Genomic DNA, 134052 nt, shown 5'->3' with positions numbered 1-134052 from the left:
TCGACTACGAGAAAGCTTTCGACACTATCAAACATAACAAACTAAAAATTATTATTAAATTTATTATTAAAAGTTTCTATTGGAATCAAACAGCCCACATGAAATTTGGAAATGTGAAGAGTCAAATCCTAATCATTTCTAAAGGGGTTAGACATGACCGCATTCTTTCGCCATTGCTTTTCAACCTATATACAAAACAAATATTTCTAGATACACTAGAAGAGTACAATGAAGGAATTACCCTTACCAATAAGTAGTTTTCGATATGCAGATAATACTGTTATACTGACCGATAACATCAAAAATATTGACATATAATGCTCAATAGAGTAAATGAAGGGTACACGGGAAAAACCAGCTAAGTCAATTTTTGTAGAAATTGCATTTTTTAGGCCATCTTGTAGTACATTCCAATTTGCATCTCCTGAAACCTTTAAACATGGCAACAACAAGACAAGTCACGAGAAAAAACCCGTAAAATATATGCCCATACACGAGAAAAGTAAGCTAAGTCCGTGTGTTAACATCCAATAACTCAAAATGGTTAATCTGTGACTTAGCCGGGTTTTCCCGTGGACCCTTCATAATAGAGACAACGAATGTCAACTAAAGATCAACAAAAAGAAAACTATATTTATGGTGATTAGTAAAAAGGACATTCAAATATTGAATATACAATGCGTCCATAAAGTAAGGCATAAATTCATTATTTCGTAAACCAGTTACTTTAAGGAAAAATTCCGAAACAGATCGATTTTTATTTTTAAATTACGATTTTTTGGCATATTATATCATACTTCATCCATCTGGGCGTGATGACGTAATCGATGATTTTTTAAATGAGAAGAGGGGTCGTCTGATAGCTCATTTAAAAGGGTATTTAATTTTCTATTCAATAATATAAACATTAACATAATTATTTATACAGGGTGTCCAAAAAAATATTTTTTTAATTAAATTAATTGACACAAAAAGATAAATGTATGTAATTTGTTTAATTGTTAATACATTGTACTGCTGACAGAAAACAGAAAAATGTTTTATTTGAAAAATAAACATTTATTTTTGCTTAAACGAAATGTTCAAACTGTCAAGAGGCAGGTGGGTGGCAGTTTAACATTGAATTTAAGCTAAAAGCAATATTTATTTATCAAATAAACATTTTTTTCCTGTTTTCTGACAGCAGTAAAACGTATTTTGAATTAAATAAATTATAATATATTCTTCTTTTTGTCTAAATTGATTTAATTAAGGACACCCTCCGCGGCTCAGTGGTAAGAGCGCCTACTTTTGGATCGAAAAATCCGAAAGGTCGTGAGTTCGAATCTCGCCAGGGTCAGAAATTTTTCGTTAATTATAAATTAATAAATGAAAATGGTTTCTGTCCTTGTGGGATCGGTACTCACCGGAGGGACCGCAAACGTTCGGATACAATTAGCGTCTCTTTGCAAAGACAATGACGTCGACTTTGCAAAGTAACAAGACACTTACTCAACACACACACTACACATGACACTAGGTACCTAACTGCAAACATTTACCGTACCTACCGTACCGTGCCTAGTTTTCGAGGCATTAGCCAAATAAAATAAACAAAAATTTAATTAAATTTTTTTTGAACACCCTGTATAAATAATTATGTTAATGTTTATATTAGTGAATAGAGAACTGAATGCCCTTTCAAATGAGCTATCCCATGACCCATATTCTCATTTAAAAAATCATCGATTAGGTCACCAAAAAATCATAATTTAAAAATAAAAATCGAACTGTTTCGGGATTTTTTCTTAAAGTCGCCGATTTACGAAATAATGAATTTATGCGTTACTTTATGGACGCACTGTATATTTAAACCGAACATATTAAAAGAACATAGAAACGTAGAGATTAAAATCCGAATTTAAATAGTAAAATCTAGATTCGTAAAAATGAGTAAGCTCTTAAGTAACTGCAATTTAAGCGTTAGCATACGACACCGCGTCACAAAATCTTTCGTACTCTCTACGCTACTTTACGGAGTAAAAGGATGGACGTTAACAGCAGCAAATATAAAAAGTTATAGGCTTTAGAAGTGTGGTCGTACCGACGTATACTGAGAATAACTTAGATAGGAATGGTTCCAAATACCAGAAGCTGCAAACGTAGTAGGTACATGCGGCACAAAACAAATAAAAAAAGCAAATAAACTCGTTTGGTGGTCGCCCTCCTTCGGTAGAAGATGGTACATAAAGAAGTAGACCGACAACAAAATATAATTAAAAAAATTAATATAGATGGTTGGGTTTTTATTCAATTCGAGTGTCTCACCAGTATTCTACAATATTTTCAAGGTTTACCTTTCATCTGGAAGACTTGTGAGAATACTATAGTTGGCAATTATACTAAATTCATATACCAAACTCTTCCTGATGCAAGGTAAACCTTGAAAAATGTATAAAGAATATGGTGAGAGGTCGAATTGTATCGAAACGAAGCTATCTGTATTTATTTTGTTTATCGTTCTTACTCAACGAAAATTTGAATAGGTACTTACGAATAACTTTTCTGAAGATATTTAAAACGATTTGAAAATTTTAGTAGTGATATTATGCCTAGAATCTAGGCATCTGTATCCAGAATCTATAGAAGAAAATCTAAATTCCTTATTCCTTATTTTTAATATATTTCTAATATTGACTGTATACATTTTTGATTTTCTCTTTTGGTAATTAAATTGCTAAGATATAATTAGTACAATATTGTAGATTTGTAACTGTGCAATTGAAACTGCCTGTACATACTTGTTAAACTACTTCGTGTTCCTAAATTGTAACTAGTTTTTGTTCAGTGAGGTCACGGATAACAACCTTATAGAATTGACTTTATGCAGGACAATATTAACCGGTTGGGTGCCATGGCAGCCATGGGTGTCTATTTAGGAAAATTTGTCCGGTAATACCTCAGCAGCCACTCATGTCATACAATTATATTTTTTTTCTGAGGTCTCCTTGAATAAAAATCAACCATTGATGAGATAAATTTCTAACAATAATTCGAATGGTGATTTTCTAGACCCATTGCACATTGGTAGGAAAAATATATGAAAGGTTCTTCAATATTATTGTAGTCCGTAATCGACGGGACTCTCATCACAGGCTCTGTTGTCTCCAGAAAAGCTGCTGTAAAGTCATGTAACACACTTTCAATGTGTGATTTTGGCAGTACCAATTGCTAAATTGTGAGTAGTCCATCGATACTTTTCCACTTCCGATATAATAGACCATTGGATAGAAACAGAGATTCCCATTTACCCCAGTACGTCTTTATAGTTCCACTATGTTTGGTTATTTTCTGCGGCGAATCGCGGCGAATCGATAGGCACAGCGAATTATGAACGTGTTCAGACCAGTTGGGGAGGTATAGGGCTTTTCACTCACAGTCATTTGTTTATATTAATATTATATAATTGTGTATATTAATATTGCCAAGATCCGGCAGGGAAGGGTGCGCACCAGACTCTAGGGCCTTCCCGGTCGTCACCACACGAAACCCCCACAATTTAAAAGGTACGACAGCTTTAAAAATGTCTAGCAGTACAATCAGATTAGGCACATGGAATGTTAAAAGCCTCTATGCAGCAAGCAAGCTCAGTAACATAGTTCAAGAGGTTAAACGCTTAAAAATTGATATAATGGGCATAAGTGAGCTCCGCTGGCCTGGAGCGGGAACATGTGAACAAAATGAAGGCACACTATACTATTCTGGAAGTGTAGAAGATGACGTACATCATAGGAATGGAGTTGGCATATTTATAACATCTAAATTCAAGAAATATGTAAAAAATTTTGTACCTGTAAACGAGAGACTAGCGATACTCCAATTAAATAGTAAACCATTTAATGTCAATGTTATCCAGATATATGCCCCTACTTCAGAAAAGAAATATGACAATGATGTTGAATCATTCTATAGTCAATTAAAACAGACACTTAACAATCTAAAAAGGAACGAAATCACATATATTATTGGAGATTTTAACGCGAAAATTGGTCAAGGACGAAGATCTGACCTGGTAGGTGAATATGGACTAGGGGAGAGCAATGAAAGAGGCGATAGATTATACCAGTTCTGTCAAGAACATGACATGATAATCGCAAATACATGGTTCAAATTACACAAAAGAAGATTATATACATGGAAGGGACCAGGAGATAACTCACTTCATATAATTAGAAATCAGATAGATTATATTCTAGTAAACAAGAGATTTAAGAATGGTGTCAAGAGATCAACGACATATCCTGGTGCAGATATCGGTTCAGACCATAACCCTCTAATAGCTGACATCCAAGTGAAGCTCAAAAAAGTCGAAGAAAGCCCCAAAACACCAAAATTACATATATCAGCATCCAACAAAACGCTAATATAAAAGACCTGAATAATCAGCTAAAGAATTCAACAAATGAAAACAATACAGAAATATGGAACACGTTTAAAAATCTTACCTGGAAAGTAATGGAAAAATATACAACAACGATGCAGAGGCACAAAAAACAACAATGGATGACTGATGAAATCCTGGAATTGATGGAGCAGAGAAGAAAACTGAAAGATAACAAAACAGAATACAAAGAAAAACAGAAACTAATTAAACAAAAAATAAAGGTAGCTAAAGAAAAATGGATGGAGGATAAATGCAAGGAATTAGAAAAGTTGAATGAAAAACATGATACGTTTAATATGTTTAAAAAAGTTAGAGAAGTAGCTGGTCTTTATTATAAGAAAACTCCACATACTATAACCGATTCGTCGGGAAAAATGATAATAGACGAACACGAAATTCGAACTACCTGGTATAATTATATAAATGAACTGTATAATGATGATAGACACACAGATTACAACACCTTTTAAATGCCATTGACACAGTGGGAAGAGAGTTTGGCCTAAATATAAACTGTTCAAAAACAAAATACATGGTATTTAGCCGTTTGGCCCATCAAGATTCACGTTTATATGTTGATGGTCATATAATTCAAAGAGTACCCAGTTTTAAATATCTTGGTTGCCATATTACTGAACAACTAGATCCAGATAAAGAGATAAAATGTAGAATCGAGATAGCCCGCACATTTTTGAAAATGAGGTCATTCTTCTGTAATGATACCTTGCAACTTCAACTTCGAAAGCGCATGATTAAATGCTAAATTTGGTCAGTCCTCTTGTATGGTGTCGAAGCATGGACATTAAAAATATCCACCATTAACCGTTTGGAGGCCTTTGAAATGTGGCTGCACAGACGTATTCTGAAAATACCATGGACGGCTATGCTGACAAATGTGGCAGTCCTTAAGAGAGCAAATGCTACCCGCGAGCTGCTTGATAACATCAAATATAGAAAGATGGCCTATTTTGGACACGTAGTAAGGGGAGACCGGTATAATATTCTTCAACTTATTATGATGGGTAAAATCGAAGGACGCAGAGGAATTGGTACAAAGCAGGCCTCTTGGTTGAAGAATATCCGGGAGTGGACAGGAATAAAGAAAGCAGAACACCTATTTAGAATAGCTCGAGACAGAGACAGTTTCGCCATGTTAATCGCCAACGTCAAGTGGACTTGATAGGGCACGTTAAGAAGAAGAAGTATATTAATATTATACACAGATTATACAACATATGACAGAAGCTCGAAACAAATGACAATCGATGAAAAACCCTATCCGCAACGGTCGCGGCAGATCAGCGTTAATTTCATGAAACGCAGCATGCACGGTTTTTTCCTCTGCCGTTGTAGTTTCGCGTGAATTAAAATGGCTGTTACAGAAAAAGTCATCGAAATTTTGAAACAATATCCTATAATATATTATTTAAGGGTAAGTATATAAAATTATAAAAAAGGATAAAATCTGGGATAGTGTAGGGTCAGAACTAGGAGAAAATGATTGAATTAAAATGAATATTTTAAATTTGTAAAAATGCAGGAATTTTCATGAACTAGTCGTCATCTACTCTCAGAAATAATATTTGAGTAATGATTATGAAATAAAGATAATATCATCTATTTCCTATTTTTTAATGGAGCTCCTTGTATATTACTCCCAATACACAGTATAGAAAAAAAACCTAATAACTGTTTTTTTCAGATTCGGAAAGGGTAACTAGTTATCAGGAAGTTTATATGACAGCTTTATTAAATATCTTTATTTGATATCTGTCAGATAAACTTCCCGATAATTAGTTATCCGGAGGTGAAAAAACCGACCCTAAAAATATAATTGGTTCATATTTGTATGGCGAAAAGTCGCGCCAGGTGTCGCGCCAGGTTTCGCGCCAATGTGGGAAAACCGTGCCCGCTACCGCTCCGTCGCGAATGTTCCACAACGAAAAATTCGCGTCGCAAAAGTTTCGCGTCGGTTTGGGGGATCCTTTAATCCATTTTTAATCCATTCTCGTACTGCTTTTAAGTAATTATCTTTCTGTTGACTCTTATTAAGATTTCCAGGTAAGTTTCCGGGTAAGGTTTTACCTCTGAAGCCTTTTGGTATGAGTTTAGTAATCTCTTTTTTAGTATGTAGTCCAAATCCAAAATACGATGATCTCATTTGAAGTAAAAACTAGTAACAAAATATTATAAAAATTTTAATTGATAATTTCGGTAATGTATATAAACATATAAATCCACATGATGAATTTACAACAATTAAATTTACACAAATAGTTTTTGGTAGGTATCTACTAACAATCTGTAGACTATGTCGGTTCCATAACTACTGTCATAGAACCGACGCTAGTAATGTCTGACCAATGATTGATAATTTTCTAGTGCGTTATTCGCCAAAATGACCTATGTAGACAGTTAGATTTCAATAGAAGTTTAGCCACAAGTTTATTCCTTATGCTATTTTACGCATCGATAGAGATAAAAATATGGTATGATATGGTACATTAGGGCAGGGCCTACTTGTGAACCCTTAAGATACTTAGGCCTACGTCTTATCCTACGGGCAAGGTTGATAAAAACCTGGTATTCGGCGTTTTTAGGGCTCAAGCTTCACCGGACTCCCATATCTGTAATAGCGGCTTCCCACGATCGGCAATATCGCGGACGGCACGGACCAGCTCGCACCACGCACCGTGGGAAGTGTATCGTCGGTGGTAGCACAGACGCATCTGTGCTGGTCCGTAGTAACAACGGCTTCCCAGGGTGGGCAATTTCGCGGACGGACACAGACCAGCTCGCACTACGCACCGTGGGAAGTGGTCGTCCGTGGTAGCACAGACACGTCTGTGGTGATCCGTCGAAAATCGGTAAAGATCAAAGGTGCGTTATACGCCCGTGCGGTGTCATGATTTTTTAACACGTTAAACTCCAGTTGTATCATTTACATATACAGATACAAATAACTTTGCTCATTTAGGCCACCTGTATCCAAACGGATACAGGTGGCGGTTTCACTTTGGGCTAGCTGCGTTTGTATTTAATTAAATGGGGAACATATATCCTGAGAGATAGTGTCAAATTTGACCGGAGCATTTTAGCATGGCTGTTTTTTCTATATTTAGTTAGGTGTTCCAAAGCCTATTAACAAATGATGTCTCAGCTGGCCCAAAACCGGGACTTTTAGGCAAAAAAAGATAAAATATGATAACTATGATAACATCATGGCCTAAAATACCTAGCTCCTGGCTTTCACTCAGGCGAGTCGGGTTCGATTCCCGCGTTGGTAGCTTTTTTTGTTTTTAAAATTCACATTTTGATTTGAAAAATAATTATTTTTGTAATACCCCGTTTTTATTATTTATACGACACAAATCGTAAACTATGCATTTGATCATATTATGATGACCTTAAGTTGTTGTACATGAACCCCTGAAGGTTGCTGAGTTGGTAAGACCAATCTGGGGGTTGCCCCCTCCTGACATTATTTTTAATTTTTTTGGAGAAACTGTTTTTTCTTAATTTTATATGATGTAGAACCAAAAGATACATACAACCCTAAACAACCCTTTTTTCTAATGAACAACAGTTTTTTGTGGTGTCTGCGTAAATAATGATTACTTATATTGGTCGTATTAACACAGATCCTTCAGAAACCTTTCCGGGTTCATATACAACAACTTTGCTTAAGGTCATCATATTATGATTAAATGCATAGTTTTCGATTCTATAAAGGACATACAGACTTTTTTATAAATATTGTGTCGTATAAATAATAAAAACGTGGTATTATAAAAATAATTGTTTTCAAATCAAAATGTCAATTTTAAAAACAAGAAAAAACTTCCAACGTGGGGAATAGAACTAGGCTCGCCTGGGTGAAAGCCAAGAGCTAGGTATTTTAGGCTATGATGGATGTAAGCCACGGATTATAAGTTGTAAGGTTTTTTCCATCTAGTTTCATACTTTATCTTGTTTTGCCTAAAAGCCCCGGTTTTGGGCCAGCTGACACCTCATTTGTTAATGGAACACCTAACTAAATAAAGAAAAACACCCATGCTAAAATGCTCCGGTCAAATTTGACACTACCTCCCGGGCTATTATAAAGCATATCCAAAGTTGGTCCAAAATTTATTTTTGGCAAAAGATTTTTTTACAAGTTGATAATTTAACACATTTTGTTAAAAATAAAACATAGGTGTATAATTATTGCTTTACATGGAATGTGCATAACACATTTCACACCGTATGCTAATAACGAAAACATTGAAAGAGATAAGAAACATGAGAAACGCAATGTAAACAATACTCAAATTAAATTACAAATTAAATGAGTCACATATATAATATAGGTATTACATTTCGCTAGCGAGGAATAAAGTTAAATAGTTCAATCTCAATCAAAAACACAGACTGTCGCGGACCGCGGACCATGGGAAGACCTCTGTCCGCGGCGCGTTGTTATCCGTGGTCGTCGGCTGTGCGTGATGATCCGTAGAATCGCAGACCGTGGGAAGGAGCTATAAGAATCATCAGGGGCTGAAAATCTGAGCTCCCTCTGCCCAGGGCCCCCGCTACTATATGTGCAAAGTTTGCAATGCACACGGGCACCATCCTTCAGGCGCGCCAAAACCTGGGGTCAAAAATTTCAAAGAAAAACAAAAATTAATTTTAAAATAATAGCTGAGAAATATAAATAGGCTAAGTATAAACAGGAGAAAACGAGTAGAATAACAGAATACTTCAGCGATATAATTAGATAACCTAAATATCATCGACTTTTCCTTATTATACAAGGAAAAGTGTAGGGAAAGAGATGGATTGGTTGAAAGACATTTTCATGGACACGACACCTAAAGAAAAAGAAGGTATAAATATACACGAAATTAACATATCCAGTTACTGCCGATTCTTATGTGCGAGAAAATGTCTTTAGTCAGGCATTTTAATTTATTTTGTTATGATTTTATTGTGTTTGTTTCATTTTGATATAATATTAGTCTTCAAATAATAGTCCATGTACTCACAATTTTTGCTATGAATTTTAAAGAATTGCTTGTGTTGACATGAAATTTGGCATACAAGTAGCTAACATGTTAAAGAAAAAAGTGATATTGTGCTGATATGCCAGGGCTTTTGCCCTGAGAGTGAGTCTAACCCCTTCTTGGGGGTGAAACAACATACATTTAAAATTATTCCGGAATTGTATGAACTGACTAATTCTAAGCAACTATGGTTCGATCGAGTTTTTCACCAATTCAATACTTTTCGAGTTATTTTCGAGTAAATATGTTCGTTTTTCAACAAAAGAACCACATTTTAGACGGTTTTTCGCAAATAACTCAAAAGTAAGTATTTTATCGAAAAAAAAAAATTCTCTTAGCAAAAATATAGCTTACGAAAAAGTAAAAAAAATGTTTTATATATTATGAAGTCTGTAAACTCAGTAGAAGCAGAGTTGTAGCTAATGAAAAGTAAGTTCTTATTCGTCAAATTCCAAGTCAAATTTTTCTACGTGAAATAACTAAAAAATTAAGCATTTTTCGGGGAAAGCTCATTACAAGTTCTTTAAAGTGTTTAAAAAAGCTATATATTTTTATTTTTTAAAAAAGTTTCTAGCAGCAAAAGTAAGTTCAACCCTCAAAAAGTTGGTCCCTTTTTTGATAAAAAAAAAATCGTAAAAATCACCCTTAATGAAGGGGAAACATCTCAAATTAATCGTTATCGCTTTAACATTTACTTTATATTATATGTATTATTTATATGATCTTTAAGATTCATCGGTTCAAAGTAGTCATTTTTGAAAAAATTTGGTTTTATATAATTACTTTTTAATTTTGAAAAAAATTCCATTTAAAAGAAACTTAAAAATTAATATTCAAAAATCTCAAAAAGTAAAAAATGTAGGTATGGCTTTTCTGAATATGTTGAATTTTTTGTTTTCCTATAAAACAAAAATTGAGTAAGATATGGCTGTTTGAAATTTGCATACACTTGTGATTAGTGACTCGTTCAAGCCCTTTTAACTACAGCCATTTCAAAAATACACATTTTGAACCCATAAAACTTCAATCATATAAACAATACATAATTAAAGTAACTTGTAGTTTGGGATGCTAATTAGGGGGTGATTTTCACGATTATTTTACCAAAAAAGGGACCAACATTATTTTGAGAGTAACGTACTTATTTTTAATGTTATAAACATTAAAAACAAAAATAAAGCTTCTTTATGGATACTTTTCATTAGATTCAACTCTCCTTTCTACTGGACATACAGACTTCATATGTACATTTCTGTCACTTTTTTATGGGCTATAGTTTTGCTAAGAATATGTTTTTCGATAAAGTTCTTACTTTTTGAGCTATTTGCGACAAACCGTCTTAGCTGTTTTTTTTTTCTTGGTGAAAAATGAACATATTTATTCGCAAATAACTCGAAAAGTATTGACTTAGTGAAAAAACTCTGTAGAACAAAAGTCGCTTAAAATTAGTCATTTTATCCAATTCCGGACTTTTTTGGACGTCTGTTTTTTCACCCCCGCGCGAGAAGGGGTGAAACTCATATTCAAGGCAAAAGCACAATCGGAATAATATCACTTTTTTCTTTAACATGTTAGCTAGGATGTGTATGTCAAATTTCATGTCGATCCAAGCGACTCTTTAAAATTCGAAGATTTTGTAATATTTTACCGTGAGTGAATGGAATATAAAATAAATATGACTTCTAAAGTTTATACTAAACTTCAAAAATTCATCCAAAATGCCTTAAGGGGCGCCAAAATCCTTTTTTGCACACAGGCGCCAGTAATCTTTACGGGGGCCCTGCTCCTGCCGATGCTGCACCGAACGTCTAATCGATCAGCAACCTTATGGCCTCAGAGAAAGCTACAGATCTCTTCAAAGTTAACTTCCTCACCTGGCTCATCCCATCTGCCAAGAGCATTTGGTTTTGTCTCTTTGGGGAGTAGCTGCTCTTTGTTTATATTTTGTTACGAGTTGTAGAATCAGTAGGAAATTTTTTCAAATCACTATGATTCACATTTTTAATACTATTATCAATATTCAACATAATATAATATTACACATATTCAGAAGTTTTATATTCAGTATTAGACGAAGCAACGAAGCATTAAAAAGCCCAAAACCTAGGAATTTTGTTCAGTAAGATGAATCGTCATGCAACTTTTTGCATTCGATTCGAGAGAATGTCAGGCAATTTTGTGAACTAAATTGATCTCCTCAAAAAATGTTGTGCATAAGAAAATTCATTTCCAAAGTGCATCTCGAAGAGATGGAAAATGAAAAATTTAGAACTCAGGAAATATTGACGGAAATGAGTTCAATTTTTATACTTGGGAGGTCTTCGAGGAACCTGGTGCCCAGGGTGGAACTCATCGCCTGGAACGATCGAATAATTCGCGAAATACAAATTGGATCGAAAAACGGAAAAATACGTGTTCAATATTTTTCAAAAATCTATCGAATGGCACTAAACACGGTCCCCCCCATTTCACCACCTGGAGGTGGGGTCCCAGATAGCAATATAAACTTGTTTCAAACTTGCAACAAGTTTGATACATCAAACATGAAAGCTTGCTGCAGGTTTGCCATGGCAATTTTGCAAGCTTGCAGCAAGTTTAAATCAAACTTGCTAGTTGGCGTGTGACAAACTTGCATGAAGTTTGTTTTTTCAAACTTAATACAAACTTGATATAATAAACTTGCTGAAGGTTTGTTTTTGTTTTGTTGCATGAAGTTTGTATTGTCAAACTTATACAAACTTACTTAAGGTTTGTTTTGACATACTATAGTCATAATTTGAATAAAACAATGTGAATAAAAAATACAATACCATTTTATATAACTATTTATTCAGTAATCACTCAACTAAAATACAATCTATTGTCTAAAATTATTTATTGGAACTTACACTAAACCCGCTAGTTTCAGATTCCGATGCTCAGTTTTGTCTCAGCTCTGAAATAAATAAAAGAAATTGTTATAAAGTCTTGTTGTGTGAACAGAATTAATATTTGCTATTAAAAGAGATAAAAACATGTTAAAGTAACAATTTTACAATAAAACCTAGAAGTTATTTATAAATAATAATTATAATATGTTTATTTTGGATAGTATATATGTAAATACAGTTATACAGAAGCTACGAAAGACAAAAAAACTTACCTAATCACCACAAGCAGGCGGGTCTATGAAAAACTGAAGAAAACAAGCTTCAGCTTAGTAATTAAAGTAATAGTTTCGTAGAATTGTACGGTAAATGTTGTAAAAAAATCAAAGAAAAATATCAACATAGGATAGGATATACCTAACCACAAATTATCACCGCTTGACAGGATGGCAGGTTACTTTTCCCGTGTTGCCAGCAGTCGAGTAAGCTTTTTCCCTCGACGTACCTTAAAAATTCCCACTTTTATGATAAAATTCCCTCCTATGCTCCTATTTAAAAAATCTGTGAAAATATGTTGAATTATTTTTAAATATTTTGATCTTTATAAATATTTTACGATTTGGCTGGAGCAAAGATTCCCTTATAAGTTAACTTTTTCCCTTTTATGTTGAAAATTCTCGCAGAAAGGGAAATTTACCACAGGTAGCAACACTCTCGTTTTCGTGGGCTTGACATCAGTCAGGGTAACGAACGAAACCGAACCGAACCGACCGTAACGTGTAATAGATGGCACGCGTGACATGACTTTGCAACTGTACGCTTGCAGCAAAGTCGCTACAAACTTGAATCATCATCTTTGTCATAACAATATTGTAGCAAACTTGACACAAACTTGCCTCGTCATATTTGACGCAGCAATTTAAAATCAAAGAAGAATCAAACTTGCCACATTACATGCTATCTGGGGTGGGGGTAACTTTAAAATCTTAAATGGAAACTCCCATTTGTTATTGCACATTTGGATTTCTTACGTAAAAATAAGCAACTTTTATTCGAGACTTTTTTTCGAATTGTGGATAGATGGTACTATAATCGAAAAAAACGATTTATCGTGATATATACTATGGGTAAATTATAGAAACGGTCTAATATCTCGAGAAATGCACTTCCAAATAAAAACCAAACAATGTTTTCTATTTTTCAAGAACCTATCGAATAACGTCAAACACGACTCTCCACTCCACCCCCTGGAGGTGGGGTGGGGGGTAACTGTAAAATCCTAAATAGGAGCCCCTATTTTTTATTGCAGATTGGCATTCCTTTCGTAAAAATAAGTATTTAACTTTTATTCGAAACATTTTTTCGAATTATCGAAAGATGGCGCTATAATCGGAATAAAACTATTTATTAGCGCCATCTAGCAACAATTCTAAAAATGTTTCGAATAAATGTTAGGTACTTATTTTTAAGTAAAAAATCCAAATCTGCAATAAAAATGGGGGCACCCATTTAAGATTTTAATGTCGTGTTTAGTCATTCGATAGATTTTTGAAAAATATTGGACACGTACATATTTCTTGGTTTTTGATTTCGAAGTGTAGGTATTTCTCGAGATATTTAACCGTTTCTATAATTTACCTGTGGTATCACGATAAATGGTTTTTTTCTATTCTATCCACAATTCGAGTAAGCAATTGAAATCTGCAATAATAAAAGGTGATATCTATTTAAGATTTTAAAGCTACCCCCACCCTACATCCAGGGGGTGTCGTGTTTAATGTCATTCTATAGATTTTTGAAAAATATTAAACGCGTATTTTTCAGTTTTTCAATCCAATTTTCATTTCGTGAATTATTCGATTGTCCCGCGATTTATTCGATCGTCCCAAGCGATGAGTTCCACCCTGGGCGCCAGGTACCTCAAAGACAATCTCCGTTATGAAATTCATGTTCAGTGACCTCCAAAACCCCCAAATATAAAAATGGAACTCATTTTTCATCTCTTCGAAAGCACTTTGAAAATGCATTTTCTCATACACACAATTTTTTGCCGGAGATCAATTTAGTTCACAAAATAGCCTACCCTCTCTCGAATCGAATTCAAAAAGTTGCATGACGATTCATCTTACTGCACAAAATTCCTAGGTTTAATGCTTAGTTGCCTCACCTATATGGTAATTTTGGCGGATACCTACTGTATTTTATTGATGTATTCCGACCTTTTGGACACCTTTTAACTAACTCCATTCATATTTTTTGTTTTGCAAACTGATGTCATAAATCAAGGCGTTAAAGGAAAAGCCGGATAAATTATGATAATGCGTGGAGAAGTAAAAAGTATCAAATAAAGCGGTGAAAAGTGTTAGGAAGCATTAAAAAGCATTGATAAATAAAATGAGAAGTTTGATGCCTTTGCTTAGTTTTGACTTATGCTGTCAGATTGAGAGTAGTAGGTTTGTCCAATCAGCGGTAATATTTACTATAATAGGTATGTATTTTTATTGTACCTACATACATTTTGTAATTTCCCAAAAGAACAACACTTTCTTTGAAGGTTTAGGTATGATGTTTTTAGATTTTTATTAACCTTACTACCAAATTGGTTTTAGTTCAAGCACTTAGGTCCAAATCATGGCTCTCTCTTAAATGGAGACCAAACCCTCCTGTTTTCGAGGGCTGTGAACCAAAATTTATTTCCAAGATTACTTCCTCATTCACAGTGCCCTGGCCATTAGGGTGCATCGAAAAAGGCGAAAAAAATTTTTTTTCGCGATGGAAAAGTAATACCTCACAAAAGTTGCCCAATCAACTGTACCCAAGAAGCAATTGGACGTAATATTACGACGTCTTAACGTTGGATTAAATGCCCCAACGTTAATACACGACGTTGCGACAACGACGGTCAGAAAACCGCTATTTGCACCTAAGTGGGGAATAGAAATACGGGTTGCCTCGACGTCCCCCTCTCGACTTCTCAGCTCGAGATATTTTATCGTCAAATTACGTTGGTTTTTTAGGACTTTGGTCTTGTAAAGTAATAGTATAATATTCTCTACCACAGAAGTACGGCCGACACACTTAATTTTTACCAAATAGGTTAATAATCTTGGAGGATATTAAATCATCAGAAACTAAGATTCATGACGGCCTGTTGATACTTATTTAAGTAGGTTCCTTTTCTATTCAGAATATAACCTAAGTGACTTGTATAATTATTTTATTAATCATCTGCCTCATTGCATAATGCGGTCGAAAATTTACAAACGCAAGGAAGTGTACTGTTAAACTAGGTATAAAAATTGCTAAAAACTGAAAGCGCCTCAGAAATTTACAGATTAAATCGAAGAAAACGGTAAAAATAGAAATAACCATCGTAATTAAAAAAACATATTATTATGTCTAGACCCATACAAAATTATCCTTGATTTATATATAAACAAAATTCGTTAATTAAAATCAAATATTCATTGAAATCTAGCAAAAAAATTGCGAAACATTATGTTTCAAAAAATGGCTAAACCATGGCGATCTTTCATTAATGGAGGATTTGACTCGCGACCTAAATTGCACTACATTTTAACTGATTTGGACAAGGACACCCCCTGCCGACCTTTAGTATAACCTATTTTTACGTTGCACACCTCGAATTTACCGATTGGTATACCTAATACGTCCTAAAGTAAGTGCAAACAACCTGGTCTTGACGACAGACTCCCGACGACCGGTCGTCGTCGTGAACACGCCTTAATCTGGTGGTAGATGCTTGTGTATGTACATCAGGCAGCTTAAACCAAAGGGTTTTATGAATGCATTTATTAATCTACTTATAGTTGGTTATTTTTATTTGTTGCATATGTTTACCTCATGAAAATCTTTAGTCCCATTTTGAGTAATTAGCTGTTCAGGTTATGTATGTGCCATTTTCAGAAAGTTTAGCTTTTTGTCTGTAAAAGGATGTTGAATGTCTAAAAGCTTTTGATTTCTTTTTTCCATGCATTTCCCCTTCATTTTGAGACATTCTTTTTCTCAAATAACAACTATATATATATATATATATATATATATATATATATATATATATATATATATATATATATATATATATATATATTTTTAACTATATAGGTTTTTCATTCAATAAATTGTTATTGTTAATATACTGTTTATAGAAAAACTAGAAAAACCAAGTGTAAAAAAGTAAGGTTATGTTATGCAATGTAATATCTTTCATATTATCGTCATACAAGTCAAGTCAGATAGGCCCTAATCAGCAAATTTTTACGTCGTTTTGTAGTTGGAAACTAAACAACCAATTGTCGAAAATTTACTTTACGACGTTGGATAGTCGTCGACGTTTTTTAGTAAATTACAGGTATCTCATAAAAAAACCTTTGACGTCAGGTTAACGTATACAATTTTACTTAAGTATTACGTTGTTATTACCTACGTTGTATTGTCGTTCTCACCTTCCCGCAAGTACACGCAGCAATCTACCATATACCTACTGAGAAAACACCCGACGTCTCCTGAACGTTGGGTCCGATACTAATAAATACTCTGTAATCCCCGACGTTGAGCAGTCATTAAATGTCTTCCAGTAAATTACATTGTAGTATATAGGTTATACCCGACGCGCGACGTCAGCTTAACGTTAAACCTTAACCTAATAATTAACGTTGGTATTCTCAACGTTGGATTGTCGTTGTCGTCTTCCCGAAAAATACGTCTACCATACTCGATAAAACACCAACGTCCTGTGAACGTTGGCATCTATCCTAAAAAATACGTTGTAATTCCCGACGTTGAGTAGTCGTTGATGTATGCCACTTAATTGCACTTATAGTACATATAGATTATGAGCGACGTCAGCTTAACGTCAAACCTTATCCTAATAATTGACGTCGTTATTCCCGATGTCGGTTGGTCATCACATTATATGACATATTAGCAGCAACGTTGGTCCATAGGAAAAACAGACGTTGTCCTTGGTTAAGGCTTATTGTCAACCAATTTTGTCCTTAAATTTAACGTCCCATTAAGACAAAATTGGTTGCAGGTCGTAAAATTGCTACTTGGGTAATTTGGTAAAATTTTTTCGAAATTGGAAAATATCTTCTGCCCCCCCCCCAAGACAATTAAAAATTTTGAAAAAATGTTAACAGACGAAAAAATTTTTTATTTTGAAACGAAACTGTAATAGCTCACAAAAGTTGCCTAACACATTATTTAGTATTTTAGTAAAATTGCGTTGAAATAAAAAAAATATTTTCTGCCCCCCACGGCAATTAAAAATTATAAAAAATACATTAATATGCGAATTTATTTTGTAAGGAAAATGTAATACCTTCTACAACTTGAATAAATAAATTCGTTTTAAATTGGAAAATATTTTCTGGTTTCACAAGGCAATTAAAAATTTTACTTAAGAAAAGTATACTAAAATATTCTTTTTATAACAAAATAGCCTAACTTATCCGTTTCCCTGACGTCACCCAAGTTTTTTAATACTAAAATAAATAATATAAAGCAAAGTACAAAATTAGGTATATAAATATTACAAAAATATATGGTAAAAGCATTCTATTCAAAGATGTCTTCCGATTTAGCATTAAAGTGAACCATAGTTTTTCTGGAATCAATTCAAGTTTTTATAAATCCATCCCTCGAATACGCTTGAATACGCTCCACAAACTGCTAGAGAAGCTTGTGTCACAAGCTTGACACATCGTTCTACACATTGTTTGTGGCAGTGATATTTCTCAATCTCAATGTTAAAAGGGTCTAAGTTAGAATTCTTAATAAAATCTCGCAGATTGTCATTCGAAAATCTAGAGAATATAGGTGGTTCTATAAGGTGATATTCTTGGTAGTTAATTAACTCAAAGTAGTAGTTTTAATCAAAATTTTTATAGGAGAAAGTTTGAAGACCCTTACGTTTTTTGATTTGGTCACTGGCAAACTTCTTTTGATGTCCAAGGGATAGATCATTTGAATGTCGCAGACATACAAACCACTGAAGCGGCTTTTTAAGATGTTCTTCTAACAGCCGTATTACATCACCCTTAACGCCAGTACTTACAGTTGAGTCCGCGAGTCTTTACCCGTGCGTCATTAATACCTGGCGAGATAAAACACATCCTTTTTATCTTGCATCATTCTCTTCCACGCATGAATCTAATGATAAACCAGCTGCCGCATGTTATTAAGTAAAAACATGTTATTTTTATGAACGATTTAAACTTAGTGCATTGAAAAGAGATAGATACAAAGAAAGACGACTGGGGATATTTTCACATTTTTTAAGTACAATTTCTGACGTTTTGGTTTGTTTACTTTTGTGGCTGTCAGTTTGTTGAATTTTTTGCTGTTATTTTGTCGAATTTTTGCATTTTGTACGACTGTTTCGTCACATGCAATAGCTGGATTTGATATTTTCTGATATACCAGACAGCGGATACCCATATCCGAAATATTTGCACCCTGGCTCATGCACAAGTGTTATGTGTTCTTCCACGATCGATTGACCATAAAACTTGGTACTGTTTTTTACTTGAGATAAAGTTTTGTCTTTGCGTCGGTAACTTTCTTCTTTTACCGTTGTTCTCTCTGATTATATTTGTTTTTGTTTTCCCTATCAATCGAGCTTATCACCATTTTTCTGGGACCTCTTTGATTTAATAGAAATTCGCGCTCATTCAGAGGCACTTTTTGACATTTACTACAAAGACAATTAATCAGAGTGTCACATTTTCATGCTGCAAGATCGAAACGTTTATTTTTGTAAAATTCACTGTTTTGCCTGTTCTTAAATGGTTTCATAAGTTTCATATATTTGTCATGATAGGCTTTTAAAAGCTGAATAATTCTTGTTATGTTAAATTATTGGAATTAAAGCCTTTTTCCATATTTCCTCCAATTTAATTGCAACCTGTTCGACAATACCAGAAAATTCTGGTTCTTTCTTTCCGAGTTTTGTATCCTCTTGCAACCACAAAATTTCGCTTAGAAAAAAAAATAAAAATACTAACACTATTATACTAAATACTAATACTATGCTGAAAAATAACACTAGCAACTTTTTCACGCTATTAGATATAAAATTTTCAACTTTTATTTTTTCGATGGACCCTACTGGCTATATATGATATCTAGCAACAAAACAGCAAGTATGTCTTCTTTAAAATTTTGAGTGCTTGAACTGTATTAGTTAATTTTATATTCTTATATCTTTTTAAAAATAAAGTAGATATTTACATTTACATCTTATTCTGCTCTTGTTCCTGTTGACTTATCTTGAACTTAAGATGTGATTTTGATCATACTATTGTAATATTTGTCTATACTACTCTTAACTGAGTAGATCATATTTCTTCTGTTTTCCTTAGAAAATAAACTGGAATTTTGTTAAATTTGAAAATTTGTTTAACAAATTATATTTTTAGAATTGTTAATTATTTGTTTTATTTTTTTCTACTATCCTTTACTCCACTACCTAAGCAAAACATCTATTCGGCTGCCCAAAATCGATTTCTATAAGAACAAAGGAAGCATCCATTCCTTGAAGAGGCCATAACCTAACGACGTTATCATAACCATTTTGATCAAACCCTAGGCATCGACAGATCAAAGCATTAGGAGAAAAGCTGTTAGAGAAGAGCAAGTTATATAAGATGATTTTTTGATAAAATTATGGGAGTTGAACAAATGTCAGATGAATGTCAAAAACTACTTCTTCTTCTTCATGGGCCGTGCTCGATTATCGAACGTTGGTTTTCAAATTGGCTATAGCAATTTTGTTAACGGCAGCTCGGAAAAGGGATGCAGAGGATCTGTTATACCATTCTCTCAGGTTTTTAAGCCATGACGTTCTTCTTCGACCTGGCCCTCTTCTTCCGTCTACCTTGCCTTGTATTATTAAATGGAGTATATTATATCTCTCTGGGTGTCGCATAACATGGCCAAAATATTCAAGTTTTCGATTTTTAACTGTTCTGACGACTTCTGTGACTTTTCCCATCCGGTGCAAAACAACTTCGTTACGAACTCTATCCACCCAACTTATTCGTAGGATTCTTCGGTATACCCAAATTTCAAAGGCTTCCAATTTCTTGAGAAGAGTATCTGTTAAAGTCCAACCTTCGACACCGTACAAAAGAGTAGAGAACACATAACATCTCACTAATCTAATTTTAAGATTCAAAGTAATGTTGTTTCCACATAAAAGTTTCTTTATCTTAAAGAATGCAGCTCTGGCCTTCTCTATACGTATTCTAATTTCTTTGCTCATGTCCCAGTTCTCATTTAGATTACAACCAAGGTAGGTGATACTGTTAGTTCTCTCTAATTGTTCACCATAAGCTGTTACTACTTCCGGTTGTATTGGCGTCTTACTGACAACCATCACCTTGGTCTTTGCGGTGTTTAGCTTGAGTCCATATTCATCACACGTTGTGGTAATCCTATTAATCAGATGTTGAAATTCTTCATAATTGCTCGCAATTAACACCGTGTCATCCGCATATCTCAAATTATTAATATTGACGCCATTTATTTTGATACCACATTGAGCATTATCCACTGCTTTATTGAAAACAAACTCAGAATAGATGTTAAATATTAGTGGGGACAAAATGCAGCCCTGCCTTACTCCTCTTCGTATTTGAAGTTCTTCACACGTGTCCCAGCCAATCCTGATGTTTGCACGTTGATGCCAGTAAAGATTTTTGATAATGCGTAGGTCTTTATCATCAATACCCACTTTCTGAAGAATAGCAATCATTTCCGTATGTTTTACCCGATCAAAGGCCTTCTCAAAGTCAATGAAACACATATAAACCGGATGTCCGACATCTCTGCATCTCTGTACCATAACCTGAATACTAAACAGTGCTTCTCTGGTCCCAAGGTTATTGCGGAATCCAAACTGTGTATCACCAAGCTGTTCTTCTATTTTTTGGTACATCCTAGAGTGCAAAATTCGTAGAAATATCTTTAAAACATGACTCATCAAGCTAATGGTTCGGTAGTCACTACATCTTTTCGCGTTTGCTTTTTTAGGTATCGTCACAAAAGTCGACAGCAGCCAATCCGTTGGTATATAGCCAGTTTGATAAACTTTATTAAAAAGATGAAGGAGAGATCTTTTACCTGAATTTTCGAAGAGCTTTATTATTTCATTCGGTATTTCGTCTGGTCCCGTCGCTTTTCTGGTCTTTGCTAATCTTATTGCTTGTTCAATTTCGTCCATAGTTATGTCAGGTCCTGTAACTACTTCGTTAATTTCAAGCTCGGGCCTTTCATCATTAAACAGTTCCTCAATGTATTCTTTCCATCTGTCTATTTCATCCAAATCAGTGATAATCAGTTTTCCGTCTCTATCAACGATGTTATTTGCATGTTTTTTGTTCTGACCGGTGAGTTCTTTTATTTTTTTATACATATTAAATGAATCATGTTTTCTCTGCAACTCATCAATTTCTAAACATTTTTTTTCAAAGTATGTTTCTTTTGCCGCTCGTATTTTAGTCCTTATCTCTTTATTAATGCGTTTATACATTTCGATGTATACAAAAACTACAGGATATTATAACTTCTTAGTCACACCATAAACAAGCATAAGGACATAATTGATAAAGTGATACCTGAACAAACCGATATATCCTAAAATCAGTTTGGATTTATCATCATCAACAGCTATTCCATCCATCGTCAGATGTAAGCCTCCCTTAAGTGTGTCCAATGCATTTCTGTTCGTTGTTTTTTGCATCCATTCGTTGCGAGCCATTCGCTTGATGTCATCAGTCCCTCTGGTTTGAGGTCTACTTCTCTTCATAAGTCATTATTAAGCAGTTGATGGCAAAATACATGATGACAAAGTTTCTCGAGAGGTTCTGTGGTGCCATTAAGGGATGATAGAGTAAAAATCGGTTAATACAGGTGTATAAGTGACTGGTAAATTGCATGTAAATTGCCTGATTGTCCTGTTGCATAATGATGTTGATGATGTACCTAATGTTGGTAGGAATACCGAAAGATATTTAAACGAAAAATGGAACAGTAAAAAAAGGACCATAAACCATAAACCATACACCAAAACCATAAACTAAAACCAGAGTCTAGAAAATTCATTTAAACTTTAAGTTATTACTACAAATAAAATGTAAACATTGGATAAAAATTATTACAAATTGCAATAGATTTATACACTCACCGGCACAAAATTCCGCCACCCAAAATTTTTGATTAAGTTTGACAATCTATAACTTTCTTATTTGTACTCCGATTTTCAAGATTCTTACATCAGATTATAGGTTCATATTTTCATGTCATTTGTTATTATTACGGTAATAAAAAATGTTTGCTTAAGCGTCGTTTAAACACAACGATAAGTCACAGCAACTAGTTGTGATGACAAGTTGAAACGCTGTTTAGACGCTGCGATTCAATGCGATACCACCTTCAACCCAACTCCAACTTTGATAAGTTGTGCGATGCACCGTTTACACACAATGATAAGTTGCAACAACTCGATTGACCTTGATAAGTTGTTTGATTTATCGCTGTGTTTAAACGACCCTTTAGATGGCATTATGCAGGGGTGAATGGAAGCGTTGTATTTTCTACTAACTTTAAAAAACAAAACTCTGTGGAAAAATTAGAGGGTTGATTTTTATTGATACTCCCTTTGTATTATCCTGGAGGTATCACTAAGGTTTTGGTTTTTGAATTATCCCAATATCTCTTTTCTTGTAAGAACTCTAAATAAAAACACTGCTTTGAAGGTTTGTTTAATTAAAAATATCAAACACACTAAAATTAACAAAACAAAACAAAATTAATAAAAAAACAAAACAAAATTAATAACAAAACAAAACAATTCAATATCTGGTTGTCCATCTCTTGCAGCAACGACTGCTCACAATCTGTTTGGCATCGAATAAAGATTTGTTATCCTTGTCTGGGGAATAGGCCGATATTCCTCTACCAAGGCCATAACTGTACCAAATTTTCTGGAGGCCTAGGATGACGGCGAATAGCTTTTTTTAAGTATTCCTATAAATTCTCAATAGGATTGAGATCTGGGCTGCATGCGGGCCATTCTAATCTTATCAATCCAACCTCTATTTTATGAGTCTATCAGTGTTTTTATATACACAAAATGGTACAGATCTTACAAAAAAAGAGATATTTGGATAATTCAAAAAACAAAAATTTAAGTGATGCCTCCGAGATAATATGAGAGGACTATGAGACAATATCAGCTCTTCCATTTTTCCACAGAATTTTTTTAAGTTAGGAGAAAATACAACGCTTCCATTCACCCCTGTGTAATGCCATGCAAGCAAAATTTTTGTGTTACCGGAATAATACCTAACGATAATCTTGAAAATCGGAGAAAAAATAATAAAGTTAAAAATTGACAACCTTATGGGAAATGGCTCTCTGTCAAATGCTCTGAAACTTTGGTTTCTGGAAGTCCTTGATGTGTAGAACAAAAGACTCAATGGGCGCGTAGCTCCAAAAAATCATGGTTTTAAGATATAAGCATCTGAAGATATAGGTGCAGTGAGGACGTTTGAGTTGGAATAAATACATTTTCTCGAGAATGGACGACTCTGGAGATAAATTACCAATCAGGTTGATTTTTATTTTTAAATTATAATTTTTTGGCATATAAATTATACTAGTGACGTCATCCATCTGGGCGTAATGACGCAATCGATAATTTTTTTTAATAAGAATAGGGGTCGTGTGATAGCTCATTTGAAAGGTTATTCAATTCTCTATTCACTAAGATAAATATTAACATAATTATTTATACAGGGTGCCCAAAAATTTTTTTTTAACTGAATTAATTGAGACGAAAAGAAGAATGTATATAATTTATTTAATTCGAAATACAGTTTACTGTTGTCCGAAAACAGGAAAAATGTTTATTTTATAAATAAATATTGTTTTTGGCTTAAATTCAATATTAAAATTGCCACCCACCCGCCTCTTAGCAGTTTGAACACTTGATTTAAGCGAAAAGCAATGTTTATTTTACAAATTAACATTTTTTTCTGTTTTCTGACAGCAGTAAAATGCATTTCAAATTAAACAAATTATTATATAGATTTTCCTTTTTGTATCAAGTGAATTAATTCAAAAAAATTTGGGCAACCTGTATACATAATTATGTTAATGTTTATATTAGTGAATAGAGAATTGAATAACCTTTCAAATGAGCCATTACACGACCCCTATTATTATTTAAAAAAATCATTGATTGCGTCATCACGCCCAGATGGAAGACGTTACTAGTATGATACATATGCCAAAAAATTATAATTTAAAAATAAAAATCGACCTGGTTCGTAATTTATCTCCAGAGTCGTCCATTCTCGAGAAAATGAATTTATTCCAACTCAAACGTCCTCATTGTACCTATAACTTCAGAGGCATTTTTCTTAAAACCATGATTTTTTGGAGCTACGCGCCCATTGAGTCTTTTGTTCTACATATCAAAGACTACCACAACCCAAAGTTTCAGAGCATTTGACAGAGAGCCATTTCCCATAAGGATTCTGCGGGGTCCTTTGGGTGGCGGAATTTTGTGCCGGTGAGTGTATATCTAGGATTGGAGTTATAGAATACTGCAGAAATAAATGGAGAAACGTGAGAAAAGTTCGAGGAGAACTTATGAAATGGACTGAGTCAAGAATCCGTTTTTTTTTGTCAAAAGAATAAGATAAAACCAGAAGCAAGATATTCTATAAAACTGCCATAAGCGTATCAATTTAAAAAGGGTACTAAATGTTAGCAGTTGAAAATAAAGTAGAACATCGAACGCACGTCACAGAAATGGCATAAGATATTTAGTGTATGTTCAATGTTATAAAGCGTAAGGATGTAGTAAATTGTTTTTAAGACATACTTTTTTGTCATATTAACGATTTGCTCTGGTGTTAACCCCTAAATAATTTTTAAAAAATTTCTTTGTTCTCTGAAAAATTCACGTAGATAAACACGAAAGTTACTATAGCTTTTTCCTCTTGAAAATCGCATTTCTATATTAGTAGTTTAGTGTTTAGTCAAGTATAATCATATACTTCGGTTTTAAATTTTTTATTTTATCGTTACAATTTTGAACTAAAAGGATTTATTGTATGCATTTCATCCCAAAATTGCATAGCTCTAGTCTCGGGATGACTATCGTGTAATTTAACTTCTTCTCCTATATCATATACTTGAAATTTGTCTTTAGAAATAGGAAGCCAATCCACAGGAAGAATTTGATCGTCTTTATTAACAGTCGGTTTTCCAAATTTAGCAAAATTCGTCCACAGTCTTACAGTTCTTCGAATCGCTTTGTCTTCAGGACTGTCTTTTTCTATCTCTGTTACGAAATGAGTTTTGAAGAGATAACCACAATCGTCTGCATGCGAAACTCCTAAAATAAATAATTCAAAATTTAAACCCAATGTTACTAAAGATGTTGTTTATACAGTAAATTGTAAAGATTGCAATTCAATATATATTAAGCAAACACACCAATATCCCAAAAACATAGTGTATGTACAAACCAAAAACATAGTGGACAACAAGAAAAGAAACACATTCACTTGTGATAAGAATAATAAATGATCACTGGGAACGTTTTTCAAGAAGGAAAGAAGGTCAAAGAACCGAGTTAAAGGAACTAATAAAACCAAAACACACATGACATAATTGTATTGACAGAAACAATTTCGTAGATTTGACAGCAGCACATGACACATTAAGGCACAAAACATTGCTCCACACATTATACGACACTCTCAATGACCACCATCTGGGTGAGGTCGTATATTCCTTACTGCAAAACAGACGTTCTTTCGTTATGCTGGAGGGCAAAGTAAGTAGGTGGAGAGTTCAAAAGAATAGCCTTCCACAGGGAAGTGTTTTAGCACCAATGCCCTTCAATATATAGGGAGAGTCGGCTAATGGTGCGCGTCGGGTAATTGTGCGCATCAATGTTTCTAATCTCATATTTAATAAAATTACAAAAACTATATTGTCGGGCCAACTAGTAGCCACTGTCATATCTTTCCGACACAAACGAACGTCGGGAGATACTTTACCGGATGGCAGTTATCGTTTACATGTTTTCGCATGGTTTGATATTGTTTGTGTATCTGAGAAAATAAGCGATTATTTTTTTCCTTGACAGAAATATAGTTTAAATATTACTTATATCCTTTATTTATTTATCATTTTAAACACTGATATAGTCAGTTTTGCTCGATTATCTTTTGTTTCTATCAAATTTTGTGTTATGTGGTGAAGTGTAACGTTGTTATTGCGCACCATTATCCGGCAAGGTATATAAAGGCATTTTTTACGTTTTGTGACTGCGTATCGTAAACAAGCGTTAAACAACCGTCAAAGTAGATAAAGGAGCAAAGAGAAAACCACGAAATTGAAAAAAGATACAAAAAGGAAAATTTTTGAACACAACAGCTCCGAAGTTATTTCAGAAAGTGAACTGTGCCATGACGATGAGTTGGACGATCTCGTGTGAGATCAAAATTACTCCTGTGTATTGTGGTGATGGTAGCAAAAAAGACGAGGTATGGTGCAAGTGTTCGATATATTGTCAATGGTCTCATGCATTGTGTATACGACAGGATATTCCAGGAGGATATATTTTGACTTCTGCAATACTTAGATTTTTTTAAATTATTTGTAAGTTGGTTTCTTATCTTTTTCCGTATATTTGTTTGTTCCTTTAATAGTTATGTTCAATAATTTACATTTTCGAAGGTAATTTTTAAGTTTTATTATTGCGCACATTTATCCGACATATGCGCACCATTAGCCGAATAGATCGGGCAATTGTTCGCATTACACTAATTGGAAATTTTGCCTCTCACTCTTCTACTGTTCAACCATTAATTAAATGCGGTCCCTATCAATGTACCTAAGCCTATGAAGTATATCTTCAAAAAATTTGGAAACTGAAATGTTTCAAGTTTGTGAAATATCTTGAATTTGCCTTAGGTGCGCACCAATAGCCGACTTTCCCATATACAAACGACCAACCTACGCCGACTGAAACCAAGCACTTTCTCTATGCTGACGATCTCGCAATATGTGCTCAAGGAAATCGTTTTGAAGAAGTGGAGGAGAAACTCGAAACTGCCTTAAAAACAATAACAGCGTACCACCTGCAGAATTCCCTGAGACCCAATCCCTGTAAAACCCAAGTCTGCTACTTCCACATTCGTGCAAAGGAAGCCAAATGAAAACTCCAAATTGCGTGTAATGGTAATACATTAGAACACACAGGCTAACCTATGTATTGGAGTAACTGCAGTCTCTAACGTCTCCCATCTACAGCCAACATGGCATAAAAACGAGAGGGAAAGTAACAACTAGGAACAACATACTCAGAAAGCTAACAGGAAATAAATGGGATGCATGTCCTGGTGTCCTACGGAAAACGGCACAGGCACTGTGTTTCTCAACTGCTAGATATGCGGCCCCATTTGTGACAGATCTGTCAACACCAAACAAGTTGATACTGCGCTGAGACAGCAAATGAGACATGCAGGATAGTAACGGTGTGCATGAAACCAACGCCGCTCTCAAATCTATATAAAGCAGCGGGTTCTGCAGAACCCTCAACACGAAGAGGCGTTGCAGACCATATATAGAAAACTAAACAGATCGCGGACGAGCGGCATCTTCTTCTTCTTTAAGTACAGTGCCCAAATTTTAGGCGTGGGCCGCGTGGGTAGCTTCCATGACAATTGTGTGGCATGTAATAGTTGATCTGCTGATAAGCCAGTCCATTGACGAATGTTTCGGAGCCATGAATATTTCTTCCTACCAATTCCTCTTTTTCCGTCGATTTATCCATTGAGTATTAACTGCAGCAACCTGTAACTGCTACCTCTCATTATATGCCCGAGATATTCAAGTTTTCTCTTTTTTATCATCTTGATTAAGTCACCTTCGGCTTGACCTACTCTGTTTAAGACTTCTCTGTTTGAAATGCGTTGAACTCAAGATAGCGGCATGCCCTATACAAAGCTCAAACTTTGCTTTACTCACTTCTCGATTTTCGTACTATAGGTATATGTATACAAACCTGGGTCAGTTATATTGAGGAATGTTTTTAGAAAGTTTAATTCCGTGTCATACAAAAATCTATAAAAATATATTGGGTAAGGGTTTGTTTCTAAATGTTCTCTGGCATTTTTGTAGACCTCGTAGAGAAAATAGTCATCAGTGTAGAGCTAAAAATATATTATTATTAGCACAGAGTAGAAATCATATAATATTTTACAAAAACTAGGTCAACTTTTTATCTTTGTAATATCAAATAGTAATCATAAATTTTTTCACCTTATATATTTTATCTCTATCTTCAAGAGGATCATTGTCACCAAAATAAAACTTCTTAACTTTGTTAGCTGCCTGAGTATGCAAATTACTTCCTATCCTCAAATTCAACGTCCTGGGTAACAACGTTTCGTGTACTAACACTAGATTTTCCTGAGCAACGATGCTGTAAATGAACATTCCTTCTCTGGACACACATCCCATCATCATAGGTACTTTGTTATAATTTCCGGATTTTACAATATCACGTGGATCACTGGGTAAGAAAGCTGGTTCTTTGGAGTTGGTTTCAACTACTGGACCATTAGGGAATAATGTTCCAACGGGATATAACTGAAAATAAGAAGCATTTAGAATGATTTGTACTGAAATATACTTACTTAAAGTGGGTAAATGCTTTAAATAGCTACATAAAATATTTGATTCTATTTATGAAACTGGTTGTTATCCTAAATAGTGCCGACAGTGGTTACGCTCTATCTTTATTCTCTTACCCAAGAAAGTCGATGTAAAAAGATATGGGGATCACCGACTCATTAGCCTGATGATACTTTAAAGATTTTCTAAGAAATACTACATCAAAGATTAGACAAAAAATGTGAATGGGACACCAGAGATTCTCAGTTCGGGTTTAGGCAAGATTTAGGAACAAGAGAAGCAATAGTAGCAACACATGTGCTGGTCGAAATTTGTTACGATCAGAGGAAAGACGTGTTACTATTCTTTTTAGATTACGAAAAAGCGTTTGATCATGTCCGACACCACAAGTTTTGTGACAAGAATTTTTGACAACATAATCGATCTTCAACAACTTGTCACTATGATCGGAGAATACAATAAGCGAATGGGATTGGAGATTAATACCAAAAATACCAAATTCATAGTCATCTCCAGAAACTTAATGCAATTGAAAACTCCACGACAACACTGAATACCAAGTCCATTAAAAGAGCGCGCAAATTTAAATACCTGGAAACGTGGCTTTTTGAATACTGGCATCAGAAACCTCGATAAGCTTTCGTAAAATTCAGGAAGGTACTTAACCCGGGAGTAGTCGCACTCACTTCTGTAACGTCGATAGTCGCGTGTGAGATTCTATCTCAAAATACGAATTTACAACAAATTTTTATTTTGTACTATTTTTATCTACTGGGTATTTTCCCATTGATTTTATTTTTATCTACTTTTTATATTGACAATATATATTTCTAACAATTTTATTAAAAAAACCTATGTTCACGGCCACCTGCCAACATCGGCCACCTGTCCTAACGGCCAGTTTAAAAATTTCTCAAACCAATTATTTGTAGACTACAAAAACTGGCAATACCATCCACCTTTCTATATCAGCCAATAGTTCTCTCATTTTTAGTGGCCGTTACTGACAGGTTTTACTATATTATGAAAAAGGATGAAATGTGAGATTCTATCTAACTACTCGCGGGTTAAAGCTAATTGGCTCTCCCCAAAGCCATAAATTCCACAAAAAGAAGAAGAAAAAAAAATCATACGCATTACTACACCCTTCCTCGAGACACTTACGAAATTTTTTCAAAATTGCAAAATTTTTCATCAAGTTATCGCGAAAAAGGATACAAATTGAGATTCTATCTCACCGCGCGACTACTCGCGGGTTAAGGTATCTTAACCCTCCGTTACTCGCACACGGTGTATGAGACCGGCCCGATAAATAATTTCCTGTAACTTTGATTGTAGTGGAGATTTTGAATTGCTGCTGCATATACCTCTTCAGTCGTCACTCAACTATGAGTGACTAGGCCACTTTTATTACTAAGCAAAACGGTGCGCCATACCGGGTGCGAGTATTTGGGCACAAATTTTTGTGTTTAAATCAGACATCGATAGTTTAACTAGTAAGGTAATTTAAAATATTTTTCTTTTTTCAATGTTTATATATTTGTTTATTTACAATTAGATATGAATTACGAGAAGAAGAAGCAAAGATTACTAAAATTATTTGAGGAAGTATCGACTGACGAGGAAACGTATATGATGATGAACAAAGTTACTTTTAATTAAAGTACCTACATAATATAATGTTGACACAAACGCATATCTACAAAATTATATGATCATATTTATATACATTAAATAATATAATTGCACACAATTATGCTAAAAAAAAATTTTTTTAAGAAGAGGAATACGGCGTATCTAGGTCACATTATGCTAAATAAAAAATACCAGTTCCTCTAACTTATAATCGAGGGTAAAATTGAAGGAAAGAGAGGAATGGGACGCAAGAAAATGTCCTGGCTCCAAAACATAAGGCAATAGACGGGACTAACGACATACACTCTCTGATACATATTGCAAGAAACAGAGAGTTAATGGAAAATGTGATCGCTAACATCCGTTAGTGCATTTGCATCTGAAGAAGAAGAAGACAGTATGTAAAACAGCCTATTAATGGCTGTGTTAGGTATATGTATATCTCTTTCAGTTCATTTCTGGTCTACCATTTCAATGTATTCAACCTTGATTATTTTCTTTATCAATCGACCATACAACCACTGAACTAATAACACTTCTTATTCTTCTGTGATATTGTTCTCGATCTTGCAGGCTAAGTAACAATTTAAATGCTGATAAGCTAGACCATTAACGAAGGCTTCAGAGACGTGAATATGTGTTCCTATTAATTCTTCTTTTGCCCTCGATCTTTCCGTTGAGCATTAACAGCAGTATTCAATATCTGCTTCCTCTCATTATTATGTCCTAGATATTAAAATTTTCTCTTTTTTATCATCTTCGTCAAGTCACTTTTGCTTCGATCTATTTTGTTTTCTTCTATATTTTAAATCTGTTGAACCCATGATATTTTGAGCATTCTACGGTATGACCATATCCCGAAGACGTCTAATTTGTTTATCATATTAACCTTTAGATCCAGGTTTCACATCCATATAGTAATACAGAATACATATTATAACATAATTTTAGGAACTTTATTTTTAGCTGTAACTTAAGCTCAGAATTGCACAGTATAGATATAAGTTCCACAAATGATCCTCTTGCAATTTCTATACGTACCAGTTTTAATTTCATCATCAGGATTTAGTATCTCGTTTATCCAACATGCTAGATATTTAAAATGGTTAACTTTTGTAATCGGCGCGGCGTATTGTTGACAATTAGTTGCATAGGGCCAACATCTTGTTTATTTAATACAAGTAACTTTATCTTTGATGTATTTATAACATTTCCGTTATCGGAGCATTCTCTAGTGACTCTATAAGGAATTGAAGATCTTCGATACCTTCAGCCATGATCGCTCTATCACCTGCATATATGATGTTGTTTAATAACACTTACACTCCTAAAATGTTTATATACTAGTTTTTATTTCGTTTTTTGTGTATTGAGGGTACTGAGAGAACAAGCTGAGGGTACTTTGTACTGCAATCTAATCAAGAAGATCAATGAGCAGTTCTGTTATATATTCAACAGGGACCACTGTTATCTACTTTAATAGGCTAATATTGCTTTTTTTATAGGCGAAACTGACATTAACTTATTTTATACCATTAATTTTAACTCTCCATTTTTTTGTCAATTGATTGATTTTATTTACTGAGATCTGCAGTTTTATTGTAGCTTTTTCATGATATTCTTCAACTGATATATATTGGAACCTCCAACGGATAGACAACTGATTAATGAACTGAGATTTAAGTTCTAATGTAATTCCTGTAATAGAAAAAGCTATAAGGATCACTCCAGGTTCTGGGGCTTTCCCAATTTTCATTTTTAATCAGATTTCTCTTAGATCAACTTTCCTTAGTACTACCACCTCTTCCCTATTGCATCTACACTCACCGGCACGAAAAACGGGCACCCCACAAAATGGGTCATTTTTGATGGCTCGTATTTCCTAAACCTGCTGTCCGATTTAAGTGATTTTTTAATATGTTATAGCCTTGTTTTTTAACAATATCGTTGTAATAATATTGTTGCTAGACAGGTAAATTTTCATTGTATACGGGGTGTACCAATCAAACTGTGTTTTCTTCTAAAAGTTCGGAACACCCTGCGGAATATTCTAGCATTTATAAAATTCTGAAATTAAGACTCAACTATAGCCTCAGCTTTTTTAACATTCTGCTATAAATACCTAAGTTACAAGATATACATAGGAAAAGATAATTAAATCGTTGAGCTTCTCCATCATAGAAGACTGATGGACAGCCTTTGGCAATTTTGAACCACATTTTCAAATTGTCCGATATACCAATACGTCTTAAATGTTGCCAAAGCCAAAGCTTAAAGCGGAAACGTTGACCATGACAAGGAGAACAGCGCAAAAGATCCGTGTGACTCAAAGGGCGATGACAAGATCCCAAACCGCCAGCAAAGATGAAAATCAGGAGGGGCTGATGCTGTAGAGAGAGTAGCAACACTGAAGTAGAACTGGACAGGTCACGTGGCTCGAATGACGGATAACAGATGAATAAAGCGGATACTGGAAAGGAGACCAAGAAATGATGCCTACCGCAGCAGAGGTCGTCCACCAACACGTTGGACTGACGATTTAAAAGGTTTCCATAGGGATTGGATGTAAGAGGCACAAGATCGAAACAGTTGAAAAATTATGAGAGGGATCTATGTCCAGCAGTGGACAAGCGAATATTGAATGCTAATGGATGTTTTATAATAACTAATAATAATAATAAATTACACATATAGGAGATTTTTAGTGAGAGAAATAAAAATATTACCTCCGGTGTCTTTTCCATTGTTGCCTCCAGCTCTTCCAGTGTCATATTTTTGAGGTGTTTGAGTATTACATTGTCGTCATTAGAGTGAATTCCAGCTCTTTCAGCAAATAAATTGGGTTCTATCCGGTTCATTGTTCCCCAACAGCTCGTGGCGCATCCACTTTGGAGTATGGCTTTGTGAAATAAACCTAAAAATGCGTTTCTTATGAAGTACCGTAAATACCAAAGCTCTCCTTCTTTTGTTCAATTAATACTTTGTAAGGAAACATACTTCACTTAATTTTGGAATGGTTAAAATTCCTATCGATCCCTTCAGAAGTTCAGAGAAAATCCCTCTGAAATTCTGAAAAATGTAACTTCAATGCTTGTGAATATGCAGATTGAACTTTTTAATAGGTATTTAAACAGAGATAATATACCTAAAAGCAAGAAAGAGGGATGGATTACACCGATGCATAAAATAGGGGATAAGGCAGACTTGCAAGATCTCAGTTACCAACACTTTCAGGAGATTATACGGAAAAAGAACAGTAAGCAGGATTGTGAGTTGGATGATCTTGCATCGACCATATCTATATTTTAACCCAAACTAAATTCAAAAAGAATGGCTAGAGATACACCAATTCATCTGTTATTATGAACGAACGCTCATGATAGGTTACCGCTATATAGACTACGCTACGGGGACTATTGGAAACTGCACCTAAATATTATTTCACTTATGAAAGCAACACAACGATTCTACAACAACCTTTAATCAAAAATAAAGATTAACAACCAATTTTCCGAGAATTTTATGGTAAATAAGGGACTAAAGCAAGGCTGCAATCTACATGTCTCCAACACTCTTCAAAATCTACCTGAATGAGGCCCTGAAAACATGGAGGAGATCGTGTTCTGAAATGAGTTTATGGAATGGAATGGAATTAGACACAAAGACAACATCATCATTCTCTTTGCCTTATCCCTACGCGGAGTCGGCTTCCCTAATTTCATTTCTTCACACAATTCTATCTTGGGTCATATCAATGTTAATCCCCTTTACCAACATGTCCTGCCTTATCGTCTCCCCCAGGTCTTCTTTGGTCTTCCTGTCCTACTCCTTCCAGGAACCTGCAATTCAGCTATTCTTCGTATTGGGTGATTAACGTCTCGACGTTGAACATGACCAAATCATCTTAACATATGCTCTCTCATTTTGGCATCAATTGGTGCCACACTTAGACTTCCCCTAATATACTCATTTCTAATTTTATCCGTCTTTGTCACTCCACTCATCCATCTAAGCCTTCTCATTTCCGCCACATGCATTCGTTGTTCCTCTTTCTTTTTCATTGCCCAACATTCAGTTCTGTACATCATAGCCGGTCTTATGGCTGTTTTATAGAATTTTCCCTTCAGCTTAATTGGAATGTTTCTGTCACAAAACACACCACTCGCTTCTTTTCACTTCATCCATCCAGCCCTAATTCTACTCCATACATCTCCATCTATTGCTCCATTAATCTGTAATACCGATCCTAGGTATTTAAAACTATTGCTTTTCACAATCATTTCACCGTCCAAAGATACCATTTTATTTGTAGTAACTCCATCTTTAAATGAACATTCCAAATACTCTGTTTTTGTTCTACTAAGTTTTAAACCTTTTTCCTCCAGAGCTTGTCTCCACTGTTCGAGTTTTTGTTCTAAGTCTCTTTCACTACTTCCTATTAACACTACATCATCAGCATACATTAGGCACCATGGAATGCTACCCTGTAGTTTTGCTGTTATCTGATCCAAAACTAATGAGAATAAATAAGGATTGAGCACCGAGCCTTGGTGCAGTCCTACTTTCACCTGAAATTTGTCAGTCTCTCCCACATCTGTCCTAACACTAATCATAACTTCCTCGTACATATCTCTCACAATCTTTACATATTCGCCAGGGACTCCTTTCTTATTGAGTGCCCACCACAGAATCTCTCGAGGAACTCTATCATATGCATTGAAAATTGCATCTGTTGTTGATCTGCCCTGCATAAAGCCAAATTGATTATTGGATATTTCGGTTTCTTCACGTATCCGTCTATCAATTACTCTCTCCCATATTTTTATGGTGTGGCTAAGTAGTTTTATAGCCCTGTAGTTTGTACATTGTTGTATTTCTTCCTTGTTTTGTAGACAGGTACTAATATACTGCTTCTCCGTTCGTCTGGCATTTGTCCAACTTCCATAATTCTATTAAATACACCTGCTAGCCAACTTATTCCTTTCTCTCCCAATGCTCTTCATACTTCCCCAGGAATATCATCGGGTCCGACTGCTTTTCCTTTCTTTATTTTTTGAAGCGCTTGAGCCACTTTCCCGTTTGTTATTCTGGTAACCATTGCTGTTAGTGTCTCCGTTAACTCCACAGGCTGTCTGTCAAATTCTTCATTTATTAAACTGTCAAAATACTTTCTCCATCTCTTTTTGACATCCCATTCGTGAATTAGTATTTTATTATTTTCATCTCGGATACATCTAATCTGATTAAAATCTCTTGCTTTCTTTGCTCTCTGTTTGGCTATTTTATATATCTTTGCTTCGCCTTCCCTGGTATCAAGTTGATCGTATAGGTTTGAATACGCTTCTGCTTTAGTTTTTGCTACTGCTACTTTCGCTTCCTTTTTGGCGACAATATAGTTTTGAAAATCTATGTCCGATCTGGTTTCTTGCCACTTTTTATACAGGGTGGTTCATCTTATCCGCCTCGGTGTCTGTACGGAAAACCACTTGATATTTTAAAAAAATTTCTTCACAGAAATATACAGGGCCATTAATACTACAATCTAAAAATAATGTGAATTATACAGGGTGCTCCAAAAAAAGACTGGTATATCAAAGTTATATTTTTTCTTATGGAATGCCCTATATCTGATGACATTACTGAATTGACCTTAAAAAATAAGCTATACTTTCATAAGGGTTCCCTATACCTAAATACAGGGTATTTTGATTTATTTCGATTTTTATAAAAATGTAAGGTTTTAGAAGAAAATAAATATCTACGAATCTGAGAATCAGTAACAAATTCTTTCTTGGATCTTAATAATTGACTATTTACAATACTTAAGCAGATGCTTATTGCACCAAAGTTTCTTACAGGGTGGTCAAAATATAAGATTTTTAGAATAACAAATTCAAGCTGTAATAACTTACTTATTTTAAAATGAACACCCTGTATCTTACTAGTCTATCGCGTAGAAAATATACTTAGCTTTCAATTTGTATTAGGGTTTCCTATGCCTATCTTTTTACAGGGTGGTCAAAATATTAGATTGTTCTATTAACAAATTCAAGCTGTAATAACTTATTTATTTTAAATAGAACACCCTGTATCTTACTAGTCTGTCGCGTAGAAAATTTATTTAGCTTTCAATTCTTATTAAGCGCGTGATACATGCGCAAATTTTAAGTACGCGGGTTTAAAGATGGCGGACTTACTCGGCTCGCCGTCGGTGATACACGGCAGACTTAAAGTACGCGGCTTTAAAGATCGAGGTCGCCGTCGATTTGACACACGGTAGACTTACTCATAATTGATTTTTTTATAAGTGTGATAAGCTGTCAAAATCATGATGTGAAGTATAGCACTTGTTTTTGATCTATTTTAATTTAATACAAGGTAGGCATAAACAAACAAAATATCATAGATAAGATGGTAATATTTTCATCAGGAGGATAAAACAGCCTATAAATAATTAAGTTTACTAAAAACAAATAATCAAAAATAATTAAGTATAGCTTAAAATAGTGTTTTACAGTTTTCTCAAAACTTATAAAATGTAACTTGTCTCCTTTCAACAATAAACGATTGAATTATTTCTAGGCAATTTGCTTAATTAGTGAAAATATAAGTGTAACTTTAAATGCAATAACATGATGGCTCGAGGCTCGCGACTCGTGGCAGTGATACACGTACGGGTTACGAGTAAGATTACAAACTTGTTGGATCGACGGCGTACTTACTCGGCGGACTTAAAGTACGCGTACTTGCTGTGATACACGCGCGAAAAATGTCGTCGAGCCATAAGTTCGCGTACTTACTCGCGTGTGTATCACCCCTTTTAGGGTTTCCTATACCTATCTCCCTTCATTTGTTAAATATTTAAAGATTTCCTGATTTGTAAGCTTTAAAAATTAGAATTAAGTAAATATGTCGTGGTTATGCATGTACAACACATCACCAACGCCGGCAATATACTTAGACAAGATACTGTCATTAATAAAATTTTCATTGTTATCATGTAATCACACAGAGTGTTGTATTATTTTAGTTGATTTTGGTCTACATGTGACATTGAATAATATGTTTATAGTAAACTGCATACCCTATATTAGATGCCGTATTCTGGAAGATATTTAAATTTGTATTTCATTCGGTATAAGTATTTTCCATATCTTAAACCAACGGTTATTAAATAAATTTAAGAACACCACTTTTTGTTTGAATCTTTGGATCGCAATTACAAACAATTAAATGCAATGGCTACTATGACGAAAACGAGCCTATTGTACAAAAATATGTAAAAATGTGTATTTACAGAAAAACATGGGAATTTATATTTACAGAATAACACGTGTATTGAGAATGTTTACATGGAATTGAAGAGATTTTAAATATCTTCCATTATAAAGAATAGAATATCGAGTATGTCATTTAAAATAAGAACACTCTGTGTGATTAAATGATAAAAATGTGAATTTTATTAACGAAAGTATCTTGACCAAGATATTTAAGTATATTGCCGGTGTTGGTGATGTGTTTTACATAACCACCACATAGGTACTTAATTCTAATTTTTATAGCTTACTAATTAGGAAATCTTTAAATATTTAAAAAAAGAAGGGAGATAGGTATAGGAAACCCGAATAACAATTGAACGTTAAGTAAATTTTCTACGCAATAGATTAGTAAGATACAGGGTGTTCCATTTAAAATAAGTAAGTTATTACAGCTTGAATTTGTTAATAGAACAATCTAATATTTTAACCACCCTGTAAAAGGTAGGTATAGGAAACCCTAATATAAATTGAAAGCTACGTAAATTTTCTACGCGATAGACTAGTAAGATATAGGGTGTTCTGATTAAAATAAGTAAGTTATTACAGCTTGATTTTGTTAATAGAACAATCTTATATTTTGACCACCCTGTAAGAAATTTTGTTGAAGTAATCATCTGCTTAAGTATGCTAAATAGTTTATTATTAAGTTCCAAGAAATAATTTGTTACTGACTGTTAGATTCGTAGATATTTATTTTTTTCTAAAACCTTACATTTTTATAAAAATCGAAATAAATCAAAACACCCTGTATTTAGATATAGGGAACCCTTATGAAAGTATAGCTTATTTTTTAAGGTCAATTCAGTAATGTCATCAGATATAGGGCATTCCATAAGAAAAAATATAACTTTGATATACCACTCTTTTTTAGAGCACCCTGTATAATTCACATTATTTTTAGATTGTAGTATTAAAGGCCCTATATATTTCTGTGAAGAAATTTTTTTAAAATATCAAGTGGTTTTCCGTACAGAGACCGAGGCGAATAAGATGAACCACCCTGTATAATTTACTTTTCTCTTTTATTTTTCCTTGTACTTCATTTGACCACCACCAAGTCTCTTTATCCTCTAACTTCTTTGGTGGCGTTTTCCCAAGTATTTTAATAGCCGTCTCTCTAATAATATTGGCCATTTTTCTCCAAATTGTGTTAGGGCTTCCTTTCATGTTCCAACATATTTTTTCTACTATTCTTTCCCTGAATAGACCTTCTTTCTCATCTTTTAGCATCCACCACTTGATTTTTTGTGGTCCTCTCCGATATTTTTGTTTAGTTTCGCTTTTTACTTCGATGTCCAGAACAAGCAGCTTATGTTGTTGGCTTACTGTCTCACTAACTATTACCTTGCAGTCCTTGCATTCACGTATGTTTTCTTTCCTTATCATGAAGTAGTCTATTTGGGATTGATGTTGTCCACTTTTGTAGGTAATAAGTTGAGTTTCTCTCTTTTTAAATAATGTGTTTACAATCGCCATACCCAATGCTTTTGCTAATTCAAGCATGTCATCTTAAGCTTCATTTCTAGTTCTAAAGCCTAATCCCCATGTATTGTTTCATATCCTGTCTTGGCTTGTCTCACATGTGCATTGAAATCACCTCCTATTATAACTTTCTCCTCTGCTGGAATAAGAAAGACAACCATATATACATTATACCATAATTTTACGGACGAACGCGTAGTCATCGTACAAGACCAGGAAGATGTACCTACTTTTCGTGATAAAGCGATTAGTACAAGAATACGAAAGGGATCTACCTACTTTTCATGATAAAGCGATTAGTACAAGAATATGAGCGAGGGGAAGTTAATTCAACAAAAAGGAAATACAGGAGAAACAGGAGGAGTGAAAAATTATGAACTTAACTTAGAATATATTGAAAGGTAACTTCATAGTGTTCAGAATATATCTATCTATTTAAGGGCAAAAATAAAAAAATAAAATAGACGCATTGAAACTAAAATCTAAGAAAGAACTATCTCTAAGCAGAAAATAAGACAGCTGTATAATAGTATTTTTAAAAGCGTTGTAATTTATACAGTGAGTCCATAAAGTAACGCATAAATTCACTATTTCGTAATCCGGAGACTTTAAGGAAAAATCCCGAAACAAGTCGATTTTTATTTTTAAATTACAATTTTTTGGCATATATATCATACCAGTGACGTCATCCATCTGGACTTGATGACGTAATCGATGATTTTTTTAAATGAGAGTAGGGGTCATGTGATAGCTCATTTGAAAGAGCATTAAATTATATATTCACTAATATAAACATTAACATAATTATTTATACAGGGTGTTCCAAAAATATGTTTTAATTAAATTAATTGAAAAAAAAAAGAAGAATGTATGTTCAATTTATATTTCATTCAAAATTCGTTTTACTGTTGTCAGAAAACAGGACAAACATGTCTATTTGACAAATAAATATTGCTTTTCGCTTAAATTAAATGTTACAACTGCCACCCACGTGCCTCTTGAAAATTTGAACATTACTTTTAAGCGAAAATCAATGTTTATTTTGTAAATAAGACATTTTTATATTTTCTGAAAGCAGTACAATGTATTTAGAATTAAACAAATTACATACATTCATCTTTTTGTGCAAATTAATTTAATTTAAAATAACATTTTGTGGACACCTTGTATAAATAATTATGTTCATATTTATATTACTGAATAGAGAATTAAATACCCTTTCAAATGAGCTATCACATGAGCCCTATTCACATTTAAAAAAATCATCGATTACGTCACCACGCCCAGATGGATGACGTCACTATTATGATATATATGCCAACAATTTGTAATTTAAAAATAAAATCGACATGTTTCGGGATTTTTCCATAAAGTCGCTGGTTTACGAAATAATGAATTTATGCGTTACTTTATGGACGCACTGTAGATGTGAAACCAGCCAACGCACTGAAAAAACGGAACAAAAAGTTTTAACTCCGAAAATGGATTTTTGAAGCAGATTAGCAGGTCGATCCAGAGTGATGCACGTAAAAAATAAATGAAAGAATAAGACAAATCATGAAGAGAACAACCACCATCATAGACGAAATATAGCAAAAACAGCTTATTTCAAAATATAAAAAGCAAAAAGGATGCATAATAGTACGATTAAAAGTATTATGGTCTAAGACAGGGAGTTATGGCCACATAAATAAAAGACGAAGAGATCCTTAGGGATATAATGGAATTTTGTAGATCGGTATACAGGGTGATTGATTAGTGGGGTAAAGCTCAATAGATCCACTCTAGTGATAGCAATAAAAGTTAATAACAAAAATTTTAGCCACCTTTGAGCTTCACATTACAAAATTAGTTATAATGTTACAGGTTGGCAGTGGCAGACCAAACCTATGTTTTTTTTTAATGGAACACCCTATATTTTATTTTAAATTCGAAATCCTATTAACTTCTCCATCACAAAAATATAAAGGTTTGTTATGTTATACAGGGTATTTACAAAGTTATAACCAATTTTATATGAAAATTGTAAGAAGTTCAACTCCCTGTATAAATAAAAATAAGCAAAACAGCAATGGTTTATTATTGTCATATTTTTTACGTACTTAAAAAATTTTCAAGAATGATTGATATTGCTAATTTTCTTTATATCAAATACAGGGTGAGTCAAAACGCAAGTACATTATTTTCTCAGTAATTTTAAATGGAACACCCTGTATTTTATATCCCTATTGAAAAGTACCATTATTGTACTTAAATTTTTAGATAACATTCCGTATGTCTAAATTTATTAGTTTTCGAGATATTTTCATTTTTCAATGGACCAGTAGCGTGGCTACCCAAATCACCAGAATTTAATAAACTGGACTGATTTCTTTGGGGTTACGTTAATAATGAAGTTTATAAAATACCTCCAACAACAAGGGATGAGATGAAGAATTGTGATGGTACACGACAACCCTCACGGAATTTTCCTAATTTATTTGTTATAAGAATAAGGTCAATATTATAGTTGCAATTTGTATAATTTATTACGACAGTAGCAAAGTTCAAAGTATTCAACTCATTCGCAAGACTGCAAACAAAGCACACGTCATTATTGAAATACGTATAGCATAACCATATATGGTAATACATATGGGCATTGTTTTTAATATAATAGATATAAGTGGGAAGGTCGAGTACCTGAGACATCGTTGTTGGATCAGTGTGTTCGCTGAACTCTGCTGGCGTAGTCAGGGGATATAGTTACCGAGATATGGGTCACCTTGACCTATCCTAACGATAATGTTGGTCGACGTAGTTGTAATTGTACCTTTAACCTTGTAAGAATAAAGTTATGTAAAAAGTTTAAGTTTGTTTGTTCGGGATAGTGTCTTCGTCCAGCAACCCCCAACATCACATGGCGACCCGTGCCTTAAGTTAAAGAATGGAGTTTTCTGGTTCGCATATAGATTGAGGTATGCAGCTTTACACGTAAGATGGGAAACAACCAGAATAAAGAAAAAGAGGAACAGATCTTCATAAACCAAGCAGGCAACAGCGGAGGTGTGACAGCTGAAACCGGCGAAAACGAGAAGCTATCAATCCCTGGAGTTTTGGGAATTGTATCGTTCAGCCTGGCCATAATCATCGTCGGATGGCTACTGTATCGACGATGGAAGAAGCAGCTTCGACGCCACATCCGACAGGAAGTATCTAAATCAATGGAGATGCTGAGGTTAGACGCCCAGAATCCAGGACCAAATGCATAGACACATGAACCCATATTCGTGAGTAATTTTTCTTTTTAATACATTACAGTTTAACTGCTTATGAAGTAAGTTTGATGACTATTTTTTTTAATTTTCATATTGACATTTTTATTATTTTTTATTATATAATTACTCACTTACTTATTTACTGACACTTTAAATATTGACGGTTATCCAATATTATTGATCCTTTTATTTTACTTACATTTATGTTTTATTATAATATTTTATATGTTATATTTTGTTATATTTGATAAACTTAACGGCAATGATAAGCTTTACGAAGTAATTGAGACTTCGAGACACTAGGCCATATACTATTGAGTAACGTAGTCAGGCCAAGCCGAATTTATGTTCGAGGAAAGATTTCAACGTATTCTGGAAGATATAACTATATTAAATAGGAATCTCACAAAAGACACTATAGAACGAAGGAAAAATAAGCTAATCACAGATAAATGGGTGGAAAAACTCAGGACTATCACGGAACAGTTTAGGACGGTGCATAAAATATACAAAGGTGACAGCTGTAAGGCAGCAGAAGACAAATTCATTGCAGATATTATTGCAAAAATTGGAGAAAAAATCGAAAAAGTCCAAACAGAACTACGGAAAAGACAAGTTGAACATAACAACGACAAGATGGGAGAGAAATTCGAACTGAAAACAGCAGGGAACCTGATCCCTCACATAGGAAACACCGAAAAATCAATTAGAGCATTCATAGACGCAATTGAACTGTACGATGAATTTTTAGATAATGAGGGAAAACCGCAACTAACAAAGTACCTGTTGAAGGTGAAACTAACGCAAGCAGCAAAATTACGACTGAAGACTACTTACAACTCAAACGCGGCACTAATAACCGATATTAAAGAAAAGTTTCTAGTAAAACAATCTATCCCTGTTCTGTCAGCGGAGATCAACTCAGCGAAACAAGAGAATAAGTCAATAGAAAAATTTGGAAGAAGTTTAGAGGAGCTCATGGCTAAATTAACAATAGCACAAGCAGAGGGAAACAGAGATGCAGAAGAAGTGCTGGCCAAAGTAAACGAAAAAATTGCAATAAGCGTGTTTACTAACGGTTTAAAAAATGACAAGATAAAGACAATTTTGAAAGCCAAGAACTTTAGCACTTTAGCGGAAGCGATAACAAGCGCAAAGAACGAAGAATCGATAACTCGAACGGAAACTGCAGGAATGTACCACATGAATAAAACATATAGAGGCTGAAGAAGAAATACAACAAACGGATACAAAAATAGTTTTGACAGGAGAAAAGAAGGTAACAAGACATATAATAATAGAAATACAAATGGAAACGAAGTAAGACAATATCATAACAGAGGTAGGTCTCAAAGAAACAGAGGAGCAGGACATGGTCAACGAGGGAGAAATAATAATTGGTCGCAAGGTAGAAACCCCAGCAACAGAAATTCACCAGGAGCATATTTCGCAACAGAGGAGCAGCCCCGCCAAGAGCAGCCACACACAAGCACAATACAAGAAGTAGATTTTTTTCGTGGCCCATCGAATGGAGGCGGATAATTCCACAGCAAGTGGATTAAATTATATTAATGTTTATTACAGAGGAAAACGCAAAAAACTATTAATTGACACTGGCGCAACAGTCAGCGTTTTATTTGAAGAATGTTTAGATAAAAACTACACCGACATAAACAAAACCCGACGTATTAGCTTGCGAGGCGTTACCGGAAAAACTGTATATACAAGGGGAACCTTATGGTGTGACCTTGAAATATTAGATAACTCAGAGAAGATAACGTTGACACAGGAATTTGCAGTTATGAAGAGTTTCACAAATAAAGTCGATGGAGTTATTGGTAGCGATTTTTTATACCAATATTTTGCTACAATAAATTACGAATCCTTAAAATTATCGTTACATGTAGAAGGAATGAGAAGAGATTTGGAAATGCTATCTATGGGAGAAATTTATACGATAATAATACCTAGGAGATGTGAAAAATTATTTTTTTTCGAGATCGGGACACACTACGGAGATTTTGTAACTATACCACAGGAGATAGCGGAAGGAATTTTCTCGGCAGGAACAGTCTCAAAACCAGTCGACGGAAAAATACCAATAAGGATATTAATATCAATGATAGAGAAATAATTGTTAAGAATTTTAGACCGAAGGTCGAAAGATTAGACAAGTTCGACGTTTTCCACATGGGAGAATCAAAACAATCGGTGAGTCGTGCCGAAAGACTTTTGAATATAATAAACACAACAAATTTATCGCTAGAGGAAAAAAGAGCAATAGAAAAAATATGTGTAAAATATTCCGATGTGTTTTTCTTAGAAAACGATCCATGCACAACGACGGACGTATACAAAGCAAAAATAAAATTGCAAAAAGGAGTATCACCTGCTTATACAAAACCGTATAGATTACCACATGGACAAAAAACGGAAATAAATAGACAAGTAGACAAAATGTTAAAAGACGGGATTATTGAAAATGCAATATCAGAATTCTCATCTCCACTACTTATAGTGCCAAAGAAAAACGATGAAAATGGGAACAAGAAATGGAGAGTTGTGATAGATTACAGACAACTAAACAACAAAATTGAGAATGACAGATTTCCATTACCATGCATAGAAGAAATCCTAGACGCTTTATCAGGAGCAACATATTTTTCACATTTATATTTATACCAAGGATATTACCAAATAGAACTCGATTCTAAGTCCAGACCGTACACAGCATTCGCAACCGATAGAGGTCAATATCAAATGACACGACTTCCGATGGGGTTAAAGACAAGCCCAGGATGTTTCTCACGAGCCATGACTATGGCAATGTCAGGTTTAAATTATGAAAACATGTTTATATATCTTGATGATTTGATAGTCTTTGGCAACAGTCTACAACAGCATAATCAGAAAAATCAGTTTATGAAAAAAGAACTATTATATTTAGGACATAAGATTTCGAATAAAGGTATAGCACCAGATCCGGAAAAGATCACCGCATTGGAACAATATCCAATACCACAAAATGCAAAAGAAGCAAAAAGATTCGTAGCCTTTGCAAATTATTACAGAAAACATATCAATCATTTTGCAGAAATAGCCGCACCTCTAAATAGACTATCAAGGAAAAATCTAAAATTTGAGTGGACAACAGAATGCCAAAAAGCTTTTGAAAGCCTCAAGGCGTCATTATCAAACCCCCCGTAATGGAATTCCCAGATTTATCGGAGGAGAACACGTTTATTCTACGAACAGATGCATCTGGCATCGCACTAGGAGCAACTTTGTCAAACGGGAATGACAAACCGGTAGCATATGCCAGTAGAACACTTAATAAAGCGGAAATGAATTATCCTACGATAGAAAAAGAATTACTGGCAATAGTATGGAGCATTGCTAAATGGAGACATTACCTTCTACAGAAAGAATTTATTATTTTGATAGACCACCGACCATTGGTGTACCTATTTGGTATGACAAACCCTTCCAGCAGATTAACCAAATTTAGATTGAAGTTAGAAGAATACGACTTTACAATTAAATACGTGAAAGGAGCTGAAAATGTAACAGCTGACGCCTTATCACGAATAGAAGTTACATCAGAAGAACTAAAGCAACTAAATAAGGACTCAGAGAAAAGTATATTAGTGATAACGAGAGCACAAACGAAAAAGCAGGAGGAAATCGCCGATTCGAAGAACGAATGGACTGATCAACCAGACGTAGTCGAATTGTTGAAATTCCCGAAAAGTGCGGTAGAGGTAAAACTGATAGACAAGGACGATTGCAAAACAATGAAGCTAGATTCGGCTGAAGAAAATACAAATAGTAGTATATTGTACAACGAAGAAGACGATATTATTTATCTGATTCGAGATTTTCGATCAACGTCTGCACTACGAGCGTCGTTGAGAAACTCGACATATCAAGAACCTCGATCAACGTCTGCGCTACGAGCATCGTTGAGAGCCTTGATTCAAATGTGCGCACAAAAGAATATAAAGGATCTAGTACTAGTAAAGAATAATAAGAATCAGCCAATTATTGAAGAGATAAGAAAGGATCCTAAAATATTTAAAGAAAGAGATATCAGAATATGTATAGTACAAGACAAACAGAATATAGCAGATGAAAAATTAAGAAGAATTATAATTAATGATTTTCACATGTTACCAACAGGAGGGCATGCCGGAATAAATAGAATGTACAAAAATATAAGGAAATATTATTTTTGGAATAGTTTACGAAAAGATATCGAGGAATTTGTGAAGAGATGTGACGATTGTCAAAGACATAAGCATTCTATCATAACCAAACAACCTCTAACTATCACATCGACTGCCACCTGCGCATTCGACACAATATTTATAGATCTAGTAGGACCATTTGAGATGGATGACAGTGGGAATAGATATATATTGACACTGCAATGTGATCTAAGTAAATACATAGAAGGATATGTAATAAAGAACAAAGAAGCCGAAACAGTAGCCAAGGCATTGGTAGAAAATTTTATTCTGAGGTATGGAGTACCCAGAAAAATAGTCACAGACCAAGGCTCAGAGTTTATGGCAAGAACATTTAAGGAAACATTCTCATTATTGCAAATAGAGAAACTAAACTCAACAGCATATCACCACGAAACAATAGGAGCTTTAGAAAACACTCACAAACATTTAAATGCGTACCTTAGGATACAACTATCAAAATTCCCTACAAATTGGAGTACATGGGTGCAATATTTCTGTTTTTCGTATAACATTTCAGTACACTCAGCAACGGGTTATACACCGTTCGAATTAGTGTTCGGAAAAATATGTAGACTGCCGACAAATATTCAAAACGAAATAGAACCCCTGTATAATTTTGACGACTATCCCATGGAACTGAAATACAGACTACAAGTAGCCGCAAAGGAGGCCAGAGAAACACTAACACATACAAAACACAGCAGAAAAAAATATATGATGCCAAAACGAGTAAAATAACTTATAAACCAGGAGATAAGGTATTAATAAAAAATGAGCCAAACACAAAACTTAACTCTTTGTTTTCGGGTCCATATACCGTAATTAAAGATGAAACGCCTAACGTAATTATTGAGAAAAAGGGTAAACAAGTAGTCATACATAAGAATAACGTTAAGCTGTATAATATATAAAAAGAATAAGTACTGAAAAGTGTTATAGTGTAAAAGTGTAATAATAGTCCACCATAAGACTTTTATTAAGGTTCAGTGTACATATTTATATATCTCATTTTTTTTCTTTTCTCATTTTATTTTAATATGTTTGTTTAATTTTCTTATAAAGGAGAGGTCAGTCAGCATAAATAATATAAAATAGAGATGAAAGGAAATTGTTACTGAAATTCCCTTTCATCTTTTCCCCGCCCAGAGAGATGTGATGGTACACGACAACCCTCACGGAATTTTCCTAATTTATTTGTTATAAGAATAAGGTCAATATTATAGTTGCAATTTGTATAATTTATTACGTCAGTAGCAAAGTTCAAAGTATTCAACTCATTCGCAAGACTGCAAACAAAGCACACGTCATTATTGAAATACGTATAGCATAACCATATATGGTAATACATATGGGCATTGTTTTTAATATAATAGATATAAGTGGGAAGGTCGAGTACCTGAGACATCGTTGTTGGATCAGTGTGTTCGCTGAACTCTGCTGGCGTAGTCAGGGGATATAGTTACCGAGATATGGGTCACCTTGACCTATCCTAACGATAATGTCGGTCGACGTAGTTGTAATTGTACCTTTAACCTTGTAAGAATAAAGTTATGTAAAAAGTTTAAGTTTGTTTGTTCGGGATAGTGTCTTCGTCCAGCAACCCCCAACATCACAGAATAGAATACAAAGTGTATTTCGATGTGTTAATCTACAAATGCTTCGTAGAGTAAGTAGCTCATTCAATGACCGTTTTTAGGCGTGCATAAATGTGTTAGGAGGTAATTTTGAACACCTTGTGTAATTAAATACTAAAAATATTTTATTAAAAGTAGCTTCTAATTTTTTCAAATGTGTTTTTTTTTGGAAAAATGTATTACTGATAAATTATTTTCGTTCTTTATTTGTTACATTGTTACATTTACATACAAAATTAGTGTTTAATTATTGTCTTCACAAAATGTTGTATTTTGCGTTTGTGTTTTTTTTTTGTAAATATTACTAATTTTATTTCTTTATTTGTTACATTTACATAAAAAAGTAGTTTTTAATTGTTTCAAAAATGTTGCATGTTGTGGTTGTGTTTTTTTTTGTAAAATATATTACTAATAAATTATTTTTATTTCTTTATTTGCTACATTATTACATTGATTACCGGATTGATAATCAGTAATCGTCAATTGTCAATTCAGTCATGGCTTACTTAAAATTTAGATAAATTTACACACCTAAAATAATTTGCTCTGAAAAATGAAAATATCTCGAAAACTAATAAATTTGGACATAGGGAATGTTATATAAGAATCAAAGTAAGGTAATGTTACTTTTTAATAATGATATAAAATACAGGGTGTTCCATTTAACATTACTGAGAAAATAATGTACTTGCGTTTTGACTCACTCTGTATTTGATATAAAGAAAATTAGCAATGTCAATAATTCTTGAAAATTTTGACAATAAATAAAAAAAGTATGGTATTAATAAACCATTGCTGTTGTGCTTATTTTTATTTATACAGGGAGTTGAACTTGTTACGATTTTCATACAAAATTGGTTAAAACTTTGTAAATACCCTGTATAACATAACAAACCTTTATATTTTTGTGATGGAGAAATTAACAGGATTTCGAATATAAAATAAAATATAGGGTGTTCCATTTAAAAAAAACATAAGTTTGGTCTGCCACTGTGTTATCGAACAACCTGTAACATTCTAACTAATTTTGTAATGTGAAGCTCAAAGTTGGCTACAATTTTTATTATTAACTTTTATTGCTATCTATTACTATAGCGGATCTATTGAGCTTTACCCCACTAATCAATCGCCCTATATCGAGATATCTAGAAGATAAATAAATTATCCAGAGAGATTACACAAATAAAAAATAACATTCACAACTAGTATCTAAAACCTACAACTTTTGTAGTATGGAAAAGAGATGAGGAAAAATACATGGAAGACGATTTATAAAATGATCCACCTTAGTGGATATGGCGAATAGGACATCAGAAAACATTTTAAAACCGACGTATTCTTATAATGTATTATTCAATTGTTCAGTTTATCGTAAATTAATAGGAAATCCTTACCTTTGGTCATTGGCGAAAGTACCAACAGATGAACAGCAACTGCTCCAGCACTCTCACCAAATATTGTCACATTATTTGGATCTCCAGAGAATTGTTTAATATTATTTTGGACCCATCGTAAAGCCATTACAGCGTCTTTGAAACCTGCGTTACCTGGTACACCTACATCTGGATCTTTGAATGCCATGAATCCTAAACAGCACAAAATATTAATATATTTATATGTATAGAAGTCTATATAGAAGGACAATAAAACACTGAAAAACTTTTGTGTTCAATACTTCCCCAAAATTTATTATAAGTTATTGTCACTACAACTGTTTTCGCAGAGTGTCTTTCTCAAATGATGTATTTTACAGTGTGTATGCACTTAAAGCCTTTATAGTCCAGGGTAATAAGGTTTTTTCCATGACACTCGTGCATCCAGGGTACTGAAGCGTTTTTTGCGACAGGTAATACCTATAAAAGCAAATTGTAACTATTTTCTGCGTAGGATCTGGCGGCCGTTTTTATTTATAAACAATTAAGTGTCAAAAAATGGCATTCTTCCCTTTTTTTTCAAATCAATGGTAAACAGTAAAATTTATGGTTTTTTTAGTACAAATATCTTTGAGATTATGGAAAAATCTTTAAAATGACGTATTACAAAGTTTGATATACTCATTTATTGTTAATATAATTGCGAAAAAAGTTGGGATTGCAAAAAAAATAATATCGCAATATCTATTGTAAAAATAAGTGTACAGCTTTGAAATTTTTGCCATATAAGGGTTCTTTGGTGCTTAATATGCGATAAAAATTTCAAAGCGATTCATTCAATTGTTTAAATTTTATTCAAATTGTTTATCCCAAAGAGAATTTTTTTTGCAATAACATAAGTCAGAAAAAATGACGTTAGAACCATTCCACAGGTGTCAAATGAAAGAGCATGAGCTATGTTTTCAAATTGGTTTAAAAAAAGCGAATAAAAGATGCATTTATTAGTAATAAATAATTATGCAAAAATATCGTAAATCTTTCCTTATAAACTTTTTATTTTGTTATATAAGAAATTATATATATTTATTACAATTTTTTATCAATTATGATATAAATACCATTACTTGGTAGTTGTGCATTTAAAACAGGGTAAAAAAGTTAATTTTTTTGGAAAAAGTTATTCAAAACGTTTATAAGGAAAGATTTACGATACTTTTGCTTAATTATTTATTATTAATAAATGCATTTTTTATTCGCTTTTTTTAAACCAAGTTAAAAATATAGCTCATGCTCTCCCATTTGACACCTGTGGAATGGTTCTAACGTCATTTTTGTCTGACTTATGTTATTGCAAAAAATGCTCTCTGAGATAAACAATTCGAATAAAATTTAAAAAATTGAATGAATCGCTTTGAAATTGTTATCACATATTAAGTACCAAAGAACCCTCAATTGAGAAAAATTTCAAACCTGTATACTAATTTTTACAACAGTTATTGCGAAAATAATTTTTTTTGCAATTCCGACTTTTTCCCCATTAAGTTAACAATAAATGAGTATATCAAACTTTGTAATATGTGATTTTAAAACTTTTTCCATAATCTCACAGATATCTGTACTAAAAAAATCATAAGTTTCACTGTTTTCCATTGATTTGAAAAAAAAAGGGAAAATGCCGTTTTTTGACAGTTAAATGTTTATAAATAAAAATGGCCGCCAGATCCTACGCAGGAAATAGTTACAATTTGTTCCTATAGGTATTACTTGTCGAAAAAACGCTTCAGTACCCTGGCTGCTGAAGTGTCACGAACAGGGTATATTTTTGTCTTATTACCCTGGCCTATTAAATTAATAGGTTAAAAAGTTGTTTGTCTCAAGTTGGCCATTCAAAATTATATCTGTATATGTAGTTTAATTTATTAATGTCCATATATTCTAATAAAGATAGCTTAAGGCCTTTATTTTGAATGTGAAGAATTTGAAACGGTTCATTAAAATAATTATTATGATCTAGAAGAAGATGAAGTGAGTACGCAGAATTTGTTTTCTGTTGAAAAACAGATTCTGACTAAACTCCATTTTCTGTTCTGCTTTAAGTTTGTCAAAGGTCCTGCCAGTTTGACCCATGTAAGATTCTGACTGAAACCCATTTTCTGTTCTGCTATACGTTTGCCAAAGATCCTGTCAGTTTGACCGACGTAACATTTTGGACAGTTACCACATGTCAGTGTGTATACACCACTCTGTAATTGCTTTTTCTTTTGGCTCTTATTGTTCTTAATGTAATTGCTTAAATTGTTGTTTGTTCTGAATGCTGGTGTTATTCTTTCCTGTTTCATGTATTTGACTATTTTTGTTAATTACATAGTAGGAAATCTCGAAGAGGTAACAAGTTTTTATTTATTAAAAAGTCATATAAGGACGCGTTTCGGCTCTGTACGAGCCATCATCAGCTTAAGTACAGGAACATAGAAAATCTTTCTGTACTTAAGAAGAACATAGTAGAACCATAAGAAGAACAGAACCATAGGACCAGCCATAGAACCAACAGAAGACATAAGAAAAACCATAGAAGAACATAGTACGTCCTGTACGCAGAACATAGAAGAACTTCCTGTACTTAAGCTGATGATGGCTTGTATAGAGCCGAAACGCGTCCTTATATGACTTTTTAATAAATAAAAAACTTTGTGGTACCTCTTCGAGTTTTCCTACTTTGTTACCTCGAGACCACATTGGAGAAATATGGCTACTTCTCTTCATACTTGTTAGTGTCTTGCCTGTATATGTAATAGAGCAAAAGGGACTAGGTTTTTTCTCTGGTGGCGGGAGACTACTTTCAAGGTTTTCTTATGCAGTTATTTCGTCATCATCATCATCATCATACAACCTCTTCTGTCCACTGCTGGACATAGGTCTCTCCCATTCTTCGCCACTCTTCACGGTTCTGTGCTTCTTGTTGCCATTTCTTGGATATTCGTTTAATGTCGTCCATCCAGCGTGTTGGTGGTCGTCCTCTGCTGCGTTTGTCTTCTCTTGGGCGCCAGTCAATTAGTTTTCTGGTCCATCGTGAGTCTTTCAGTCGCGCTATGTGACCTGCCCAATTCCATTTCAGCTTGGCTATACGTTCAACGACATCAGTGATACCTGTTCTTTTCCTTAAGTCTTGGTTCCTTATTTTGTCTTTTTTTGTCACGCCGAGAATCGATCTTTCCATGCGCCTTTGTGCCACTCGCATTTTTAGTGCTGTTGTTTTTGTGAGCGTGAGAGTTTCTGCTCCGTATGTCATAATAGGAAGAACGCATTGGTCAAATGTCTTCCGTTTCATAGCTGTCGGGATGTTGCTCTTAAAGATGTCTCTTAGTGATCCATTTCGTAGCAGGTTATTTCGTAGCAGGTTAAAAATCATGAATAACAAAGAACTTACCTAAAGGACCTAAACGATAGTTAATTGTAACTAATACTACGTCTTCTCTTAATAGATAGTCAGGACCATATAATTTCAGTGTATTTGAGCCTTTCGTGAAGCCACCCCCATGTATCCAAAACATTACAGGCCTCAATTTTGAACTTGAAATCTGAAACCGTAAAAAATTGTGAAGAGAAAAATTTATATTAGAAGAATCTTAGGACTTTCCGTGTCATTTATGTTTTACACTGATTATATTCTTTTATATATTAATTGATTTTCATTTTAGGTAAAAAACATGTATAAAATATTTTTGTAGATTTTACTGAAATACAGTTTTAGATTTAATGGCGTTTCAGAGACCACCACCATCTATTACGAACATTTCATCCTTTTGGAATCCTCAGAATAGCCCATGGTGTGACCTGAATCGAAACCAAATATGAGGCGTCTAGAAGCCAAGGGGTATAAGTGCAATTCTGGTCAAGTTGGAGATAAGTACAAAAATAGATAGTCAATACCCATTTTAATGTTGTGGACAAAGGATACAAGTGAATTTAAAAGCAGAAGTGACATATATGGATATTTCACTTATATCCTGAAAATAGTTTGTTTATCATTTGGCAGCCATTGGATATAAGTACGCTTATACCCCTTGGCCTCCAAATAAGTGTTGGTCATACAGGGCGTTCTGAAAATATCCCGACAAACGAAGATCGGAGATTCCTCAGATAATTGTAAGATAATTGAACTCAATTAATCTATTAAAGAAAAAATAGTCCGAAAATGGGACTAGGGAGCTATAGCTCTTTAAAGATGGAGTCTTGTAATTAGTTTTTTTAAAATACCTATATAACGCTTCTATTCAGAAAAACGAAAACTGGTAAACTTATTTACCTTCCAGAGAAAACTCGATTCCATCAGATGCGAATTTCTAGTAAAGGTCATAGGCGTCCGTTTTGGGTAAGGTAAGGGTTATTTTATCCCATAACATTGTTGTCGTTAACATTTAAGCATTTCTGATACTGTAATAGCAAATTGTGAGGTGATCTAGTACTAAAAGGTACTCTTGATGAAAGTGGATAAGATGCACCGTTGTCTAAAAAAATCAATTTGAAAACTTTGACGCCTACGACTACTACTATACATTTGCAATTGATGGAATCGATTTATCTCTGGAGAATAAATAGGCATACAACTTTTCGTTTTTTTTAATGGTAGCGTTCTGGATGTATTTAAAAAAAACTAATCACAAGACGCCATCTTTAAAGAGCTCTAGATCCCTTAATAATCATCCATTAATAGCCTCCTATCCATCACAATTTCTACAGAAATTTGCCTCATCAACAACGGGAAAGACAACAAATCCCAGATCAAGCCACTCGGGATAATATTCAGGAAGAACCCGATGAACCAGGTAACTGCTTTGAAAGCGATGATGACTAGTCAAGTTTATTTTTACTGTATTTCCTACTTTTTTCATATTATATACCAATTTTTAACTTTTTCACAAAAATTCTGTGTTTTGTTAATTAAATTATATTTAAAAAATAAAGATACAAGTACAGTTCAAGTATTACAATTGGAGGACAATGGGTATAAGTGCTGTTTCTTATTTTAAAATAGCTTGTAAAATGCCAAGTTTTTTTTAATCTGATATAATTGTACTATTATAAAAAAGTTTTTAAAGTAAAAAAGACCAGCCGATCACTAACTATTTTGAAAGACAAGCGGCAGAAATTAGGAAAGATGTTAAACTTCAAAGTTGATTTTCTCAAAAGTACCAAAAATGCACTTGTATCCCTTGGCTTCTAAACGTTTTATATATACCCTATTCCACGAACATACGCCTGTTTTGGATTACTTCGACAACGAATATTTTACTGTGCAAAATAAGAAGAACGAAAGTAAATTGCACATTACATTGTTGTTTATTGGAACAACTATTAGCGCCATGTACTTCTTATGTTGCACAGTAAAATATTCGTTGTCCAAGTAATGCAAAACAGGCGTATGTTCGTGGAATGGCCCATAATTGTCATTTGATATGGATTGTCAAATGAATAAGGAATAATTTGCAAAAGGACCCAATAGGAATATCTATTAAAAGCAATCTAAAGAACCTGAGAATTAAAAATTTCTTACGTTGGAAAACAATTTACAAGGCAAGCGGTCGATAAATGGATAGACATGAGGAATCTACGATATGCATTACACAACACGTCATTTTATCTAGGTAAAGATCAAACAAATTTAATTTAAATTTTAAAACTGTCTTTCATGTAATAACTGATTAAATTTATAAATACGAGTATAAGATCCTATCCTGCTATTAATATTTGATAATCCCTATGATTCTAAAAAAGTAATATATTTCGTACCTCTTTAGTAAAAACATTCAGAATAAGACAATCTTCTGATCCCGTATACGCTTGAAATTGTTTGGAAAAGCACTCGTCTCCTTCTTTGGTGGCATCTCGAATTCCTTCCCATTTTTCAGGGGGTTGTGGAGCCTAAAAATATTTGAGTTATTTATGTTTCTTGCTAGCACTAAAAAATTATTAAAAGTATTAAAATCTAGATTCATTAAGGGGATGGGTACGTATTTTCGGCTTCAATGCTATTCAAATGGGGATTCACTTTTTTCGAATCCTGAGAAAACTAATAAGTATTTTTGAAAAATTTAAACGCATAATGAAATATGACTTTCTTACCGAGGGCAGAAAGTCCCTAAATACTTCTATAATGTTTATTTTAATAAGTTACAGGAATGAAAAACTAAGAGAAAATGTAGTGTGATTTTTAATTTCAAATATTTCATTCAAAAGAAATTTTTTATTTATTCTAAGGGACTTTTAGCCCTCGATAATAATTTAGTGTTTCTTTCTGCGTTTAAATTTTTTTAAAAATATTTATTAGTTTTTTCAGGATTCTAAAAAAATGAACACCTTGTCCGTGGTGATATTTTCCAAATCGAACATTCGCTATCTTTGTCATACAACGCACTGACTCAGAAAGAATAGAATATGATGACAAGACACTGACAGTTTTAAATGTTTGACATGGCATCGGGAATATTTTCATTTGTTGATTAAATAATATTAATAGTGTATTTGATAAATAATTGGTTTAAGACGTAAATTTAATAAAAAGTTATTTATTGTTTATTATTTATGGAATATTCAAGCAGAGAATACATCAGGATATATTCTGTGAGCTAAGTATTTTGTTGTTAAAGATGTTCAAAATTGTAAGCGTTCCATAGTAACAATATATTATTAAAAAATCACTTTAACACTTTTCCTCTTTTCTCGATTGAGTATTAGTTTTTATTGTACATATAAATTATTACAATCACTGACTACACAGTTTATGGAAAAATTATCACATTTATTAACTGAATTAATAATTTGCAATTATACAAATAACAGTTATCCAAGAACATTCAAAAACCATCTCTTTAAAGTTAATGATGACATTGTCAAGTAGAATGACATTCTAGTAATGTTTACATATCCAGTGTGAATTTTACTACAAGTAATTTGCCGTGTAAAGACACAAAAAGTAGGGATAGCCGTAAAATATTTGCGAATTATGTACCGATGGCCTTAAACCGAACAATGCTAGGATTAAAATTTTTTTATTCAAAATAAAAGCACATTATCCAATCAAAGAAGCAAAAGCAAATGAAAGACTACTTTTGAAAAACTGAAAAAGTGTAAAAAATATAGTCAAATTATACATTATATACAGTGTGTCTGCGTAACTTGAAACCATATGGGAAACTTTTTTAATATAAATTTTACGAAAAAAAGTTATTCTTTATAAAATGCTCTGCATAGTCCAAAACCTAAGAAGCAATCATCAGATATAACATTTTATCAATGTTATACGGAGTATGTCAAAAAACAGGAATTTCGCACAAGAGTAAAGTGCTTTTATATTTCACAATATCGAAAATTGTCATTGAGAAAAGTTGTTTGTAATTCCAAATTATGTTATAATCTGCATTTGCACTCTTCTAATTGAAATTTTTTTTTTTGAAAATTTTCCTCAAATCACAGACACCCAATATCATTTTTATTTATGATAGCTCCGTTATTACTAATTTTACGAAAAAAACGTATTCTTTATAAAAAGTTTTGCATAGTCTCGTAACCAAAATATAATTATAAGATATTATATTTTGTCAATTTTATACGAGGTATGTCAAAAAATATGAATTTCGTTGAAGAGTAAAGGTACCTTTATTTTTCACAATATTGAAATTTGTTATTATAAAAAGTTGTTCAAAATTAAAACTATGTTTCAATATGCAATGACATCCTTCTATTTGAAATATTGTGAACTATAAAGGTATTTTACTTTTGAGCGAAATTCATATTTTTGACATACCTCGTATAGAATTGAAACACAATTCATATCTTATGATTGCATCTTAGTTTTTTCACTATTCAGACATTTTTATAAAGAATAACTTTTTTCGCAAAATTAATAATAACGGAGTTATTCTAAATAAAGATGATGTTAAGTATCCGTAATTTGAGGAAAATTTTCAATTTTTTTTTTCAATTAGAAGAGTGTAAATGCATATTATATTATAACATAATTTTTAATTACAAACAACTTTTCTTAATAACAATTTTCGATATTGTGCAATATAAAGGCACTTTACTCTTAAGCGAAATTCATATTTTTGGACTTACCTCGTATATTTTTGATAAAATTTGATACCTGATGATATCTCGTCGGTGATACTGCAATATGTCGTATGTCGCAATGAGGTAATATTTCAGGAGAGAAAAAAACTCTTCTCATCGACCATTTTTAAATTTGAAAATGCGATTATTTGTGTATGATGTATCCTTTTATTTGGGTATTAGTAGGGGAGAGTTGGACAAAACGGCATACCATTATTGTTTAATTTTACTACGGAAAATATGTTAAAGAAATTATCATAATATTATTATTTATAGGTATAACATTTATTGCAGCACACAAAACATATATCTTTAGCTATTTTTAATAACTGGAAAATAGTAAAAAATATATTTATTAAAGTCGTACACATCCCGTTTTATCCAACCACGGTTGGATAAAACGGGATAGGTTTATAATATTTAATTTTTTGTATAAAATTATCTTAAACTTAATTTATGTCTAAATTAAGTAGACATTAAACTGTATAGTAAAATTTACTCGTGAAAGAATAATATCTTCAGTAGTCAAAAATTTAAAAATAGGCGTTTTTTATGTTTTATGACAAAATGGGAAATAAGACCTTTTATTTAGGACTAGGTACGTATATATCAGAACAAAAGTCACATAAAAATATGTTGTTCTTCTCTGCGGTATGAGAAAACGCTTCATATCTCTATTTAAAAAATTAATAGGCCAACAAATAAATAGGTAGATAAAACGGGACATAAGAAACTGTATCCCATTTTATCCAACTTCTAAGTGTCCCGTTTTGTCAAACTCAGACATTTTTCAAAACAAAAATGGCTACTGCCTAAATGCGAAAGTAAAATTAGGTAAACTACACATGAGAATATTCGTTAATGACTGCTTAATTAAATTTAATAGTCACCGGAATTATATTTTTATATATGTAGGCAGTATAATGTAGAAAACAACGCACTTAAAAGTACAAAGTATTAAAAAAAATAGAGTCAAACAATTCTAAACACAACAACTTTTCATCAAATAGTGGCATCGAGGTAAAACGAACTGAGAATGTTAAAATGACGACCGAGAACAAGTTTTTGCCGTTGTGCGATTGATAGCAGCACTAGTTGAGTCTCTAGGCTATGTATCCCGTTTTATCTGACTATCCCGTTTTATCCAACTCTCCCCTACAGGAACACGATTTTTTGTTCAGTGGAATTTTAAGCAAAATGCCGTTACATACGACATATTGCATTGAAAGTTTAAATATTTTATGTCACATACGACAATTTTGTAATGCATGTACACCTCAGAAAAACAATTAATTATTTTCAAACCTTTTGTTTATTTTATTTAAATGGCGGAGAACAAAACAAAAAATTCTAAACTAATAAACTGGAAAGAAGAAAATATCATACACATTATTTTTTTATATGTGAACAGACTTGGAGGGACACACAGGTATGTTTTAAATTATCATAAAATGCATGATAATCTGATTCTATAACAGATTTTAATTGTTGAAGATGTAAGAATTTTGAATCCTCAATTGGACGTGGCGATACATATAAGGGTTCGTGAATTACAGAGGTTCTAGTACGACTTGGTCTTCGTGGAAGTTCGAGCCATTCATCAGTAAAATTGATTTTGTATTTTATCAGTCCTTGAGGAAGATATTGCAATGCAAAAATATCTGTGACACAAGGATCACCTTTTTGGCTTCCAGGTCGAATTTGTGTGTACATTCCTTTGTTGTATTGTAAAAAATCGCTGTAATGCAAAGACACTACTTTGTAAGGGGATGGGTTTCGCCTGGCCGCTTTTATAACTTTAGTATAATCTGCGGGAACAGCAATATCATTTTTTCTTCCTAACTTTCTCTTAATCACACTGTGGACCGAATCCACCTCCATCTGGGTATATCCTACTTCTAGGCAGCGGCGGATCCAACATCGTTAAGAGGGGGGGCCGATTGGCTAAAATGAAAATCGGATCGAAGAACTGAAAAATACCTGTTCAGTAATTTTTAAAAATCTATCGGACACCAAATACGACCCCCCACTCCAACCCCTGGAGGTGGGGTGGGGCTCAATTTAAAATCGTAATGGAAACCCCCAGTTTTTATTGCAGATTTGGATTCCTTACGTAAAAGTAAGCAACTTTTATTTGAGACATTTTTTCTATTCCATAGAAATAGAATAATATAGAAATAGTCTGTCTCGAGAAATATACTTCCAAATGAAAAACTAAAAAACACATGTTTAATATTTTTCAAAAACCTATCGAATGACACTGTCGTGTTTGATGGCATTCGATTATTCGATAGGATTTTGAAAAATAGTCAACTTGTGTTTTTTGATTTTTCATTTGAGAGTGTGTTTCTATAGATATTAAACAATTTCTATAAATTACCTATGGTATCACGATAAATCGTTTTTCCGATTATAGCGTCATCTATCCAGAATTCGAAAAAATGTCCCAAATAAAAGTTGCTTACTTAGGAATATAAATCTGCAATTAAAACTGAGGGGTCTCCACTAAATATTTTAAAGTTACCCCCATCCCACTTCCAGGGGGTTGAGTAGGGGGTCGTGTTTGGTATCATTTGATAGATTTTTAAAAATTATTGAACACATATATTTTTCATTTTTTCGATCCGATGTTCATTTCGCGAAATATTCAACGGTTTCGCTACTTTTGGGTTGGGATACCCTATATATAAAGTTGATGAAATAAAAACAAATAAAAAAAAATTGTTGAAAGACTGATAAGTTTGTACACACTTGAATGAATAGAGGAAATAAAAAATGTAGTATATCAAAGTGTGTAAATAATTTATTTCTTTAGCTGAGCGCTTTCGACATAAATGTCATCATCGGAGCTAATGGTCAATTGTTAAAAAAGTACCACTACAAAATTGAGGTGTTAACATTTGCATCTAGTGAAAATAACTTTTGGTTGGATATCCTCCGTACAACCCCAAACAGCAAAAACAGAAAAACGGCCACATTACACGTTACACAAACACAAAAAGAATTTTTTTCATGGTATAGGTATCACCCATCCATTGTTGGCCTAGTAGAAAAGTGTTGGCGTCAGTCAGCTGTTTCTACTAGGCCAACAATGGATGGGTGATACCTATACCATGAAAAAAATTCTTTTTGTGTTTGTGTAACGTGTAATGTGGCCGTTTTTCTGTTTTTGTTGTTTGGGGTTGTACGGAGGATATCCAACCAAAAGTTATTTTCACTAGATGCAAATGTTAACACCTCAATTTTGTAGTGGTACTTTTTTAACAATTGACCATTAGCTCCGATGATGACATTTATGTCGAAAGCGCTCAGCTAAAGAAATAAATTATTTACACACTTTGATATACTACATTTTTTATTTCCTCTATAAAAACAAATATATGTAGTGAATTATCATTAAAATTAAAAAAAATCCTACAAAATGAGACTTTTATAAGTTAACAACTTACAGTAGTTTCGGAAATGTAATAATGAATTAACCGAATGTAATTTTCAAAAATCAAAATACTTTACTTTTTTCAAGGCAAAAAATTCATGTCGAAATATTAGTTTTAATTTTATTTCGTAATGGGAAAGTACATCATATGACACCTCATTTAAAATCGTTTGAAATACTGATTAAAAAATGTATAATACGTACATGCGCAAAATTTTGGTCAAATGCTTTTTAAACGCATTTTTTTTTCGAATCCTGAGAAAAATAATACGAGAACCTTTGAAAAATTTAAACGCAGAATAAAATATTACATCATTACCGAGGGCCAAAAGTTCATTAGAATAAACAAAAAATCTCTTTTGAACGATATAATTTAAATTAACACGCTGACGGGCAGATCGTCTATAGACGTCTAATTTCCATTGATGTAATGTAACACAACGTCTATAGACGTTGCATTTTCCCCTATTCTACTTTGCAAAATACATATAGTGTCACAACACTTGCTTATACATTTGACGCACTGTCCGTCAACGTGTTAAAAATCATACTCAATTTTCTCTTTTTTACACCCCTGTAACTTATTCAAATAAACATTATAGAAGTTTTGAGGGACTTTCGACCCTCGGTAATAATGTAATCTTGCATTTTGCGTTTAAATTTTTCAAAAATACTTATTAGTTTTCTCAGGATTATAAAAAAAATGAATGCATTTAAAAAGCATTGGACCGACATTTTGCACAAGTATTGCCTATACATTTTTTAATCAGTATCTCAAAAGCTTTTAAATGAGGTGTCATATGATGTACTTTCCCACACGAAGTTTAAAATTGAATTTATTACCATAATTTTATATATGTGGATGATTGCATCCCGCGACATAAATGATAGTCCAAGTAATGAAGCTTAAAATAGTACAAAACCTCGCAATTTTTACAGAATGGATCGATTTGCTTGAAATTTTGAAAATAGGTAGTGGATAGTCCAAGGATTAAAATCTATATGATTCCGAAAGGCGCTTTTACAATGGGGGTGATTGCCACTCCATCTCGGGGGTGAAAATTTTTTATTATATTTTGACCGCCAAAGATAATAAAAACATTCATTCTAAACAAAAAACTTTCTATGCATTTTTTGATAAAATTAATAGTTTTCGATTTATTCGCTATCGGAAGTGTTAGTTTTATATCGAAAAAATCAATGTTTTTAATAAGTTTTCTGCTAATAACTCCAAAAGTTTTCGTTTTATCAAAACCACTTTGCTTAACAAAAATGTACATTTTGAAAAAATAAACAAAGCTTTTTTTAAATCTTCTTTAAGACCAATAGTAACAGAGCTATACTTTATAATATGTTAGTTCTTCTTCGTCAAATGCTAAATATTGTTGTTTCAAAGTCAAAAGACGGGAAAACTATATATTTTTCGAGGATTACTTATGCAAACTAATTTAAAACATTTAAAAATATCTATCTCCAGAAATAAAAAAAAAGTCTCTAGCTCAAATATTACATGACATACTGAAATGAATGTCAGCTCCTATTTTTTCAGCGAAACAGTGATGGGAAGCAGCCCCCTAATTACCAACCTAATTAAAATTAGTAATTGACCTTATTTGGTCTTCTTTATTTATGTATTATTAATGGGTACTAAAAGTTTGACCAACATAGAATGATTAGTTTTTAAATAAATGGAGTTAAAAGCGAAGAACGAATTTTTGTAGTTTGGAAATAAATCGCCATTTCTTCGGAATGAAACGATTGGCATCAGATATACGAAAAAATGTTTAAATGTGATATTGTAGCTTATTTAATTCCCAACAATATGGTTTGCAAAAATTTTTCCTACAGCAAAAATTGAGTAAGCTATTGACAATTAAAACTTTTAATAACATGCAAAACCACCTTTACCAACCCTTTCAAAGTCTCCTCTTTTTACGACTGAGGATTTTTAAAAGATTTAATATAAATAGGCTCATAGACCTTATAAAAACCTACAACATTATTTTTTTACTAAACTTTCCAAGATAAAAAATTAAAAAGTTACGGTTAAGAAATCAATATATTTTTTTGAAAAAAAAAAACAAGGAGAAATCCAATTGGAAGCATGATAATGTAAGTTAACGGTGTTTTTAGTCATTGCCCTTATTTATTCTTCTTTATTTATGTATTATTAATAGATTCTAAAGTTTGACTTTCTTAGCATGATTAGTTTTTAAAAAACTGGAGTCAAAAGCGAATTTACGAATTTTTGTAGTTTGGTAAAAATGCCATTTTCTTCAGAATAGAAAGATTAGCATCAGAGATACGAAAAAATTTTTAAATATGAAATTGTAGGTTATTTCATTTCCAAGAAATTGGTTTGAAAATCATTTTTGTACGGCAAAAATTGAGTGAATCGTAAATGAGTATATAATCGAAAAACATTAATTTTTTAGGTATAAAACTAACAATTTCGATAGCGAATAAATCGAAAACTATTAATTTTATCAAAAAAATGTATGGAACGTTTTTTGTTTAGAATGAATGTTTTTATTAACTTTTGCGGTCAAAATATAATGACAAAATAAAAATTTTACCCCCGAGATGGGGTGGCAACCACCCCCATGGTAAAGGCACCTTTCGGCATTATATAGATTTTGATCCTTGGACTATCCATTACTTATCCTCAAATTTTCAAGCAAATCGATCCATTCTGTAAAAATTGCGAGGTGAAAAGCTTCGGTTCCTGGACTATGACTATCTATCGTACTCGTGTAGAAATACTCAGTTCTGTCAAACGTGATATAAAATAAACTTATATAATATATAAGACATACATTTCATGCATATAAGACATACCTTTTTCCATAAAACTCTCGAAAGTAGAATTGGTATTTACTGCATCATCGTTGATTTTTATTGGACACACTGAAAAATCGCATGACTTGTTTTGAATGCTCGCAGAACTTAAAAATTTGATCCAAGATCAGTATGTCATAGGTCTCATAGTATGATCTATCTGATAAGATGTACCTTGTACATATTTATTATCATAATTACTATTACTATTATCACCCAAATTACGTTGATTAAAAAAAAAATAATCAGTTATATTGCGAAATTTGAATTTTTTACTTTTAAAGTTCTCGGTAGAAGCTTCTGATTCCTTTCGTTTATTTGACATCTTATAACTCTTCGTAAATCACAAACAATATTAATATAAAAAAAGAAGAAAAAACTCAAAATACTATTAATCACGCTAACAATTTACAAACTAAGATCTGTACGAATCAGTATTAGAGATGTTACTTGCATCGATACCCAAAGCCAAAATACACTAATTACTAATAATTAATAAGGGTGTGCTTTTTTCGTGGTCAGCTAAATCGGCGCGGCGTCTGAACATATTTATATTTTCGGCGAATTAATATAGTTTTTGATAGGCGCGCAATTTTCGAGGGATTTTCGGCGAATCTGTTTGCAAACGATTTTATAATTATACGTGGAGATGCTTAAGTATGCGTTCACAGTATATAGGATTACATATTTTTTTAAATTTGCTTATTGTGATCATTTTTAATTCTTAATTTATAAGGATTATAAATTACTCATTTCCAAAAACACTAGCGTCACTGGCCCGTTTTAGCCAAGCGCATACTAATAAAATATATTTATATGTAATTCATAATTCATATAATATTGTAATTTTAAAACTGTATAATTATCCATTTGAAAAAATAAATGAATGTTTTTGTAATCTTTATATTATTATAATTAAAAAAAAATAAATCACTTGGGTTGAGAGGTGGGGCCGATCGCCCCCATCGCCCCCCCTTGGATCCGCCACTGCTTCTAGGTAATTTTGCTCTATAATATTTTTCTCCATAGCTATCTCCAGCAAACCATTTGATATATTTACATTTCTGTTTTGGTACGCACAACCGTCGCTCCATAAGATTATTGTCTTCGGGTTGTGTCTTTCTATCTCTTCATTAAGAAACTTCACTAAAATGGAAACAAACCCATCGCTATCTACACCTCCATTTCCGTCGTGCCATAGATAACAAGCCACATCTTTGTTATTAAGATTAAAAAATGTTTGGTTGTGAACCTTCAGTTTTTGTTTATAGTACATGGCAGAGGCTTGGGTATATGGACAAAGAAGAACGGCTTGTAAGTCCATAGTGCAGACATAACTTGAGTTTTCTGCCTCTGACGAGATAGCTTTTTGTTTGTCTTGTTCTTTTTCTGAGCGTGCCTGTTCTTTCTTGGCAACATATCTATCATAATCTGATTGACTTAAATTTCCCTTTTTAAACATCACACATGTGTTGCACTGGTCCTTACGAGGAGTGTAAATTTCAAAATTTCTTGTCTTAAAAGTTTTAAAGAAAAGTCTCCAAGAACAAGATCTTATATTTTGACGTTCACAGTAGTTAATAAACTCACGATGCAAATGTCCGTAACTGTTCCAAGTGGGTTCCAAATAAAGTTTTCCACTAAATGCTCGACAGTAGTGCAATTCAACTTTAGGCAGGCTGTCTAGGAATGTATTAACATTATTTGTGCATTCAGAATCCTGCGGTGGCCCTACTAAAACTGGTCTAATAGCCTGCTCTTTATTTGGTAAACATTTCTTTGAAACCCATTCGCTTACAGATCTTTCGCCAACACCTAAAATGGCTAAAAACATTTTTTTGCATACATGATATTTTTTGAAGACTCCTGATTATCTCTAGCCATTAAATAATATTTAAAACCTGTTTTCTTTCGGGACTCCTCTTCTAAAGTGTTTCTTCTTCTGTGCTTGGGCTGAGAGTGCAGTACAAGACTGCTTACATAAATTTGTTTACCTTCCTAAGAATTAATTTCCTAGAAATAGTGAAATATTTGATTACGCATTTCATTCGTAATTTGGGAACATTCAAATTTTTGTTGCGGCCCCTTAGATTCATTTTTGTGCCCCCCACATGATGGCTTTAGTTGGCGCCTACCTTTATAGGCTGTTTGCTGGTACGTTCCTTCACTATTTTTTTGAAATAGAATAGAATAGAAATATGCTTTATTGTCACTGAAAATTATACAATTTTATGGACAAAGCTTAACATAGAGTCACGAAAAAGATATACATAACAATAACAAATACAATTTTATAAAATTAGATAAATCGTCAATAAAAAAAAATATAAACAAGTTAAAAAAGTGAAGTAAAAAACAAAAACCAATATATTGCAAAATTACTATAAATTGCAAAATTGAACATACAACATAATATAATAAAACACAAACAAAGGAACTAATAAGTTTAAGCTGCTCTATGTGACACCCAAATATATTATATATATATATATATATATATATATATATATATATTATATATATATATATATATATATATATATATATATATATATATATATATATATATATATATATATATATAAAACAAAATATGCACAAGGTGGAATGCAACCATAGACACGTGTTTCTGACTTATTAGTCGTCATCAGTATGATATAGCTAAACAGGAGCAATGCAACCAATTTGTGGCTATAATGTTAGAAGACCCTCAGGATTCGAGAGCAACAACTAACAAATCCACGGAGGAAGCTACAGCTACCTGAGGCAAGGAATGCCAAACGTTTAGAACGTTTTAAACAATCAAACAAGGAGAGGTTAGCGCGAGTTAATAAATATCGGCATGGCTCGCAATAAGTATGAAAAACAAAATATGCACAAGGTGGAATGCAACCATAGACACGTGTTTCTGACTTATTAGTCGTCATCAGTATGATATAGCTAAACAGGAGCAATGCAACCAATTTGTGGCTATAATGTTAGAAGACCCTCAGGATTCGAGAGCAACAACTAACAAATCCACGGAGGAAGCTACAGCTACCTGAGGCAAGGAATGCCAAACGTTTAGAACGTTTTAAACAATCAAACAAGGAGAGGTTAGCGCGAGTTAATAAATATCGGCATGGCTCGCAATAAGTATGAAAAACAAAATATGCACAAGGTGGAATGCAACCATAGACACGTGTTTCTGACTTATTAGTCGTCATCAGTATGATATAGCTAAACAGGAGCAATGCAACCAATTTGTGGCTATAATCAATCCTGAAGGTCTTCTAACATTATAGCCACAAATTGGTTGCATTGCTCCTGTTTAGCTATATCATACTGATGACGACTAATAAGTCAGAAACACGTGTCTATGGTTGCATTCCACCTTGTGCATATTTTGTTTTTCATACTTATTGCGAGCCATGCCGATATTTATTAACTCGCGCTAACCTCTCCTTGTTATATATATATGAAAATTACTAAGTTCTCGGGAAGAACCGCGTTGAGAATTTATAACTCGACGTTTCGGCACCCTTTTTGGAGCCATTATCAAGAGGGGTATGGTTCCGTTCGAGTTCGGGGTCTCAATCTGCCTACTCCCCTCACTCGTGACGTACCAGTAGTGTCTTGTTCTCTAGGAGAACGGTCAAGCGGCACTGAGGTCTCAATCTGCCTACTCCTCAGTGTCGAGTGACGACCTGTCTTCGCCTGTGTAGCTCCTTTTATACTCTCAGTGCGCGCGGGAACTGTATGCGCGGGAGAGGCCTGAGTGGGATCGACTGACGTGGGGATTCGCCGAAGCAGCGGTCGCCATGTTGCCGGCAGTCTTTTGGCGTCATCGCGTGTGTTTAGGCTGTGAGGGCGTTTTTCAATTTCGATGGCTTCACGGATGATTCTCGATTTTAAGGAGCGGACAGGGGCGATGGTTTTTGCTTTCTCGAAATCTATTTGGTGACCTGTCTGAATATGATGTTGGGCAAGGGCTGAAGTAGTGTCGGAATGTAAATATCTGTAAAACATTCCGACACTACTTCAGCCCTTGCCCAACATCATATTCAGACAGGTCACCAAATAGATTTCGAGAAAGCAAAAACCATCGCCCCTGTCCGCTCCTTAAAATCGAGAATCATCCGTGAAGCCATCGAAATTGAAAAACGCCCTCACAGCCTAAACACACGCGATGACGCCAAAAGACTGCCGGCAACATGGCGACCGCTGCTTCGGCGAATCCCCACGTCAGTCGATCCCACTCAGGCCTCTCCCGCGCATACAGTTCCCGCGCGCACTGAGAGTATAAAAGGAGCTACACAGGCGAAGACAGGTCGTCACTCGACACTGAGGAGTAGGCAGATTGAGACCTCAGTGCCGCTTGACCGTTCTCCTAGAGAACAAGACACTACTGGTACGTCACGAGTGAGGGGAGTAGGCAGATTGAGACCCCGAACTCGAACGGAACCATACCCCTCTTGATAATGGCTCCAAAAAGGGTGCCGAAACGTCGAGTTATAAATTCTCAACGCGGTTCTTCCCGAGAACTTAGTAATTTTCATATATATATAACAAGGAGAGGTTAGCGCGAGTTAATAAATATCGGCATGGCTCGCAATAAGTATGAAAAACAAAATATGCACAAGGTGGAATGCAACCATAGACACGTGTTTCTGACTTATTAGTCGTCATCAGTATGATATAGCTAAACAGGAGCAATGCAACCAATTTGTGGCTATAATGTTAGAAGACCTTCAGGATTGATTATATTTTGCTTTCGCAAAATATATTTGCTTCTTCAGGGTAAGCTGAAATGAGTATATTATAAATACAATGAAATTAAGTTAAAATACATTGTATAAAAAATAACAAAAAAGACTTACAACTTGAGGTTATTCCTAAACATTTTCACAAAACATAGTATATATATAATTCTTATTCTAATGTTATCCAAATAGCAATGTTTTAATTTTCAAAAATTCGATTTAATAATTTGTAAATTATGCATATAAATATCTAGTTATATCCTCTATAATTTAAAATATATAGTAGTTTTTGATATTTTGATTACTAATTAAATAATCTAATACTAACTTTTCAACTTAAAATAAAATAAACAGATTTTTGTGTCTTTTTGACATTATTCGAGTGTCTTTCTGGCATTAATCAAAATTAAAAACTAAATTATTAAATCGAATTTTTGAAAATTAAAACATTGCTATTTGGATAACATTAGAATAAGAATTATATATATACTATGTTTTGTGAAAAGGTTTAGGAATAACCTCAAGTTGTAAGTCTTTTTTGTTATTTTTTATACAATGTATTTTAACTTAATTTCATTGTATTTATAATATACTCATTTCAGCTTACCCTGAAGAAGCAAATATATTTTGCGAAAGCTAGGTAATAACACAGAGTTTTACTTATCCTGCCCCTAAAAAATAAATGACTGCAACCCCAAAACAAAACTATAATCTATATATATATATATATATATATACACTTTAGTTACTTGTACATTACTGTGATTTCTTAGTTAGTCATTAAGAAACTCTTCTACTGAATAATATGGTCTTTTAGATAAATGAGCTTTTGTCAGTTTACGGAACTTGAGAAAGGATGTTGCAGATTTGAGTTGTAAAGGGAGATGGTTGTCTAGTTTTTTTGCGGAATATAGTATAGATTTCTTTACTAACTCAGAAGACGGGATCGGTAAATAGACATCAAAAGTTGAATTTCTGGTGGAGTAGTCATGATGAGGCCTTGCTGGAAAGACATGCATGTGTTTACGAATTAAGCAAACAGTTTCTAAAATATACAAAGATGGAAGAGTTAAAATTTCGTGATCTTTAAAGTAACTTCTGCAATGGGCTGTTCTTCTGAGGTTAAACAGATATCTTATTGCTCTTTTTTGTAATTTGAAAATAACATCAAATTGGGCAGCTGTACTAGACCCCCAAAAAGGAAGACCATATCGAAGATGAGACTGGAATAAAGAAAAATATGTTATTTTAGAAGATGCTAAATTAAGTTCCTTCGAAATAGATCTTATGGCATAGCAGGCCGAGGAGAGTTTCTTACTTAACAAATCGATATGAAGGGACCATTTGAGGTTGCTGTCTAAAAGAATACCAAGAAATTTTACAGAATCAACGGTAGATATCTGGCTGTTATTCACAAGCAGGGGTTGAGGAGCACCTTTATATGATAATGCTACCGTTTTATCCACGTTAAAGGAGAGTAAATTAGAGTCAGACCAGGTTTTTATCGTAAGAAGATCAGAAGTTATAGTTGCATGAAGAGTTTCAATAGTTGAGTTGCTCCAAGTGATACTGGTATCATCAGCAAAAAGAAAAAATTTTCCATCGATTTTTAAATTAGTGATGTCATTTATAAAGATCAGGAAAAGTAGAGGACCCAATACTGAACCTTGTGGTACTCCACATATAATGTTTTTGAGACTAGAGTCAGTATCATTTGCTCTAACCAATTGTTTCCTATTATCTAAGTAAGATTTGAACCAATTCAAAGAAATACCTCGAATTCCATAGTAATTAAGTTTTTTAATCAAAATGTTGTGATTTACACAATCAAAGCTTTGGAATAGTCACAGAAAACAGTGGTAGTATAAAGATTATTGTTTAGTGCTTGGTAAACCTCGTGAAGTACAGAAAACATGGCATCAGTTGTACATTTATTAGTTAAGAAGCCGAACTGATTTTGTGATAAAATATTGTTATCAAAGAGAAAGGACATAAGTCGGGTTTTTATGAGCCTCTCAATAATTTTAGAGTGTACCGGTGGTAGGGCAATAGGTCTATAGTTGCAGGCATTAGATTTTTCGCCACCTTTATGAAGAGGAATAATAATGGCTGTCTTTAGGCACTCTGGAAATTTACCGTTTTCAAAGGAATCATTAATTAGTGACACGAGGAGTTCTAACACATTATCTGTGAGATTTGAGAAGATTTTTATGGATCAGTACTACAAGATGATTTGCTTTTGATACTATTGATCGTTTGGATCAATTCAGATTTATAGATTGGTCTTATAAAGAATGAATTCGAGACAATTTCTGAATTAGGGAGATAGGAAGTGGGATTTTGTTGAGACTGAATAGTTGATGTTATATTTTTACTCACGTTAATGAAGTATTCGTTTAGATTTTCAGGGTTTGGAAGAGCAAATGTTTGAGCTGCGTGGGTTTTATTTCGAAGATCGTTTATTATGGACCAAGTTTCTTTTGCAACACTTTTGGAGCTTTCCAGACGATTTTGATAGTAGGCTTTTTTAGCTGATTTGATGAGTTTTAGGTATGTGACTCTGTAATTGGTGATATATTGAGTGACAGCGACGTTGGTAGTAAATTTCTTGATATAAAGTAGTGAACGCATATTTTTTGCTGATATGCGGATACCTTTGGTAGTCCAGGGTTTGCGACGTTTTGGCTTAATCGTAATTAAAGGAAATGCCTTATTGAAGATACAGACAAGCTTCTCCAAAAAATCACTGAAATTATAGTCCACGTCCGTAGAAGGAAAATGCCAGTCAGAAGTTAAACATAAATTTTGAAATTTATGAAAATTCCGAGCGGAAAAAATCCTACCTAAACGTCGGGTTTTCGAGGAGGGTTTGCTGAAGATGTTAAATTTCGTATATACTGCTTCATGATCCGATAGTTTCGCATTAAAAACTGTAGAGCAAACATCAAGGGGTGAGAAATCGGAGACAATATAATCAATTATGGTAGATGTAATTTTTGTAATCCTTGTAGGAGAATTAACGTGCATTGAGAGACCATATGATTCAAATATGTTGACCAAGAACATTTGGGTAGCACAAGCAGCAGCATAATTTATGTTGAAGTCTCCGCATAGAATTTTTCTGCTTTTGTGAGGCAAGTCATCTAACAAATTTAGCAGGTTCTGAAAAAATAGTTCCACAGAAGAGTCAGGTGATCTCTAGATGCAAATAATGTAAAGATTAAGATTTTTATTAAAAACTAAGGAAAATTCAAAGAAGGCTTCATTCAACAAAAAGTCATATTTTGTTATCAGAGAAAAATCATTGTTTGCAGATCCCATGTACGCATGTCCTTCAAGTCTCGCTTGTGAATTTTTGCTCGTTTCCACTGTGATGGATCTCTTTGCCCTTTACTTCTGCGTTTTTTTGCTCTTCCGTCCGGTATCTGATGATCCTCTTGGTTTCCAACTACATTTTCTGAGTCAGTATCAGTTTCTGTTGGCAGATACTTGCTGCCACTGTCACTTTCATGAAATGGATCTGGTCCGTCCGAATGTGTTTCAGTATCTGAATTTTCTGGTGTTGCATCATCGATATTTTCTTCTTCTATTGTCATTTCTTCCTGATAGTTAATTATTGGTATATCAGAGTCTGTGTTCTGTTCCAAATAATATGATTTTTGGGCTATATCGGTTTTGGAATGCGATGTTACTGTAGGAATTTCTGCCACTTCCAGGGGTGTTAAAACTGGATTTTCTTCCAATTCTGCATTTCCTAATACATCTTCCACTGGCTCTGGAACCGTGCTTTCTGTTCTTTGAGGACTTGATGCATCGTCCAATTAATATGTCAAAATATTGATATTATCGTCTTCAGGTACTTGGTGAGAGGCGACTGCAATTGAAGCTGAATTTAAAGCTAATTCCACCAACAGCCGTGCTCTGTTCGACATTATTGATTCGCTGAAAAGAAAAAATAAAAACATGCAATATGTCGTATGTCAATACCTAACTTGAAGAGGAATAACACTAAATAACCTAAATTTTGAATGCAGTGTGTCGTATGTCGCATAATATTATTCAATTAATTAGTGTAGCAAAATCAATAACACTACAGAGAGAATGAAGTAACAACCTACTTGCATTTTATGTATTTGAAAAAACGTAAATCTCATTATAAGAACCTAAATATTAAAATAATTTATTTATGTAAAAAAAATTGAAGTTATACTATTTATTTTTTCAATTATAATTGTGTTTCTCAACTAAAAATTGGACTATATATAACGTTTTAGTATTTTAAATTCAAAAAAGAACAAAAAACTTACCATATATTATGTATTATTCAAGGAACAATCACGAATACACTTTTATCACTTCTAATTGCTATAGGGCTTTTCATCGATTGTCATTTGTTTCGAGCTTCTGTCATGTGTCACATAATATTAATATATCTACGACATACGTCTTCGATTTGTATCATTGGTATTACCAATAACGTATGACGTAGATATATTAATATTATGTGACACATGACAGAAGCTCGAAACAAATGACTGTGAATGAAAAGCCCTATTTATTTAAGTTTACAGCTCACTACCTAATAAGTAATTTAAGTGACATACGCCGTATCAAAATATCCAATTGTGCGGCGTTGCCACATACGGAGAGAATGATTCTGACATACGCCATACTGAAGTATCCATTTTAGTCAAGAAAAACTTACGACATATTTGCACGTATAAAAAATCATGGTAACTGTTAAACTTTCACCTGCGATATTTTGCAGGGGCATAGAGGACTGTAATTTGGTTACAATGAATACGTAAACGGAAAATGGCCGTATTTGTGACATACGATAAATTGCAGTATCACTGACGATTAGGTTTTTAATGTTGTAATATTTACAATCTGTCCTTAACTAAGAACAATAGGTAAATTATTTGACAAAAATTGAAAAATTTGACCTGTAGAGGGAGATCCAGTGATCACCCTCTTTACATAAATTAAATTAAAACAAGTTAAAATAAGTTTAGTTATCACAGATTATTCGAATCTTCTTGCTAGGTCCACTAATTTGAATCTCTTTAGGCGTCGTACATCATTGTGGTCATCAGTGAGGTTGCTGGCTAACTCGTTTGGATGAGATTCTAGTCTCTTAGAATATTTTTTGTAATAAATATTCTGTTATTACTGTTTTTATGGATGGCACATTGAGGTCATGCTCTATCACATAGTTTGGCACGTACCAAGGGGCATTCAGCATTGTTCTAAGAACTTTGTTCTGGAATATCTGCAGTATTTTTAGGTTAGTTTGACTGGCTGTCCCCCAAAGTTGGATACCATAGGTCCACACTGGTTTTAATATAGTTTTACATATCAGCAGTTTGTTTTCAAGAGATAGTTGAGATTTACGACCGATGATCCAGTACATTTCTCGGAATTTTATTCCTAGTTGTTTTCTTTTCGTAAAAATGTGCTTTTGCCAAGTTAATCTCCTATCAAGGTGGATTCCTAGGTACTTCACAGTATCGGTTTGTGGGAGTTGCGTTTCATTTAGTGTTACAGATGGACATGTTTGTCTTTTCATGCTGAATGTGACATGGGTGGATTTACTCTCATTCGCCTTTATCTTCCATTTTTTAAGCCATCTTGGTATATTATTAAGGTCTTTCTGAAGGGTTCTGGATGCTGTATTTGGATCATGGTGAGAGGCTAGTACAACAGTGTTATCAGAAAAAGTTGCACACGTTGTTCTGTTACTTGTGGGTAGGTCAGCAGTGTAGAGCAAGTACAATATCGGTCCCAAGACACTTCCTTGTGGTACTCCGGCTTTTATTGGTCTTAGGCTTGTGTATTCATTATCCTGCTTGACTACGAAATGTCGGTTGGAAATATAGCTTTTTAGGATTTGATAAAAAGGATGGGGAAGGTTTTTCTTTAGTTTAAAGAGCATACCAGCATGCCATACATTGTCGAAGGCCTGACCAATGTCCATAAATGCAGCAGAACAATACCTTTGATTTTCTAGATCACTTCTGATGTGTTTTACCAGTCTATGTACCTGTTCTATCGTTCCGTGTTGTGTTCTGAACCCAAATTGGTGTTGGGGAATTAGTTTCCTTTCTTCTATAACTGGGGATAATTGTTTAAGGAGAAGTTTTTCCAAAATTTTTGATAGAACAGGTAGCAGGCTTATTGGTCTGTATGAAGTCACCTGAGTTTTATTTTTCCCTGGCTTAGGTATGAGAATAATTTGAGCAACTTTCCATTGTTCTGGGTAGTAACCTAGCCTAAATATTGCAATAAATACTTTCCCGTTGATCAGGTCATACCCTAGAGCTTTTTTTGGACTGATTTCATGCTGGATAATATTTCTAACTTCTTTAGTGGTGATTTGTTGTATAGGTAAGTCCATCTGGTAGGGCGATTCCAGAAAATCATTTATTTCTTCCTATGTGTCACCATCTTCCATGGAATGTGGCTGGAATACATTAGTGAGGTGATTTGCAAATGCTTCGGCTTTTTCTTATTATTTCTATACCAGTTTCCCTCTTGGTTCCTTATTGGTGGTATTTGTTGTTTCGGGTATTTAATTTTTCTCGTGGCCTTCCAAAGGGAGCATTTTCTATCTGCGTTTGCTAATAAACCTGTAAGATATTCATGTATTTTATTATTTTTGATATTATGCAATTTTAATTTAATTTCCTTGGTGATTTTATTTAATTTCGTCTTGTTCTCAGGTGTTCTTTTTCTTCGCCACTCATCCTTTATTTTTCTCTTTCTAGCAATCATTTCCTTTATTACAGTTGGGCAATGCTCTTTAAATTCTGTTTGGTAGCAGTCAGGGGTAGCATACCAAGCAGCTTCTTGTATAGATTTCTGAAGATTTTTTACTGCTGCGTAGATGTCACTTTCTGTTTTCAATGGGATGTTTATGTCAATTAGTTTATCTAGTTTAGTCTTGAAGATGCTCCAGTCTGTTTTGTTACTGTATAGTGATGGTTGCTTAGTACTGTTTGTTACTTGTGCATACCATGTCGCGATTACGCTAGAGTGGTTAGAGGGTAGATCGTAACAAGATTCTACTTTTGCCAATTTAACATTAATTCCTTTAACAATATAGAAGTCGAGTAGATCAGGTATTTTTGCATTCTCGGTAGGACAGTAAGTTGGTTCCCTTGTGGTGAGGTAATTTGCATTGGTCGCGTTTATAGCTTTAAGAAGTTCTTTACCTTTTGTTGTAATAATTCTGAATCCCCAGGTAGTATGCTTAGAATTAAAATCTCCTCCTGCTATAAATTTATTTCCTAATGTTTTAAAGAAATTTTCAAATTGTTCCGTTTTGTTATTGTGCTTTGGCGGACAGTATATATCTGATACTGTTAGTGAGCCTAGTTGATCTTCGACAACAATGCTGGTGGCCTGTAGATTCATGTTTTTGTATTTCGTAGTTAGTCCGGGGCGCATCTGTTTTGAGATGGACGTTGAGAGGTGACTCAAATTTTTTTGCAGAAATTGCTTGAAAATAACTCAAATAATAATATTGAAGTTATCCTCCCACTCAAAATGGTCCGGAACATTGTTTAAATAATCAAAATGTCAAAATATGAAGGGAAAATTCGATTTTTTTATTGGTTTTTTGATTATAACTTTAAAACTATTCATTTCTGAGAAAAGTTGTACTGACATAAAAGTTGCATAATTAAATTTCCTGCAATATAAAATTTGTTAAAAATTTAAAAATAGTCACCCTTGTTGCAAAATAGCAATAATTGCGAAAAATACCATACAAAAACAAGTATTCGCATTTTACGTTTTTCAACCATTTATGCTATACTTAGGACCTTTATATTTTATCCAGAAAAACTTTATGATATAGTAAAACAACACTGTAAATTTCAGTAAGATCGGTTTAATAGATTTTGCAAAATAAATTTTGAAATCCAGGTTTCGCAAAAAAAAAAAATAATTTTTTTTAAATATTGCAGGACTGAAAATAAAGCAGATAGCAAGTTGAATTTTTTTTACGTGTAGAAGTGTACTGTACCTTTCATTTGCAATTTGCAAAATTAAAATCGATTAATTACCACGGCGTCAGGAAATTTTTTAAATAAACATTAATTTTTGGTGCTACGCGCAGGACAGCGGTGTTCGATTCACACAAGTTGATTTCCACCAAAATTTCTTCCAATCTTTATCTAATATATTATTTTCTTACTCTATATTTTGTTGTATTTTAATATTTTAATTCCACAAAACTTAAACTAATTTTATTATTGTTTGTGAAATATTGTTTAAACAATTGTATATGTTTAAAAATAATAAACTTTTATTCTCTAAGTTAAAATATATGAACAAAGAAAGTTTTTGCTAAAAAAGTGTTATTTCAAAAGATAGAGTATGTGTTTTTATTTTGCAATAAACAAATTTATTTATTTATATCGAAATGTAATAAAAATTAGAATGTATCAATCATTATCAAAGGTCATTGGAATGCCCAATCAGAGCAAACTATCAGCTGTCCTGCGCGTAGCACCAATAATATATATTTTTTAAAAAAATTGCTGACGCCGTGGTAGTTAATCGATTTTAGTTTTGCAAATTGCAAATGAAAGGTACAATACACTTGTATAAGCAAAAAAAATCAACTTGCTATCTGCTTTATTTTCAGTCCTGTAACATTTTGAAAAAATGAATTTTTTTTGCGAAAGCTGGATTGCAAAATCTATTTTGCAAAATCTATTGAACCGATCTTAATGAAATTTACAGTATTGTTTTACTATATCAACAAGTTTTTTTGAGTGAAATACGAAGGTCCTAAGTGTAGCATAAATGGTTGAAAAACGTAAAATGCGAATACTTGTTTTTGTACGGCTTTTTCGCAATTATTGCTATTTTGCAACAAGGATGACTATTTTTTAAATTTTTAACCAATTCTATATTGTAGGAAATTTAATTACGCAACGTTTATGTCAGTACAACTTTTCTCGGAAATGAATACTTTTAAAGTTATAATCAAAAAACGAAGAAAAAAATCGAATTTTTCCTTAATTTTTTGACATTTTGATTATTTAAACAATGTTCCGGATCTTTTTGAGAGGGAGGATAATTCAAATATTATTATTTGAGTTATTTTCAAGCAATTTCTGCAAACAAATTTGAGTCACCTCTCAACGTCCAAATGTACTAATATTTTTACACATGCGCCCTGGTCTAAGTGCTTTAGTTTATTACTAACTATTATTGCAGTGCCTCCATGTGCTTTTTCGTTGGGATGTTGTGTATGATAAGTTGTAAATCGTGGAATATTAATGTGGTTTTTTTATTTAAATTGAGTTCCTGTAATTAGCATTATGTCAATTTTTTGTGTGTTAATAAATAGTTTTAATACTTCTACATATTGACTTAAGCCATTGGCGTTCCATAATACTAGCTTTAGTAAATGAGTCATTTCTGGTAGAGAATCATGGTTAGGAAGTTGAGCATAGTGCTCATTTGTTCCGTCTTTTTTTTTAACATGTCTTTCAGTTCTGACATATCTGTGTGGTTATTAGTTTCATTTGGTATAATATGTTGTGTAGTGGTTTGGTTGGAGGCTTGCTGGTTAACTGCTTGTGTTGCTTGTGCGTATGTTATTCCAGGTTGCACATAGTTGACTGTTGTAGTTCAATCTTGGTTTGTCCTCGCGTTATGTCGTTTCAAGTTAGGGAATTTAAGTTTTGTAATTGTTTGTGAACTTCACACCCTCTATAATTTGCGGGGTGGTTTTTACCACAGTCAGCACATTTAACATTACTGTCTCTGGTTTTCCTTGGACAATCTTTAGTGCAATGTGGTTCTGCGCATTTGACACAGCACGGTTGTTTATTGTAGGAGTTTTTTGTGTGATTGTATTTTTGACATCTACTACATTGCGGAATTATTCTCTTGACATGCGGTGCTTCGAATTCTACTGTGGAATGCCTTACTTGTTTAATGTTATAGATGTCCTTGTTATTATCTTTTGTTTCTAGATCAATGTAGAACATAGGCAGCGATTTCTTTGTTTGGTTAGGTAGTATATTCCATATATTTATAACATTATGGTTTTTGGTTTTAAGGTCTTCTTTTATCTCTTCTACATTTGTCGTGGGGTGCATGCCTTTAAGAACCACTCGGTAGTGTCTTTCACTTTTAGGTTTATAAGTGTGGAAATCCGTGTTTTTTTGTTTTTAGAGCATTTATTATGGCGGTGTATGCTTTGTCTGATTTTGGTTGAATTTTTATTTGTTCGCTGTTGATAGCTTTAGTGATAAAATCATTTTCTGCTACTTGTTGCAACAGATCGATAAGAGGCTGGCAGATCTGCACGCCTGATACAAATATTGGAGGTGGTTTTGGTTTTGCATCTGTAGTTTTAACTGTGTCCTCCAAATTGTCACTTTCATTTATTAAAATTAGTGCTTCAAATTGATTTTGTGTTTTTATAGGTTTACTTAACTAGTACTCACCAAGTTCTGTTTGTCTTTTGTTACTTCTAGGTATTTCTGGACTGCTTCTTAATCTTTTTCCGGTAACCTGTCATTCCATTGCTGTTCTTCAATACTGGTTGTTTGTTCATTTGTTTGGTTTATTTGTAGTGACTCATTAGGTTGTTGGGAACAAGTGGGAATTTGTATATGATTTTGGATCATTGGAGCCATGGTTTTTATATTTTGTTCATAATTTGGTTGGGAATAAAAGCCTGTTGAAAAGTTGTTCATGTTACCTGCTCGGTTGATACGCCACTGAAATTTCTAACATCATTGCTGACGATAACTCGCTGCTAACAGCTTTCAATGAGCGAATGTTCTTTTACTTACTTATTAACGTTAAAAATTAAAATGTTATTAATAAAATAAAAACACTCGTAAAATCCGCAATAACTAATTGCTTTGTTTAAAATCTTCAAATACATTCACGAATTTTTAGACACAATCGTAAAATTGATATTAAAAAAGTTTCCCATATGGTTCCAAGCTACGCAGACACCCTGTATATAATCCGGTTCTCTTCTACCGTGTGGTGTCGAGAATATTATATATTAAAAATTGTAAATTAAAGCTTTAGCTCAAACTAAATTTTTATTTTTTTGCTTTTATTTGATTTTTTTACCCAGTTAGATGCTTAATTATTTTCATTACCCGCGGCAACCGTCCCAATCAACCAATCAATCCGGAAGTAATGGTAGTGTTGCCCAATATTGCTCTTGGTCTTGTTCTTGCTTTTTCATAGGAGCAAGACCGCTTAATTTTAGCAAGACCAAGACCAAGACTGACCGCGCAAGATTTGATCAAAAACAAGTCTAAGCCTGCGAGACTCTAGTGTCTTGTGTCTTGCAATTAGGACTGACTGTTTTAGGGAGTATAGTAGTTCACGTATATGCTTAGATACTCTATGAGACGCAAAAAATATGTAACATACATAGCGAATCAAAATATTCATTAAAAACTCTGACTTAGAGCTCATAATTACAATATAAAACAAATGACTTCTTCGCTCAGAAATTTGAAAATATTTGTCCAGCTTTTAAGAAGAGTCCCCTCTAATCATAACAGAATCCCTTGCGTTGCAACGCCGAAAGTAATATCGTATCGGAACTTTTTAAAAATATGTCACTTTAGCTGATAAAAATATAATAAGCTTAGCATACCTACTATTTAGGGCACCCACTCAATAATATTTTTATCTTATTAGTTAGTAGGAAATCTTATCGGCCTAAGACTAAACATCGTTTCTGCTAAGTTTAAGATGAGATCATTCGGTTAAATAAAATTTTCTGAAAGAGCGCGCCTAATAATGTTTTTAAAATACAGTCAAGTTTATGTAATTGGTTTGCTTTTTTTGTGTTTTAAAATCATGTTCAGCACATGTAAGCTTTTAATCTGATTAAATGCAAACTTTTATTAAGAAACAGACTGACTCCCGTGGGACATGGTAGATATCTCAGTTAGTTAGAGCATAGGCATGGATCGCTTAGATCGTAGGTTCAAACCGCACCCGGTGTCAGTTGTTTAGACATTTATTAATTTGGTTGGTCTTTACTGTGGCAATTTTAATTCAAGCTTAAAATGTGCCAATTCTGTTACGTTTTACGTTGTTCTAAGATCTAAAGTAACCTTTAATAAATAGCAATATGCTAAAGGGTAACTGCGAGTCCTGCACGACTCTTGCTGCAAGACCAAGACCAAGACCGGGAACGCAATACAAAGACGAAGACCAAGACCAGGTGTATTAGCACAAGACCAAAACCGAGACTGTTTACGTCTCGTATTGTTCTTGCATTTGGCAACACTAATTGTATAGCTCGTAACGAGAAAAAACACGAAAAAAGTCATAAAAGATAGATGGCAACTATAAATACGTATTGCTGACCATTTGGTAGTCATCAGTACGGTGCAGCCAAGTTAAAATAGGATACAGTTAACTTGCGAGAGGATTAATACAGTAGCAATGCAGCCATTTGCTGACAATAACTTTTAAATGCTGAACTATACTCAGCATACAAGGGGTCTACCCCAAAATCCCGACAGCCAAAATCCCGACACGCCAGAATCCCGACAGGTTTGATAAGTTCCCTTTTAACATATATTTACATTTATTTCTGGTTTTTTGTTTATGGCCATCTGTTTTTTATTTTTTGTTAATAAACAAAAGTATTTACCATTCAATATGAACTAATTTTCTAAATAAAATCTCTAACATGGGTATATGAATTAAATTATTTTTTTTTGCCAATTATTATAGTCCAATAATATATGTATAATCAAATCCTGAATATAATAGGCTATTGATTATATTCAAAATAAGATAGCTAAAAGGAACTACAACGTTAACGGGGTTTTATTATTTCATATGGTCAATGGATATCTATATATGAAAAAACCGCGGAGTGCCACCATTTAAAGGGGTGCGTTTTTGAGAAATGGGTGAATTAGTCCCTGGGCACAGGTTACATTAGGGTGAGTTCTATGCACTTTTGGTACAAACATATCTGCATAAAAATTGTTTCTGGTTAAATTTCCTATCTAAATATCACTTTTTAAAGTCAATGATACTTTTTTTTACAAAAATATATTCAAAAGAAAAAGCACAAAGAAACCCAAAAGAAAGAAATTTTGTTTTCTGTCCCATAACTTTTGTCCACGAGGATATAGGTATAGACATTGCTTTACAGAAAAAAAGCCTATATATTTCTTCTTTAAAATGTTGTTTAGTAGAGGTAATTAGGATTTATAGTTTTCGAAATATGATTTTTCAAAATTCGCCACTCACAGCAATTTTGGGCAATTTTCCTTGTTATTTCGCAAATATTGTTCTGTAACTTTTTTCTACGTAGCTTTAGGTATAAGCAATGGTACACGTAATAGGAACATAAATCAATTACCTTTAAAATGGTCTGCTGTATAACGTTGTACGACATTTTTTAAAGAGATTATGGTTTTTTAAGGTTTTATAATTTTAACGATTTTTTATAATATAATATAAAAATAAAATAATATTATTATATAATATATTATATACTATATATTATATTATATATTATAGTATATACAATATAATATTATATCATATATTATACAGGGTGTAACAAAAATACAGCTCATAAATTTAATCACATATTCTGGGACCCAAAATAGTTCGATTGAACCTAACTTACCTTAGTACAAATGTGCACATAAAAAAAGTTACAGCCCTTTGAAGTTACAAAATAAAAATCGATTTTTTCCAATATATCGAAAACTATTAGAGATCTTTTATTGAAAATAGACATGTGGCATTCTTATGGTAGTAGTATCGTAAGAAAAAATTATACTGAAATTTGGACACCCCATATAAATTTTATGGGGGTTTTGTTGTTTTATACCCTCCAAACTTTTGTGTACGTTCCAATTTAATTATTATTGTAGTACCATTAGCTAAACACAATATTTTAAAAACTTTTTTGCCTCTTAGTACTTTTTCCAAAAGTCAGTTTTTATCGAGATATTTTGAATATTTTTCAAATCCACCACATATTTGTATATGGCTAAGTACGATTATGGAGACTTGGTAATAATATGAAAATTTATTTATGATTTACATTTTTAGGTATATTTTGAGCCATATTAAAAAAGAAGTAATATCTTGATAAAAAGTGCGTTCTCGAAAAATACAAACAGGCAAAAAAGTTTTAAAAACACTGTGTTTAACTAATGGTACCGCAGTAAAAGTTTAATTGGAACATACACAAACATTTGGGGGGTTTAAAGGAACAAAACCCCCATAAAATTTTTATGTAAACATATTAAAAAAGAAGCCGCAACTCGATAAAAACTGCCTTATCGAAAAAATATTAAGAGGCAAAAAAGTTATAGAAATATTGAATTGAACTAATGGTACCACAATAATAAATTTAATTGGAACGTACACAAAAGTTTGGGGGTTTAAGGGAACAAAACACCCATAAAATTTTTATGGGGTGCACAAATTTCACTCTAATTCTTTTTTAAGATGTTCCTACCATAAGAATGCCACATGTCCATTTTCAATAAAAAATCTCTAATAGTTTTCGATATATTCGAAAAAATCGATTTTTATTTTGTAACTTCAAAGGGCTGTAAATTTTTTTATGTGCATATTTGTACTAAGGTAAATTAGGTTCATTCGAACTATTTTTGGTCTCAGAATATGTGATTTAATTTATGACCTGTATTTTCGTTACACCCTGTATATTATATAATACCTAATATAAAAAAAATATTATTTTTTACATTTTTTACGATTATTTTTGAAATTTCTCATTATACCTTTTTTTTTTCTTGTACATGAATACATATATATTGTTCAATAAAGAGGGCTTACTTTCTGTTCTTTAAAATGGTTTATCATCTATATTTAAATATGTAATGGAAACCGAGTGATTCTTCGATATTTTTTACCTGTAATATTTAAAATTATTTCTTTTACAAAAATTACATAAACATTAGTCTTAGAAAACATAACTTTAGTTAAAATTATTTAAACGTTGTCATTTAAAAAATTTTTAAAATCAAAGTCCATCTCTTCGTTAGCATTAGCTTCAATATCTTCCTCTGACACCTCAGTTATCTTAGAGTTCCCACAATTAGTACCATTGCACATGCACCCTTTGCAGAATATTGAACAACTAATTCCTATCTTCCTACAACCGCAGTTTTTTGTACATCCTTTGGTACATTTACATGCTATTTTTTCAAGCAAAGCTTGTGGTGCAGGAGCTTTGACAGTAAATATTTGAATTAATCCATATTTTGAAATTTGCCCAGCAGAGTCAATTGGATCCAAAGTATTACCTATAAAAAATAAGATTCAATCATAACACACAATCACATAAAAAGTTGTAATGAGGAATTTAAAAAATAATCCTAAAATCAAAAATCGTTGCAAGTACTTATTACATTTTGAAAAAGCATATCTTATTCAAAAATAATCCTAGAATTTTTTATAACGCACCATTTTAAAGTAAACAGAATAAGCTTTCTTTTTATTATATAATATATACCTAAATGTAGAAAAAAAAAGTTATAATGGGAAATTTCAAAAATAATCGTAAAAAATATAAAAACTCGTTAAAAGTATAAAGTCTTGAAAAAGATAACCTCTTTAAAAGAAGTCGTACAAATTTATACAGTAGAACATTTTAAAGGTAATTGATTTCTATTCCTCTTACATGTACCATTGCATATGCCTAAAGTTACGTAGAAAAAGTTACAGAACAATATTTGCGAAATAACAAGGAAAATTACCCAAAATTGCTGTGAGTGGCGAACTTTGAAAAATCATATTTCGAAAACTGTAAATCCTAATGACCTCTACGAAACATCATTTTAAAGACAAAATATGTAAGTTTTTTTTCTGTGAAGCAATGTCTATACCTATATCCCCGTGGACAAAAGTTATGGGACAAAAAACAAAATTTCTTTCTTTTGGGTTTCTTTGTGCTTTTTCTTTTTAATATATTTTTGTAAAAAAAAGTATCTTTGACTTTAAAAAGTTATATTTAGATCGGAAATTTAACCAGGAACAATTTTTATATAGACATGTTTGTATCAAAAGTGCATAGAACTCACCCTAATGTAACCTATGCCCAGGGACTAATTCACCCATTTCTCAAAAACGCACCCCTTTAAATGGTAGCACTCCGCGGTTTTTTCATATATAGAGATTCATTGACCATATGAAATAATAAAACCCCGTTAACGTTGTAGTTCCTTTCTATAGTACATAATCAATAGCCTATAAGTTTACTTTCATATAATAGATATTGTCACTTACAACCTTCCATTTCAGTAAGTATAGCTTTTATATTATAAAATGAAGTGTTTTATGGTTTTTTCTTTTAAAATACATAATAATTAGTACCCGTACTTATTAGTAAGTATTTAATTTGTCAATTTCAATGCTCTATAATATGATTTGGTATTACATTTGAAAAGGAAACAATAAATATTCAAAATGTAGTGGTCGGGATTTTTGCCTATGCGAGGATTATTGCATGTCGGGATTTTAACCTGTCGGGATTCTGGCGTGTCGGAATTCTGGCGTGTCGGTGTTTTGGCCGTCGGGATTTTGGCTGTCGGTATTTTGGCTGTCGGGATTTTGGGCGCCACCGGCATACAACGAACCCGACGTCATAACATGCATAAAGATTGGACGTCTGCGCTGGATGGGCCATGTTGAACGGATGTTGGAGACCGAAACATCAAAACATATAATGATGCCAGTAGGGAGACGGTCAAAGAGAAGACCCAAACTTAGATACATGGAACAAGTGGAACAAGATCTGAAAACACTTGAGATTACCCACTGGAAGAACAAAGCAAGGAACAGAACAGAATGGCGGAAAATCCTAGAACAAGCCAGGACCCAAAAAGGGTTGTTAAGCTACTGATGATGATGAATGTCTAAAGGCTCTATTTTCCAGATCAATAACTAATACGTCCACGAAGGAAGCTATAGCTACCTGGGAAAAGGAAACCCACAATGTTTAGAACACTTATAATATAAAGAAAAGGTTTATTAATGCAATTAAATACTACAACCAAATAAAGCCAAGAAGTATAGTCCATTCACTGGCGGTAAAATATTGCAAAATCTCCAAATTCTAAATAACCACTTGGATTAACCGAAAATTTGGCATACACATAGCTAATATGTCAAAGAATAAAAAGTGATAGTGTGTCGATGTGTGCTTTTGCCACGGGGGTGAGTTTTACCCCTTCTTTGGGGTGAAAAAACATAAGTTTAAAATAAGTACGGAAATGGATAAACTGGCTAATTCTAGGCAACTTGTGTTCTATGGGGATTTTCACTTAGTCAATACTTTTCGAGTTACATATTTGCGAATGAATATGTTCAGGTTTCAACAAAAAACCACGTTTTTGACCGTTTTTCGTAAATAACTAAAAAAAAGTAATTTATCGAAAAAATACTCTTACTAAAAATATAGCTAATAGAAAGTGAAACAAATGGTGTATATTGTATATATTATAGAGAGGGGCTAAATTATGAAATAAATTCATTTTCTCCAAAATGGACGATTTTTGAGATAAATCCGGAAACAGATAAATCCGATTTTTATATTTAAACTATAATTTTTTTGCATATATAATATCATACTAGTGACGTCATCCATCTGGTCATAATGACGTAATCGATGATTTTTCTGAATGGGAAAAGGGGTCGTGTGGTAGCTCATTGGAAAGGTTGTTTAATTCTCTATTAAGTAATCGAAATATTAACATCGTTATTTATACAGCGTGACCAAAGGAATAATTTTTGAATCAAATTAATTGACACAAAAAGAAGAATGTATGCAATTCACTTAACTAAAAATACATTTTTGTACTGTCAGACCTTAGTAAAAAATATTTATTTGCAAAATTAACGTTGCTTTTCGTTTAAATTCATTGTTCAAACTGCCAAGAGGCAGGTGAAAGGCTGTTTGACATTTAATTTAAGCGAATATCAATGTTTATTTGTGAAATAAACATTTTTTTTATTTCTGACAGCAGTAAAATGTATTTTGAGTTAAATAAATTATATACATTTTTTTGAGTCAATTAATTTAATTCAAAAATAATTTTTGACCACCTCGTATAGATAATGATGTTAATGTTTATATTACTGAATAGAGAATTAAAAAATCTTTCAAATGAACTACCGCATGACCCTAATTCCCATTTAAAAAAATCATCGATTACGTCATCAAATAAGCCACAATTTGACTAAACAAATTCCTCGGTAGAATGCAGTAGGATGTGGTTACCCATACTAAAAGAGAAAGTAAATAGAAAGAAAATACCAGGATTAGTAAGTCAATAACATATCGAGATAGTACAGATTTTATATTTTGGTATTATTTATATACCTATGTAGGTATTATTAATATTATTTAACATATATACTTACATATTAAGGTCAGAATTTGGTATTAGTTTTGAGAGTAAAATTTTGTGATTTACTATGGAATCTCTAACGCGAGAATTTTACTGTCACCGTTGCATGTGGTTGTCTTTTTAAAGACAGATCACATGTTATGATTTTTTTGTGACGGATATTCTTGAGTTAGGGTTGATTTCATGTAATCGAATGAACTATCTTTCAGCAAAGTCGTCCCAGGAACGCAACTCATAAATATTGGAAATATTGGTATAATATATGTCTGAATTGCCGATATAAATGAGACAGATTAAATAAATTATTAGAAAAATTTTTTACTAAGCAACAAAATTTTTGTTTAATTTATTAATATTATTTGTATTTTCATAACGGCATCCGATTTGGACGTCAAAACGTTAATAAAATCATCTTTTTAGTAAAATTGTGGCTTATTTCCCATTAAAATTGGTAATTATAAAAATACCACAAGAAAATATCTTCAGAACAACAGATGGATGACGTCGCTAATACGATATATATCAAAAAATTATAATTTAAATCTAAAAGTCGACCTGTTTCGGAATTAATCTCCAAAATATCCCATTCTAGAGAAAATGAATTTATTCCAAAATTTTGCTCCCTCACTATAATGAAATCTGGTGCACAAAAAATGAAGCACTTTTCCCGGAAAACTCGAAGAAAAGGAAAGTTGCGGAAAAGTGTTTAAAAAACATCAATAGTAAGTAACATTCAAAATAATGTTGGTTTCTTTTATTTTTTGGTAAAAAAAAATCGTGAAAATCACATCACTAATAAGCATCCCATATGAAATTAATCATTACCGCTTCACAAGTTACTTTACTTATGCATTGTGTATACGATCTTTAAGTTTTTGAACGAATCACTAATCACCAGTGTTTGCAAATTTTAAATAGCCACATCTTAACCAATTTTGTCATTGAGTTACATGAAAATAAAAAAATCCAAAATATTCAGAAATGTAAAACCTCTATTTTTACTGTTTCAGATTTTTGATATCTATAATAATTTTTAAGTTATTTTCGAAAATCAGGAGTTTTTTCAAAATAAAAAAAAATAATTCAAAACCAGATTTTTTCAAAATTGAGCAGTTTTGAACCGATGACATTTACAGATCGTATAAACAATATATAGGTAACTAAAGTAACTTGTTTTTTTATTTTTTTATTATGCTAATTAGAGGGCGATTTTCACGAGTTTATTACCAAGAAAAAGGGACCAAATTAATTTTGAGCGTCCCCATTTCTGATGCTAGAAACGATTTCAAAAACACAAGGGAAAAGAGTTTTCCCCGAGTCATTTATTGTTGATTATTTCACGTTGAAATATTCGTTTCGAAATTTGACGAATAAGAACCTACTTTTAATTAGCTACAACTCTGCTTCTACTCGGTCTATAGATTTTATTTATACACCGTTTTTTACCCTTTTTCATAAGCTATTTTTTATGTATTTTAACATATTCACTCGCAAATAACTCGAACAGTAGACATTGTGAAAAAACTCTGTACTTAGAACAAAAAGCTGCTTAGAATTAGCCATTTTATCCATTTCCGTACTTATTTTGAACTTATGTTTTTCATCCCTGAGAAGGGGTGAAACTCACCCCCAGGTCAAAAGAACACATCGGCACAATATCACTTTTCTTCTTTGACAGGTTACCTATGTGTATACCAAATTTCATGTTAATCCAAGTGGTTATTTATAATTTACAGGAACAACCATGAGTAAATGGACTAGTAATGGCATAGTTCTCAACGAGCGTGAAAAACAAAAAGGAAAACACGCATAAGAGGTGGAAGGTAAATTCGTAAATACGTATTCTAACGATTTAGTAGTCATCAATAATGGTGCGGTTAAGTTAGAATAAGAAAAACATAACTTAAGAAAGGATTGCTATATTGTGGTAATAATGTAAGAAGGTCTTGGTTTCCAGAACAACACGTATACGAATTGTGTATTAATTTTGTTATAAAAGTGGTGGTTACATTTAAAAAGAGGTAAGTGAACCTTGGAGATAATATTTACATACATACACGTAGGTTTTAAATAAAAATTAAATATAATTTAAAGATTAACGAATAAATAAATAAAATTAAAATAGCGAATTTAAAATGTATCATCACATTCTTTATATTTCAATTAATTTGCAAAATGAAACATAATATTAATTAAGCATTCCTCAAGAATGAAGTAAATAATTACAAACTAATTACGTTACTGTTTTAAGAAAAAGATATTCATTTTGTTTTATTCCATACATTTATATAAAGTTAAGAAATAAATCGTGAAGAAAGAGAATTGGATGAAGACCTTTGGATGGACCGAAGTGAATGGTGACTAGGCATCGGAAGACGTAGGAGAACGTTTTAAAACCGATATATATATATATAAGAAATAAATCGTGTCGTACGATTTTTATAAGGCTATTTTTGTGGTACCCCTGTCGTCAGAGATGAAAATATCAGTGAACGTTTAAAAATCATAATTATTGAATTTGGCGCGATAAAAACTTTCGATAAGATGCTGGTTGCAAGTGATACAAACGTGTGAAAGATATGAATTTATTGACTCTAAAACACTAAATTAAACAGTAAAATATAGGATTAAGTCCGTTACACTTTGAACTGTCTAAAGTTTGATAAACACGACACGAACCACTTTGAAGAGATGCACGCTAAGGGATTGTTTCACCCATATGACTTTGGCCGTGGTGTTTGAAAACTCGACGAATGCTTTACGAACCTTTCTTGGCTATTGCTTCTTGGCGACTGCCCTTATCGTATGAGGATATGTCGATATTTCGATATAAAAGTACCACGTTGTCACGTCATAAGAAAAGGCAACCCGTGTTGAGCTGCCCCCCCCCCCCACTTACAAAAATCAAAAAACAAATAGCCCTGATTTATGAGCTATTTATGAGCTCTTATATTCCGCAAACTAGTAAAAATTTTGAGCTCGTTCCACTGAGCAGGAATTTGATACTTTAGTGGGGGGGGGGGCTGAGTTAGCCCCCCCCCCCCCACTTCTTAAAAATAGGAATATTGAATCGGTTTTTGCGGCATAATTACGAGCTATTTATGAGCTCTTGAAATTATATAGTTTCGATTTTTGAGCTCATCCCCTTCACCCCCAAACAACCCTTTAATTGATTTAACTTACGAGAAAAATGCTGAGAAAACTTAAAATATATCGTATTGCGGACATAATTCCTATAGCGTATATACTCTAAGAATAAACTATTAAATCACGTGTATTTCGATTATTGAGCTACAACCCCTTCGTAAGAAAACCACCCTATCTTCCCGGCTTAAGAGAAAGTTGTACTTCAAATGCATTAAATTAATTATTTAGCGACTACATATCATTTAATAATTTATAAGGTTCCAAATTACGCGCATTTAAATCAGCAAACTGCCATTTATTTTGTATAGTGCAGTCACTGAAAGTAAAAATCAACGATTACCTTCAATTTCGGTGAACCTTCATCAATTTTTACGAAAATTGGTCAGTGGTTAGAGGATACCTCAAGAAACAAAGGTGACATGGTACCACCTTGCGCCTTTACCCTGAGGGTGGATACCGCCCCTTCTCGGGGGTGAAAATTATTTTATAAAAAATAACTGCACAAATCTATAAAAGAACAAATTATAAGCAAAATTTATTATATAAAGCTATTAAAATAAGTCAATACTTATTAAGTTATTAAAGATCAAAATTTTTAATTATTCGTGAAAAAAATGCATGCTTTGAAGCGGTTTTTCGTAAATCACTGAAAAACTGTAAGTTTTTACAAAAAAGTTAATAGTAGTTTTATTCGTATAGCTTATATTCTAAGAATAAACTCTTAAATCACGCGCCTTTCGATTATTGAGCTACAACCCCTTGGCAAGAAAACCATCCCATATTCCCGGCTTAAGAGAGTACTTAAAATAATTTAAATTAATTATTTGGCGACTATATATCGTTTAATAATTTATGAGCTCGCTAAATATACGCATCTCAATTATTGAATTGCCATTTTCTTTCTATAGTGCAGTCACTGAAGGTAAAAATCAACTATGACCTTCGATTTCGGTAAATCTCCATTCATTTTCACGAAAATTGGTGAGCGGATTTTGATGCTATTAACTTTTTCTAGAGCTCATTTTTGATAGGTATTTCTAAGTACTTTGACAAGTATTTAGTACCTAAGTGTTATAAAATGCATCTCTTTCCCGTTATTTAAGCTTGAATCCTTCGATTTGAAGAGTCACAGAAAAAAAATATACATTTAATTACCAATAACTAACTTTAAATTAAAATTAAAGGGTTTTTCAAGTGACCAATTTATTATATTTTTTATTAGCTTCAATTTTAGTGATAAACACTTTTTTGTAAAAACTTACAGTTTTTGAGTTATTTATGAAAAATCGCTTTAAAGCATGCATTTTCTTTCACAAAAATTAAAATATTTGATCTTTAATAACTCAAAAAGTATTGATTTATTTTAATCACATTATATAACAAATTTTGCTTACAATTTGTCCCTCTCTCGATTTGTGGGGTTATTTTTAATAAAGTAATTTTCACCCCCGAGGAGGGGTGACATATACCCCAGGTTTAAACCTCAAATTGTTATTGTTAATTCGTGAAAATGAATGGAGATTTACCGAAATCGAAGGTCATAGTTGATTTTTACCTTCAGTGACTGCACTATAGAAAGAAAATGGCAATTCAATAATTGAGATGCGTATATTTTGCAATCTCATAAATTATTAAACGATATGTAGTCGCCAAATAATTCATTTAAAATATTTTAAGTACAACTCTCTCTTAAGCCGGGGAATATGGGATGGTTTTCTTGCGAAGGGGTTGTAGCTCTATAATCGAAAGGCTCGTGATTTAAGAGTTTATTCTTAGAATATAAACTATACGAATTAAACTACTATTAACTTTTTTGTAAAAACTTACAGCTTACAGTTTTTCAGTGATTTACGAAAAATCGCTTCATAACATGCCTTTTTTTCACGAATAATTAAAATCTATAATCTTTAATAACTTAAAAAGTATTGACTTATTTTATTAACTTTATATAATAAATTTTACTTTTAATTTGTTCTTTTATTGATTTGTGCGGTTATTTTTTATAAAATAATTTTCACCCCCGAGAAGGGGCGGTATGCACCCTCAGGGTAAAGGCGCAAGGTAGTTTTATGTCACATTTGTTTCTTGACATATCCTCTAACCACTGACCAATTTTCGTGAAAATCGATAAAGGTTCACCGAAATTGAAGGTAATCGTTGATTTTCCCTTTCAGTGACTGCACTATACAAAATAAATTGCAATTTACTGATCTAAATGCGCGTAATTTGGAAGCTTATAAATTATTCAATGATATCTTGTCGCCAAATAATTAGTTTAATGCATTTTAAGTACAACTTTCTCTTAAGCCGGGAAGATAGGGTGGTTTTCTTGCGAAGGGGTTGTAGCTCAATAATCGAAATGCACGTGAGTTAATAGTTTATTCTGAGAGTATATAAGCTATAGGAATTATATCCGCAATACGATATATTTTAAGTTTTCTCAGCATTTTTCTCTTAAGTTAAATCAATTAAAGGGTTGTTTGGGAGTGAAGGGGATGAGCTCAAAAATCGAAACTATATAATTTCAAGAGCTCATAAATAGCTCGTAATTCTGCCGTAAAAACCGATTCAATATTCCTATTGTAAAGTAATGGGGAGGGCCCCCCACTAAAGTATCAAATTCATGCTCAGTGGAACGAGCTCAAAATTTTTAGTTTGCGGAATATGAGAGCTCATAAATAGCTCATAAATCAGGGCTATTTGTTTTTTGATTTTTGCAAGGGGGGGGCAGCTCAACACGGGTGAAAAGGCATTAAATTAAATAAACTAGAAGAGGGCATAAACAATTATGATCAAGCTGAATTTTGATAAGGATGTCAATTTTAGGATCCCAAAAAAATTGCGAAAAAGTTTGCCATTCCTACACTCGGATTTTTCTCTAAAACCTTCCGCCCCCCTCGTAGTGGGAGAAAGCAGAAAACATCGATTTACCAAGAATCTACATACCGTACAAAAAATGTTTTAAAAAAGAAATTTAGCTGAGATTTGAACAAACATATTTATTTGTACTTTTTGTGTAGAATGATCTGTTCGTTTAGAAACAGCGCTTAAAGCGACCAGCGATTTCGGGCGCCAGTTAAGCGCGCGGTATAAAATATTTAAAATAAATTGTATCAACTCAACGGTAAAAATTCGATATCTAGTCCAATCAACAGCCATTTTCTCGTGGAATTTTGAGAACCAAGGTCGATTTCCTTGAAAATTTGGATTTAGGTAGTTATTATAACCTTTATCAAAATTTACTCTATGCCGAAGTGCGCTTTTGCCCTGGGGGTGAAAACAACCCCAGCTAGTGGATGAAAATTTTTTAATCAAAATGACTATGGAAATCGATAGACTGACCAATTCTGAGTAAATTTTGTTTTGTAAAATTTTTTTACAAAATTGATATTTTCCAAGTTATTTGCGATTGAAACTATGCATGTTTCATTGAAAAAAGTCACGTTTTAAAATCGTTTTTTATGAATAACTTAAAAAAATTTAATTTTATAGAAAAATCTATTAAGAACAAAATCTTAGCCAATAAAAAAACAAAGAGATTTGCGTCTGAAAGACCTATGTGAACCTAATAACTACTGAGGTATTGCTCTTTTAAGGATGCTTATTTTCGAAGGACGTCGAAATGGAGAACTTTTAATCTCAAATAACTGGAATTTCGTGCAATTTTTTGGGAAAACTTGGCAGACATCTTTTAAAGTTCATTAAAATACCTTTTAAACAAGCTCTGACAAAAGTTTTTTGCATAAGAACTGACTGACTTATGACGAAAATAAAATCGCTCTCTGCTTCTTTCTTTTTGAATTGTAAAAATTAAACCCTCGTCATTACAATCCTAATAGAAATGAATAGCTTTCCACTTAAAATTATCTTTATTTAGGTATAGTTGATACGATCCATGTGATTTGACCGGTTTGGAATGCTTAGTTTAGAACAAATAGTTGATTAAATCTAAAATGACATTTTTAAAGTTTAAAAAAAAGTGCATTTTTCTTAAATAAATCTGAAAGTGTTCATGATATGAAAAAATGTTTTAAATATTAATTAAAGAATTTCTTTTAGAATAGAATAGAATAGAATAGAATAGAATAGAATAGAATAGAATAGAATAGAATAGAATAGAATAGAATAGAATAGAATAGAATAGAATAGAATAGAATAGAATAGAATAGAATAGAATAGAATAGAATAGAATAGAATAGAATAGAATAGAATAGAATAGAATAGAATAGAATAGAATAGAATAGAATAGAATAGAATAGAATAGAATAGAATAGAATAGAATAGAATAGAATAGAATAGAATAGAATAGAATAGAATAGAATAGAATAGAATAGAATAGAAATCTGCTTTATTGTCACTGAAAATTATACAAATTTTATGGACAAGCTTAATTAAAGTCAGAAAAAATAAATAAATAATATCTAACAATAACAATAACAAATACAATTTTCTGAAATTTGATAAATCGTCAATATAAAAAAAATATACATAAATACAAAATATAAGTTAATAAAGTAAAGAAAAAAAAACAAAATCGATATATTGCAACAATTTATAGAAATTGCAAAGTGAACATACAACAAAATAAACTATTTATAGACATAGGAACTAATAAGTTTAAGCTGCTGCATGTGACACCCAAATATAGATAAGTTTGGTTACTTGTACATTACTGTAATTTCTTAGTTAGTCATTCAGAAACTCTTCTACTGAATAATATGGTCTTTTAGATAGATGAGCTTTTGTCATTTTACGGAACTTGGGGAAAGATGTTGCAGATTTGAGTTGTAAAGGAAGATGGTTGTATAGTTTTTTTGCGGAATATAATATAGATTTCTTTACTAACTCAGAGGACGGGATCGGTAAATAGACATCAAAATTTGAATTTCTGGTGGAGTAGTCATGACGAGGCCTTACTGGAAAGACATGCATGTGTTTACGAGTTAAGCAAACAGTTTCTAAAATATATAAAGATGTAAGAGTTAAAATGCCGTGATCTTTGAAGTAACTTCTGCAATGTGTTGTTCTTCTGAGGCCAAACAGATACCTTATTGATATTTTTTGTAATTTAAAAATAACATCTAATTGGGCAGCTGTGCTAGAACCCCAAAAAGGAAGACCATATCGAAGATGAGACTCGAACAAGGAAAAATATGTTAGTTTAGAAGATGCTAAATTGAGTTCTTTCGAAACAGATCTTATAGCATAGCAGGCTGAGGCGAGTTTCTTACTTAACAAATCGATATGAAGGGACCATTTGAGGTTGCTGTCTAAAAAAATACCAAGAAATTTTACAGAATCAACGGTAGAGATCTGGCTGTTATTAACAAGCAGGGGTTGAAGAGCACTTTTATACGATAATGCTACTGTCTTATCCACGTTAAAAGAGAGTAAATTAGGGTCAGACCAGGTTTTTATCGTAAGCAAATCAGAAGTTATAGTTGCATGAAGAGATGCAATAGTTGAGTTGCTCCAAGTGATACTGGTATCATCAGCAAAAAAAAAAATTTTTCTATCGATTTTAAGTTAGTGATGTCATTTATAAAGATAAGGAACAGTAGAGGACCCAATACTGAACCTTGTGGTAATCCACATACAATGTTTTTGAGACTTGAGTCAGTATCATTTGCTCTAACTAGTTGTTTCCTATTATTCAAGTAAGATTGGAACCAATTCAAAGAAATACCTCGAATCCCATAGAAATTTAGTTTTTTAATCAAAATGTCGTGATTTACACAATCAAAAGCTTTGGCATAGTCACAGAAAACAGTGGCAGTATAAACGTTATTGTTTAGTGCTTGGTAAACCTCATGAAGCACAGAAAACAAGGCATCAGTGGTACATTTATTAGTTAAAAAGCCGAACTGAGTTTGGGATAAGATGTTGTTATCAATGAGAAAGGACATAGGACGGGTTTTTATGTCTCTCAATAATTTTTGAAAGTACCGGTAGTAAGGCAATAGGTCTATAGTTGCAAGCAATAGATTTTTCACCACCCTTATGAAGGGGAATAATAATGGCTATCTTTAGGCACTCTGGGAATTTGCCTCTTTCAAAGGAATCATTAATTAGTGAGACGAGGATTTCCAACACATTTTCTGTGAGATTTGAGAAGATTTTTATGGATAGTTCATCAGTACTACGACAGATTTGACACTATTCAACTGACTAACATATTACAGGAATACCAGATAGTAAACACCTTTGTCTATCTCGGGTCTAGTATAACTAACGATGGTAACTGTGAAGCAGAAGTTCGGAGACGTATTGTTATGGCAAAAAATGCGATGAGTCCCCTAAATAAACTTTGTAAAGACAGATCTCTCTCTCAAAATATCAAGATGAGACTGGTAAATGCCCTTGTATTCTCAACATTTCTATACGGAGCAGAGACTTGGACTCTTAGCGCATGCGAGCGCCAAAAAATTGATGCCTTTGAGATGTGGGGCTGGAGAAGAATGCTGCGCATACCTTGGACAACTCATAGGACAAACTTTTCCATTCTAAACCAACTCAATATTAAAAAAAACTGTCCACAATATGTCTGCAACGAATTCTGCAATTCTTTGGTCACGTGGTTCGCAGAGGTGACGACAGTTTGGAGAGATTAATTGTTTCTGGAAACGTTCCGGGGAGAAGATCAAGAGGACGATCACCAACTAGATGGTCTGAACAAATAAAGCATTCAGCTGGAAACTCATTCTGCGAAGCTCTTAGAGCAGCTGAAGATAGAGACCAATGGAGAAACATTGTTAGGAATATTGGAAGAAATCACGATCCTCAGTAATGGGGAAACGACAGGAGAGAGAGATCAGTACTACAGGATGATTTGCTTTTGATAATATTGATAGTTTGGATCAGTTCAGATGTATCGATTGGTCTTAAAAAGAATGAATTCGAGAACACTCCTGAATTGGGGAGATAGGAAATGGGATCTTTTTGTGGCAAAATAGTAGAAGTTATATTTTTACTCACATTAACGAAATATTCGTTTAGATTTTCCGGGTCCGGAAGGGCAAATGTTTGAACTGCGTGAGTTCTATTTCGAAGATCGTTTATTATGGACGAAGTTTCTTTTGCAACACTTTTAGAGCTTTCCATACGATTTTGATAGTAGACTTTTTTAGCTGATTTGATGAGTTTTAGATAGGTTACCCTGTACTTGGTGATATATTGAAAATTCTGATTTTTTTCTTGTTTTTGTATCATGAATACTTTTAGATTTATTTAAGAAAAATGCACTTTTTTAAATTATAATAATGTCATTTTCAATTTAATCAACTCTGATTCGGTCCAAGTTCGAGGCCCTCTTAAAAAAGTACCCCGACTACCATAAAATCCACACAGATGCATCTAAATCCGAAGACGGAGTGGGGGCATCAATCGTTTCAAACTTCTTTTCCGTTTACCCCCAGCATGTAGTACATATTCAGCTGAACTCTACACCATATACCGTGCTGTGAAACTTCTTAACTAGCTTACACTCACAAAAGCCCTGATCATAACAGATTCCCTTAGCTCTCTAAACTCATTAAAACGGGTCTAGGACGTTTCATCGCCGCCGTTTCGATGCCGCCAGTTCGATGCCGATGCCGGCCGATTCATCGCCAGTCAATTATTAATCCCTATCTGATATATTTCCGAATTTTCGACAGTTACAATTATTAGTTATTTTTAGTATTAATTAAGAATTCTAGGAAATGCGAGATATGACGGCGATTAAATGGACTGGCGATGAACCGGCGGCATCGAAACGTCCCATTCCGCATTAAAACACATTTTTCCGAAACATCCTTTTGAAAAATTGCTAAAATACCAGCTTTCCCAAGCTCATGAACATGGAAGAAACGTCCAATTTTTATGGGTACCCTCACACGTCGGAATAACAGGAAATGAAGAAGCTGACAGGACTGCACGAGAGGCAATTTTAAGTGATTTTTCGGAGCCGATAGGCAAGTGTGTTTCCAGTGACTTAAAAGCTCATTTTAAAAATAAAGTGTTGTGTTTGTGGCGAAATGAGTGGTCTCAAAATAATTCTAAGCTGAATAATATCAAAAATATTGTGTCTCAGTGGATTCCATCGTCGCGCAATAGACGAGAACAAATTGCGGTTGCGCGTTTACGTCTAGGACATACCAGGTTAACGCACTCTTACCTTTTCACAAAGAATTATCCACCTATATGTGATCAGTGTAATGTCCGATTAACAGTCGAACACTTTTTAATAAGTTGTAGTAAATATGACCAAGAAAGACAATACAATATCCCAAACGCTCTACCAGAGGCTCTAGGTCAAAACTGTTCCTATGACAACATAGTTAATTATCTTAGATCCATAAACATTTTGTACAATCTGTAGTTGTTTCCTAAATAAAGTATACCTAAATAAATTTAATTTCAAGTGGGAACCTATTTATTTCTATTAGGATTGTAACGACGAGGGTTTAATTTTTACATTTCAAATAGAAAAAAGCAGAGAGCGACTTTATTTTCGTCATAAGTCAGTCAGTTCTTATACAATAACCGTTTGTTAAGACTTATTTGAAATATTTATTATTGAAACTTTAAAAAGGGAGTAAACCCTGTAGTTGGCTGTATACCTTCAATATAACAACGTGGAATGAAGTAAACACTTCTGTTATACAGAGAGAGTCTGTAATTTGGAATAAATTCAATATCTCAAATACTAAATGTGTTTTTGAAAAATTCTCAGACCCGTCGATTAGTATTTCAAATTGTCCTTTTTGACATACAATAATAATGTAAACAGGATGTCCCAATTTAGAGATATGACGTCATCGTTGATTTTCTTAAATGGTAACACTGTCATTTTGGTAGCTATTTTGAAAGGGGGTGTAAAGTTATACACAACTGCAAAATATCAAATTTTTATTCTCTACCATTTACAGGATAATAAAAAATAACAAAGATATGTCTGTAATGTGGAATACATTCAATAATTAAAATATTAATTGTTTTTTTGAAAAATACTCAGACCCGTCGATTAGTATTTCAAGTTGTCATTTTTGACATACAATAATAATGTATACAGGATGTCCCAATTTAGAGATATGATGTCATCGTTAATTTTCTTAAATGGCAATGTCATTTTGATAGCTATTTTGATAGTGTGTGTAAAGTTATACACAACTGCAAAATTTCAAATTTTTATTCCATACCATTTACAAGATAATAAAAATAACAAAGTTATGAAAAACAAGTGATCAAATAATAATGGAATTTAATTATTTCAAATAAGCAAATGCTCATAACGTTGCCCATTGACAATTTGACAATAATTGAGGGCAAAATTATGAGTATTTGCTTAATTGAAATAATTAAATTCAATTATTATTTGATTATTTGTTTTTCATAACTTGGTTATTTTTTATTATCATGTAAATGGTAAGGAATAAAAATTTGAAATTTTGAAGTTGTGTATAACTTTACACACCCTATCAAAATAGCTATTAAAATGACAGTGTTGCCATTTAAGAAAATCAACGATGACGTCATATCTCTAAATTAGGATACCCTGTATACATTATTATTGTATGTCAAAAATCACAATTTAAAATAATAATCGACGGATTTGAGCAATTTTCAAAAAAACAATTAGTATTTTAATTATGGAATTTATTCCAAATTACAGACATAACTTTGTTATTTTCTATTATCTTGATATGGTAGAGAATAACATTTGATATTTTGAAGTTGTGTATAACTTTACACACCCTATCAAAATGACAGTGTTGCCATATAAGAAAATCAACGATGACGTCATATCTCTAAATGGGGACACCCTGTATACATTATTATTGTATGTCAAAAAGGACAATTTGAAATACTAATCGACGGGTCTGAGCATTTTTCAAAAAAACATTTAGTATTTGAGATATTGAATTTATTCCAAATTACAGACTCTCTCTGTATATATACCATTTAAATTTAAATTCATATATGCCTACATACAACAGAAGTGTTTACTTCATCCCACGTTGATTTATTATTGAGCTTTAAAAAAGATTTCTTAAGTTTTCCTAAAAAATTGCACCACATTCGAGTTATTTGAGATTGAAAGTTCTCCATTTCGAGGTTCTTCGAAAATAACCATCATTTAAAGAGAAATAACTCAGTGGTTATTAGGTTTACTTAAGACTTTCTAACGCAAATCTCTTTGTTTTTATATTATCCACAATTTTGTTCTTCATGATGCTTTCTATAAAATTATATTTTTGTAAGTTATTCATGAAAAACGGTTATAAAACGTTTCAATGAAAAATGGATAGTTTCAATCGAAAATAACTTAAAAAGTGTCAATTTTGCAAAAAAATTTTATAGAACAAAATTTCCTCAGAATTGGTCACTATATCGATTTCCACGGTTATTTTGATTAAAAAAATTTCATCTCCTAGATGGGGTTGTTTTCACCCCCAGGGCAAAAGCGCACTTCGGCATAGGGTAGATTTTAACAAAGGTTACAATTACTACCTAAATCCAAATTTTCCAGGAAATCGACGTTGGTTCTAAAAATTCCAAGGTTTTACAGTTTTTTACCGCTTATGAGTGGTCTAATCTATTGATCAGTGTATCTTATTGGCAAAGTTAAAAATACCTGTGAAATAATCATTCGCTGTGGAATTTTCATTTTTAGAGCCTAACCTTCAAAACCTATTAAAGGTGTCTAAAACTGATTCTTTTAGATTAGAGAAGTACGTTTTTCGAAACTACACAACTTCCACAGCGACCGGTTAATGGTTAATGGAAGTGATCAATTTTATTGATGTCATGAGAATCGTAAAAAATCTCAAAAATGCTCATCGATTAGGTATAAATTAAACAGCTTTATATTAATTGACTTTATTTGCGCTAAATTACAAGAATTGTATAAAAAATCTAAACTCTTCACCTTTAGGTACATTACCTTAGATAGGACATTCTCATCACAAGATATCGAATTTTTACATTCGAGTTATAAAAAAAGTGATTTCGCGCCCATAACTCACATTTAAAATCGCCGGTCGCTTCAAGCGTTGTTTCTGAGAGAACGGTTCATGCTACAAAAAAGTGATAATAAACGTTTTGGTTCAAACTGTTGGGCTTTTTCCGGGACTCAAAATTAACATTCTCAGCAAAATTCAGCTTATTTACCTCGTATTTAGACATCACTTCTCTTACGACTGGACTAAAGTTGGGACACAGGGTTTATAACCAATTATTTTGTAAGGTCACGATTATAATGAACTGTCCAATTTATTTTTAAGCTGAATTGTCAGCTATTTTAGCATTCTTAGATACCTGGTTTTGTAGCAAGATGCAATAAAATTGAGGAAGTTAAGCTTTTTCGTAGGCAAAAACTTAAATTTGATTGGCAAAGTTATCAACCCAATAGAAACATGAATAATATTGAAAAATATTAAAAATATTACTAAAAGATTTTTAGTTGAAAACGTATTTGTCCATTTCCCTGGTAACACCTCCATGGCTTCTAAAAATTGCAAGCCAGATGGATGCTGCAGTGAAGACAAGAGGGAATTCTAAAAAGTTGCAATTCACAACCCCGTCTACAGGTTGGGGTAAAGTTCCAACGGAAAATGGACCTAGTTATTCTATAGGAGTAATACTAATATAAAATAAAAATGTATACCATTTTTATTCAGTTGCAATGCGAAGGCAAAACTGTCTAATTTTTCATTTAGAACAGGGAGCGCAAACCAGCACTCTGAATCGACGATTTTAGACTCTTTTGGAGTCATCATCGGAAAGGCTTAGGCTTGCTGCTCTCTGCTCGAAGTGACAAAACCACGAAAGTTTATCCCCGCATTGCAACCAGGGGCGTAACAGAGGGCCCCGCAGCATGAAGCTTGCGGGGGGCACCAATCGCTTAAGGGCCCCATCTTGTCATCTGATATTATGTAAAAATCTGTTATTGTTATATTATTTTTACGTTGTCTGTTTAAATTTAAAAACGTAAAAATTTCTAACTAGACGTATTTGCCAAGTGAATCATCTCATAATATCTAGAAACTTAATCCCTTCCGGTCTACCGAAATTTTATGGCAGCGACAATAAACTATATAATGCTTTACGTGACTATTGAAAGATATTTAAATTGCAATTTGCCGAATTTAAGAACAATATTTTTAAATCTAAAAATGGGTTTTCTTTCTTTCTGTTCTTTATCTACTTTTAGTATTTCGATACAATATTATCGCCAGTAATTTCATATTGGTTATTTGCATTGAATGTTATTTATGTTTGTGTTGTTTTACGGTTATAGTTGCATCAGTTTGGTACGCATTTATTTAACAATTATTGTCGACTTTTCTTGTGTAATCATTGGACAATCTCTCAACAGATAAACGGTAAGATAAGTAAATTATAACACTTACGCTTTAGGGAAGTCAATATAGAAAAACTTGCATTGTTTCGGTTTCGGAAAAAATCAAACAAGCTTATATTTTTCTAAAACATTTTTTGTTAGTTTATATATCTTATCTTAAAGTGAAAAGTTCCACTCACAGATGCCTCTAATTGTTTATTAATTCTTTAAATAATAAAACTGTTTTATATTAAATAATTTTAAAATAAATCGGTGAATTCATAATTTTACTTTGTTCAAAAATGTTTCTATTTGCTTTTTGATTATGCTGAATTCGAATATGTCATTAAATCAGGGCCATAATTACGATGTTGGGGGCCCCGGGGCCAACGTGATCTGGGGGCCCCCTACCGGGGGGTCTGGGGTTAGTCACCCAGCAGAAGGAGTCCGGGAAAGTTGATATTTAACCACTTGAAAACGCATTTTAATGTACTCCATGACTGAAGTTTCCTGTACCTACCTACATATTGCTATTTTAGTTGACCAACACAAAAAATATTTGAAATCACATTATTTTAAGCTAAATATTTATCGTCAATATATCTTTTCTGTTTTCATAAAAAATATACTAGTCGGAAAAATGAAAGAATACCCATGAACGAACATATAAAACACGCTGTATTTTCCTGTCACCGTGTCACAAAGAAAATTGTCCAGTGCAAGTACATGTAACAATAATTATTACATGTACTTGCGCTGACCAATTTTTTGTCTGGGGCACGGTGACAGGAAAATACAGCGTGTTTTATATGTTCGTTCATGGGTATTCTTTCATTTTTCCTACTGTATATAATGTTACTTACATTCTTCGGCTATAATGTAGGTTTTTAATCGCGTTATATTGCCTGTAGGCAGTATAACGCGATTACAGTCGCGGGGCCCCGAGGCACTGCCCCGGTTGCCCCAATGGTAGATACGGCCCTGTCAGACATTACAATTTGAAAATTAAAAATAAATTTTTTTGAGCACTTATACAGTATGTCTGCGTGGCTTCGAATCATATGGGAAACATTTTTATTATCAATTTTACGAAAAAAGTTATTCTTCATGAAATGCTCTGAATGGTCTTAAATCTGAGAAACAAAATAAGCCAGATAAACCGTCAGATATCAAAGCTTATCAATTTTATACGAGGTAAGTCAAAAAATGGGAATTTAACTCAAGGATAAAGTACTTTTATATTTAACAATATACGATTTTAATTTTAATATGTAATTACATCCTTGTAAATAAAAAATTAATTTTTCCAAATATTTCTCAAATTACCGATCATTTTATTACAATTATAATAACTATTTTATTATAAATTTTTTAATTTTACTAAAAAATTCTTTATAAAATTCTTATCAGATTCTTTATAAAAAGCTCCGCATTATCTCAAAACGAAGATTCCATCGTAATATATCACATTTTACCAACTTTATACGAGGTATGTCGAAAAATATGAATTTCTCTCTAAGAGTTAAGTACCTTTAGAGTTCACAATATTTCAACTGGAATGATATAATTGCATATTACGTATAATACATATATTACATATAATTGCATATAATTGCATATTATGATATAATTGCATATTATATTTAAACATAGTTTTTAATTGCGAACAACTTTTTATAATAAAATTTTTCAATATTTTAAAATATAAAGGTGGTATAGGTACTATTGAGCGAAATTAATATTTTTTGATATACCTCGTATAAAATCAATAAAATTTAATATCTGATTATTGCAACTTAAGATTTATACCATGCAGAGCATTTTATGAAGAATAACTTTTTTTTCGTAATATAGATATGTAATAAAAAAAGTTTCCCATAGGTTCCAAGCTACGCAAACACACTGTATAAGAAATCAAGAAAGAATTGTTTTAACATTTACTACTTTTAAAGCTGGTTATTAAATGTATTGCAGGTAAGTTGTACAGAAAACAACAAAAGAAGTTGTTTATTTGGAATGGGTCTGTAAACCAACAACGATGAGAAATGTAAGTTGTTAGGAACAGTGAATGATAACGTTAACACAAAAAAGTTTTTGTTAAATAAGTCGTATTTAGTAATTGTTTCATCACAGACAGAAATCAAGAAATCTGCATATGGACAAAATACATATAGGAACTTTTTGATGATACTAGATCCGAACAACCTCCATCCTACATATGTGATGACCACTTACTAATCACATCAGGTGAAGTGGAAAGAGCAATATCACAACTAAAAGATGGCAAAGCTCCTGGACCTGACAATGCATATGCTGAACTCATAAAACTATTTGACACCGACGGTACTCAACGCCTAACCAAAATATTTAACGACATATATTTAAGCGGAGTAATACCAAAGCATGGTTGAAGTCGACGTTTGTTGCTTTACCAAAGAAAACAAAGTCCGTATCCTGCAGTGATTTCCGAACCATCAGCGTAATGAGCCATATTTTAAAGCTATTTCTAAAAATTATACATCAAAGGATATATAGACTGTGCGAAGAAAAAATCAGCCGAACACAGTTTGGTTTTCGAAATGCAGTGGGTACAAGAGAGGCTCTATTTAGTATACAAGTGCTATTTCAACGATGTAGAGACGTGAATTGCGATATTTATGCATGTTTCATTGATTACCATAAAGCGTTCGATACAGTAAAGCACGACAAGCTGATGGAGATATTAACCAATATTGGAATAAACAACTGTGATTTAAGGATTATCAGCAATCTGTACTGGAATCAAACATCATCTATCCGGACAGAGGAAGGAGAATCCGACGATATCAAAATCAAACGTGGGGTCCGTCAGGGATGTATACTACTCTGAGGAAATCTTTCAAGAAGCATTGGATGATGTTGAAGCCGGAATTAGAATTAACGGAGAATGTATCAATAACATAAGATACGCAGACGACACTGTGGTATTCGCTGACAGTTCTGAAGCCCTACAGGAGTTAATGAGCAGAATCGCAGAAGTCAGTCAGAGATACGGACTTTCACTAAACACTAAGAAAACCAAATGTATGATGATCTCTAAGAATGAACAGCAATTTGGACGAATCAGTGTGAATGGTCAACAAATAGAAAGAGTAAAAACATACACCTACCTTGGTACGAACGTCAATGAAAATTGGGACCATTCTATAGAAATCAAATGTAGGATAGAGAAAGCAAGATCTGCATTTCAAAAAATGGCAAAGTTGTTCAAATGTCATGATTTGTCGATACCCATAAAAGTCAGATTACTACGATGTTAAATATTTCCTATACTGTTGTACGGAGTTGAGTCGTGGACTCTCACAGACGCCACCTGCAAGAAAATTGAGGCTTTTGAGATGTGGCTTTATCGTCGAATCCTAAAGATATCTTATACCGACCACATTACTAATGAGGGTGTTTTGCTGAGAATGAAAAAAGAAAAAGAGCTGTTAATCAAAATAAAAACAGCCAAAATCGAATACCTCGGTCACATCATGAGGAACAGTGAGAGATATGGACTGCTGCAACTGGTCTTACAGGGAAAAGTAGAGGGAAAGCGAGGACCAGGAAGGCGAAGGATTTCCTGGCTGAAAAATCTACGAACGTGGTTCAACACAACCACTACAAATCTTTTCAGAGCATCAGTGTGAAAAGTGCAGATTGCCATGATGGTCGCCAACATCCGAAACGGATAGGCACTACAAGAAGAAAGAAGTAATTGTTTAACGCGGGAGCAGTCGCGCTCACTTCTATCACGTAAGCAGTCGCGCGTAGAACAAAATCTAACAATACGAATTTAAAACAAAGGTCAATCTTATAATATTTTTGTTTGCTTGTTATGTTAAAAATATCTATTTCTAACAATATTAAAACTAATTGGTTCCCACCAAAGCCATAAATTCCACAAAAAAAAATAAAAATGAAATTAAAAAATTTAAAAAAAATCCTACTCATTACTACAATCTTCTGCGAGGCACTTACAAGTGGAAAGTTATGTTGCAAAATTTTTCATTAAGTTATCCCGGAAAATGATAAAAAGTTGGATTTTTTTTAACGGCGCGACTGCTCCCGGGTTAAAAGGGGCCCCATTTCAAATTCTGTGGGGGGGCCCCGACGGAGTTTGTTACGCCACTGATTTCAACTAACGTTCATGGAGTAGGTGACTAGCGTCATCTGGCCACTGAAATGCAAAGTTTTCAACCTAATAGAAACATGAATAATATTGAAAAATATTAAAAATATTACTAAAAGATTTTTAGTTGAAAACTTATTTGTCCATTTCCCTGGTAACACCTCCATGGCTTCTAAAAATTGCAAGCCAGATGGATGCTGCAGTGAAGACAAGAGGGAATTCTAAAAAGTTGCATTTCACAACCTACGTCTGCAGCTTGGTAAAGTTCCAACGGAAAATGGACTTAGAAGACCAGAGTAATAAGACAAAAATATACCCTCTTCGTGACGCTTCAGCAGCCAGGGTACTGAAGCGTTTTTTCGACGGGTAATACCTATAGGAACAAATTATAACTATTTCCTGCGTAGGATCTGGCGGCCATTATTATTTATAAACAATTAACTGTCAAAAAATGGCACTTTCCCCTTTTTTTTCAAATCAACGGAAAAGAGTGAAACTTTAAAAAGCTTTAAAATTACGTATTACAAAGTTTGATATACTTATTTATTGTTAATATTAACTGTTGTAAAAATTAGTGTACAGCGTTGAAATTTTTGTCAAATGAGGGTTCTTTGGTGCTTAATATGTGATAAAAATTTCAAAGCGATTCATTAAGTTGTTTAAATTTTATTCAAATTGTTTATCCCAGAGAGCATTCCTTTGAAATAACATAAGTCAGAAAAAAATTACCTTAGAACTATTCCACAGGTGTCAAATGAAAAGTATCATCAATTTTTCTTTATAAACTTTTTAAATAACTTTTTCCAAAAAAAAATAACTTTTTTACTCTGTTTGAAGTGCACAACTATCAAGTAATATGTTCTATATCATAATTGATAAAAAATTGTAATAAATAAGTATAATTTCTTATATAACAAAATAAAAAGTTTATAAGGAAAGATTTACGATACTTTTGCATAATTATTTAATACTAATAAATGCATTTTTTATTCACTTTTTTTAAACCAAGTTGAAAATATAGCTCATGCTCTTTCATTTGACACCCGTGGAATGGTTCTAACGTCATTTTCTTCTGACTTATGTCATTGCAAAAAATGCTCCCTGGGATAAACAATTTGAATGAAATTTAAACAATTGAATGAATCGCTTTGAAATTTTTACCACATATTAAGCACCAAAGAACCCTTATTTGACAAAAATTTCAAAGCTGTACACTAATTCTTACAACAGTTATTGCGAAAATAATTTTTTTTGCAACTCGGACCTTTTTTCGCAATTATATTAACAATAAATGAGTATATCGAACTTTATAATACGTCATTTTAAAGCTTTTTCCATAATCTCGAAGATATTTGTACTAAAAAACCATAAGTTTCCCTGTTTTCCATTGATTTGAAAAAGTGAAAAATGCCATTTTTTACACTTATTTGTTTATAAATAAAAATGGCCGCCAGATCCTACGCAAGAAATAGTAACAATTTGTTCTCATAGGTATTACCTGTCGAAAAACCGCTTCAGTACCCTGGCTGTTCAAGTGTCATGGAAAAAACCTTATTACCCTGGACTATAGTTACTCTATAGGAGTAACAGTAATATAAAATAAAAATGTATACCATTTTTATTCAGTTGCAATGCGAAGGCAAAACCGTCTTGTTTTTCATTTAGTATTTGATTATTTATTATTCTACAATAGCCATCTTTAGTAACAGAGTTTATTATGGTTGTAAAGTACATAAAGTACATGTATTAATACACTAATCACAAAAAGTATCGCATAATTGTTCAAACAGAAAAAAGTTTCAAAATAATTTTTAATTTTGAGCAGAATGTTATAATACTCGTCTATCGTCTTCTGTGTAGGTGTCTACAAACCCATAAAATTTCAAGTTGAAGCGTGTTTTTGCCGAAAAAAAAAAACAAGAAAGAAAACGTTGTTAAAGCAGAATATTTATTTTGGACATTTATGTTAGAGATTTTGATCTGTGCACTATATCTGCTTGAGTTTTTAATGAAGAAGGCGTTCTTACAAAAAATGGGAAATAAGTATAACGTCAGAACAAGCAGCCCAAATTGTAGGTTTAAATTGGAGATGAACGATCGCAGCAATATCTTGCTGATATTATGGGAATCCACCAATCAATTTCAAGAGCTTTAAGAAGGTACGGAGGAGGTGTAGAATACACCAGATATAGGACGTCCTAGCATTGATTAATAACTACATAGATACCTCACCTTTAGGTAAAACCGAACTCAGTGTTAAACTCCGCCCACTTACACCTCTTTGCCCCTCAAGTCTAAGTATTAACTGGCTGGACGGTGGCGACATTTATTGAAATTTTTGCCAAGATTGAAAAATAAATTTGAGTTGCTTGGCTGGCGTAATAGACAACGATATAAGGGTAGTATTCAGCATTTTAACAAATAATTTTACCGCGATTGTAATCTCTATTTTGGAATTCCGATTTTACTTCAGATAAAACGCTAAAAATTGATTAATAAAAATAGTGAAGAGGTTTCTTAAAAATTATTTAATTATTAATACACTACAAAAAAACAACAAAATGGAAAATACATAATAAAATTAGCAGTGATAATTCACATGTAAATTATTTTTTGCAGTTTGTAAAAGAATGATATTTTCAGAACTAATGCGAAATAAACTATTTGAAGTTGATATACAGAATTTCTTTCCAGATCTAACCCATTCACCCCAGGTAAAATATTGCAAAACCTCCGAATTTTAAAGAATCCATTGGATTGGCATGAAATTTGGTATACATATATCTTGATAAAATGACAGGGAATTTCCAACATATAAATAGTTGAGGGCCATCTGCCTAGGAACAATAGGTAAAAGCTGATAAACGGACAGGATTAGAAAGTTTAAAACATCACTAATTAGATCATATTTCAAAACAAAGTAAATAAGTATATTTGAATGTTAATTTTTTTTTTATTAAGAAAAAGTCGCATCCACCTAATGGTTATTAGCGACGGAACAATACATAGGTTAAACAAAAATGTGGTACAATATAAGTATAGTACAATGGTAAGGTTACATGCATTATCTACAAAAACTTGTTATATTTTATTGAATACCTACACCAACTGTTTTTAAAAAGTCAATTAAATTTTTGGTTCTTTATTATTGGCACCCAGAACAGACATATTTGATACGATATTAAAATCAATACGTTCTTGTGTATATTTTTGGCATTCAATGTTTGACAGTTACTTGTGTGTTACACGATTCACAAATAGGTGGTTCAGATCTTGAGAACAAATATGAGTAAGTAAGCCTGGTATGGCTTAGTCGTAGGCGGTTGAAAACTGCTTGCTCATAACAACTTTTATAAACTGTTTTGACTCTTTTTACTGTGTCTTTAATTGGTCTAAGTTTTAAATTTGAGTTTTGCCATTCATCGAGCCAGTCATTTAACACATATTGTTTTAACAACACTTTCAAGTCTTTAGGGGCATATTGTAATACCGTTTCTGAATCCGCACCAGTCACTGCACTACGCGCACTTGAGTCTGCATCTTCATTTCCAAGGAGTCCAAATGAAGTTGACTATTCTACCATTTTGTTGAGATAAGTGAAACTCCAACGACTGCGGGAAAGTCGAAATAAGTGGTACTAAAATTGCAACTCCCTCACTTGCGCGAGCTGTGTTAGTTCGGTCTTTACGAAAGCATGTAAAATGTATTTGCGAATATGGGTTAGAAGATACAGGATTAGTTTCCTGTAGACATATAATTTCGGGACAGTGTTCTGATTGAATGATATTGAGAATTGGTAAGCGATGGAAAAGCCCATCAACATTCCACTGTAAAATTGAGTTGAATGTTATGTTTCAGTTGAAGAGAGTTCACTCTCAGTAGTAGCTTCTTCACCGAGAAAACGTAGCAGTAGGGTTTTTAGCCTTGTAAAACGATATTTTGTGGCTCTGTCTGGAATATATTGATAAGAGACGGTAAGCAAATTTACGAGACCAAGGAAATCAGATGTGAATTCTTTAACAATTTCAATAGGAGATTGGCTGCCTTGAATATTTTCAATAAGCATCATTAATTGGTCATAGCTTAAAATGGACGGTGTTGATTGTTTACTTAGATATGATCCAAGTGATTCGGGGATAGGTAATGAGCGTTTAGGTTTTTTATTCTTTTGAGTTTTTGTTTTATGAGGCTGAGCAGGAAGAAGAAATGTTTGATTATCAACGACATTTTCAACAGGTGGAGATAATGTTTCCTCTATGGTTCGTTTGGTGGAGGGACAGGGTGATTCTTTCGTGATCGCTAGTGAAGTCTGTGAAATGTCTATATTTTCGGCTGTAGCAGAAGATTCCAGTGGAGTATTTTCGTTAGTTTTTAAATCTTGGGTTGCTTCAGAAACGGGCTGTATAATTTCCACTGATGTAGAGTTAGAGGTGTTTGGTATGGATACTTGTGGAAATATTTCGGTATTTTTATTTTGATCATTATTAGAAGTTTGGTCTACTTGATTACCAGCATTGGTAGGAGAGTCAGAAGATTGAACAGTAGGGGGAGTTAAGGGTCCTGAAGGCTGAGAAGAAGAATTTTTATTGCTTGGACAGTTACTAGCAATGTGATTTATTTGTTTACATATATAGCATGTCATACTATCCTGCGAAATGAATATTCTATAATTAGTATTATCATAATTCAGAAGAATTGAATCTGGGATCGTCGTGTTATGCGGACTAATAAACACTTGCCTTCTAAAACTTTTTATATGGCTATATTCTGGAAGAGAGGCACTGATCTTTAGGAAAGTGATTGGAGAAACTAAGTTTAGGCCGAGATGTTTTAATTCTTGGATGATTACTTCGTGTGGGATACTTGGACAAACATTTGATAGCACTATTCTTTCTGCAGGCGTTATGAGCCTTCTGGCCCTGACTGTTTCTCCATTTACCTGTATAGAACCATAGTTTGTCATAAAATCCTCAACAGCTTGCTTGCTACTTAAATACATGCATATTCGATTATTAGATAGGCGAGACGAGAATAAGATATTTTTGGGATTTATTAAATTACCTAAAGAAATAAGATAATCTTGCAGTGGTGTATTATTAATAGCGCTAAAAAGTATTGCGTTTTCTTTTCCTGGGAAGAAATTTTGCTGTGAAGCTGCGGTAGAATAAGATTTATTCGCTGGGACATCCTGTATAGTAACATCTGATGACATATTTCTAATTTATTTACGGTACTACCGAAACTAATTACTTTCGTTTCCCGCAAAAAACAAAACTGATAAATTGTTTATAATCCATAAACCTGTGTATGTTTACAATAACTGGTGTAGTATACAGGAATATAAACTCACAAAACTGGTTTAAATACGCAAATATACGATTAAATAATGTATGTAGTATAAAACTTACAGTTTAAAGTTACTTTGATCACTTTAACTATAATTAAAAACTGGTAGTTTCACTGGTAATAGACAAAATATCAAATATCAATTGAATGTTAATTCTTTTCAAACTAAGATAGTAAAATTAAAATTTTAGGAAAAAAAGATATTTATTATTTCTTGTTTTCAAGAAGTAGGTACTTTCATTATTGACAATATCGAAACATTTTATTATTAAAAGTCGAGAACAATTAAAAACCACGTTCATATTTATATGAAAGTGCTTTAAAAATGAAGGTATATTACTCTTGAGAAGAATTAATATTTTTTAACAAACTTGGTATACGACTCATAATATTTGACATCTGATTCTTCCATTTTGAGTTTTAGGACATGCAAGTTTTTATCAATAATACATTTTTCCGTAAACTGAATAAAAAAGTTTCCATATGATTCCAAGGTTTTAAGACATACTGATATTGTTTTCCTGATATTATAAAATACTTGTTAATATCTACTGTATATATAAACTAAAGCTAATAGTGTAGTTTAACATTCAGTTGAGTCCACGATTATTTACCCATGCGTCATTACTACCTGACGAGATAAAACACATACTTTTGATCTAGCATCATTCTCTTCCACGCATGAAACTAAAGACAAACCAGCTACCGCCTGTTATTAAGTAAAAACACATGTTTTTTTTATGAACACACTAGACTAACTCTATTGCGCACAATAGAGAAAAAATTTTCTAGAGGATTTTGGTTCAGAAAAGATGTTAAAAGATATGACACATTATATTATTTTTGAAGTTCCTCCCACAAACATAAAACTGACAAAATGGTCCACTGAAAGCCGTGTAGACAGTGAATATTATTTCTCTCTTTCTGATTTTCAAAAACTTTAATTTTTTTAAAATATTCTAAACCTGCTTTTAAGTTTTCAGTTGACTTGCTTAAAGTTGACATTGGCTTTCTGTTTGGATTACTATCAGTACAATATTTGCTGTTAAAACCATCAAAAATATTATTTATAATTTTCAAAAATTCGGCAGTAAGAGAAGCCGTTTTGGTGTGTAACTGCCCTACAGACATTGCTGTTGATATTGCTGAGGCAATTGAGTGGAAAAAATTTGTGCTGCTAATTTTACACGCATTTTTTGAAAATTATTAGGGTTTATATGAACGTTTGTTATTTTCACCATGCATCGTGCTCTCACACTGGTTCTATCGATGTTGTATGTGTATTCAATATCTTGCCACGATATTTGTTTAGAATCGGCAAAAAACGTCAACTTTTTGTTAAGAAAATTATTTCTTAGACTTTTTAATAAGTGGGGTGTATCGAAAACAGTGAAAATCCTCTGATTTCCTATTTCTATTGCAGGCTGATCCTTACATGCGCCTAACAGCTTAAATAAAGCTCTATTATTAGATGCTTGATCACACAACATTTTTGGTATATACCCAATATTTTGTAATTTTGAAACAACTTCAACTACAATGTTTTTTAAGTTTTCGCTATGTATTGGACCACCTGTAGCAAGTCGCGTAGCCTTATGTAGCAAGCCGCGCATCATGAAAACCAGACCTGTGTTGGCAAGTTTGTTTGTTCTTCCTAAAGCACCTAAATCTTGAAACCCTTCTATAATGTCATCTAATTTATTGTACTCCAATTGTTTTTTCAAAGAAATTTTATCAAACATTAACACACAAATTTTTTCCCTCATCCATTGTCTCTGCTTTTTTTTCAACTTGTCAATTAAGGAAATGTTTAAACCAGTTCTTAATTTTATGACACGCAACCAAGTTTGAATTGTTTTTACTGAAGGAAATATAAAGTTAAGAGATCTAATTAAAAATTTTTAACAACTAGGAGACTTATAATAAATGGCCAGAGCTAAATCCTTTTCATTGTGACTCCATTATGAACGAGTTTTCTGTGAAAACTGCATATTAACAAAAGTGTGCACGTATATGCTTTTATTTTCTAACAGTACCTGTATCATGAATTTGGTTGCCGATTTTCTGTTTTTTGTTGTTCTTCTACAACGCTGACTGTTCTTCTGACGGCACTTCTTCTTTAAAGCATTTCCTTGATACTCCAATTTTTTACCTTCTCCGTCAATTCAGTTTCAAGTTTTGTGGGCAAATTAATATCAAAACTGGAAATATCACTGAGACTACTACTTGATCTCTTAGGCGATGGAGTTGACCTAACCATACAATCGCCACTTGTAGATCTTTTACGTTTCGTACCGCAATAAACGTATGTAGAGCATAATACTGGTGGGGTATCACCTAATATAGGTAATCATTGAAATGTATGTGTAATTTTAATTAAAGCAAAACAAGCATTTCCGTTATTTTTGGAGTGATACTAACAACGCATTCATATTTAAAAAGAAATCTCTTTTGATTTAATTGTATAAAAATACTATATAATAAATCACTCAATATCAACTGATTTTATATAAAATATATTTTAATAGTATTATTCTCATTGACAAAGCGCATTAGGCAAACATAAAAATATTTCCAAAGTTGAGTACTCACCTAAATCAGTTGCTAACTGTGCAAATTTAAGAGGAACAGCATTTTTCCTTAATAACTTTCTTTGGCCACTTTGGTAAATATGTTCCACTGCATAATGATGCTGGCAAATTACCCACTGTTTCAGGTCACTGATATCCATCAATATAATATTTCTGCAGTTTTTTTGCCAAATTTTTGTGCGCTCTAGGTCTTTCAGGGAAAATTTAAAGAAAGATATATTATTATTTGTTCCATCGTTTCTTTCAAAACATCCCGCGTAAACACACTTATGCGTTACAGAGGCCATTTTATCTAAAATGTGAGTCCTTCTTTTTTAAATTTTGCTATAACTTGTCACAGATAATACACCTATAGGGTAAGTTCGGCCCTGACACTACTCCTACCTCCTCGCACGTCAGAGAGAGAATGAGAAATCTCGATACGGTTTTCGAGTAGCGCCATCTAGTTGTTGATACGTCTTTCGGTTACCAAGAGGTGAGCTATCTATTAGTGGAACATTTATAATCAATGGTCCTAGGTACATAAACCACGCAAATGATTGTTATTTACATCGGCAGACGAATGAAATTTTAGTACACTAAAAAAAAATATTGTTGAAAGTTTGTAGTCTCTCATTACTTTAGTTGCTTGTCTGTTGTATTTCCAAGGTCTCTTCGTTTCGTTTTTTCTTCCGAGTTGGGCCTGTTTCCCATTGCGTTTCATTATCAGTTGTTTCTGCTCTTCTCTCCATTCTTGCAATCCATGAAATAGTCTAGGCGCCAGAGGGGTCACTGTGTCCTTTTCAATTCTGATGGACAAACTTAATGGTTTCCTATGGATTTTTGGCTGCTGATTACGAATTTCTGGGGTGAATTTCGATCCAGGTGGTCAAAACATTGTTATAAACAATTAAATTGTTTATAAGGCTCTGGCTCATAAAATAAAAGAGATAAAGAAGAATTTTCAAAATAAAATTTGTTTGTTAATAAAAAACGAAGAAAAAAACGTTTACTAAACTCAAATCCAACAATAAGAACTCAAGATATTGTAAAATTAGTGCACAATGCAAATTGCAAATTGCAAAATAAGTATTTTTCGAAGCTTTATCGATCGTAACTCGGCTTCTTCGCCTGAAAATGAGCCTTAGAAGATCCCATTTTTAAAGCTTTATTAATAGGATTCCAAACAAAGTTTGTTATATTATTTTATCTTCATCTGTTTTAAGGTTATACCCGTTTGAATTTATAATTTCCTTAAAATAATTTTACATTAATTTGTTTATAAGCGTTTCAAGTAAATTTGAGCTGTAAAATGGCTAGATGCTTTAAGCGAAGTACTTTTCCAAGATAAACCAGAGAGAATAGGCAACCTGTAATGGAGAAAAAAAAGCAGAAAAAAACCGTGAAAAAAGCTTTTAAAACAAGTAATTATAATAAATAGTTATCAGATTATATCTCCCCTCTCCAAAAAAGGCCAATTCGGATACTAGCCTCCCACAGGATCCTCCTCCAAGCATCCCTTTCCTGAACGGATCTGCTCCAGTTATTTTCTCATTATATCTCTTTAGCGTCGGTTCTCACTTCGTCTATCCACCTCTTCCTTGGTCTTCCTACTGGCCAACGTCCCACCATAGTTCCACTAAGCGTTCTACGAGGTTTTCTGTTATTATCCATTCTTATGAAGTACCCTGCCTAGGGTAATTTTTGTATTTATGCATAATTTGCTATAGAGAGTCATCATCATCATTCTCTTTGCCTTATCCCTATGCGGGGTCGGCTTCCCTAATTGCATTTCTCGACACAATTCTATCTTGGGTCATATCAATGTTAATCCCCTTTACCAACATGTCCTGCCTTATCGTCTCCCCCCAGGTCTTCTTTGGTCTTCCTCTCCTACTCCTTCCAGGAATCTGCACTTCAGCTATTCTTCGTATTGGGTGATTAACATCTCGACGTTGAACATGACCAAACCATCTTAACCTATGCTCTCTCATTTTGGCATCAATTGGTGCCACACCTAGACTTCCCCTAATATACTCATTTCTAATTTTATCCTTCTTTGTCACTCCACTCATCCATCTAAGCATTCTCATTTCCGCCACATGCATTCGTTGTTCCTCTTTCTTTTTCACTACTCAACATTCAGTTCCGTGTATCATAGCCCGTCTTATGGCTGTTTTATAGAATTTTCCCTTCAACTTCGTTGGAATTTTTCTGTCACACAACACACCACTCGCTTCTTTCCACTTCATCCATCCAGCCCTAATTCTACTGCATGCATCTCCATCTATTTCTCCATTACTCTGTAATACCGATCCTAGTTACTGAAAACTATTGCTTTTCACAATCATTTCACCATCCAAAGATACCATTTTATTTGTAGTAACTCCATCTTTAAATGAACATTCCAAATACTCTGTTTTTGTCCTACTAAGTTTTAAACCTTTTTCCTCCAGAGCTTGTCTCCGCTGTTCCAGTTTTTGTTCTAAGTCTCTTTCACTATTTCCTATTAACACTACATCATCAGCATACATTAGGCACCATGGAATACTACCCTGTAGTTTCGATGTTATCTGGTCCAAAACTAATGAGAATAAATAAGGACTAAGCACCGAGCCTTGGGGCAATCCTACTTTCACCTAAAATTTATCAGTCTCTCCCACACCTGTCCTAACACTAGTCGTTACTCCCTCACACATATCTCTCACAATCTTTACATATTCGCCAGGGACTCCTTTCTTATTGAGAGCCCACCACAGAATCTCTCGAGGAACTCTATCATACGCTTTCTCAAGGTCAATGAATACCATATGAGCGTTGGTCTCTTTATTCCTGTATTTTTCCATCAGTTGCCTTACAATGAAAATTGCATCTGTTGTTGATCTGCCCTGCATAAAGCCAAATTGATTATCGGATATTTCGGTTTCTTCACGTATCCGTCTATCAATTACTCTCTCCCATATTTTCATGGTGTGGCTAAGTAGTTTTACAGCCCTGTAGTTTGTGCATTGTTGTATGTCTCCCTTGTTTTTGTAGACAGGTATTAATATACTGCTTCTCCATTCGTCTGGCATTTGTCCAACTTCCATAATTCTGTTAAATAGACCTGCTAGCCAACTTATTCCTGTCTCTCCCAATGCTCTCCATACTTCCCCAGGAATATCATCCGGTCCTACTGCTTTTCCTTTCTTTATTTTTTGAAGCGCTTGAGCCACTTCCTCGTTTGTTATTCTGGTAACCATTGCTGTTACTGTCTCCGTTAACTCGACAGGCTGTCTGTCAAATTCTTCATTTAATAAACTGTCAAAATACTTTCTCCATCTCTTTTTGACATCCTTTTCGTGAATTAGTATTTTATTATTTTCATCTCGGATACATCTAATCTGATTAAAATCTCTTGCTTTCTTTGCTCTCTGTTTGGCTATTTTATATATCTTTGCTTCGCCTTCCCTGGTATCAAGTTGATCGTATTGGTTTGAATACGCTTCTGCTTTAGCTTTTGCTACTGCTACTTTCGCTTCCTTTTTGGCGACCATATAGTTTTGAAGGTCTACATCCGATCTGGTTTCTTGCCACTTTTTATATAATTTTCCCTTCTCTTTTATTTTTCCTTGTACTTCATTTGACCACCACCAAGTCTCTTTATCCTCAAACTTCTTTCCTGACGTTTTCCCAAGTATTTCAATAGCCGTCTCTCTAATAATATTGGCCATTTTTCTCCAAATTGTGTTAGGGCTTCCTTTCGTGTTCCAACATATTTTTTCTACTATTCTTTTCCTGAATAGACCTTCCTTCTCATCTTTTAGCATCCACCACTTGATTTTTTGTGGTCCTCTCCGATATTTTTGTTTAGTTTCTCTTTTTACATCGATGTCCAGAACAAGCAGCTTATGTTGTTGGCTTTCTGTCTCACTAACTATTACCTTGCAGTCCTTGCATTCACGTATGTTTTCTTTCCTTATCATGAAGTAGTCTATTTGGGATTGATGTTGTCCACTTTTGTAGGTAATAAGTTGAGTTTCTCTCTTTTTAAAGAATGTGTTAACAATCGCCATATCCAATGCTGTTGCTAATTCTAGCATGTCATCTCCAGCTTCATTTCTAGTTCCAAAGCCTAATCCCCCATGTATTGTTTCATATCCTGTCTTGGCTTGGCCCACATGTGCATTGAAATCACCTCCTATTATAACTTTCTCCTCTGCTGGAATATCACTCAGTACGTCAGTACTCAGTACAATAGAGAGTAAATTGTAATATTGATATAAGTCGTGATTGAACGTTATTGTATGAAGACCATTGTCGCAGATATGTCTTAATATCCTTTTCAATATCTTTCTTTCAAAACTATTAATAATGTTTCTTGTTTTTTCCGTCATCATACTATTGGATGATATAATAATACCGTTTAATACTATAAATTATTATATAGTATTTATAGTACTTATAAACACAGTAGAACCCCGATTATCCGTGCTTCTCGGGACCAGACGTGAAACGATAATTGAAATGCACGGATACGGATACATATTACTACATTATGTACGTATCCCAAGAGAACGGCAGTTCTCGCCAGTGGCGCACAACCCCCCTACACGCGACACTATATATACACGAAATTTTCGATTTTGTAAATCTGGCTTAATTGAAAATTGTGCCAAATCCCACCTTAAAGTTCAGGCAATGGCTCACCCTACCATATGTCAACCATCAATTTTGGTCCAAGGGTTTGGATTTTACGGCCCTTCCTATTTTACGGTCTCTTTTTCGTTCTCGTCCCTAAAACTCCCAAATATTTCGAAAATAATTTAAGTCCGACCTTTGCGGCTTGTGATAGTACTGATCATTATCTTTCCAACGCATGTCTAATTTTGAAAATCGGTTATACCATTCAAAAGTTACCGAGCTCAGAATTATGACTCAATTTCTATTTAAAAAAGGGAAAATGTTTGTGGACATGTATGTATGTATGTATGTATGTATGTATGTATGTATGTATGTATGTATGTATGTATGTATGTATGTATGTATGTATGTATGTATGTATGTATGTATGTATGTATGTATGTATGTATGTATGTATGTATGTATGTATGTATGTATGTATGTATGTATGTATGTATGTATTAGGGATGGCGGTTTTTGACAAAACACCGGTTTTCGGTTATACCGGTTTTTTTTGCTTACGGTTTAACCTGGCGGTTGTAACCGGCCAAAAAACCGGTTTTTGGAAAAACCGGTTTTCGGTTTTTTTAATCCAATAGGTTACAAAGTTACATTTACAATACACTTTAGTTTGCGATACTCCATTCGACTTGATATCAATATGATCAAAATTAGTACTATCGAAAAAACATGTATTACTTTTAACACGTTTGTATATTTGTAGAATAGGAATTTGTAGAATTTTAACTTATTTAATACTTCCTGTATGAGTGTATCGTTTTGAAAACGTAGCGAAATTCTTGGAGATTCGTATTCGTAATCAGTAATTCGATATTCATAGTCAGAGCATTATTTTTGGTAATCAGAAAAAGTCATTCGCCCACTTTCAGTGTCAAGAGTTAAGTGTGAAAATAGATGATGTTTGCGTCTAATTTAACCAGATCACTTCTTATGTAAATATTATGATTACAAATACCTTTTCAAGGAAATATTATAATAAAACTTAATAATTGTTTCTGGCTGATGTGAGACTACACTTTCAGTTTGCTTCTGTATTTTATAAAATAAAATAAAATTTGAATTATGGTTTTGTTTGGAATAATTACTTGAGAATAATAATTATGATTGGGATCCAAAATAATACCTAACCTAATCCCAATCACCGTAAAAACCTAATAACCAGTTTTTACTTTAAAAAGAAAAAACCGGTTATAACCAGGACAAAAAAACAACGGGTGAAACCGGTTATTGCGAAGTAAAAAAACCGGTTTTAGGTTTAAACCGGTAGGTTTTTCCCATCCCTAGTATGTATGTATGTATGTATGGATGTATGTATGTATTTTATCAATCAAAGGTAGAATAAAAATTTTAATTTTTTTAATATACCGCGGGCAAATAAATTTGATACACCCTGTATATTGATTTGTAAATATTTATTAGAAGTTAGCTTTCAGTGCAAAATGGTTTTTCCGTAATGAATTTTTCCATGAAGAATATTAAAAACATTTTTGTAAATAAAAGTGAAGTGAAAGTTATTTAGGATTAGTATTTTAAACCGATTGTTTATTACGGGAAAGATAGGTAATTAGTTCTTAGAAAATTAAGGTAAAGACAGTTTGGAATTTAAACTTTTTGTTTAACCCCGAGTAAATTTTTTAGAATTTCCCGAAAGTAATTAGTATGATGGTGGGAAAAATTTTGAAAGTATGAGTGGGTTTTCGAATGAAAAAAAGAATGGGGAGAGAGAAATGTTTCTGATTGGCTTGGAAATTTGGAATGGGGAAAGTTTTGTTTGAATGTTGAGACAGTTTGGACAAGAAAAGATCAGTGTGTTACTGGCATTCGAGAAGAGCAGTAAAAAGTTTTCGTGAGTAGTTCAGAAACAAGTACAGTGGTTGTTTTTGATAGTTAGAGAAGCTGAAAGTGGAACGAGAGACAAATCAAATCGAGAAGAAATACCTCTTTGATTCTGTAAAGTCCAAGAGAGTAAGTTACAAGAATTATCGTTATTAAAATTATTTGTGACACCAAGTAAGAAAGATACTTGGGTCTCAGGAGATTATTGTTGAGAGAAAGAGAGGAGAGAGCTTTGGAGTTTATTGAACGAGTACTGGCAAAAAGAGGCCTGGCTTGTGTTTTGGAGAAATAGTTGCTGGTATCCTGCTGGATTGTTTGCTAAGAACGGAGAGGGCTTTGGTAGCCTAACATAATCAACAAGGAGGAGCTGTTTGGGTCAAGAGGAGACATCATTGTGTGTGAATCAAAAAGGTCAGTCAATAACCTATGTGATAGATTTTCTTTATAATCAGAAGTTAATTTTTTTTACGTAAAAGCATATGCATTTAAGATTCCAACATTTCAAAAATTTAATAGGAAGTATAGGTAATTTTGCGAATACCAAATTTGTTTGTTTTAGCTTGTTTTATTAATGGTATCAAGAACAAAGCGATAAATATTTTTTTGAAGTAGATTAATTTATATGATAAAGGTTTTCATTTGGACAATTATGCCCACAGAATTGAATTGAAAAATTTACAGAGGATTGCTTTTGATAATAAAGGTATTTGTATGTGTTTATTTATGATTTTTCTATTTATTTCCTTTTCCTATTTTATCCCGATAAGGATCAACTAAGAGATACTGAAACCACGAGAGAAGATAAGTATAACATAATCTAATTTAATTATTTTTTTATGCCAAAAAGGCACCCTGAGATTTTTTATTAAATTTTTTTTTGAATGTTTTGCGACAATTAAATAATTAATCAAATAAATAATAATTAATATCAAAGTAATAGAAAGCAGATCATAACATGGCGAGCCAACGTGTGGTAGGAAAGTATCTCTGGTTGTGAATTTGAAAGGATAGGAAACGAAAAACAGGTGAAGGAAAATTTATTTGCCCGTCGGAAAAAGTTGATATATTTACAATTTATGAAATATTTTGTTTGAGTTATTTTTTTATCTAGGTGCAATTTTGCATATTTATTTTATTTTTGATTGAGTTCAATTTTGATAAATTTGAAAATTTATGTGATAAATTGATTATATTTGGGGAGAAAATTTTAACTACATGCCGACCACCAGAAGCAAAAGCAAAGAAAACAAAAAACAAGAGGAACATTTGGAACAAGCAGAACATATAGAACAAGAAGACATTTTCGAAACAACAATCATGCCAACCGAAAAACAGGAATTATCAGGAATAGATAAATTATTACAACTGATGCAACTCCAGTCACAAAAAATGGATAAAAATCAGGAAGAAACATCAAGGAAACTGGATAAAACACAACAAAAAATAGATTAACCACAACAAAAAATGGATGAAACATCAAAGAAAATGGATAAAATGCAAGAAAATCAGGAAGAAACAAAACGAGTAATGAAAGAAAATCAAGAGGAAACAAAACAAGAAATAGAAGAGAACAATAAAAAAATAGAGGAACGCATAGAAAAGTATAAAAAGGAAATAAAAGGATGTTTGCCAACAATGAAAAACGAGATAGAACAACAAGAAATGAAAATTAAGGATCACATGAAAGAACAAGAAATGAAAATTCAAAATAAAATGGAGGAGTTAACAAATTGTCAGAAAAAGGAACTAGAAAATTTGGAAAATAAGTTGGAAAATGCTATTCAAGTAGACAGAGAAGAAGTGGAAAAAAGAATCACAGAAATAGAAAAACAAGTCACCGAAAACAAGACGCAACAGAATTTCGGAGAAAGAAGGGAAACGATTATCCATAGTACAGAGGATGTGAAAATAAGATTTGGCGGGGATGTAAAAAAATTACACCCAGTAATTTTCATAAATAATTAAAAAAAAAGTACAATACATCGGTAATTTCGAAACAGCCAAAGAAACGATCAGGAACCATCTTAAAAATGAGGCGAGTTTATGGTTTGATAGCAAAGAAGAAGAATTGGACAATTGGCAGAAATTCGAACATAAGTTCCTGAGTTATTTCTGGGTAAAAATACAACAGCTAGAAATAAACAAGGAATTGCAAAATGGGAGGTACCTTGATAGAATGGGTATTTCAGAAAAAACATATGCACTACAATTATACAACAATGCAAAACATCTACAGTAAAATTAATCTTCCGAATAGCTAGTAGAACTGATAGCCAGACATTTTGAAGATATCTTAGAAGAGTTGGACAAGGCCGGATTAAAATTGAATATTGAAAAATGTCAATTTTTTCAAAAAGAAGTGACATATTTGGGTTTTAAATTGGAAACAAAAACAGTTAGTTTAGCCGAGGACCGGGTAAAACTCATAGATGAATACCCAAGGCCAACGAATTTGAAAACATTGAGAGGTTTTCTTGGTACGATCAACTATTTAAAAAAACTAATTCCTGATTTGAGCCAGAAGGAGATTCCATTGATAAAATTACTGAAGAAATATGTTAAATGGAATTGGAAAGAAGAACAAGAGAAGGCTTTCCAAATATTAAAAGAAGAATTCTAGAAAGGAACTAAAATATATCATCCCATGTACAATTTACCTTTCATATTACGAACTGATGCGTCCATCCAAAAATTCGCGGGAGTTTTGTCGCAGATACAAAACAACCAAGAAGTGCCAATCTGTTTTATTTCCCGGGTGACAAAAACACACGAAAGAAAATACAGTGTGACTGAATTAGAGTTTGCTAGCGTACTTTTTTGTGTAAATAAATTAAGGTTTTATTTATTAGGAGCAAAATTCACAATCGAAACAGATCATGCAGCTTTGGTGCATATCATGAAAAATCGACTGGTTAACAATTGTATACATCGAGGCATTTTGTTACTACAGGACTATGATTTTGAGTTTCGATACATAAAAGGAAAAGACAACATTATAGCCGACGCTCTCACACGGGATGAAAACACTGGAAAAAAGGAAGCAATTGTTTTTCAGGTGGGACTAAAAATATCTTGACACAAGAGGAAGGTGTATTTTCGTTAAACGAAATAAGAATAAATCAAGAAGATCTGGAGGAAAAAGAAAAAAGAAGAGCGGAGAGGGAAAATGACATTTTCTTCAAAAGAATCGATGGAAAGGAACTATATTTGGTAACACAGACATTGGCAGAGAGGATCATACAAAAATTACACGATGAAAATGGGCATATCGGTAGCAGGAAGGTTTGGCTGGTTTTCCGAGAAAACTATATCTGCCGAAAAGATTACCGGATTGCCAAAGAAGTGACCCAAAAATGTGAAATATGTCAAAAATATAAAAGCAGAAATTTCAGAAATGAAAATATTGCTAAAAATATTGTATCCCGTCAAAAATTGGATATTGTAGCAATAGATATGTTAAGTGATCTGATAATGACCACGCAAAGGAACAAACATATTTTGGTGATGGTCGATATATTTTCAAAATACGTAAAGTTATACAGTTGCCGTACGACAAAGGGGGAAGAAATAATGAGAAAGATTGACAATTTTATAGCCACCGTAGGAACACCAAGAAGAATTCTCTTAGACAATGCGACGTATTTCCGGAGTGAGCATTTCAAGGGACAGCTTCAAGACAGAGGAATAGGGACAAATTTTTTCAGTCTCCGACATCCTCAAACTAATCCTTCAGAGCGTTTTATACAGGAGACTACTAAATTCCTTCGCATTGCTGCAAATGGACAACATCGACGATGGGATAGGAAAGTGGCAGAAATAGAAAACTACTTAAACACCATTCCAAGTACGGTGACAAAATAGACTCTGGAATATATCATGAAAGGTGTTATGCCAGTACGGCCATGGGAAGAACCTGAGCAGAGGGAATACCAACGAGTTTTGGAAACTGTGCAGAGGAGGCTGCAGCGCAGTAATGAGAAATATCTCCAAAGACAAAATCATAATAGGAGACGACGACCAGTGACTTTTCAGAAGGAAGAAAAGGTGCTTGTAAGGGCATTACGAGTATCAAATCTCACTGGGGACGTTTGCGCAAAACTAATGCCTATTTTCGAGGGTCCATACATCGTGCACAATGAAAATGGAATAAACAGTTATGTTCTGAGGCATGTGGAATCAGAAAAGATATGAGGAGTTTACAATATCCATGATGTGTACAAATACCACGAATAAAGACAAATGCATTAAATTTAAGGTAGGATAAGAGAATTAAGGTAGGATAACATGATAACAAGAGAAAAGTTTGTTGTCGAGAGAAAATCATTTTTTTGTTGCACTTATTAATAACGATTTTATCTCAAAACAAGGCGGGGTTGTTATTGTGCTTCAATTTATCAATCAAAGATAGAATAAAAATTTTCATTTTTTTAATATAACGCGGGCACATAAATTTGATACACCCTGTATATTGATTTGTAAATATTTATTAGAAGTTAGCTTTCAACGCAAAATGGTTTCTCTTTAATGAATTTTTCCATGAAGAATATTAAAAACATTTTTGTAAATAAAAGTGAAGTGAAAGTTATTTAGAATTAGTATTTTAAACCGATTGTTTATTACGGGAAAGATAGGTAATTAGTTCTTAGAAAATTAAGGTAAAGAAAGTTTGGAATTTTAAACTTTTTGTTTAACCCCGAGTAAATTTTTTAGAATTTCCCGAAAGTAATTAGTATGATGGTACGAAAAATTTTGAAAGTATGAGTGGGTTTTCGAATGAAAAAAAGAATGGGGAGAGAGAAATGTTTCTGATTGGCTTAGAAATTTGGAATGGGGAAAGTTTTGTTTGAATGTTGAGACAGTTTGGAAAAGAAAAGATCAGTGTGTTACTGGCATTCGAGAAGAGCAGTCAAAAGTTTTCGTGAGTAGTTCAGAAGCAAGTACTAGTGGTTGTTTTTGATAGTTACAGAAGCTGAAAGTGGAACGAGAGACAAATCAAATCGAGAAGAAATACCTCTTTGATTCTGTAAAGTCCAAGAGAGTAAGTTACAAGAATTATCGTTATTAAAATTATTTGTGACACCAAGTAAGAAAGATACTTGGGTCTCAGGAGATTATTGTTGAGAGAAAGAGAGGAGAGAGCTTTGGAGTTTATTGAACGAGTACTGGCAAAAAGAGGCCTGGCTTGTGTTTTGGAGAAATAGTTGCTGGTATCCTGCTGGATTGTTTGCTGAGAACGGAGAGGGCTTTGATTGGTAGCCTAACATAATCAACAAGGAGGAGATGTTTGGGTCAAGAGGAGACATCATTGTGTGTGAATCAAAAAGATCAGTCAATAACCTATGTGACAGATTTTCTTTATAATCAGAAGTTAATTTTTTTTTAAGTAAAAGCATATGCATTTAAGATTCCAACATTTCAAAAATTTAATAGGAAGTATAAGTAATTTTGCGAATACCATTTTTGTTTGTTTTAGCTTGTTTTATTAATGGTATCAAGAACAAAGCGATAAATATTTTTTTGAATTAGATTGATTTATATGATAAAGGTTTTCATTTGGACAATTATGCCCACAGAATTTAATTGAAAAATTTACGGAGCATTGCTTTTGATAATAAAGGTATTTGTGTGTGTTTATTTATGATTTTTCTATTTATTTCCTTTTCCTATTTTATCCCGATAAGGATCAACTAAGAGATACTGAAACCACGAGAGAAGATAAGTGTAACATAATCTAATTTAATTATTTTTTTATGCCAAGAAGGCACCCTGAGATTTTTTATTAATTTTTTATGTATGTTTTGCGACAATTAAATAATTAGTCAAATAAATATGAATTAATATCAAAGTAATAGAAAGCAGATCATAACAGTATGTATTTTAACTATTTATAATGGGAAATAGGCCACAATATTATTAAAAAATGATTTTTATTAACGTTTCGACGCCTAAATCGGGTGCCGATGTCAAAATACAAAATACTATTAACATAAACAAAAATGTTGTTGCTTAGTAAAAAAATTCTTCTAATAATTTATTTAATTTGACTCATTTATATCGGCAATTCAGATACATATTATACATTTTAAAGTAGAAGACTTTATAATGATATTGCCAATATGTATCAGTTGCGTTCCTGGGACGACTTTACTGAAAGATAGTTCATTCGATTACATGAAATCAACCCCAACTCAAGAATATCCGTCACAAAAAAATTATAGCATGTGATCTGTCTTTAAAAAGACAGATCACATGCAACGGTGACATTAAAATTCTCGCGTTAGAGATCTCATAGTAAATCACGAGGGAAAACCAGGAAAAACCTCGTGATACTATCCCGACATCGTAAGTATTTGGTCTTACATTTAATTTACTCTCAAAATTAATACCAAATTCTGACTTTACTATATTTTGTTTAAATTAAAAATAATATCAATAATACATGGATATATAAGTAATACTAAAATATAAAGTATGTACTAACTCGAAATAAAATTAAAAGTATTTAAAATGTATAATATGTATCTGAATTGCCGATATAAATGAGTCAAATTAAATAAATTATTAGAAGAATTTTTTTACTAAACAACATTTTTGTTTATGTTAATAGTATTTTGTATTTTGACAACGGCACCCGATTTGGGCGTCGAAACGTTAATAAAAATCATTTTTTAATAATATTGTGGCCTATTTCCCATTATAAATAGTTAAAATTGTAAAAATGCCACAAGAAAATAGCTTCAGAACAACAGTATGTATGTGGGAAAGATAAATCGATCTGAATTTTTTTTCTGTGTTTGAAGAAGGGGTCACGGCCGATTCAGAACCGGTGTAGTTTGTGTCTTTTGAGCACCCATAAGCCAGCTATAGGACTTGGTAGGTACAAAACGGCATATTTATTTGGGGGTATATATTGTTATGACAGTTCCGTAGATTGATCCTACATAGAAAAAGTCCCTTGACGTAAAAGAAGAAGTAGTCACGTACGAGAATTTTCATGATGTCATGGAAAATCTTAGAAACGTCTGGTGACGTCCAGAACGCCAGAAATCTATATAAACATATGTGTTTGACATTTTACAGTTCAGCTGTATGTAATTGAGTATTTGAAATTGACACTGTAGTTGTCATTGAGTTTAATAATTGTAATATTGTTCGAGTTCAATAAAGTTATTTACAAGTAGTGTAACAATATCTTCGGTCCAAGAAGAGACAGGAGAACCGCAAATACACCAAATCAACAGCGTTGAGTTAAGATTTTAAATGGTGATTAGCCGTCAGAATCAGACATACACACTACACACCGCTCAGTATTGCTGAATAACTGAAAAACTAAACTTTGAAAATTTTTGTTTTTCGACAATTACTCAAAATTTCAAGCAACTAATTGGGCCAATAACTGTGCGTTTGTAGAAGGGCTCTAGGCGCATCTAACGGTGTATACCTCATATCCGGGAAAATTCGAATTTTTAACTTATAGGCTTCATAAGTAGGATCAAATCTATTTCCTTTGAAAAAAAAAAAAAGAGTTTTTCAAGCTCAATAATTCCTGTAATATCTTCGGTTATACCCCATTCCACGAATATACGACCCTCTTGGATTATTGCGACAACGAATATTTTACTGTGCAAAATATGAAGAACGAAAGTAAATTGCAAATTATATTGTTGTTTATTGGAGTAATTATTATAGCAAAATACTTTCGCACTTCTTATGTTGCACACTAAAATATTCGGTTGTATGTATATGTATATAAAAAATATAACCGGTATGTATATAAAAATCGGTTAAGCGGTTTACAAGTCATTAAGCTACAAAAGTATAATCCAATTAACCATTATCCCCGAAATGGTTTATGTAGTTGTAGTGGCTACGACGCTAAATTTTTTTCAATCTATTTCGAATAGAAAAAAAATCTGGTGTACATTCGATGTATACTAGGTCATTTTTGGGAGATAATGCGACAAAGGCGACCATTTACAAAGCTTAACGTGTAATCGAGAAACATTACACTCAACTTCATAAATTTAATTTATAAATAACTTTGAAAAGCTCCTGATACAAGAATAAAAAAAACCTCTAGGAATTAAATATTTTTACACACTTAAAATACTTTTCTTTTTCCATTCATTCATTTAAAAATGATTAAATGTATTACTCGAGGTGCAAAATAGCAATATATACAAAAAACGGGTGAAACGAGCCTTTTATTATTAAATATTTTTCAACCACTACTTTGTAATTCGCCAAAAAATCTTAGATTTTGTGCAATAATTTTGCAATCTAATTTTTTTTATTTAAAATTCTGTAAAATCTTGGACAACGAAAACTAATCGATATAAAAGTTTGCCAATTTTTTATATTTTATATTTTTTAGTATTTTATAAAAGAACACTTCACCTCTATTCAACGTAATTTATAGAATTGAATCAGTCATTGTGAAAACAGGTCACCACTATTTTAAATTTTACAGGAGAGGAGAATATTAGAAAAATAATTGTTTTTATGTATTTTTTTGTTTTAAAATTTACTATAATAAAATTATGAAGTTTTAAAAATACCTATGTTTTTTAAGTTTTAAAAGAATTAGAAATCAAGTTTTTTTAAAAGATGACCTGTTTTCAAAATGAACAGTTATTAAGGGGGAAATAGGTTTAGAGGTTTCAAAATTTCAAATTTTTGGAACTAGCATGAATCGATAGTATTACTATTCAAGAATGTGTTCTAAGAATTTCAAAGCAAAATTCGAAGTCCTTCCCAAGTTATGAGAATTATACGGAGCGCGCTCGCGTAGAGCGCAATCTATGAGATTTTTTTCAAACGCGTTTTTCTCGAAACGACTTTTTTTCGGCTTGCGTGACGTCTAGTTCAAAAAATAATGAACCAATTTAAAAAAACCAAAGTGATTATTGTTCGTTAATAAATTTTATTCGATATGAACCTCTAATCGGAATAAAAAAAAATGGGTTTTAAGTGCATTTTTAAGGGCAAATAACTGAAAAAAAAAACGGTAAAAATTGATGTTTTTTTTTCAAACTTGAATAATTTTTGATTTTTTTAGCCGATTTGAGGTTCATATCGAAAAGAAACTTGTAATAAACGTAAAAATTTTTGGAGGCTGCGGCCTAGAACTGCTCTATTTTTAAATGTAATAACTTAAAAAAATTTGGACATATACTTTAGAATATGTATAAAATGATCCCAAAGTTGCAAAAAAATTTTTTTTTTCTACCTAAAAAAAATTCTTAAAAAACATGAAAAATCGGGCTTCTAAACCTATTTCCCCCCTTAAAAGAAAAGAAAACATTAAACTGCTAAACTAAATTAACAAAAAAAAAATACATTTAAAATAAATAAGGATAGTTTAACTTTATCCTTGTTCCGTTTCTTCGGAACTGGTAGTAGGCCATTCACAGATCATGTTGGATAATGGGTTATCCATAGGAGATGACTCCTTTTCAAAATGAATGATTTGCGGGGTATGCTGTGCTTACAGTAGTAGACAATATTGAAATTTGACCCGTTTTCATAATATGGAGTAGACGTGTATTTTTTGGCTTTTAAGAAACAAATAAAATATCTTGATGATTATTAGTTTAAATTAAATTATGAAAATGGCGCTGGAAAAGACTCGGAAAAACGATTATATTAAAAGAAAAAAAGTTAAATTAAAATTAGTAATTCCTGATATAGTATATTGTATTGTATTACAACCGGCCAAAAGTCAAACGTATTTGCGACGAAGTTATAAACACGATGGTAATTTTTAAACCTAAATTATCTTTCTCTTTCGGAACCCTTTCTCGATAAAGTTTTCATATCTCATAATATTTTCATGATATTCATAATATACCTATTATAATAATAAAATCGATCGGTGTCAATGATTCAATTTTCTTTTTTTTTTTTTGTAACTCGAATAGATAAACCTAAAGAACGCATTACCAAATCCCATAATAGAGACTTTAGTTTTGTTAAAAATAAATTAATTAAGTATTTGATCACCCTGTACCGATAAAACAAGTAAGTAGGTAATAATCTCATTTTAAGTACCTACTTAGGATGCAATCATAGTTTTATATACCTATCATATAGGTACATTCTTAAGCAATATCCAATACAATAAAAATATAATAAATAAAACAGTATTATCATGAATATGCCGTACTGGCAAGAGTACCTATAGGAAAATCACGAAAAACATTGTTTTAATAATATTCTTATGTAGCCAAAATTCAATCCCTCAACAAGATTTTCATACAATAACAAAATACCAAAAACGTTTTGTAATCATGACAACAGCGATAACCTTGCAACAATTATAATAATTATCCCATTGACTGATACAGCAACCACGTGACTATTCGTTTCTTACTTACTTTGAATCTCAGCTCTCCTATTGGCGGTTTGGCATATGGTATTCCAAGAAAACTGTAATACTGGTTTCCGTCATCATCCTTTTCTTGAATTCCCAACAGTTTACCTTCTTTTACGGTCACTATTGGTCCTGACATCTTACAAAACAGTAATAACTACGAATATTCAATTAAAAATCATCACAATTGAACACTCAGATAATCAAAATTTAATTTTTATCGAGTAGAACACGGCAACCTTGGACTATGAATGAGTCAAGCAGTGGTGTAGTTTTAGCGAGATTAACAAATTGATGTCGGCGGATAAAAAATTGCGATAAGATTTGGTTTAATGAATTGAATAGATCATTGGAGATACCAGTGTCGTAGTGTGACGCATACCGTAAAGTTAAGATGTTTATATTATTTAAAACAGGTTATCATACACGTAACACGTGTGCATCGATATGACGCACATGACCGTTATATATTATTTTGCCCAATTATTTCTGTTATTGGCAAAGATAGGGCATGTTGTAAAATGCTATAAAATGCATTGAAAAAAAAATTAAAAATATATTTGAAAGATTAACTTGCACGTGCAATTGTTTAAATTACTTGAAAATATTGCAAAATATCTCAATATCTACATTTTCTATTCTTGAATAAAATTAAATATTTATTTCTTAAAATAAATATTTAATTTATACCCAATTATTGAATATTGCACTACAAAAGTGATTCAACTTTAAGAAAGCACACTGGGGCCTGATTCTAATTCATTTCGAGGTCGCTATAGAATTTCGACGCCGCCATGATGGTCGCAATTTATAGCGATTCTTATTCATTTCGATATTAGTTACAAATGGGGATATTAACGTTGTCATTTTGCCACTGCTGAGAATTTGGGTTGGCGCTCCGGTTTATACCACTGCAACATTTGTTGATAGTCTGGGAAAATTATCGAAAAAATGCCATTTTTGGAAAAAGTTATTTACCAGCTATTTTATTGCTAAAATCGAATCTTAAGATTGCATATTAGTAATATGGGGTATGACAAGTCCGCAGAAAGTGTGTTATTTTATTTATAAACAAATTAGGTTTTAAGATTTTTTATAGTAAATTATACAGAGGGGCTAAATTATGGAATAAATTCATTTTCTCTAAAATGGACGATTTTGGAGCAAAATCCCGAAATAGGTCGATTTTTATTTTTAAATTACAATTTTTTGGCATATATTTCATACTAGTGGCGTCATCTATCTGAGCGTGATGACGTAACGATAATTTTTTAATGGGAATAGGGGTCGTGTGGTACGTCATTTTAAAGGGCGTTCAATTATCTATTCAGTAATATAAACATTAATATCATTATTTATACATGGTTGCCAAAAAATAATTTTTGAATTAAATTAATTGGCGCAAAAAGATGAATGTTTGTAATTTATTTAACTCAAAATATATTGTACTGCTGTCAGAAAATAGAAAAAAAAAGGTTTAATTCACAAATAAACATTTCTTTTCGCTTAAATTAAATCACAGACAGCCTCCCTCCTACCTATTGGCAGTTTGAACATTTAATTAAGCTAAAAGCAATGTTTATTTGCCAAATAAACATTTTTTTCTATTTTCTGACAGCAATAGAATGTATTTTGAGTTAAATAAATTACATACATTCTTCTTTTTGCGTCAATTAATTTAATTCAAAAATTTTTGTTTGGCCACCCTGTATAAATAATGATATTAATGTATGTAATACTGAATAGAGGATTGAACGCCTTTTTAAATGAGCTACCACACGACCCCTATTCCTATTTAACAATGAATCGATTACGTCATCACGCTCGGATGGATAACGTCAATTTAAAAATAAAAATCGACCTGTTTCGGGATTTTTCTCTAAAATCGTCCATTATAGAGAAAATGAATTTATTCCATAATTTAGCCTCTCTATATCAGGAGAGCGGCGCAATCTAACCAATAGCTTAGCAATAACTAAAATGTTAATTAAAAAATTTCGGTGGAAATAATAACCAAAAAGATTATGATACACCAGAATAACTATGATTTT

At 32.8% G+C, this 134052-nt stretch overlaps 1 protein-coding gene and 1 long non-coding RNA gene across 2 annotated transcripts; one reads left to right on the top strand and one right to left on the bottom strand.

Annotated features, from left to right (window-relative positions):
- Positions 1 to 25423: 25423 nt before the first annotated feature.
- On the bottom strand, positions 25424 to 132355 carry LOC114331865 (juvenile hormone esterase). Its single transcript, XM_028281545.2, has 8 exons — positions 132006 to 132355; positions 55819 to 55950; positions 53456 to 53606; positions 50050 to 50241; positions 33440 to 33627; positions 28704 to 29033; positions 28447 to 28594; positions 25424 to 25764 (listed from the first exon to the last, which is right to left on the bottom strand). The coding sequence occupies exons 1-8, from the start codon at positions 132138 to 132140 to the stop codon at positions 25451 to 25453; spliced, it is 1590 nt and encodes a 529-aa protein (XP_028137346.2). The 5' UTR covers positions 132141 to 132355; the 3' UTR covers positions 25424 to 25450.
- LOC126886385 (uncharacterized) lies at positions 52802 to 53605 on the top strand. The gene is made up of 2 exons (XR_007698587.1): positions 52802 to 52885; positions 53411 to 53605. It is a non-coding gene; the product is annotated as an uncharacterized LOC126886385 (long non-coding RNA).
- Positions 132356 to 134052: the final 1697 nt, after the last annotated feature.

This window comes from Diabrotica virgifera, chromosome 6, assembly GCF_917563875.1.
Source record: "Diabrotica virgifera virgifera chromosome 6, PGI_DIABVI_V3a".
NCBI lineage: Eukaryota > Metazoa > Arthropoda > Insecta > Coleoptera > Chrysomelidae > Diabrotica > Diabrotica virgifera.
The sequence above is the reverse complement of the archived record's forward strand: the minus strand, read 5'-3'. Positions and strand labels throughout refer to the sequence as shown.

Excerpts from the sequence above, each read along its gene's own strand:
- LOC114331865 (XM_028281545.2), bottom strand. The coding sequence starts at position 132,140 with ATGTCAGGACCAATAGTGACCGTAAAAGAAGGTAAACTGTTGGGAATT. Across the intron at positions 28,595-28,703 it reads ATAGAGATAAAATATATAAG|CTCTACACTGATGACTATTT; the intron begins GTGAAAAAATTT and ends ATATATTTTTAG. Across the intron at positions 25,765-28,446 it reads CCTCAATATAACTGACCCAG|GAGTTTCGCATGCAGACGAT; the intron begins GTTTGTATACAT and ends TATTTATTTTAG.